Genomic DNA, 144,179 nt, shown 5'->3' on the forward strand with positions numbered 1-144,179 from the left:
TATCTGCTCCAAAGAGTTCTATTCTATTGGCAGCACTTCTCTTCAGGGACTAGACAAGCTGTATATGTGTGTGTGTGTGTGTATGGTTGTGGGCATTTGCACATCTGCGTCAGCAATTGGTGCAAATGAAAGTAGCCGAATGCATTCATTAGGGCGATAGGGCGTCCACAAACTTTTGAACATGCCGTGTATTGTTCAAAAGGTAGCATGACGGACAAAATACTGCTACATTTAATTAAAGAGAGCGTCTGCAGATGACTGCTAATCAATCGCTTGATTTCAGGATCAGGTTAATTCCTACATTTTTAATGACTGGTTCCTCAAAGGCTGATCCAGAATCAGCACTGCTGCTCTGAGCTGCTCTGCAGATGCTGCAACGACTGCTCTTATTTATTGAGCATTCTCTGACAAGCCTGGTAATAATGCAGTGCCTCTGCGTCCTCTTTGACTATAAACGAGTCTCTGCCCAGAGATAAAACTAGGCCAGCTGGAGCGGGCTTTCATCTACTGCTCTTGCACTCTTATGGGAAAGCGGGGCTTTGACCGATCTCGGTCAGTTTAGTCTGATCTAGTCTAGTCCAGTCTGACCTAGTCCAGTCCAGGGATATTTTGGGAGATCCTTATATACATAGGCAACTGCGGGATGGTAAAGGATGATGAAGAAGAGGAGTTTAAGGAGGGGGTCACCATTCACTCCCCAGCTGATGCAGCCCAGTTAACCTGGTCTGCAAAGAACCTGCCTGACCCCCAACACCCCTTTTAATGAATGCATCCAGCTACTTTAAGCTGCACCCATTGCTGACACAGATGTGCAAATGCACACACACACACACACACACACAGCTTGTCTAGCCCCTATAGAGAAATACTGCTAATAGAACAGGACTCTCTGGAGCAGATAAACATGAGTCTATTGGCATCATGCTGCCTAATAATGCCAGGCGAGGGCTAGAGGGGTATAAAGACCCCCAGCAGTGGAACTAACTGTGTTCATTGGAATGATGGTGGTGCTCCACCCATCCAGGGGTGGTGATCATCCAACATCCTGGCCTTACAAATCATGCAGTGCAATCAAATCCTCACAGCAATGCTCCTCCAGAATCTAGTAGGATAGGCAGTATAAGCAGGATAGACTCTTTTTAATGCCCTTGATTGACAGGCTGGTTTTGTGATGTCACAAAACTCATTTGCATATATCTGTATATTCTGCCTTCACTAGTTTAGCCCTGACCATTCATGCTGAAGCTATATGGAGCCTTTTCAGGCCGGTCTGCTTTTTGAATGGGACGCGATACAGAGCAGCCAATCAGAACAGAGCTCATTTGCATGTACCAGTCTTAAAGGCACAGTGTGTATAAAGAGGTTGGCGAGATTGACAGTTGCTCATGTAAAAGGACTGTGGAAGGCATGGACAACGCAACGTCTGTCAGACGTCAAGTCACCACAGGTTCGAGCGCCTCTGCTGGCCGGTTGCGGTATGACGTGTAGCTCCGCCCATCCCCATATGTTTCAATGACAGCCCATTTTCCACCTCATTTTTCTCCCCTGAACTGGCCTTCCATCTCCAGTGTCTCCAAATTCCAACAGGCAGTCTGAGACACGCTCCGTCTGGAAGAAGGGGGCGTGTCTAGCCAAAGTAGACAGTAGACAGTCGGACCCACAGCTGAGCTCAGATCAGTGCAGGTATATGAAGCAAAAGGTAAACAGAGACAGTATCGACGAGTGCTGAACTCATTCACCCTGTAAGACTAGCCGAGGGCAGCACACCGACTCCAACACACACTAATGAATTAGCACTGGCATCACGCCCACTAAGGAGAAGGGGTGTGTGTGTGTACTTGTTTATGGAAGAATAAAATGAGGGATAAGGAAGAGACAGTAAAGTAGACGTCTGGCTGCCAAAGCGGGTTGCCACTCACCAGCTGACCACAGAGGAAATGTGTGACTGAGCAGGTCTACGGTTTCATACACCTACACCGAATGGACAAAAGTATTTGGACGCCTGATCGTTCATTGCTTCTTCTGAAATCAAGGGTATTACAAAAAGGGTTATCCAGCTTTTGTTGGAGTAGCTGTCGATACTGTGCAGAGCAGAAGGCTTTCTAGTAGATTTTCAGATGCATTGCTGTGAGGATTTGATTGCATTCAGCCACAAGGGCAGCGTTAGCGAGGTCAGGATGTTGGACGATCACCACCCCACCTTATAATCCTTAACTACCCAACTCATCCCAAATTTGCAGATGCAGCACCATCTACCATTCCACCGCTCAATGCCGGGGGGCTTTATACCCCTCTAGCCCAAGCCTGGCATTATTAGGCAGCATGGCGCCAACATGTTTATGTTCATCTTCTACAGAGAGTCCTATTCTATTGGCAGTACTTCTCTACAGGGACTAGACAAGCTGTGTGTGTGCATTTGCATATCTGTGTCAGCAATGGGTGCAACTTTAAGTGTCTGAATGCATTTATTAGAAGGGGTGTCCACAAATATTTGGACATGCAGTGCATATGGAGGTTTACAGCATACATGTATGGTGGTTTGTAAAGGTTCTATGTAGAACCACATACAAAGGCTTTTATACCGGTCTGAAGAACCCTTTAACCAGCGTTCTGTGTGGTCATGGTTCGATTTAGAACCACTGCAGTTACTAGAGAACCATTGAGGAACCTCTTATACAGTGCAGTGTACTGTATATCCAAATGAAAGGCTCTGTAATAACATGGAGCGCACGAGCGTGCAGCCACTATAATGATGCAGAGATCAGAGCAGTGCAGCCACAGGGGGCTGTGCATGCTTTTAATGCAGCCACACACACACACACACACACACACACACACACAAACACACACACACACACAGGAGTAATCGTTAAAGTGCCTTTCCACAATGCCTTTGTCTCAGAAGTTGCGCCAAACGCTCCGACAGACTGTTCAAAACACACTGCAGAAAACAACTTTCCTGGACTGTGATCAGCTACAAACTGGCACATGACAAACACACACACACACACACGCACACACAAACACACACACACACAGCCACAGCTTCATTGCCATTCTGGGGGCGCTAACACACAAGAGTGTTTCTTGGCAGAAGGCCCTTCTACAAGGAAGACGTTTCTGGTGCAGGATGTGTCCAGTGTGTGGGGTACACCCCTCAGCAATCTGGAGATCCCAGCACTCCAGTGCTGGCCTGGCAACCCACTATACCAAACAGACAAAAGTATTTGGACACCTGCTTATTCATTGTTTCTTATGAAATCAAGGGTACTAAAAAGAGTCTATCCTGCTTTTGTTGGAGGAACTGTGTCTACTGTCCAGGGAAGAAGAAAGGCTTTCTACTAGATTTTGGAGGAGGCTTGCTGTGAGGATATGATTGCATTCAGCAACAAGAGGGTTAGTGAGGTCAAGATGTTGAACCTCATCCAAAACCAACTCCCCAACTCATCCCAAAAGTACACCACCCATCAGTCTGGGGAACACCGTTCATACACTACGCCACAGCTCAATGCTGGTGGGCTTTATACCCCTTTAGCCCATCATGGTGCCGACAGGTTCATGTTTATCTGTTGGCAGGACTTCTCTACAGGGACTAGACAAGCTGTGTATGTGTGCATTTGCACATCTGTATCAGCAATGGGTGCAACTTAAGGTAGCTAAATGCATTCATTAGAAAGGGTGTCCACAAACATTTGGACGTATAGTCAACATCCACAAAACAACACTTCAGTCCACATGCTTCTCTACCTTCTGGATCTCTCCAAGCTTGTCCAGAAATGCATGTGTACAGCTGTCCATGAGGGGGAGCTCTAAGCATTTGTATTGACAGCAGTGGAGTAAAATTTCATTACACTCCACACCTTTAGGGGTAGCCCTTGCAGTATCAAAATTGAGAATTTTGAGAATTTTAGTAGTATTGGTACCGACTACACGAAACAATGGTATTGTGACATCCCTAGTTAGCCATGTGGTTCCTCTATGGCATCGCTCAAAGAACCCTTTAGCATCTTTATTTTTAGCCTGGCCTAGAAGAGGTCTTCAGGTCGTGCTAGGATTCTCAGCCTCTGTGACCTCTCAAACGCCGACCCTGAAGTTTGTTCAATGAGCCACCTTCCCACCTGCTTCCTGCCTCCCAGCTACACTGTTAGCACAGTGCTAACCGGTGGCTATAATTGTCCATGGCTTGTTAGCTGCGTTAGCCTCGCAGCTCCAGTGCAAAACTAAAGAAACGAGCTTCAGACAGCAGACATGAAGCGGCTGGTCGACTACATGCTTTAATCAGAAATGCTACTTTAGGTTAGAGAAGCGGGGTATAGAGAGAGTGCGCGCGAGAGAGTGTGCGCGAGAGAGAGAGTGCGCGAGAGAGAGTGCGCGAGACTGTCTGGTTATTTATTTTCTAAAGCTTGGCATCTTAAGTGCTGTGGTCTGTAAATGCTGAAATGGATTTTACAGAAGGCTTCTGGTGCAACATCAATCAATATGTTCTGCAGTAGTTATCCACACAACACACACACACACACACAACACACACACACACACACACGTCTGCTGCACTCTAGCACCAGAACAGGGGCAGGTTTTACGTTTGTTTGCATTGTTTTTTTTTCAGCAGTATCAGTGTGTGTAACGCTAGTCAATGTAGCAGAAAGTATGGAGAAACTCACACACACACACACACACACACACACAGGTTTTGCCCAACAGTGATTTCCTCACATAACAATAAGCCAAAACTTTTTGCATCATTTTTTTTAAGAAAAGCTAATTGTAACAAACTAGCAAAAACAAATGAACTGAAATTTAGTCATTATAAGCATAAACTTGTTGTGTAAACAAGCAAACAAACAAAGATGTAATTGAAAATGCAAGTTTATTGGACAAACAAACAAACAAGATATTATAAGAATAAGCTTGCTGGATAATCAAGCAAGCAAACAAGCAAACATACAGGTCATTGAAGGCGTACGTTTATTGGATAAACAAGCAAACAAACAAACAAATAAAAGCAACTGGAAGCATAGAGTTACTGGACAAACCAGAAAACAAGCAAACAAACAAGCAAACAAACAATAAGTGGAAATATACTGGCATAAAAAGCTAATTAACAGCAACAGCCATGAGAAGCATAAGCTTATTTGTGCAGGCCAGCAAACAAACAAACAAACAAACAAACAAACAAACAACAGTTGTGGGAAGCATAATATATCTGCATAAACCCTTAAACAAATAGTAAACAAGTAAACAAACGAAAGCTATTGAAAGCAAACAACAGCAATGTCAAGTGTAGACTAACTGCCTTAAAATAGCAAACATACCAACAGGGAAATAAACAAGTAAACAAATGTGTAAACAACAGTCACTGGAGCCGTTAGGTTATGGGTGTAAGTGAGTAAACAAACAACAAATAAACGTAAATATGCATGCGCACAATTACTCGCACAAACAAGTAAACAAATACACAAACAAACATGCAGTGGTTAGGAGTGTGAGCTTATCAGCGCGAGCGAGCAGAGTAAGTAAAACAACCGTGTGTGTGTGTGTGTGTGTGTGTGTGTGTGTGTGTGTGTGTGTGTGTGATGTGTCCTGCTCACCTGCATCCTTCCCCTCCTCTGGAGTATCCCGCTCTCCTCCTGCGCCTCGCGCGCTCTCTCCGTCATCCCCGCACCCGCACCCAAAACCAACCGGCATCAGCACGTGCTACAGCGGAGAGCGCGAGGCAGCCGCGTGCCTTAATCTTCAGCCTCAGTGAGGAAGACCCTCCTCTTCCTCCTCTGTCTGACTGACTGTCTTAATGAAAGCAGGATAAGCACGACGCGAGGGGCTCGAGCTTTTCCTCCCTCGTGGCACGCGCTACGGCATCCTCCCTATACTCCCCCCCCACACACACACACACACACACACACACGCACACACACACGCACGCGCGGTGGAGGTCGCTCTTACGTGGACTGTGGGATGTAGCAGTATGTATGTGTATGAATGAATGGAGCGTGTGGGAGGGGGCTACTACATAGTATGACACACACACACACACACACACACACAGAGAGCGATGCTGTTTAACCCCTTAGGTTCCAAACAGTGGGTTTTGACCAACTGGCTTTAAAGCAACATTATTCTGAAACTCTCAGCTTGTCCAGAAATGCATGTGTACACCCGTCCATGATGGTCAGCTCAAAGCGTGGCTTGTATTTACAGCAGTGGAGTAAAAGTGAATTACACTCCACACCTGTAGGGGGAGCCCAGGAGCAAAAACAAAAAAAAACAAACATTCTCACATATTGATGCTTTAAAGTTTAGGTCAGTGGCTTTGATGTTGGTGCTGCTGCAATTGCTAATGCAGTTGTCTTACCCTCAGCACTATCACCTTGCTATCTGGGTAGAAACCAATGGTACCTGAATGAAAGGGGGCTTTTTTCAGAGAATATGACCTTATTAAATGATTGACAGGTAGAGGTCAGTAGTCTGATTTTAGGCATTTTAAGTGGTAATAAATGTGGAAGGGTTGTAAGTTTCTATTAATTATAGTTAATACATTATATTATATTATATTTAAAGATATTTCTTGAGGTGTGTGAGTTTAGTTAGATTACCTCTCTATTACCTCTCAGTGTTGTTCACGTGAAGATCAGACCTCCAGATGTTTGACTGATGTTTTGATGTTCAGTAAACCTACCCTGTATGCTAGGAGACAAACCTCTACGCCATCAAAGATGGATATATACACTCCATATATACATATATTTATATGGATTTTACTGTCCACTATACCGTATATACTCTACTACTACTGTAGCCCACTGTCACGGTCATCACCTCCACACCACCTCAATGGAGCTACAGGGGTTTCCAATATAGTGGCCACTGGGCCGTCTTCTCCACACGTCAGCCCACGTCCCTTCTCAAATTTCACCGCAGACTATATTTACGTTGGTTATTGTATCTGCTAATGCTTTACCCCTCACAATCACACCATAGGGTGTTATTTATGTGATACCCCACACACACACACCCACACACACAGGGGACTCGAGTGTAATCAGCCATACACACACATGAGTTGCACCCACAAGGCATCTGCAGTTCAACACGCAGCTTCTGTGGAAAGTGTTGGAGGCCTTAAAAAACGAGACAAAGCACAGCTAGCGTGACGAACAACACACAAAACAGGAGACGTGGAAGCGTCTAAACACTGTCACACAGCTGTCACTGAGCCTCGGCCTCCCTGCGGCTAAAAACACAACCGATAAAGGAGGTAAAACGGCAGATCCTCTGTGGAAACCCACACAATAAACGGGAAGTGCATATCAATTCCACCCACACCGCCGAGAAGCCTGAATAATGTATATCACACATTCATCTCCAGCTCCATCCTCGGCCGCAGAGCCTGCCTGAGGTTTCGGCCTGACAGCAGCTCTAAAGGCTGTGGCCCACACAAGGCCGTGGCCAATATGAATGAATGCTAACAGTTAGCTCGGGAGCATGCTAACAGGTTTTCGTCGCCTGCCGTTAGCTCAGATGTTTGCTTTTACAGGACTTCATATTTTACTTGTTGGTTAAAGTGTTAGTGTAAGCTTTTTCAAGTATTCACTCATTTTTATAAAGATTTCTATAGTATTAACATTATTAAACGCTAATTTTCACGTTCACTGTTTCAAATGTTAGCTAGCTTTTTTTAAGTACTATTTTTAGGATGTATAATCAGCATTTTTAGGAGATTTCTTAAGTATGTTTGATACAGGGATTCATATTTTATGTCTTAGCTTCTGTAGTTGTTAGCTTTTTTAGATGTTAGCTTTCTCAGACCTTATAATGTTTGAGATTATTTAACTCTTATTACTTTTCTTTGATTTTTTACTTTTATGTAAAGCTTTTTCAAGTATTAACATTAATAAGACCTTATAATGTTTGAGATTATTTAACTCTTATTACTTTTCTTTGATTTTTTACTTTTATGTAAAGCTTTTTCAAGTATTAACATTAATAAGACCTTATAATGTTTGAGATTATTTAACTATTATTACTTTTCTTTAGCTTCTGTGGCTGTTTCCTTATCAAGTACTGACTTTTTCAAGCAAAGTTTAATTTTTTTTTTTACTTTTTTTTACTTTTATGTAAAGCTTTTTAAAGCTTGTTCAAGTATTAACATTAATAAGCGGTAATTTTTGTGTTCACTGTTTCAAATGTTAGCTAGCTTTTTTTAAGTATTATTTTTTAGGATGTATAATCAGCATTTTTAGGAGATTTCTTAAGTAATAGTATTTTCAGTATTATCTTCTCTATGTTTTTTTTTTTTGGATGTTTGATACAGGGATTCATATTTTATGTCTTAGCTTCTTCAGCTGTTAGCTTTTTTAGATGTTAGCTTTCTCAGACCTTATAATGTTTGAGATTATTTAACTCTTAGTTTTTTCCAGTATTACTTTTCTTTAGCTTCTACACTTTTTCAAGTAAAGTTGTTTTTTTTTTACTTCAGCTTCATGTGTAAGCTAAAGTGTTAGCTTAGGTGTTAGCATTTTAATTATTCACTTGTTTATGTAAAGCTTTTTAAAGCTTGTTCGAGTATTAACATTAATAAGCAGTTTTTTTTGTGTTCACTGTTTTAAATGTTAGCTAGCTTTTTTTAAGTATTATTTTTAGGATGTATAATCAGCATTTTTAAGAGATTTCTTAGGTAATAGTCTTTTAAGTATTTTAAGTATTTATTTAAGTAAGTCTTCTCTAGGACTTCTCTATGTTTGATACAGGTATTCATATTTTATGTCTTCTTCAGTTGTTAGCCTTTTTAGATGTTATTAGTACTAATGTTAGTATAATGTTTAGATTATTTAAATGTTAGCTTTTTATGAATTTTTTTGTTATTAAAATTTCCTTCATCAAATATTGACTTTCTTTATGTGTAAGCTAAAGTGTTAGCTTAGGTGTTAGTGTTTTAATTATTAATTTGTTTATCTAAAGCTTTTTATTTTTTTAAAGTATTAACATTATTAGGTGGTAAATTCTGTGTTAACTGTTTCAAATGGTAATATTTTTTTAGGATGTATAATCAGCATTTTTAGGAGATTTCTTAACTAATAGTATTTTCAGTATTAGCTTCACTAGGATAATTTTTTTGATGTTTGATACAGGGATTTATATTTTATGTCTTAGCTTCTGTAGTTGTTAACCTTTTTAGATGTTAGCTTTCTCAGGCATTATAATGTTAGTATTATTAGTACTAATGTTAGTATAATGTTTAGATTATTTAAATGTTAGCTTTTTATGACTTTTTTAGTTATTAAAATTTCCTTAATCAAATATTGACTTTCTTTATGTGTAAGCTAAAGTGTTAGCTCAGGTGTTAGCTTTTCAATTATTTGCTTGTTTATGTATTAACATTATTAGGCAGTAGATTTGTTGTTTAGGATGTATAGTTAGCATGTTTTAGGAGTTTGAGTAATAGTGTTTTAAGTATTAGCTTTTCTATGTGTTCACCATTTCCAAGTATGAGCCTTTTAAAAAGGATAGTTGGTACAGAAATCAAATCAAAATTCAAATCAAATTCAAATCAAATTTTATTTATCAGAGTACAGAGTTTAGAGTTTATTTTACATATTTTACACTCCTTTAAGTATTAGCTTTTCAGGTGTTTGCCTTTTCAAGTATCACATTTTTAGGTGATTGATTTTCTGTGGTAGCCTTTTCAACTCTTAATATTTTAGTGGTAGATGTTTTATTTGTTACCTTTTTAAATATTAGCTCTTAGTGCTTTTTTTTATCTGCCAGCTTCTTCAAGTAGGTGTTAGATCTTTCCAGTATTAACTATTTTAGGTGTTAGCTGTTTTTTTAGGTATTAGCTTTATAGGTGGCAACTTTTTTAAGTAGGTGTTAATGCTAGCTTCTTTAATATTAACCTTTTCAGGTGTTAGCTTTTAGTTATTAGCTTTTTAGGTGTTAGCATCTTTCAGGGGTTAGCTTTTAGTTATTAGCTTTTTAGGTGTTAGCATCTTTCAGGGGTTAGCTTTTAGTTATTAGCTTTTTAGGTGTTAGCATCTTTCAGGGGTTAGCTTTTAGTTATTAGCTTTTTAGGTGTTAGCTTTTAGTTATTAGCTTTTTAGGTGTTAGCTTCTTTCAGGTGTTAGCTTTTAGTTATTAGCTTTTTAGGTGTTAGCTTCTTTCAGGTGTTAGCTTTTAGTTATTAGCTTTTTAGGTGTTAGCTTCTTTCAGGTGTTAGCTTTTAGTTATTAGCTTTTTAGGTGTTAGCTTCTTTCAGGTGTTAGCTTTTAGTTATTAGCTTTTTAGGTGTTAGCATCTTTCAGGTGTTAGCTTTTAGTTATTAGCTTTTTAGGTGTTAGCTTCTTTCAGGTGTTAGCTTTTAGTTATTAGCTTTTTAGGTGTTAGCATCTTTCAGGGGTTAGCTTTTAGTTATTAGCTTTTTAGGTGTTAGCTTCTTTCAGGGGTTAGCTTTTAGTTATTAGCTTTTTAGGTGTTAGCATCTTTCAGGGGTTAGCTTTTAGTTATTAGCTTTTTAGGTGTTAGCATCTTTCAGGGGTTAGCTTTTAGTTATTAGCTTTTTAGGTGTTAGCATCTTTCAGGGGTTAGCTTTTAGTTATTAGCTTTTTAGGTGTTAGCTTCTTTCAGGGGTTAGCTTTTAGTTATTAGCTTTTTAGGTGTTAGCTTCTCTTAGGGGTTAGCTTTTTTTTAAAGGCAGCTTTTTAATATTTTCAGGTTGGTGTTTATTTAAGACTGCAATATTGATACAAAAGGCAGAACAAAGTACATTCAGTTTTCGCTTTTATAGTAACATCTCTACTCATGAGACGGTAGCCCACCTGCAGTTTATCAGACCCCGTTCACCCAATTTGTCATGGCTCTGTTTCTGACCACAGGGCTGGTGTGGACCAGGTATTATTCAGGTGGTGGTTCATTCTCAGCACACCAGTGACACTGACATGGTCATGTTTATGGTGGCGTGTCTGTGTGTCTGTGTATGTGTTGTGCTGGTGTGAGTGTATCAGGCACAGTAATGTTCTTGTGGTTTTACAAACGTCAGGGTCACTGCTAGGTTGACAGCGGGTTTACCACCCTAGAATATGTCCTGTACTTCAGCAAAGTGGAGCTACATCAGAGGGGTTTCAATAAAGTGTTTCTGAAAAAGGCACAGGAAAGGGTGTGGGTGTGAAAGTGTAAATTACAGTTACTCCATGCCTAAAGAGGACAAAGTGGGCCGTGATATAGAGAGACACAAACCACCAAGAGACAGACGACCACGCCCAGGCGTCATGATGTCATCATAAGAGCCACTGAAGTAGCTCCACAAACCCTGTTTAGTCAGGACACTATTTTAGACATCACACTATTTCTGGCGACAAGGATAAAAGAGCATTAAGAGACACCTCTGAGCTACAACGGCTGTCTGTGGACCCTAAACAGATGGTGGAGAATAGAGCTATTACACACATCTACACACATACACACACACACACACACACACACACACACACACAAAGTGCCTCTAATTTGTCTAATCTGCTCTCTGACTTTCCTTTTTTATTCACCCTACAGCTAAACATGTAAAAATAACCCTTTTAAAAACAAGAAAAGCCATGTTTTGGATGCTGGCATGTAAAAACAAACAGCATGATCCTGGGTGACCAGCCTAGATCAACATAAACCAGTCTAGACCAGCACCAGACCAACAAAAAACAGTCTAGGTCAGCACCAGACTAGCATACACCAGCCTAGACCAGCACCAGACCAACATAAACCAGTCTAGACCAGCACCAGACCAACATAAACCAACCAAAACCAGCACCAGACCAACATAAACCAGTCTAGACCAGCACCAGACCAGCATACACCAGCCTAGACCAGCACCAGACCAGCATACACCAGTCTAGACCAGCACCAGACCAGCATACACAAGCCTAGACCAGCACCAGACCAACATAAACCAGTCTAGACCAGCACCAGACCAACATAAACCAGCCGAAACCAGCACCAGACCAGCATACACCAGCCTAGACCAGCACCAGACCAACATAAACCAGTCTAGACCAGCACCAGACCAACATAAACCAACCAAAACCAGCACCAGACCAACATAAACCAGTCTAGACCAGCACCAGACCAGCATACACCAGCCTAGACCAGCACCAGACCAGCATACACCAGCCTAGACCAGCACCAGACCAACATAAACCAGCCTAGACCAGCACCAGACCAACATAAACCAGCCTAGACCAGCACCAGACCAACATAAACCAGTCTAGACCAGCACCAGACCAGCATACACAAGCCTAGACCAGCACCAGACCAACATAAACCAGTCTAGAGCAGTATACACCAGTCCAGACCAGCACCAGACCAACATAAACCAGTCTAGACCAGCACCAGACCAACATAAACCAGCTGAAACCAGCACCAGACCAGCATACACCAGCCTAGACCAGCACCAGACCAACATCAACCAGTCTAGACCAGCACCAGACCAACATAAACCAACCAAAACCAGCACCAGACCAACATAAGCCAGTCTAGACCAGCACCAGACCAGCATACACCAGCCTAGACCAGCACCAGACCAACATAAACCTGTCTAGACCAGCACCAGACCAACATAAACCAGCCGAAACCAGCACCAGACCAGCATACACCAGCCTAGACCAGCACCAGACCAACATAAACCAGTCTAGACCAGCACCAGACCAACATAAACCAACCAAAACCAGCACCAGACCAACATAAACCAGTCTAGACCAGCACCAGACCAGCATACACCAGCCTAGACCAGCACCAGACCAACATAAACCAGTCTAGACCAGCACCAGACCAACATAAACCAGCCGAAACCAGCACCAGACCAGCATACACCAGCCTAGACCAGCACCAGACCAGCATACACCAGCCTAGACCAGCACCAGACCAACATAAGCCAGTCTAGACCAGCACCAGACCAGCATACACCAGTCTAGACCAGCACCAGACCAACATAAACCAGCCAAAACCAGCACCAGACCAGCATACACCAGCCTAGACCAGCACCAGACCAACATAAACCAGCCGAAACCAGCACCAGACCAACATAAACCAGTCTAGACCAGCACCAGACCAACATAAACCAGCCAAAACCAGCACCAGACCAGCATACACCAGCCTAGACCAGCACCAGACCAACATAAACCAGCCAAAACCAGCACCAGACCAGCATACACCAGCCTAGACCAGCACCAGACCAACATAAACCAGCCGAAACCAGCACCAGACCAGCATACACCAGCCGAAACCAGCACCAGACCAACATAAGCCAGTCTAGACCAGCACCAGACCAGAATACGCCAGTCTAGACCAGCACCCAGCATTGTAGCCAAAGAGTGTCAGGACTTTACAAAACTCTGGCTTGCCGAGATGTACTGTAGTCTCATTGGACAGTGGCAGAGTGACTTAGTGAAGCGATGCAGGTTCTCAGGAGTTTTGATTTGCCTGTCTTACCAGCATACAAGAAGTTCTCTCAGAATTGTCTTGGACTTTCAGATCTCATCTTGGCCTCCACAGCCCTGAGGGTTGGAACAAGGTTTGAAGTAAGAGTCTTGGAAATTTTCGAATTACAATTGGCGACATGAGTCGGGCCTGACTTTGGTAATCAAGTAAAGAAATAAAGGAACTGATGTTCAAACCCACACTGAAGAAAGGCGGGACATTAATGAGCATGGTGGCAATGCCCTCAGTGAACTACAGCTCTCTTTCCTGCATTCCCATGAGAGATTCCTCACTACCTCACACAGAAGTGGGTCAAAGTCTGGCAGCCATTGAATTAAACAGCAGCCGATCGCTACCTACAGGGACTGAGGATGATGCTGAGACGGTGAGAGAGATGTGGGGTGGCGAGGAAGGAAGGAAAGCGGGATCAGGGGACTGGAAAGGAGAGGAAGACATGAGAAAGGAGAAAAAAGGAATAAAAGGAAAGAGAAATTTTACAGATAAAGTATTTTTGTGATGCTAACATGCAGAACCGACAGGCAGTGACCCCTACTGGTGAATGGAGGTCACTACAAGCAAGACTACAGGACATGAGACAAATTTGACATTTACATTTTTTTCACATGAATATTTCTCCCTGTGGACTGTAAAAGATGATGTGTCCGTCAAGCACATCATTATACAGAATTCTTTAATGCAGAACCCTTTTTATTTTCTTTTGTAATTAGCTTGTTTAGCAGCTAAAGCTGGTAATAGCATATTTACTGTCACGCTAGCACCAAAATAAAGGAGTGAGATGCTTCCATAGCAGCTATCTCCACTAAACTTAGACGTTTGAAGCTTGTAACAGACATTTACACGACATTTTCTGCTTTCAGTGGTTAGATGTTGACTCCTTTGGAAAAGATTAAAACTCTAGAGTCTGAGTCTGAGTCCATTAGCTTAGCTAAAAGCCCAGCTGCTTACTCTAGTGAGGATGATAGACCGGTTAGCCCCACAAACGTCACAAGTTAACGTCATTTTTTCAAGAGTTACTGACAAAAACTGAACGTTTGACTGTTTAACTGTTTAGCACTGTTTTGAGAGATCTGTATGGGAAAATCTATATGATAATCTGATATGTGGGCCTCAAAATATATGTCTATATAATATAGCAGAGAGCAAGTGACCCCATAATGGGGTCAAATGGGGATTCTAATGTGATCTCTTTTTGTGTTTATTGTGGGTATTTTTTACTTTACCTACATTTCTATATTGTGTAGATTTAGTGTATACAATGCTATTTCATTCTTACATATTTTTATTATTATTATATTATTACCTCTATTTTTAATATTTTTATCTTTTATTATATATTTGTATCCTTTTAGGTTATTAGGTTACAGGTTAGGTTACATCTTTGCTCTATCTTTATATTTTATATCATTGTTTATCTGTCTAAAATGGCGACGTAAATAAATGGAAGTCAGTGTGAAATTAAGGTAATACATTTAAAGCATTTCTATTGGTCCATTCATCCAGAATCCATGGAGAAAATTAAAAATGTACAATAATGGAGATACTTGCTTTTTATTGGACAGTAGCAAAATACTAATACTACTATAAAATACTATTATTTATTAATATTACTAAAATATTATTATTATCATATGTTATTATTTCAGGTAGACAGGCAGTTATCAATGCATTGCACTGCTAGTTGTACTGTATATGACAATGTATTTGACTTGACTTTCATTTGATTTTCTATTGATTTGATTTATATTAGACACATTTGATTGGTGTCTAAATACATGTAGCAAACATAAGTAAATATCAATTACACAAGTACATATATGTAATATGGTGACCTTACAGCAGAAGGGGAAAATGTTCTGACCTTTGAATGGAAGTCCTTGAAAGAAAGAGGCATTTCTATTTAATCCGTTAATCCAGAATTATTTAAACAGTTTACAGAACAGCTACAGGGTTCAAACCATGGAACAGGCAAAAATGGTACCATTTGATACCATTAATAATAATTCAGTTATCATAGCATTTCACTGCTAGTTGTACTGTGTATGACGATGTATGTGACAAATAAACTTTAATTAGATTGTATTTATATTGGACACAAAGGCATCATTGATGGAACATACATATATATTTGATTGGTGGCTGAATACATATTTGTAGCAAACATAGGTAAATATATATATATATATATATACATATATACATTTTTTTTATGTTATTGTCCCTTTGCCTCTAAAGTTATCATGTTTTTTTTTTGTGTGTGTGTGACAGGGACAACAACGTTCTATCATTTATTGTTAAATATGTTTTATATGTATTACATATTGTCACTGTCCAATGAGAAACCTGTATCTCCAAGATGGTGACTTTACAGCAGAAGGGAAAATGTTCTGAGCTTTGAACGGAACTTTACATACAGTGTACAGAAGCTACAGGGTTCAAATGATGGACAAAACTGAAATGGAGATACGTGTTTTTCATTGGACCACAGTGATATGTTGATGCACTTTTTAAAAAAAATTTATGAGCACTTTTAACTAAGGAATTTGATATATGCTAATATATCTCAGATATTTGACATCTATACATTCCCATATATCAGATTTAAATATGGGAATAAAATACATATGGAAACTCATGAATGTTACCTGTGCTGTGAAATGTTGCCATTGTTGTTTGCCTGCTTCTACACCCCAATGTAAATGAGAACAAAGACCTCCTGCTGAGGTTAAGGACTCTTAACATAACAAGAAGTGGAAAGGTACATCTAATATAATTACCACAGCTGATCAATTGAGTAGTACAGGAACTGCGCCTTGATCCAGCCAGGAAACTGAAAACGACCCACAATGAATGGGATTAAGGCCCTGATAGCCCTGGCATTAACTTGGTGGCCTACTGTGGCCTGGGTCAATTGGTTATTTAGAGCTTTGTGATGGCCTTCACCTCAGTGGACGTGGATGGTGGCTTACCGTAGTGTAGGATAGCTGGAGGATTCCTGCATAACATCATGAGTCATGCAGGATTCAGCGACTAATTGCATTAGTCTGATCACCGACGTTCATGTTCTCCTCCATTTCAGGCCTCTTGGAAGGAGCTTTATTGTGGTTGGTGAAGCTACTAGTGCTGGTTAACTGTAAGCAGTGGTGGACTAAATTGCTCATAACTGTATTTAGGCATGTGTTTACAAGTATATGTACTTTATTTAAGTACTTATTCTCATTTTACAGGACAATAATCAACATTTCTCTCCCCAGTGTCCTGCAGCATGGGTCATTAGACTGTATGTTAATATGAAAAGGCAGTAAACCAGCCTATGTGAAGGAATATGCTGTACAATACACTAAAGCAACATGTGTTTTAAGTAAATATACTTTATGATGATGTTATATAGTTCTATACACGCATGTAGAGGCATAACATGAAGGTAAAAGGGAATTCTAGAGGGTTTGCTTGCTGTAGTTATACATCTAATGTCCTGTGGTGACTTTCAGCTTGCCATTCTGAGCTGAGTGATGGCCTGTTGGTGTCTAGTGTTGACACTTAGGCCTACAAATACTGCAAGTAACCAGTCATGACAGGGCTGTTTCCTTTGGCAGAAAAGCATTCACCTCATCTTGTCACGCTCGTATCTGCCTCAGATAAGTCAGGCATATGTTTTGGGCAGCTTCCAGGCTCCTGGAGTCAGCGTTTTGTCTACCATTGGATACCAGCCAGGAGCTTTAACCCCGCAGTGCTAGCTCACTCCTAATCTCAATCTTTGCTGTCCTGATTTCAGCATGGAGCTCTGCGTGCTGTGTTACCAGCAGTGGTGTGACTAGGATCTTATAGACCCCAGTGCATGAACTAAAATAACAACTTCATACTGGATAATATTGTTATTAGAACTTCAGTCTGGATATTAATGTTATTAGAACTTCAGTCTGGATATTAATGTTATTAGAGCTTCAGTCTGGATATTAATGTTATTAGAACTTCAGTCTGGATATTAATGTTATTAGCGCTCCAGTCTGGATATTAATGTTATTAGAACTTCAGTCTGGATATTAATGTTATTAGAACTTCATACTGGATATTAATGTTATTAGAGCTTTATACTGGATATTAATGTTATTAGAGCTTCATACTGGATATTAATGTTATTAGAACTTCATACTGGATATTAATGTTATTAGAGATTCATACTGGATATTAATGTTATTAGAGCTTCATACTGGATATTAATGTTATTAGAACTTAATTCTGGATATTAATGTTATTAGAGCTTCATACTGGATATTAATGTTATTAGAGCTTCATACTGGATATTAATGTTATTAGAACTTCATACTGGATATTAATGTTATCAGAGCTTCATACTGGATATTAATGTTATTAGAGCTTCAGTCTGGATATTAATGTTATTAGAGCTCCAGTCTGGATATTAATGTTATTAGAGCTTCAGTCTGGACATTGATGTTATTAGAACTTAATTCTGGATATTAATGTTATTAGAGCTTCATACTGGATATTAATTTTATTAGAGCTTCATACTGGATATGAATGTTATTAGAGCTTCATACTGGATATGAATGATATTAGAGCTTCAGTCTGGATATTAATGTTATTAGAGCTTCATACTGGATATGAATGTTATTAGAGCTTCATACTGGATATGAATGATATTAGAGCTTCATACTGGATATGAATGATATTAGAGCTTCATACTGAATATGAATGTTATTAGAGCCTCATTCTGGATATTAATACATTATTTATTAGAACTTAATTCCTGATATTCATTTTACTAAAACATAAGTCTGTATTGGGGGAGAGGAACCGAGGGCCGGAGTCTAGCACAGTTTGCTGTTGCCCTGCTGTAACACACCTACTTCACCTGGCAATTAACATGTGAGCTGAATCAGATGTTCTTGAGAAGGAGACCTTCAGGACCAAAGTTTTCCTCTCTAAACCTCCGGAGGTGGCACATAGATGTTGTTTGACCTTTTTGTTGAGACTTTTCAATTAAACAATTAAGACTTAGATCCTAAGTCTGTACGTAATTAGTAATTCACCTCTATACGGTTTCTAGCTGTCGTACAATAGAGGAAATCATGCCATGTTCCCTGCCTCTCTATTTACTCCTCATTATCCACTGTAATGATTAGCCCAGTAGGGCTCTTCTAATAGAATTAAACCCAGAAGTGTCCGACTGAGTGATCCGGGCTTAGCTCCTTCAGTGCTAGGCCGTCTATTGCCCTGCCCATTGACGCAACCTAACTAGCCACTAATTGGGGGATTTAGCGTGTCGCGGGATGGAGGCAGACAAGGAGAGGGAGGTTATAAAGATTAGAAGGGATCAGACAGAGGCTGTCCGTTGGGAATGGAAGGAGTGACAGCAGTGAATCTTGTGTGTGAGAGAGAGAGACTTCAGCTGAAGCACCCTTGAACCGAAGAGCCGTACTTGCTCAAGCCATCATTACTTCAAGGATACAAGGCTAAACTGGACAGCTGTTCTCTGGTGTCCCAGGTCCATCAGACAACCTGGAATATAGACCAAGTGCGTCTTTGACGTAACATTGAGACAGCTGGACTCACTGAGGAATCACCATTAGCTTCAGCTGACCAGACCAGCACCGGCACTGATACTGAAGCTAGCAGACTTCTGAAAGACTTCACGTTCACGTTGAAGAGCCATGGAGCCAATTGCACAGGTCGTATCCGGAGCAGAGGGTTCATTACCTCGGAAAGTCCTGAAAGCAGCTCCCCGTGGAGCTTCCACACACTTCGTGGGCAGCACCATTGTCATCTTGTCCTCCTACGCAGTGGCTACTCTTGCCATGAACTGTGGGAAGAAGCTTCAGGAGCAGAGGCTAAAGCCAGAACCCAGCTAGAGTCTCCGGGACTGTATAAGACTGAGCCGAGCACAGCTGGACTGAATCATGGACAGCCGTGTGTTTTACAATGCCATGTCTGCAGAGTCTAGGCCTAAGGCCTAATCAAACCAGAAATACACTATTTGGACAAAAATATTGGGACACCTGCTCATATATTGTTTCTTCTGAAATCAAGGCATTAAAAAACGTGTATTCTGCTTTTGTTGGAGTAACTGTCTCTACTGTCCAGGGAAGAGGGCTTTCTACTAGATTTTGGAGGAAAACTGCCGTGAGGATTTGATTGCATTCAACTACAAAAGCGTTAGTGAGGTCAGGATGTTGGATGATCATGACGCCACCACATCCTCAACTCCCCAACTCATCCCAAAAGCACCATCCATCATTCCAGAGAACACTGTAGCTCCACTGCTCCACAGCTCAATGCTGGGGGGCTTTATTTATACCTCTCTAGCCCACGCCTGGCATTAAACAGCATGGTGCCCATAGGTTCATGATGTTTATCTGCTCTAGAGAGTCCTATTCTATTGGCAGTACTTCTCTGCTCATCTGTGTCAGCAATGGGTGCAATTTAAAGTAGTTGAATGCGTTCATTAGAAGGGGTGTCCACAAATATTTGGACATATAGCGTGTTAATGACTTTGACTGTATGCATACATGTTTACCGTGTTTTAACCTGGTAACACACACAGTGTTAGCTGTATGTATCGTATGTATATTTTTGTATGTATATTTTTGTGTACATACACAATATTTCTCTATGTGTGAGTACGGCTCGGCTTGTCCCACCATCCCTCAAGATGTGTGGAAGACCAGAATCTAGACCTTTTTTTCGATTCTGGCAACATGGTGGTGGAAGAAACGTCTCCTGGGTGTCCGAACAGCTGCGTCACTCACATTCTTCAAACTGCGACTGAAGACTTTAGCACAAGTTCTGCAGTTAATTAAAGGCTTGTGATTGCACTTAAATGTCTAATTTCTTTTTTAAATGTATGTATTTTATAGGAATCAGAAAAAGTGAGTATTGTGAGCCTTTGGTATCTATATATCAGTACTGACTTTTGTATTTATCTAAGTTTGGGGAGTGTTTGTACTTATGGACAGTTAAGCACCTCTGGATAAAAATGCAAAATACCATAAATAAATAAATGAATAAATAAAAAATGAGAATTAATAGTAATAATTATTATGCATCATTTTTTGAACCATATGTAATTCAAATTTAGACTGTTTTATCGAAATAAATATATATTATATTTATTTATAACAATATATTGCTGGTTATTACATCCTCTTGGCGAAATACAGCTTAAAACTCCAGTAATAAGTAAAAAAAAAAAAATTAAATGCCATAAATAAATCATACAGTTAGTAGATTTAAATATACTGTTTATTCACTTTTATTGTTTTTCCAATCGAGAAGTAGTAACAAATACTTGCAATTTGCGTGCAATGATTCTTTTTAATATGAATTTTAAAATCATGAATTATTGAATTAAAATAAATATTACTTTAAACCATGAAAGCTTAAAAGAAATGAATAAATATGAACACGAGGACATGAATATTATTATTTTATTATTGTTAATAATAAAAGTCCTCACTGTTGTGTAGTTCATGCAGATCATGGCAAAATAAAAGTTCGGACTAGGCTCGCTAATATTAAGCATCCATGTGCATACGCATTAATAATCCCTTTTTCAAACCACTTTAATTATTTTAAAATATATTTATATCATAAATATAGATATTAATGGCAAACAGCGATACTTAATCAATTAAAAGGCTGAACTCTTATTTGTGCTGTCGGTTGGCGGTAATGTGAAGCCGCCGAAGATGGAGCCGCTGAGCCTCTTATGAGCTGAATATCTGCGCTGTTTCCTCTGAGTTTCCTGTGAATTATCCTACAGTTTGAGTCGAGAGGGGGAGAAAGATATGCAGTGAGTATCACAGCCGTTATTACAGCAGGGTAGGTTTACAGTCCGAGGCAGGAGGGTGAGAGTGGTGCCGCTGTTAGCCGTTAGCCTGCTAATCTGCGAGCAGTCAGAGGCCTGTTTATATGGAGGCTGGTTGCTTTGTGAGGCTGAATCAGCTACAGTGCTTCCTCCTCCTCCTGCATCGGTCTGCTGGGGTTCAGTTCCTGCACTTTGGTTGGTGTGAAGGTAAATTAGCTTGTTAGCTAGCTAGCTAGGTTTGCTAAAGCTGCTCCAGGAGGCTCAGTCCATTCATTCATTGATTCTCTGCGTTGCTCTGAAACACCTACAGCCTGCAAGGGAGTTTCTCTGCAGCTCCCAACCCAGTTTAATGTCCTGCTGCACAGATTGTGCACATATCCCCCTTAGTTTGGAGGGGAGGCTTTATTTAGGCTGTGTCCGAAACGTAGCTGAGACATGCTCCCTACTTAGGCAGGATTATGAGGCCGGAAGGCACCCAGTTGAAGTGACTACACAGCTAAATGTGTGCTGTCATACCTAGGCAACATCAGGACGTGGGTCACAGAGACAACAAGTCCCCTACCTCCTGCTACCTCTTCATAAGTTCATAAGCACCCCAAATAATGACCTTTTGACTGACATGCTTTAGCTCATGATCATGATCATTGTGTGCTGTTCTCTGTGCAGGTGATGAAGCGGGGCCGGACAGAGCAGATCCAGTACGCGGTGACGCAGTACCTGAAGAGGCGCCAGTATGTGGACACTGATGGCTCGCTGAAGGGAGCCAAGCTCTCTCAGTCCGCTGAGGAAATGGCAGCCAGTCTCACAGGTATGTCAGTAGGGCTTCTTCACTCGGTCAGCCATAACATTAGCTGCACCTGCCTAATATTGAGTAGGTCCCACTGCAGAGCTGACCTTTCGAGGCATGGACAAGACCTCTGAAGGTAGGTAGATTCGGCAGGACCTCCATGGAGATGTTCTGACCCAGCTAGCCGGCACAGTTTGCTTCTTGTCAAAGTGGCTCAGAGTCCCATGCTTGCTCATTTTTCTTGCTTTTAACACCATTGTCACCTTCAAGAACTGACCCCTGGACAGGAGCTACTGTAGATGAAGATAATCAGTGTTTTTCTAGGCCTCCTGTTGTTGACAACTGTGTGTTTCTACTTTTCACTTCCATGTATTTTCCATCATTTCGAAACAGAAAAAAAAGAATGTAACATGTATTTAATGTGCCAGTGTTATTTTTAATATGTAAAGTTTAATAAATAAACAGTATTTATGCTTTAGAATAGGCAGACGTGTCTGTTAAATCTGTAAGAATTTGTCTTCCTCTTTCTAGTCCAGACAGAGTCTAGCTGTGCGAATGTGGTCTCTGCAGCTCCGTGCCAGTCGGACCCTCAGCAGTACGATGCTCAGTTCTCTAGGTTACGGACCTTTCTGCTCGGTGAGTCACACACGGCCTGAAAACGCACCCGTTGCAATTCATGGCCGAAATTTAATTCAGCATGAATGGTCTGATCTGATCCAGATGCTGAGTATCAGCCGATACCGATCCGATCTTGATCCAATCTGTGTTTGTGAAAATAATCCAGCCCCACAGTTTAGATCAGAAAAGCTGCTGATTAATCGATTCAGTGAAATTGATTGTATTTTTGTATCAGTTTCTATAATCAGACATTCTGGACTGATTTTAGTTTAGTCGAGACTTTTCTTAAAATCACTGTTTTATATTGTTTAATATCTTATAATCCAGTCTGACTCTCCTCCTTGACCAATTAGCTCCCAGATCCTTTAAACACTGCAGTCTGATCACTTCCTGTGTGTAGTGGTGGCACACCCTCTGGACTGATATCTGTGGTTGTTGGTCTACTGGTGTGTAATAACTGGTTTATAGTGGGTGAATGTGCTGGGTGTGTGATTTGGGTTTCTATAGCGTGTGTGTTTGTATTAGCATTAGCCTCCACTCAGGTCTGAATTGGCTGGTTTCAGTGCAGAGAAAGGTGAGTGAGCGGTTCTGCGGTTCTCCCGCTGGTAAAACAGAGCGTTTCAGTGGTGGTTTTATAAAGGTCTAGGTTATAAAGGAACGTCTGCACTGCTGCAGCCAGCTGGGTATATACGTTTGTCAATGGGGGCCTTGAGGCCACCAGATGGCGCTCTGAACAGAAAGGCTACATCAGGCTCCTGGTGTGTTCTGTTGTGTAGAATTATTCACAGCTCTGCTCTTATAATGACCTCATTATAACCCCTAATGGACCTCATTGTGCTCGTAGTCTGATCTAATTAAATTTCTTCATAAGACGTCTCATGTAAAGACATTACTTCTTAAGAACGATTGGTGAATGAGGCCCACTGTGACCATGGTGATGAATGTGGGGAGAATATTCAACATAGAACAGGGTGAAGAGGGGCAGAGTGTTATAAAATGATGCCAGAGGAACGTTGTAGAACATTGAATAGTGACATGAAGGAATCTCTCTTTCTCTCACTCTCAGAGGCAGAGGTGCCGTGGGCGAGTGAGGTGAGCGTAGTGTTGTTTCCTCTCTTCCTTTACCTGCACCTGGACATGGCGCGCTGTGGCCTGAAGGGGGCAGTAGATGCATTCTACAGTCGATTCCACTCCCTCTTCCAGCAGGACGTAGAGCAGAAAGCCATCGTGGAGCTACTTCGTGGAGTACTAACAAATCAGGTCAGTCACCCTCACATCAGACTTTCCACGGGTCAGCCAGGAATCCCATGGTGTGGTGTTGTAGCCGTCCAGATGACTGGGAGAGCAGTGTCCAGCAGCTCTTTGAGGGTTTTTATGATTGGTTCTCTGTTCTCTGTTTTGCAGGACGTGGTCTCCAATTCTAAACTCTGCGCTCTGCTGGACCACAAGTACGTGGTCCACCTGACGGACCAGGCCTACAGTTACCTACTGCGTTATTTGCAGAGTGATGACAACAGCGCCATCTGCAGGGTGCTCAGCACTCACCTACAGGTGATTCATTTGATTGGTTAAAGGACGGTGTGAATGGAGGAACGCTGAAGAACATGTCGAAAATGAAGGAGAACCTTTGATTTGAGAACGGTGCGTTTGGTTTTCTGCAGGTCGAGGTGACGGCTGTGCGCAGAACCGACTACCAGCTCTATGGAGCAGGGCTTAACACTGGAAACTCCACCTCCACATCCTCCAGCTCCTGGACGGCTGTGGACGGGGCAGAGGGGGGGGAGCCTGTGGAGGTCACAGCGGGGCTACCTCAGAACGAGGCCACTCTGGAGGCTCTTCAGGACTGCATTAAACGTGTGCGGGAAGGCCAGCCGTCGCTGACAACCGTGTGTTTCTACGCCTTCCAGCACACGGACCAGCTCCTCAACACGGCTGAAGTTTCGCCCGACAGCAGACTCCTCGCCGCGGGCTTTGACAACTCCGCCGTAAAACTGTGGAGCCTGCGGGCTAGGAAGCTGAAAGCCGGCCCTCACAAGACGGACGTTGCCAAGATCCGCCTCGCCTGTGACGTACTGGAGGAGGAGGTGATAAAACAGCCACATACTGACATTTCTCCTTAAGGGGGCCCTATTAGTACTATTAGTCCAAATGTTTGTGGACACCCCTTCTAATAAATATATAAGCTGCTTAAAGTGGCACCCATTGCTGACACAGATGTGCAAATGTGTGCGTGCGCGCACACATAGCTTATCTGACCCCTGTAGAGAAGTAATGCCAACGGAGTAGGATTTTCTGGAGCAGATAAACATCATGAACCTATTGGCACCATGCTGCCTAATACCAGACATGGGCTAGAGGGGTATAGAGCCCCCCAGCATTGAGCTGTGGAGCAGTGGAACTGACTGTGTTCTCTGGAATGATGTTTTTGGAATTACTTGGGGAGTTTGGAATGAGGTGGGGTGGGGAGATGATCATCAAATATCCTGACCTCACTAATGCTTTGGTTGCTGAAAGCAATCAAATCCTCGCAGCAATGCGCATTTCAAAATTCTCCTCCAATTTTTTTTTTTATATATATAAATGCCTTTGGAACAATGAAATTTCTCTTTCTCTTTTCAGGCAGACGAGGAGGACGCCTCAGGTAGTGAGATAAAGACCCTGCGTGCCCACTGCGGCCCCGTATACCGCACTGCCTTCCTGACTGACAGCTCCGGCCTACTGTCCTGCTCTGAAGATTCCACAGTGCGTTACTGGGACCTGAGCAGCTTCACTAATGTCGCACTGTACCGCGGCCACGCCTACCCCGTGTGGGACGTGGATGTGAGCCCCTGCAGCCTGTACTTCTGCACAGCGTCGCAAGACCGCACTGCACGCCTGTGGACCTTCCAGCGCACTTACCCTCTGCGTGTTTACGCGGGGCACCTAGCAGACGTAGATTGCGTGAAATTCCACCCCAATTCTAACTACATCGCCACAGGATCCACGGACAAGACCGTGCGGCTGTGGAGCACTCAGCAGGGCAGCTCGGTCAGGTTATTCACAGGCCATCGGGGTCCTGTTCAGTCACTGGCGTTTTCACCGAATGGCAAGTACCTAGCCTCAGCTGGAGAGGACCAAAGGGTCAAACTGTGGGACCTGGCGTCGGGTACGCTGTTTAAAGACCTGAGAGGTCACACAGACAGTGTAACGAGCCTGTCCTTCAGTCCTGACAGTGCCCTGGTGGCCTCAGCTGCTATGGATAACTCGGTGCGTGTGTGGGACATCCGAAACACTCACAGCGGGACGGCGGCCGCAGCGGACGGATCCAGCGGAGAACTGGTGGGACTGTACACAGGCGAAACTAGTGGCGTTCTTAACGTCCAGTTTATGGCGTGTAACCTGTTGCTGGTGACCGGGACAGCGCTGGAGAAACAAGAGCAATGACCAATGGCAGTGTTTTTGTGTGTGTCTGTTTCTCTGTGTGTGTGTTTGTGTGTGTCAAATACTATGTTAAACTGATCCTAGCACAGCTGGATTTGCCCATATCCTAGCTTTCATGACCTCATTTTGTGTAAAGTGCCAATTGGCTCCTTACTGTACATACAGTGCACTGTGATCCACTGTCTGAGCTGTAGACCTCTTAAAGGTCCTAAGGACGTCATTCTGTAGGTGCCTTCATGCCCATATAAGGAGCTCCGGGTCTAAGCAGTTCTGCTCTACGGAAATGAAGGTGCTCCGAATGGTTCTTTGAGTGATCCCTGAAAAGAACCACTGTGGTTGGTTTAAGAACAATGTTTCTAATACAGGTTTGAGAGTCGAATCAGGTGTACCTGTGCAGAAATCTGCCCCTTCAGGGCCGTAATTGCCCACCCGTGATCTAGAAGCTGCAACCCAAATTTAAGAGTCATCGCGCCCGAGGGCTCTGACTGGTCCAGTAGACTAAGACGCTGCCGCTATGACTCGAGGATCGCTGGATCGAATCCCGGGTCACGTTGCCTGCTTTCAGCAGCCGGAGACTGAGGGAGCACAGTTGGCCTTGCTCTCTCTGGATGGGTAGATGGCTCTCTCTGTGTAATGCTGGCTGGCTCAGCTGTTTGCAGGCCAGTGCATCGGCGTTGAGTTCACACCCTCTAAGTGTCAGGAGCAGTATATGTGATTGGAGGAGAGTATTAATGTGTGGTTTGGGTAATTGGCTAAAATTGGGGCAATTGGGTATTTTATTCTTCAATATCAGTGATGTTTCAATAATATGTGCATTTGTCTCTAATGGTTACTTGATCCATTGATTATTATTATTTACATGGACCTATTCACCCCGAACAAACCAACACGCTTTGTCAGATTAGATGCCTCGTTTTTTTGGCACTAGTAGAGCACAGTTTAAGTGTAAATATGAAGTAGCTGACTTACTTTCGTGCCTGGAGCATAAATATGTGGATTTAGCTTGGATTGACATCATTAACAACCTCGTAATTCAGAAGATTCAGCGCCGCCCAGAAGAAGAACGTACAGAAAGCAGAATGTAACAGCTCTGGAACGGCTTTCTTCGCCACAGGGCACAATAACATGTCAGCTTCTAGATGTTTCCTCAGGTTTAGTGACTACTGCCATTCATTTTTTTCCCATGTGGGAAAAAAACCCCTGCTTAGAGCTAGAACTCCATATTTGGGCATGATGTTGCTGAAAAGGTAATGGATGAATTTAGAGAGGTCTTTATAGAGAACTACATGGGAAGTAAGGCGTGAGTAGAGGGTCACCCTACCCCTGCCTTTTTTGGTAGACCCTTTTCTACACCCAGATAAAAACAGTTAAATGGAGTGGAACCTGTCCCAGATCCAACAAGGATTATAATTAACAAAGTTCAAAGTTTAGTTCGATTCAATGCACTAGTTTCTAGATTCGCCTGGTTTTTGATGCACCAGAAATCCAAAGAGGGTCCGGTCTGGCTCCCAGTTAGTCAAGTAGTGCAGTGTTTCTTACCTCCAGTGCTTCACCCTCCAAAGCATTATCTGTTTCTGTGCCAGTATGTGGATATAGAAGTTATTCTAGATAGAAGTCTGCAGGGGGCGAGAAATCCAAGCTCAAACCTGACGATTGTTTGCAAGTTTGAGAATCGACCCGGTCAGGCCTGACTGGCTCTGGTTCATTTGAAGCCCGAACCTGACCCGACTGTGAAGATGGACATATAAGTCCTTTGCAAACCAACCCAGGCTTGAAATTGTGCATCGGAAATCATCCCTGATAGGCTCTGGTTAGGTAGCAGATCGCTAAAATATCATACTGACCAGCCACGTCATTAGAAACTTGTTCCTTGTAGCTCTGCCTCGGTTGGTGTGCAGTTAGAGCCTCAGTTTGGTCCCCAGTTTGAGTAGGTGATCCTGTGGAGTCCCACAGGGTTCTATTTTAGGGTTTATAAAATTGGTGTCAATTATGAGAGAAACTGCTGTTATGAGGGTGAGGGTTGAAGTGTAGGCCTCGTGTATGGTTTAAGGACTTGAAGACATTAAGCTTGTGTCAGTTGAGCTGCATTTTCTGGAGCATTTTTTTTATTTTCAGTTTATTCACCATGTCTGTTATTTAGTTTTTTGCTAATATATTTTTTATATGTATATAGATGGCATGTAGGTTCCATTAATAGACTGCACTTCGGATCTCACCAGAGAGTTTAGGAATGAAGGCTATATGTGGTGGATGTTCTGTTCAAAGTGCACTAAGCAAAGTTTTTTGTTTTTATTTTTATGTGCATGAATTTAAAGCCACAAACTTTTCGCATAACCAGATTTATGTATTTTTTTACGACTGCTCTCTTTAGATACCTCTCGTATTTCTCGGATTCCTTCTCGGCTTTTTAACCTGCTTAGGGCTTTTGAGTTCACCGCAAGCAGCAATTCTACATTGTGGAAGAGCTGAAGCTTCTAGACCATGGGTGGGCAGTTCTGGTCCTGGAGGGTCTCCGGATTCCTGTACAGTTTTACCCTTTTCTCGGCTAAAGCACATCTGTTAATTACCTGGTTTAGTAGGTCTGTTAGAGCAGGGAAATCAAAACACTGGGCTGTACACCAGCTTCTGTTGCCCACACCTGTTCTAGAGATTTCCTCAGGTTTACTGACCACTACATTTACAGTATAGAGCTTTGAACCCAACAACCTCCAGCACCTCCACAAAATGTCCATATTGATCAGTCTCCAGAACCACCACCAGCAGATTCTGTGATGCTTGTGTTAAACTCCTAAATATAAAAGCGCTTCCAGTGCTTGTTTGAGCGATGCTGTTGAAGAACCACTTTTGGTTCCATAAAGAGGCATGTCTGTAATAGAGCTGTGAAGTAAAAACGTGTCTAAAGAATCTTCACGCTCTCATATTTCTTAAAAAATGGTTTGTTATGGAACCAAAAGTGGTTCTTTGATGGCCCAGGTCTTCAAATCTTCAGTTTCCAGTTTTGGATTTATTTTTATTTTCATTTTTTCCTTTTCTAGAAGTTAATTAATTACAGTGTTTTCCTCCAATTATACTCAACCCACTCTTTAGTACTCTCCCCCTATCCCATACAATGCTCCTGACACATGCCTAACCAGCTACCCCCTCTTTTTAAACAGCTGCTGGGCAACCAGCATGCTCTGAGGCATCGGCTAGTCGACCCCTGTGCTGGCCAGCATCCCACTGAGTAGACCTGGGGAAAGTGTGAGGCCAGTTGTGCTCTCTCTGACTCCGGCTGCTGATGGCAGGCAGCATGACCCGCAATCCTGGGTCGCGACTGGCCCACTCGGGGCTCCTTGCTGGAATTTGTTATGGGAAGAGTAATGTAATTGATGGGCCATGTAGTGTCACACCTACCAAGGATGACAAAGTCCAGGACTGGGAACTGGATTCAAGGTCCAGATTTGAGACCTGGGTTCTATGGCATCACTCAAAAGAGCCATATGAGGCACCTTCTAAGCTCGTCCACAGTATCCAGCAGTTTGCTTTAGGGTCAGCCTGCCGCACTGATTCAGTCACAGTTCAGATCATTTCTATCAGTCGTCTCTGAACGTCATAGAGCTGCTACAGGAAGTGGGGTAATGAGAATTGCTACGGCTTCACAATGGAGCTGCCTTCGTGCCCAGTGGGGGAACAGGTCTTCTGTTGAGTGGTGATCAGGCTGCATGCTACACATTCTTGGCAGTGCTGTATATGTAGTAAAAGGGTGGAGAGAAGAGTATTGTTCAAAGAAAAATGTCTGAAATGTATCTGGTGTGTGTGTGTGTGTGTGTGTGTGTGTGTGTGTGTGTGTGAGAAACAGTGAGTGTGTAACGCCTTCCAGCTGGGTGTGTGTAACCTGATGGGTTAAAACTAATGTTGTTTTGGTTGTTTTTGTTTTTCCACGTTTAGTGTTCTTGTCTTTGTAAGTGTATGGTTGTGGCCGTGTGGCGGGTTGGCGTTGATCTTGCCAGATCTGTGCCACACACCTTGTCTGCAGACATGTTTAGAAGCGTACATGTACCAAACTTTGTACTTTTTCATACTTGCCTGCAGACTAATCCATCGTTTGTATTGTTGTTAAAGCTGTAAATATATTTTTCTAATGCCTGATGATGTGTAACGAGTTATTCGGGTGGGGGATCTCTTTCTTTGCAGTCACTGACAAGCGTCATGGTAATATCGGGCTTACAGTGATTCCCTTTGGAGGATGGCTGGTTTCGAATCCCAGGTGATGATGCCTGCCATCAGCAACCGGAGCCTAAGAGAGCGTAATTCACCTTGCTCTCTCCAGGGTGTATAGACGGCTCTCGCTCATCCCCCAAATACCCCCCGCCCCACACACTTTGCTTCAGTTCAGTGCTGGCTGGCATGGGCATCAGAGCTGGGCACCCGGCACTGTCATCCTGGGGCGTCGGTTGTCTGGTGACGATTCATCTGTGGTAGTGTGAAAAGAGGCGGTGGCTGGTTGGGCGTGTCAGTTCTCACCCACCCTCCCAGTTTTGGGAGCATTACAGGGGGGTGGGGTCAAATGTATTTGTACACCCCAATCCCCCTAAACCCAAAAATAATAAAGGACACCTAATATTTGGTTAAATGGCTCATTTCAGCACATTGAACCTTCAGCAGTCACATTTTGATAGCCATTAACAAAGTTCTTGACCCCACCTTTATGCACAATCCACATATTTTCAATGGGGTTGAGGTCAGCCCCTTAAGAAGGCCGTTCCTAAAGCTTAATGTTGGCCTGCTTTAGCCATTCCACGCAAACCCTTTGATGTGTTTGAAGTGGGTCACGGTTCCTCATCAACACCCAATTGTATGCAACAGTCAACATAGGTCAAGCTGAAGAATTCTGAGCTATTTCATCCATTTTTTGAGATGTACCATTTCCACTGGCTGCCAAAAAAACCCAGATCTCCATAATGCTCCCACCACCATGCTTAACAGTTGGTTCAGTGTTCTTGAGGTTGAAAGCCTCACCTGTACTCCTCTAAACATATTTCATATGTTTCATGGCAGGCCTGTGCAGTGGTGGTTCTTGGGTTGTTCCTGTTGTTCCATGCGAACCACTTTCCTCTCAGCTCAAGGTGATGGTTTGGGTTTTCATCCAGATCTTGGCATAGTGGCTACACCTCCTAATTACGTGGTCTCACATACACTCGTTTGCACTGATCATCTTGAAGTCTTGCAGTGGTTTAGGAACAGCTCCAAGAGACATTTCTGACTTGTGTAAATCTATGATCATCCTTCTCAGATCTGCACTGAACTCCCTGGACTTTCCCATTGCACTGTGCGTGGTAACAGGTAGTAAAGAGGCCTTGGCCTAGGTGTTTTTTTTTTTTTTAGACATTTTGGAACCACTGAATTATGTGTATGTATAATTATGACCTGTGTTTATTTCATAACCTATTTTATCTAATAACAATGTGAAGCTATCAGCCATAACATTAAAACCACTGACATAAAGTGAAGGAAATGACACTTATCTGTGTCAGAACTGGGGCGTCTGTCAAGGGATGGATATATTAGGCAGCGAGCGGACAGTCAGTTCTGGAAGGTGGTGAATTGGACGCAGGACAAATGAGCAAGTGTAACAATCTGAGCCACTTTGCCAAGAACCAGACTGTCTCCAAAACATCAGGCAGCGGTATACAGGGGACAGTACTGTAGCACAAACGACTGCAAATGGTAATGCTGGCTATGTCTTGTGCCTTGAGTCCATGCCTCAATGGCTCATGGGACATATATATATACACACACACACACAATATAAGGCATAAGGTTTTAATGTTATGGATGATTATGTTGTCACTCATGCTGCCCCAAAAGGTGGTTGCTACCCCTAGCTGTAGGTGTTTGTTGGTGTCGTTATGACCGGAGCTGTAACTGGAGTAATACTGTGCTAATTATGATCTAATTACACCATTCAGTTTAGATAGTACTGATGGCTGGGACAGGGAGACGGGACAGATGGGGCAAAAGTCCAAAAAGCAGGCTGTATAAAGTGCGTCACGGTTACTACGGAAACAAACCCTATCTGTAGGACTGTTTCATTTATAAGGAAATATCTTTATTTACTGTGGTACAGTGTTGGGAATGACTTAATAGCCTTGTCCTCCTTGGTGCCAAGAGGCCGTCATTCCTGAACTGTCAGAGTAGCGCACAGTTCCGAATAGCATTCCTCCTCACCAGTGGGAGGTTTCCGACTGGGCCGTGAAGTTTCAGGCGTGGTGACTTTCGTTCAGGAGGCCAAACCAGTTTCTTCTGCAGGAGTTTGCGCAACCTGACAAGCCTGTCCCCATACACACACAAACACCGGGCGAGACCGACTAGGTTTGAATAAGTGAAGATCCCACGCTCAGACGCAGGCTCCAGTCAGTCAAGTGCAACCCCAGTGTGTAAGAGAGTGAGCGTACTCTGCCGCAGGTGTGTAAGGATGCCCTCCAGTTCCACGCTGTCCGGTGGCCCCGGTGCTAAAGTGTCAGCAGAGAGCACCCAGGCTGATGGGAAGACGTACGAGCAGCTGCGGCAGGAGTGTCTGCAGAAGAAGAAACTGTTCGAGGATCCAGACTTCCCAGCCTGCGACTCATCGCTCTTCTACAGCCAGAGCGTGCCCGTCAACTTCGAATGGAAGCGACCAGGGGTACGTTCCAAACTGGACCTTGGGCCTGGCCTGGTCCAGAGTCTAATTTTGGTGGGATACCTGCCTAAGCTGTCTGTAGAAATTGCTCCTAAGTAGTTCCTTGCTTGACCAAACCTTGAGGAGCCTTTACATGATGTGGAGGTTCTTTTAAACCTTCAGGTTCTTCTTGGGGTCTCAAATTGAGTTATGCACAGATCCAACCTGTTGGATGATTCTGTCGAGCGGTTCTTCTTTGGTATTGGTTTCCTATGCTTGTCCTGAAGCACACACTTTGGCTCTCTGGTTCTTTTGGTGCTATATAGAACCATCTACAGATGGTGTCTACCAATCCAAAGAACCTTTATTCTTAGGAACCATTGAAGAACCTTTATCTGAGAGTGTACATATTTGCTGCCACACCTGATCGAACCAATCAGCTCATTAGGAAACCCTTCTTGGGTGTGTTAGAGCTGGGAAACCGCTAAAATATTTAAGACGGGGAACCTCAGGACCAGGGTGTTCTATAGCTTAAGTCCTAAACCTGGTTCTGGAGTATGTACCCCTGTCTAGCATGTCAGCATTAGTGTTTCCCATACTCCAACACGCCCACTTCAGCACACTGAGGGTGGATCGGTAATGAACAGGGCTCGGCTTCCCAGAGAAGGTGTGCAGGGAAAACACCAGCATTTGGGTTTGTCTGGGCTAGAGGACGTTAAGTCATCATGCTCTGGCCTTTAACAGAACATACACTATATGTCCAAATGTTTGTGGACACCCCACATACACATACACAGCTCGTCTAGTCTTGGCGGAGAAGTACTGCTAATAGAATAGGACTCTCTGGAGCAGATAAACATGAACCTATTGGCACCATGCTGCCTAATAATGCCAGGCGTGGGCTAAAGGGGTATGAAGCCCCCCAGTATTGAGCTGTGGAGCAGTGGGGCTAACTGAGTTCTCTGGAATGATGGATGGTGCTCCATCCAGTACTTTTGGGATGAGTTGGGGATGAGGTGGGGTGGTGATCATCCAACATCCATGACCTCATTAATGAATGGAGACAGTTCCTCCAACAAAACCCTTAATTTCAGGAGAAACACTGAATGAGCAGGTGTCCCAATACTTTTGTCTATATCGTCTACCTGACTAAACTGCTTCAATTTCCTAAATGTTTGTATTGTTCTGCTACTGAAAGTACTGACTTACACTCCCTCCTATCTCCCATTCATTGTCAGCTGCATGTGCATTTTAGCCGAGCCGTCCCTTTATTGGGGCAAGCCCATTCCTGCACATGCAAACCGGGCAGGTCTTGCATGCTAATTGAAGCGACTCGGTAGCAAGAGGTGGCTGTTGAGAAGAGCTGTCCTCAGTCTTATCATCAAAGAATCAGGGACCCACCTTATTTAGGTCATTACAGCAATGTTACTGGTCCTCTGGCACCTACAGGAGCCTCTGTTGCAGATTGAGCTGGCATTAAGCATATATACCATATGGACAAAAGTATTGGGACACCTGCTCGTTCATTGTTTTTATCAGAAATAAAGGTTATTAAAATTAGCTTATCCTGATTTTGTTGGAGCAACCGTCTCTACTGTCCAGGGAAGAAGGCTTTGCACCAGATTTTGGAGGAGCATTGCTGTGAGCATTTGATGGCAAGTATTGGATGGAGCACCAACCATCATTCTAGAGAGCTCAGTTCCTCTGCTCCACAGCTCAATGCTTGGGGGGGGTCTCAACCTTGTATGTATATATATATATATATATATATATATATATATATATATATATAGTAAGAGTCTATGCAGGAATCTTACCAAGTAGATGAGGAGCATGCTGGTGAGGTTCTCTAGGTTGGCCAAAAGGTGAATGGTACATGCCGCTGGCTTCACGGTGCTCAACAGTCAGTGTTAAAGCATTGACCTTATCCCAGCTTCCTAGACCTGAAGACACAAACAATTTGGACTAGTAATAATATGACAAAGTTATTATTCCCTTCTGCATTTCTGAGCTAATTACCTGTAGGCCTGTAGGCTATTTCCACTATGTTTACAATGCTAATTAAGTATATGTGAAAATATGTCTTAAATAACTGCCTGCAAGTCATACAAGAATGTACAGTAGGATATAATAGCGAGCACCTCGCTAGAAAATAGAAATGAGAAGATGCTTGACTGATGAGTTTCAAACAGGAGCCCTGAGCCTTTAACTTTAGCTGAGCAACATATTTAATGATCAGTTCTTGGTAAATATGGCTAACAAAGCTAAACCTAGATGAAAGCCAAAGGTCAACACTAACAGTAAGAGTGACCTTGTGTATAATGTCCTCGAAAAACACAGCCTGGCTGTGTTTTTCGAGGACATTATACACAAGGTCACTCTTACTGTTAGTGTTGACCTTTGAGCTCTTGCTGGTCTACAAGCATGACCAACCTGAACAAGCTAGACTACCAGTAAGCATGCTGGCCAACTAGCATGACCGGCATTGCCGAAACTCAAATACAGCACACGCTAACCATAACCAGCCAGCTTACTACCATAGGGTATATGTTCTCCTGTATAACTGTAGTTTCTCAATGACCTTGACCATCCTGGACCAGCTTAGACCATCTGAAACCTAAAGCTGGTGCAAAAAGGTTCATGATAGTCAATCCTGCTACCTGCTAGCTTCCTCTCATTGTTTAGCATAGCTAGCAGGTATGGCTAATTGAAGCTGAACGTTTCAACGTTTAGAACGTTTAGGTTATATGTATTTACTTTAATGTAAATACAGTTAACATAGCTGGATTAGCTGGTAGCTACTGCTTGCTATGTTTTTGGTTAGTTAGGATTTGGTACATCAGGCCTTGAAGGAAAAAAAGAATAAAACATTGAATAAAAGTCCAACCAGTTAGCATGATCTCGAGATAAATAGCTGGGGAATGCTAACTGCTAGCTTTCCTTCATTCTTTAGCATTGCTAGCAGGTGGTTGGAGTATTCCTTTAGCAGCGTGTGTTTACTGTATGATGAATGTTTTGGGAAAGAATAAATTAGCTGTAATGTTTAACATAAATACAGTTAACATGGTTGAGTTGGATGGTTCTAGACTGCCAGAGTCTATCATAGTCTGCTTTAGCACATCAATAAAACCTGGAAAAGTTTAAATGTATGTATTAAATATATGTAAAATAATTTGATATATCGGTTAAGCACATATTTGGCATAGATGAAATTAGCCAATGAGTATATGTTCATTTTTAATGAACAAATATTTAATACATAATACAATTTTTTTTTAATTTTAAAATACATTTACAATCTCTCTCTCTCTCTCTCTCTCTATATATATATATGTGTATATATATATATATATATATATATAAACACACACAAAAGATCAATATGATTAATTTTACTCTAAATTGGATACACAGAATGCATTATTAATTCCACAACATGTAAAATAATCAGATTATTAAAATATCACAATGTCATATTTTTCCAATATCGTGCAGCCCTAATAAAAATACATTTGGGATTAGTTGAATCAGATTGAATTACAGAGAAATCGATCAAACTGTGTTAGACAGAATCAAAAATGATAAAAAGTGATATCTAGAACTAGTAGTACTCCTCTATGCCTGTATCTTTATCTTGCACAACTCTTTAGGCCCTGATCAATCTCACTAACGAGCTAATACTGAAACCACATGGCTGGTCTAACTGAAGTCGAATTGAACCCAGAGCGTCTTCTCTAGCTTTGAGATGTGAATGTTAGTGTTTTAGTGTGTCCACTGATCAGTTTCATACTATGGATCCCTGACTGAACAACAAGCATTCCTCTCCGCCCTTCAGCAAATCAGACTTGCTGGGTTTGTTGGCTCTAGAACGGGTTTCTCTGGCTGACTGAGACTGTCACTGTCACCCAGTCACTCCACATCATCTGCATAACAAGCTGATTTCTTTAGCAGGATGAACAGCAGCTGGATCGATTTTGACCCCATTCTCACGACGCAGTCTGACTGTTATGATTTTATAGCCTAAGCCTTTTCTGATCATTTCACTGACCTCTGATCACCAAGTAACGACAGCTGCCTGTTGGGAACTCTGGTTCTGGAGGGCCGGATTCCAGCAATGTTTTGTGGTTTTCCTGCTCAACCACATCTGATTTAGCTCGCCTGCTGACTGCCAGGGTGAGTAGGTGTGTTAAAGCAGGGAAATCACCAAACTGTGCTGGACTCCGGCCCTCAGTTCCCCACCCCTAGCCCAATTTAGTTCTTGGTGGAAGAATCTGCACAAAGGAAGCACTTTTAAAATAATGTCCAAACAATGCTGAGAAATGTTGAAATTTGCTATTACGCCTTTTGTTTACTTTGCAAAAGTGTTCGAAAAAGCAGCAAAACATGAATGCAGTGTGTTGAGGTCAATACGACCAAATCACAGCCTGCCTTCCAGCAGCGCAACTGCTTAAGGACACATATAATGCGGCAATAAAGTCATTATTCACGTTCATCAGCCCAGAGAATCCAGCTGTATGTTGACCTGTTAACCTGTAGGCTAGTTCCAAGCAGGCCTGAAAGCAGCCCTGAAAGCCTGTATATAGCCTATTGTTAATGGAAAACTGACTTATGAAAAAAAACTCTTAAATAACTGTCTGCAAGCCAGTTATTTGAAAGAATGTACCACAGTATGCTTTAATAGTAAACACCCAGAACTGAGTGGATGCTTAAGGGTTGCCAGTTGCCCTGAGCCTTTAGCTTTGGAGCTTCAGGGCAGAAATGGCTGTGAAGTGAACTATGATATGTGTGGAATGCTTTCCTGTTTATTAAATATATAATCTTTGGTAAATGTGGCTAACAATGGTGGCTCAGCGGTTAGAGCGCCGGGATATCGATAACAGGGCTGTGGGTTCGATTCCCGGGCTCGGCAAGCTGCCACTGTTGGGCCCTTGAGCAAGGCCCTTTACCCTCTCTGCTCCCCGGGCGCTGGAGTTGGCTGCCCACCGCTCTGGGTGTGTGTGTATGTAGGAAGCCTTACAAATAGTCTTACAGTTCATTAGCCAGCTGCTCCACTGTTCAAAAGTCTGGGAGTTGGGGGATGATGAGGTGGGGTGGTGATCATCCAACATCCTGACCTCACTAATGCTGCTCTTGTGGCTGAATGCAATCAAATCCTCACAGCAGTGTTCCTCCAAAATCTAGTAGAAAGCCTTCTTCCCTGGACGGTAGAGACAGCTACTCCAACAAAAGCAGGATCAACTATTTTAATACCCTTGATTTCAGAAAAAAAAACAATGAATGAGGAGGCGTCCAAATACTTTTAGAATTTGATTAGTTAGTTATGCTAGAATAGAGTGAGATTAACGATTAATGATTTTTAAAAATGTGTTTAATGTGATACAACTACATGTACCTAATGCAGGTATTTTAGCTGAGTGAGTTGCTTATGCTAGGTAAGTGTGAAATTAGCAGAGATTAGCTTGAAGAGGATCTGGAAGAAGATCCTTTTTGGTGTCTGTTAGTTAGTTAGTTTGCGCCGCACCCACCATACAGATACACAAACACACACACACACACACACACACACATACCTCTGGCTTGTGTGGCTTGTGATCAGACCACTTTAAATGCTGATGATTGTTGGACCACATTTCACATTTGGGTGTGACCCTGTGTGAAGTGGTGTGTGTGTGTGTGTGTGTGTGTGTGTCACTGAGGCATAAATACTTTCTCACTGGGTCAAGGTTTGATTAAAACGTGTGACCACACCTTGCAGAAGCAGCACAGGTGTCTTTCCTTATATATTGGCACTCTGGGCTACGACACAGAAATCACTATGAACATATATCTACCCTCTGCCCATATACATAATCTACCCTCTAAGCTCAACAGCAGCGACGCTGTGTTTACAACCGCTAGGTAAAAGCGCAAATATGTTGCTAGGCCCAGTAAAGGGGGCCAAACTTCGTACGATGATTAATTTGTGTTGCGTAATGTTATTCAGTGCTTATGCATGTCTTATGAAGGTTCTATGTAGAAAACCTTACAAATAGTCTTACAGTTCATTAGCCAGCTGCTCCACTGTGCAAAAAAACATTAATGCCCCTTACAATGTCTCCCTCCCTCTCTCTCTCCCTCTCTCTCTCTCTCTATTGTAGGACATCTGCAAAGACCCCAAGTTCATCCTTGGAGGAGCTGATAGAACAGACATCTGTCAAGGACAACTGGGTGAGAAAGCACACAAGCAGCATATTACAACAGTTTAGCTACCCCTGTAGGAACAAGTGGACCAATATATAGGCCAAATTTGGTGCCTTATAAATATTGTGCAATGCTATGCTACTCAATATGAAAAAAAAAAAGTATTGGGACACCTGCTGGTTCAGTATAAACATTGGGAGAACTGTCAGTGAAGTCATGTGAAATTTTAAGAATGTTAACGATACCGTGAGAACGTTTGCTCCTAACATTGGAAGAGCATTGGGGCTTTTGAAATGGTCGAATACGCAGCCACTATGGGCCCGGGGTCATGAGTTCGAATCCCGGGCCATGCTGCTTTGCCATCAGCAGCTGAGAGGGCACTATTAGCCTTGCTCTCTCTGGGTGCGTGCTGCCCAGCAATGTTCGGAAAAAGAGGCAGTGGCCTGACTTGGGCTGGGCTTTATTGGGTTGGGCTTTGGGTTGAGGTTTACTTCTGAATTGTAGGCCCAATGCAGAGACTGATGCCACCTTTTAAATAATTAGTAAGGCTAGGCTTCTTTATATGGACAAAACTATTGGGACACAGCTGTAGGCTCCTGCATGGATTTACTGTTAACTGTCAGATATAGAATAGTGAAAAAGAAAAGGTGTGTAGTGCCTTTAATCCCCGCTCTGCTCTGTGTGTGCAGGAGACTGCTGGTTGCTAGCAGCGATCGCCTCCCTGACGCTGCACAAAGAGACGCTGGCGAGGGTCGTACCACCAGAACAGAACTTTGAACGCGGCTATGCTGGCATCTTTCGCTTCCAGGTAAAAAAGAACCCAATCGTCTGCAGGGTTTTAATTCATATATGAATCTACTGTCAATTGTTTTGCATGTATGTCAATTACATGATACAGTGACTACTATAACCTACTGTAATTGACCATTAATGAGTTATTCAGTAACTACAATGAATGATTCAGTATCTACTATTAATGATTCAGTAATTACAATGAACGATTCAGCATCTACAATGAATGATTCAGTAACTACAATAAATGATTCAGTCCCTACTATAAATGATTCAGTAACTATAATAAATGAATCAGTATTTACTACAAATGATTCAGTGTCTACTATAAATGATTCAGTGTCTACTGCAGATTATTAAGTATCTACTATAAAGGATTCAGTATCTACTACAAATGATTTGGTATCTACTAAATTATTTGGTATCTGCTATAAATTACTCAGTAACTACTATAATTGAATCAGTATGTACTACAAATGATTCAGTATCTACTACAAATGATTCAGGATGTCATATAAATGATCCAATATCTACTATAAATCGTTCAGTATCTACTATAAACTGTTCAGTATCTACTATAACTGATTCAGTAACTACTAGAAATAAATCAGTATTTACTACAAATGTATTTATTTACAAAAGTATTTAATGTCATATAAATGATCCAGTATTTACTATAAATTGTTCAGTATCTACTATAATCGAATCAGTATGTACTACAAGTGATTCAGTAACTACTAGAAATGATTCAGTATCTATTAATAATTATCAAATCATTTCTATACATTCTCCAGTATCTACTATAAATTGCTCAGTAACTACTGTAAACGAATCAGTATGTACTACAAATGATTCAGTATGTCATATAAATGATTCAGTATCTACTATAAAGTATTCAGTCATTTCTATAAATTCTCCAGTATCTACTATAAATTACTCAGTAACTACTGTAAAAGAATCAGTATGTACTACAAATGATTCAGTATCTACTATTAAGTATTCAGTCATTTCTATAAATTCTCCAGTCTCTACTGTAAATTACTGCACATCTACTATAAACTATTAATTATCTACTATAACTTAACCAGCATTTATTCTGTGTCTATAACAAAGTATTCAGTGACTATTGTGAATTATTTTCGAGTATTGTAAATGTTCTGTTTGAGCTGTAATTCGCTGTGAGTTTTGTTGGGTGACTCTAATTGGTGTTCAGAGAAGTTTGACTGAGTTTGACTGACGGCTGTAAATACCCGTGGTTGTTTGACTCACTGAAAGCCCATGTCTGTCAGCAGTGAGTCATCATGTCTGTGTGGTTTCAGACACAGAGCTGGTTATTCTGGGAGGAGGGAAGCTTCAGTTGAATAACCCCTGCTGCTTGTTGTGCTTCATCGTATTGAACGAATGACCTGAAGCTCTACACTGATGTGTGGGTGAAACAGACAGTGTATGCACATGTAGCCCCTAACTCGAATGGGCTGGAACACAATACAGCCGGGAAAGACATGTTTGGTGCTGAAGTTGGCTTCTTCAGTTCCGTTGTTATTAGCACTTCAAATAATAAACAAACCATAGCAGCAGTTTTCCTGAACCCGGACGCTGGCCTGTACTTTAGCCCTTGTTTATAGATAACAGTGAGTCAGCGAGTGTCTAAATACGTGAACTCCAGGTCCAAACATGTCTTAGCTGGTTAACTACATGTTCAGTAAGGTAAATTTGACTGTTTACAGAACTCTCCCTGTGTATGTGTATGTGTATGTGTGTGTGTGTGTGTGTGTGTGTGTGTGTGTGTGTGTGTGTGTGTGTTATGGTAGTTCTGGCAGCATAACAAGTGGCTGGACGTGGTTGTGGACGACAGGTTGCCATGTGTGAGAAACCAGCTGGTGTTCCTACACTCTGCTGACAACAATGAGTTTTGGAGCGCTCTGCTGGAGAAGGCCTATGCAAAGTACATCTACACACACACACACAATAAAAATAAAAATAGTAGAAATAACAATTACTACTACTATATTTACTACTCCTACTACTACTACTACTAATAATAATAAAAATAATACTGCTACTACTACTACTACTACTAATAATAATAATAACAATAAAAATAAAAATAGTAGAAATAACAATTACTACTACTATATTAACTTCTACTACTACTACTACTAATAATAATAATAACAATAAAAATAAAAATAGTAGAAATAACAATTACTACTACTATATTAACTTCTACTACTACTACTAATAATAATGATAATAATAATAATAATAATAATAAAAATAGTAGAAATAACAATTACTACTACTATATTAACTTCTACTACTAATAATAATGATAATAATAATAATAATAATAATAAAAATAGTAGAAATAACAATTACTACTACTATATTAACTTCTACTACTACTACTAATAATAATGATAATAATAATAATAATAATAATAATAATAAAAATAGTAGAAATAACAATTACTACTACTATATTAACTTCTACTACTACTACTACTACTAATAATAATACTGCTACTACTAAAAAAGTTTTATTATAATAAGACCACTACTACCACTACTACCAATAATAATAATGCAAGATATTATAAATGCAATACTACTACTACTACTACTGTCACTTCTTCTACTACAACTACTAATAATAATTATTAATAATTATAAAAACAATACTACTGCTATTACATTTCTACTACTACTAATAATAGTATTGCTAGTACTACTAGATTGTACAATAATAATAACATTATAAGTACTACTAAAAATAATATTTACAATACTACTACTACTACTAATAATAATAATAAAAATAAGAATAGTAGAAATAACAATTACTACTACTATATTAACTTCTACTACTACTACTACTACTACTAATAATAATAATAATAATACTGCTACTACTACTACTACTACTACTAATAATAATAATAATAATAACAATAAAAATAAAAATAGTAGAAATAACAATTACTACTACTATATTTACTACTACTACTACTACTAATAATAATAATAATAAAAATAGTAGAAATAACAATCACTCTTACTATATTAACTTCTACTACTACTAATAATAATAATGATAATAATAATAATAATAAAAATAGTAGAAATAACAATTACTACTACTATATTAACTTCTACTACTACTACTAATAATAATGATAATAATAATAATAATAAAAATAGTAGAAATAACAATTACTACTACTATATTAACTTCTACTACTACTACTACTAATAATAATAATACTGCTACTACTAAAAAAGTTTTATTATAATAAGACCACTACTACCACTACTACCAATAATAATAATGCAAGATATTATAAATTCAATACTACTACTACTACTACTGTCACTTCTTCTACTACAACTACTAATAATAATTATTAATAATTATAAAAACAATACTACTGCTATTACATTTCTACTACTACTAATAATAGTATTGCTAGTACTACTAGATTGTACAATAATAATAATATTATAAGTACTACTAAAAATAATATTTACAATACTACTACTACTATTACTGTTACTACTACTACTACTTTTATTATAGTAATAGAACCTGAATGTTGTCTGTGCTTGTATTTGTCCATGTGTGTCAGGAAATAAGCCACGTAGCAAAAAAAAAAACAAACCTAGGTCATCTTGGCTCTGCACATTTGATATTTGCTCAGTGTTGTGAATGTGTCATGTGTTTGGGTGTGTGTCACAGACTGAACGGCAGTTATGAGGCTCTGAAGGGAGGCAGTACTCTGGAGGCTATGGAGGACTTCACCGGCGGCGTAGGTGAGATGTACGAGACGAAGAAAGCTCCTGCCGATCTTTTCACCATCCTGAAGAAAGCTCTGGACAGGGGCTCCATGATGGGCTGCTCCATAGACGTGAGAATTTAACACTATTTTCAATAAAGCGATACGACAGCGCCAGTGGTGTGACTGATAGTCACTGTGAGTTAGAGTCTTTGGTTTGGGTCATATATGCCATATAGTCCCTTCTAGATAAAACACAGACCTCGGACTTGTTACACCTTCAGTCCAACTCCTGAAGTCCTAACCAATCGGACAGCTCCTTTAGTTTCCTTTAGTCCTTTAGTCTTCAAAGAGCCATTTGGATGCATTTGAATATTATTATTATTATTATTATTATTATTATTATAAATATTTTAAATGCTTTATAATAATAAAGCATTTAAAATATTACGTGTATAATATAATGTGCTTCATTCCACCTCAGATCACAAGTTCAGCTGAGTCTGAGGCCCAGACTTCAACAGGTCTGGTCAAAGGCCATGCCTACTCCATCACCGGCCTGGAGGAGGTAACTATGGCAACCGTCAGAGAAATTGTTGTTCCTGGTCATTGGTCAGGTCTCTTTGTTGATCCCTCTGGATCAGTATTTAGATTAAAGGCTTGTCCTAAGCCCTGACTGACACATGGGTGTGTTTGCTGGTTCTTCTGCAGATAGACTACAGAGGGAAGAAGGTCAGGCTGATCCGGGTCCGGAACCCCTGGGGTCAGGTAGAGTGGAACGGCCCTTGGAGCGACAGGTACGTTCCCGTGTGGTCATGGCACGGCAGATCCAGCATTTAATATCATGTTCCAGGTGGCAATAGTTGATGTTCTACCGATGCTTCAACCACAAATCTGATTTACACTGAACAACTACATAATATATATAGTATATGGACAAAAGTATTGGGACACCTGCTTGTTCATATTTTCCTCGGAAATCAAGGGGATTTAAAAATAAAAAAAAGAGTTAATCCTGCTTTTGTTGGAGTAACTGTCCCTACTGTCCAGGGAAGAAGGCATTCAGTGACAAAAGCGTTAGTGAGGTCAGAATATGATCACCACCTCACCTAACCCGCAACTCCCCAACTCATCCCAAAAGTATTTAATGGAGCACCACCCATCATTCCAGTGAACACCGTAGTTCTACTGCTTTACAGTTCAATGCTTGGGGGGGGGTTATACCCCTCTAGCCCATCCCTGGTATTAGGAAAGGTGTCAATAGGTTCACATGTTTATCTGCTCCAGAGAGTCCTATTCTATTGGCAGTACTTATCTACATGGACTGCACAAGCTCTATATGTGTGTGCATTTGCACATCTATGTCAGCAATGGGTGCAACTTAAAGTAGCTAAATGCATTTATTAGAAGAGGTGTCCACAAACGTTTGTAGTGTATTTTATTCCTGAGCGAACAGGCTTAGTCCTGAAAGCTGAAACCCACTGTTACATACTAAACCTCTAATGCCTTCTTGTTCCTTCCTGCAGCTCCAGAGAGTGGAGTGTTGTGGATAAAGCAGTGAAGATCAGATTGCTTGAAAACGCCACAGATGATGGAGAATTCTGGTAGGCCCCACACACAAATTGATCGAGCACCTGGTTGAGGAACAGATCACCAAAACCACTCATACGCTTGTGTTGCAGGATGGAGTTTGAAGACTTTAAAGCAAACTACGACAGAGTGGAAATCTGCAACCTCACTCCTGATTCGCTGACGGACGACAGCAAGAAGAAATGGGTGGTGAACATGCTGGAGGGCAACTGGATCAGGGGCACCACTGCTGGAGGCTGCAGGAACTTCATCGGTCAGGAACTTCAAAAGACATCTTGTTACACTCTCAGAATAGGGATACCTGAATGATCATTTGGTACTCATAGTTTAAGAAACGGCCTTTAATTGGTCTGTTTACATTTACAAGGGGTCAAAAACCAGCTGTGAAAATTAAAGGTGGCTCATTGAGGAAAGTAGCACCATTAGCACCATCTATTTAATATTGGGAGGCTTGGACTCTATAAGACCTCTGAAGGTATCTGGCACCAAGACGTTAGAAGCAGATCTTTTAAGTCCTGCAAGTTGTGAGGTGGCTAGGGCCTCCATGGATCACTCCAAAGAGCCTTAGGTGCCCATAGCCCTGTCACAGGGTTGTTCTTTCTTGGACCTCTGCATACCAGACAAACTTCCCAAGACGCGCCTGATGTTTTGGAGATGTTTCATCACGACATCTCAGATTTTATGCTCGTCCATTTCTCCTGCTCTTACAACATCACCTTCATGAACTGACGGGTCACTTGCTGCCTAATATATCCACCCCTTGACAGATAGTTGCCACTGTAGATGGAGATAATCAGTGTTTTTTACTTCACTAATGTGCTAATGTTTTGGCTCGTCTGAGTATTAATTAAATGGCTACAGTCAGCAATGCTGCACAGTGGAACAGTGCACCATCTTCTTGACTTGAGTTGGCCAGCAATTCTCTCTGAGAGTTGTCTTGGTCTTCCAAGATCTCATCTTGACCTCCTCAGTTCCCCTGATCTGACATTTCTCATAGGATTTCCCACCGAAGAAGCCGCTAGCTGAAAACGCTTGGCTACCCTGCCCTCCCCTACCCTTCAGACCTTCAGACAGTTGCTCAGGGTTGAAGAGTGTTAGTAGACAATTTACCTGTGATCGTGAAGAACCTTGCCCTATCTCATCAGTTACAGTCAGACAGTGGTGATGTTCCTCCTCAGGATGCTTGTAGTCATTACCGTTATATATATATATATATATATATATGTCCACAGACACGTTCTGGACGAACCCTCAGTTTAAGCTGAAGCTGGAGGACGCCGATGGTGATGGTCAGTGTAGCGTCATCGTGGCCCTCATGCAGAAGAACCGCCGTAAACTCCGTAAAGAGGGGCTCGACCTGGAGACCATCGGCTTCGCTGTTTATGAGGTCAGTGAAACAGATCAGTGGAGAGCGCACCCATAGACTGAACTGGGATCCTACAGCGTTCGGGTCCAAACTGAACCCCCTCACAGTGTCCTCTTCTCTGTGCCAGGCCCCGAATGACGAGGATCACCTGGGGAAGGACTTCTTCCGCTTTAACTCGTCTAAAGCTCGCAGCCGCACCTACATTAACATGCGGGAGGTTTCAGAGCGCTTCTCTCTGCCCCCCGGCAGCTACCTGCTGGTGCCCACCACCTTCCAACCCCACGTCGAGGCTGACTTTGCACTGCGCATCTTCTCCGAGAGCAAAGCTGGAGCAATGTACGTACCTTCTCTCTCTCTCTCTCTCTCTCTCTCTCTCTCTCTCTCTCTCTCTCTAAAGGAACGTTTACTTCAAGTAAAGGTTCTTTAGATCTTAAAAAGGTTCTTCACTCTCAAACATGGTTCTTTATGGAACCAAACTTGGTTCTTCTCTGGCATCACTCAAAGAACCACTTGAAGGAGTGTTGAATTCATGCCAAAGCTTCTATTTTCACAACTTTAAATCCTAACCAACCTCTTTGTGTGTGTGTGTGTGTGTGTGTCTGTGTCTGTGTGTGTGTGTGTGTCACACAGAGAGATGGGAAACAGCATTGACGCTAACCTTCCTGAAGTGAGTGACTTTTTTTGATCTGCCTCAGCCGTTGCTTTATTCCATTCTTATTGAGCATCTGTTTAACAGTGAGTGTGTGTATGTGTGTATGTGTGTGTGTGTGTGTGTGCGTGTGTGTGTGCGTGTGTGTTGATTTCTGTATTTATTTCTGTTTCTGACCCCCTCAGCCACCCATGCCCACGCCGCCAGAGGAGGAAACTCCAGAGGAAAAGGGTCTGCGGGGTCTCTTTGAACAGGTCGCCGGCTCGGTAAGACAACAGTGATATAAGACGAGTAACTGATGATTACTGAACTCATCATTTTACACAGATATATTAATAAAACATCTTTCTAGATATGAATGTTGTTAGAGCTTCATACTGGATATTAATGTTGTTAGAGCTTCATACTGGATATTAATGTTATTAGAACTTAATACTGGATATGAATGCTATTAGAACTTCATACTGGATATTAATGTTATTAGAGCTTCATACTGGATATTAATGTTATTAGAGCTTCATACTGAATATTAATGTTGTTAGAGCTTCATACTGGATATGAATGCTATTAGAACTTCATACTGGATATTAATGCTATTAGAGTTTCATACTGGATATTAATGATATTTGAGCTTCATACTGGATATTAATGTTATTAGAGATTCATACTGGATATTAATATTATTAGAACTTCATACTGGATATTAATGTTATTAGAACTTCATACTGGATATTGTTATTAGAGATTCATACTGGATATTAATATTATTAGAAATTCATACTGGATATTAATGTTATTAGAGCTTCAGTCTGGATATTAATATTATTAGAACTTCATACTGGATATTAATGTTATTAGAGCTTCATACTGGATATTATTGTTATTGGAGTTTCATTCTGGATATTAATGCTATTAGAACTTCATACTGGATATTAAAGCTATTAGAGTTTCATACTGGATATTAATGATTTTTGAGCTTCATACTGGATATGAATGATATTAGAACTTCATACTGGGTATTAATGTTATTAGAACTTCATACTGGATATTAATGTTATTAGAACCTTTATATATATTAACTTACTAGATATAAGGTATTTTCTAGATATTATTTTATTAATACCAAATATTTCCAAATTGTATTACAAATCTGGATGTTCTGGATGTTAATTTTATTGAAACTTCAGTTGGATGTTTAGTAACCATATTTTATGTATTAATTTATTAGAACATCATTCTGGATACTAATGTTTGTAGAACCTTATTATAGATATTAATTTCATTAAAACCTAATTATAGATATAAATATGTTTAGAACCTCACTATGGATTTTCAGAGTAGTTTCATATGTTTGTTGTTGTGTGGTTTACAGGATCATGCCATCAGCGCCTATGAGCTGCAGGACGTCCTGAACGGAGTACTGAGCAGAAGTAAGTTTATTACAGATCATTAACCCTTTAAGATCAACACCAACAAGTCAGATTTCTGAGGATCGACCTATTCCTCAGCTCTGAGAGCAGAATACTATGATTTTACTTTCAGTAAAAGTCAACAAACGACCATTTTCATTAAAAGCACACATACAGGAATCTACTTCACAATACGGTTGTCTTTAAACATTACTCTGATTAAACAAATGAATAATAAGCATTTCCATAGCATTCCATATATGAATTACTATGAAACACAGAGTGCATCCAACAATTAAGGCAGCATGGATCCATTTAATGTAGACATGCAGCTCACCCACTTCTCTGGGACGTATGTTCAAATACTACACAGCAGACATACACAACACAGGCTGTATTTGCACTATTACAGAGAGCATCTTGTAAATGCATTCACTTGTAAAGTGTGTTTAATAAGCATACTGTGTTTTTTTTGCACCAGGGAAGGAGATTAAGTTTGATGGATTGAGCCTGAACACCTGTCACAGTATTATCAACTTGATGGATGTATCCTTTTACACGAGAGGTCATTTCAGCTCGCAAATATCAGTATACGTCTTTACTTATGAACATATGAACAGGCACTACAGGATAATCTGTATTCTTTTTAATCATGACTTATAATGACTTTTAATGAACACAGCAGATGCAACATAAAAAGTGTATTAATAAATCATTATATTATTATAAATTCATAATATCCCTCGAGAAGTGCTCTTACATAAACATCCCTCCCACAAATCAGTCATCTGTCATTCAATTAGGACATAACTGGTTTTGGGACATTTTGGTTGGTTTGTTTGTTTGACTCAAGTCAGCAACTATAAGAACAGTAAAAAATATTAATACAAAAATATTAAAATTAAGTTTAACTAATTACAATAAGAAAGTAACTTAACCTAAGAAATTAACTTTTAATTAATTAATAAAGAAGAAATTACTGTACATATTCATTAAAAATTTAAGACTAATTTTACAGACAAATTTAGCCTAACAATGATATATATATATATATATATATATATATATATATATATATATATATATATATATATATATATATAGCCTCTTTTTGTGGATATCCTTTAAATTTGATAAAGGTACAAATTTTTGTTTGATGGCACTGCACCAAAGATGCCACTGCTTCCTTTTTGCCATATTAAAAAGTGTACTTGGTCATTTAGGGCCTGAATCTGCCTGGCATTAACAGCGTTTTGGTGATCAGATCATGTTCGGTATCCACTTGTCTGAATAAAAAAAATTCCTGTGTAAACACCCCCTAGACGCATTGTGATCAGATCACTTAAACCACATTGGGAGGTAAGAGATGGATCCAGATAGATCCAGACACCGACCGGATACAAAACGCATGTTACCTCCAGGTGTGAACAGGCCTCGGCTGCTGGCTGGTTATGCAGTTACTTGTATTTCCAACTTTCCACAAAAGACTGTTTCTCCAGTACCTCCTTAACCAGACTGTGCAGGTGGACAACTCTGGCATGATTGAGTTTCAGGAGTTCAAAGTCTTCTGGGAGAAGCTGAAGAAGTGGATGGTAAGCATTCCCGTTCATTCAGGCTCTAAAGCTCTAGCTGTCAGACCAGGATGAATCTAGAGAGGGGCGGCAGAGGAAAAACAGCAGTTAGTAATAATGGCGTCAACAGTCCGACAGTGCGGCTGTCTGTTGGCTGGCTGAGGGGAGGGGTGGAGGTTTTCTCCTGAGCTTCTAGAGTGAATGCAGAGTGGCAGCTGTAGGAAACTTTATCAGGAGTCAAATTCACCTGGAGGTTGTTTTGGAGGAGAGTGAGGGGTCTGTAAACGGGCATGAGAAACAGCAAGTGCAGCAGGAAAGCACTAAAAGCCTTGTATCTCCATCTTTTGTCGTGTGTGTGAATCTTTCAGTTGTTGTTTATGTTGTGTCAATATTTTCTGATGAATGGACCAATAGAAATGCTCCAAAATGACTTGGAATAACATCTTTCTACATTGACTTCTATTGAAAGTTAAGAGGGATTTTTCCTCCTCCTGTAAAGTTACTTTTTTGGAGATACGAGGTCTTATGCCTGATTGTGACGTTGTGGGTTTACATTGCAGATGCTGTTCCTGTCCTTCGACACAGACCGCTCTGGACGCATGTCCTCCTACGAGCTCCGCCTCGCTCTGAAAGCAGCAGGTGAGCTCACAGTTATATGAGCTGCACATAAAGACATTTGTAATTATAATGTGACATAATGTGAATCTGGCAGCTGTTCTTTATACTGTGTCCGAAGTTCATGATGAATGGGCCAATGGAAATGCTCCAAAATGACCTGGATTCAAATCTGCCACTGAAAGTTCAGCAGTTTTCTTCCTCCTCCTGTAAAGTAACCACGTATGTATTTGTCCTAAAGGGATGCAGCTGAATAATACCATGCTTCAGCTGATTGGTCTGAGGTTTGCAGACAACAAGTTCGAAATCGACTTTGATGATTATCTCACCTGTATCGTCCGGCTGGAGAACATGTTCCGTAAGTAGCCTCAAACACCAAACCATGGCTATAGACAAGAATTATGGACAGTAATTCTATAAAACAGGCAGGACAGTCAGTTTCTTTCACTTATTGGGACACAGCCTGGAATGACTGACCTTTAAGAGTTTGCATTTGACAATTCTGCCCCCTGGTGTTCAGACTGTTTAAGCCTCCAAAGGAAGAATAGACACAGTAGGTGCATTCCAGTCACCCTAGCACTTCCTTGTACAATGCTGTGCCACTCAGTCCGACTAAAAGGGGCGTCTCCCAATGGGAATGTGACATCAGTGTACACCCTAAACCATTTCTGAATGTGAGCAGAACAGTGTCACATTGGGCCCTATCTTACACCCTGCGTAAGGCGCATTGTGACGCTCAATGTTAGCTTAGTCCCCCGCCAACAGTCTATTTTCACTCCTTCCGCCTGTGGGCGTGATGGGCAGGTCAATTTCTGGCGTATTGCTGTGTATCTTGGCAACGGAAAACACAGGAGCACCACTGACTGAATACGACCTAGGCAGACGTCAACAGTCAGACGTACGTTCATTCGTTGCTATCTTGGCAGTGAATTGTCAACACAGGCATGTGCAGCCCAACGCTCGTACACCCCCCCACGCTTTACACCACTGAAATAGCAACCCGCCAAAGTCAGACCACACCTGGCTCTTAAAGGGAATGAGACAAGCTGATTGGTTTATTGCTGCATGTTACGCCCAACAAACCACACCCATGATTAATTAAGAGTCCCTTTTGTGCCTTTTGCACATTTTAAGCCATGCAAGGTGAGCTTTTCCCCTCATTACGATAGCAAAGCAATCACATGCTGACCAAGTAGGGCACAGAGTACATGAGCATATAGAGCTGAGTAAGGTTGTACAGTGGCCTATACGAACAGTAGTCCTATGGAAAAGAGCTGTCAGTGGCTGTTGAATTGGGAAATGTACAGAAGACGGACCACCGCAGTGAAGTGTCATCAGTAATTCTAAACCCTGATGTTATATTTGCTTTTATTTTACAGGAGTTTTCCAAGCCCTGGACTCACGAAACACAGGGGAAATCAACTTGAACTTTCAGCAGGTGGGCCTTTTCTACATAGGGACACTATGAGACAGGAGTTTGGTCAAATTTTCTCATTGTAAATAAGTGATTATTAAAGTGATTCTTCTTTAATTTACTTTAAATTACAAAATTTAATTACAATAAAAAAATACATATTTAATGTGCCATTACTTTTGCACATGCTACATTTAATCATTTGTATTTGAACATGTTAAATTAAACAAGTAAGCAGCTGTAATTATGACCATTTCTTATGAGTAGAAGTGCATCTCTGTAGAGGTTGTGGTTGATGTGGCGCAACAGCTAACACCACTACCTGCCACTGAGCTACCACACCATGTGGGAGACTGGGGTTCGATTCCCAGGCTGGGTGACTATGCTGCGCTACACCAATAAGAGTCCTTGGGCAAAACTCCTAACACTACACTGACCCTCCTTTGTAATACGAGTTACCTTGTAAGTTGCTCTGGATAAGAGCGTCAGCTAAATGCCATGAATGTAAATGTAAATATTATGAACCTCAAAAATCAACCACACCTGTAATTTGACCAGGGGTGTCCAGTCGTTTGCAGACCACTGTACGTGTTAATCAAATGATGCTGTTTTAAACTTTCTCAGTCCAGTCCAGTCCAGCTCACGTCCTTCCTTCTTACCTCTCTGTCTTTACAGTTCCTGCTGTTGACGATGAATGTCTGAATAAAGGAGAAAACAGAAGAAAGGAGAAGATAAGAGAAACTATTTAGGTCAGTTGCTAAAACGTCTGGACTCGTAGGCCACGTGGCTTTATTACGCATCAGCTTCCCAAGCGCAGATTCCTCCTAACACCAAACCTGAGTGAAATTTAAATGAGGAGTCCAACATAACCATTGAGCTTTTATAGTTTAAACCTGTACGTGTGTTTTCATTGGATCTGTTCTGGGTGTGATTTTTCATACTGCAGTTACTGGATGAAAGAGTACAACTGTAATCTTGCAATTTCTGTAATCCCATTTTTTGAGTTGGTCAGTGTTTACAATAAAAAGAAATATGTACACACCAATCAGACATGCCTCGTCTCGAGTCCTGTGCTTTATTCGAGTTGAACTGAATAGAGTTGAAATGAAAATGAACCGGACTGAGCTGATTTAACATCATTTGAACTAAACTGAATGGATTTGAAGGTGAATTCAGTTTATCAGTTTATCTCGCCATTAGTGGTGGACAGAGATGGAATTTGGCCCATCTGTGCACAAAGTGAACACACACACACACACACACACACACTAATAATACACAGTGGACAGAGAGCACATGTGCCCGAAGCAGTGGGCAGCCATAGCTGCGGTGTCCAGGGGAGCAAAGAGGGTGAAGGGCCTCGCTCAGGAGCCTAACAGTGACAGCTTGCTGAGCCCGGGTACTCTAAACCCACAACCCTGCCATTAATAGCCCGGTTCTAACAGGCTGCCTAATTAATTAACCGATTTTTTTTATTATTATTATTTTTACATGGGAAGTGCTGTAAATAAATCTGATTATTATGAGATTCAGATTTTTTATTGCTTATTTTATTATTTCTGAATCCAGAATATATTATTATTAATAATAGTATTGTTATTGGTAAAGGTGTTAACCTCATCAGAGCCACCTGGGATACCATGGCAATCTTCTGAAACGACATAGCAACCACTTAAAAAACGATCACGTAGCAACAGCATAGCAACTGCCTGGAAGTTGGGACCACTTGAGCTGTGCAACCATTCTGTATTTTCTTCAGAAAAACAGCTCAAGGTTTAAATCAGACTAAACTGCTTTACATTTTAATTTTAAACTAAAAATGAAAAATAAATAAAAATTAGAATAAGAATAAATAAGCAACTAAATTAAGTTTAAACCCCTTAAGGATCAATAAAAGTCCCAACTGAGTTGAACAGGTTTGGGGGGGGCTTTTATTATGACATTTTGATGACGTAAGCGTGGACTGAACCAAAATGCGGGTGACGACCGCTAAACTACGCGATAACTTATATAAAAAATAATCAAATAAATTAATAAAACCTTTAAATTCGTGCTTGTTATTATTAAATATTCTCAATAAAGGGAAAAAATGCTTATAAACGTCTGACTTTTACAACAGCCCCCCCCGCCCCCGCCGCCGTGCTCTGGTGGTGCAGTCCAGACACGTGGGCCGAGAACAGCATGTGGAGCCAGGGACGCAGCTCCAGCTAAACTCGCCGCCGTTTAACCCGCTGATTCTGCAGTTCACGGTTTTATCAGTCGGACACTCGACGTGTTTTGAAGGGGGATAAAGGAATAAAGCGATCGAGTCTGTTGTGATCGTGTATTTTCGACAAGATGGTAAGAAGTCTGGACCTTTAGGCAGCAGTTAGCGTTAGCGGGCTACATAAACAGCAGCCTGAGCCTCGCTGCTGTAATGCTAATGTCCACTAATGAAGTTCAGCCGTGGTGACCACTGCTGTCCTCACTGCTGGCACTACTTTTTCCTTCTGAAATCCATGAACACACAGTGTACATATGTTCTAATCTCATGGCTACTGCTTTACACATGTCTAACCCTCTAATGCATAACCTGTATGTGTTACCAGTTGTTGATCAGACTGGGTAAACAAGGCCAGTCTAATAGCTCGTTTCCATTTATTATTGATTATTGGCAATAATAGTTTAGATTAGATTAGTTGCCAAAAACCAGCAGATGTTTGAATGCTATGCTGTACCAGAAACAGAAGAAGAGTTATTTTAGTCATACAGACTATATTACATTACTAAATATTTAGTTCATATTTAATATTTCGGTCCTTTGCAACATCAGTGCCATAATTAAATCACTAATAGTCATAAATAATCTATATAACTTACAATACACAAGCAGTCATTATATAAATAGAGAAATATAATGAAGTTTTCTGCCCTCTGGTGGACGAAATGCGTACAGATGCACACACAAATGTTCTAAAAATGTTCTAAAAGTTTGTGGACACCCCTTCTAATAAATACATTCAGCTGCTTTAAGTGTAAGCACCCATTGACCCACTGACACAGATGTGCAAATCCACACAGCTTGTCTAGTCTCTATTGAGAAGTGCTGCCAATAGAATAGGACTGAATAGAATGAACCTACTGGCACCATGCCTAATTTATTGGCAGGTGTGGGCTAGAGGGGTATAACGCCCCCCAGCATTGAGCTGCGGAGCAGTGGAGCTACTGTGTTCTCTGGAATGATGGATGGTGCTCCTGCCAGTGCTGTTTGGGTGGTGACCAGGCAACATCGTAACCTCACGAGTGCTGCTCTTGATGCTAAATGCAGCAAAATCTAGTAGAAAGCCGCCTTCTTTCTTGGACAGTAGAGACAGTTACTCCCACAAAAGCCTCTTTTTAATACCCTTGTTATTACAGTGAATGTGCAGGGGTCCCAATACTTTTGTTCTTTTGGTGCATCACTTCTTAACTAATGGCCACTACGCTGTCTGACTTTAACCAAGTCCACTAAGGACTGAATCTTCATCACAAAGATGGGGCCTTCCTACTATTCCTGCTATGGTTTAATAAATATTTTAAAGGAGTAATTAACACTTAATGAAAGCAAAAAGCTGTAAATCGAAAGTAATCACCACACAAAGCTTACATTTTTGCTTTGTCATCATTTCAGATGCCTTTGCCAGCTGTTTGAAGAAGTAGAGCCTTAAATATTTCCAGTGAAATCATTTTTAGGTTGTACAGATATCTGGATTTGCTGCCGCTTATATTGATTTATTGGTATTATTAAAAAATGCTGCTGATAAACATTAATGCACTTTTCATCACGCCTGATTAAGGAGATATCAGGCAGCTGCTATTCAGAAGGATCAGATGTTTTACAGCAGCTAGCGTGTTTTCCCTGTTTCCCCCTCACCCCTGTATCTCTTGTGTAAAGCCTCACCGGAAGAAGAAGGCCTTCATAAACAAGAAGAACGCTGTGTCGTTTCATCTGGTTCACAGAAGTCAGAAGGATCCGCTAGCAGCTGACGAGAAAGCGCCTCAGCATGTCCTCCTACCAGCCTCCAAGGTGAGACTAAGGCTTAGCAGGTGACCTTTGGGTGTCCTAAAGTCAATGTTATGGAGCACTTTACCTAAAAACAGCAGCTTCATGGTCATGCTGATGCTCCACCGATTGTAATTGGGAGAATGGCGTCTCAGTCATTCCCACTGTGGGCCGGAACGCTGCTGCTACCGGACTATGGATCTTTTGGAGGAGCTGCAGGAGGAGAACCTCTCTCCAGAACTGCTGTGTAATGCTGCATAACCCGAGTCATATTAGTGTAAAGTCCTGTAGTATTACTCTACCACGTCAGTCCACATGCTGCTTCTGGATCTCTCAGCTTGTCCAGAAATGCATGTGTACAGCTAGCTGTCCATGGCGGGGCGCTCAAAGCATTATTTGTATTTACAGCAGTGGAGTAAAAGTGAATTACACTCCACACCTGTAGGGGGAGCCCAGGATCACATAATACCAAGTCCTGCTCGCTTCACCAGACTTCCATAGTGCTCCAACAGCATTCCGGCCCAGAATGGGAATGGCAGAGGCGCAGTTCTCCTTGTTATGGTCAATGGAGCATCGCAGTGGTTCTGAAGCCGCTGTTTTTAGGTGAAAATGGTAGATAATTATTGATTTGACCTAATCAAAGATTATTTGCGGTGACAGCTGGGAATAGAACCCCCTCTTCTTAAAAAGGTGGTGGAGCGGAGTGTGTGAGTCGAGGTGTGCTGTGCCTGTGTGTTTGGCAGGTGGAGGTGGAGAAGAGAAGGGAGGAGCAGAGGCAGTATGGTGTGTTCTTCGACGACGACTACGATTACCTGCAGCACCTCAGAGAGGCGTCCCAGCCCGCAGAGCTGGTCTCCACCACGCGATCTGTGACCTTTAAAGATGAGGAGAAAGAAGAAGAAGAGGAGGAGGAGGTCATGGTTATACCTGTAAGCTATGTTGTTACGTTCTACAGTGTGAGATGCCAGTACTCCAGTGCTCTCCCCAGAAAAAGCCACGGTCACAAGGCCTGGTTCCCGTAGCGACCCGTATTCCCATAACCAGCCAAGGCTTGAGGAGATGAGCTGCTCTCCAGTATCAGCAACACCATATTCTCCTGGTGTCGTAGACTTTTACTGTTTCTCCAGCTTTGACTGGAGCTTTCTCTAGTGGGCGGGGTTTATGTAAATATAACGAGTCAAGACTGATTCAAGACGTTTTAGGGGTTTTAGAATTGGCTCATTTTCTTTTAACAGAGCAACTGCTGTGTTTGAGCTTCACAGATTGTGTCAGTTTGAATTCAGTCAGTCAGGAGGCTCAACCTATCCAAAATACTTGGGTCTAAATCTTTGCTGTTTTATTAGATCTACCGTCATTATCAGCTAGTACTGTAAAGAGCCTAATTGTTAAACGGGCAGATTGTGCAGACAGTCCTCTGAGAAAAGCACCCTCTAAAAGTTTAACTAGGTAAGATATGGAGATATGATTTATTTATTTATTTATTTATTTTTATTTTTAAACCAAGAATTAATAAAAAACATCTGTCAAAAAAAAAAAAAATGATTCTACAAAATAATGACAATAAATAAAACTCTCAATCACTTGAGACACAGTATCTTAAATAGTTGTGGGGAATTAATTTATATATATATATATATATATATATATATATATATATATAATGAGAATTTTGGAAGTGTCCCTATAAGTCAAGACTGATGCTTGACATTTTGGGGTTTTAGAAATGGCCCGTTTTGCTTCTCTGTTTTGGTTCTGCTCAAATACAGCAGTGCTCCTCCAAAATCTAGTAGAAAATCTTTTTGTAGAGACAGTTACTCCAACAAAAGCAGGAGTAACGATTTTTAATACCCTTGAATTCAGAGGAATCTAGCAATGAGCAGATGTCCCAATACTTTTGTCCATATGTGTTTCTGTGTTTTAAAGGTGTGTTTTGTGTGTGATTGTTTATAAACACACACAAATATAGTGTGGGTCTAAACACACAGTCATGCACAGAAATCCTGTCCCGTTTATCTACACCTGTGTTTTAAATAGATGCTGAAGTGAAATGCCACCGCTGTCGTTTCCTCTTTTAACTGTTCTGTCTTTCTGCTTCAGGCGGCCGCTATCAATCTGCCCTCATCTGTGTTTGCCTCAGAATTCGAGGAGGAAGTGGGTTTGTTAAACAAAGCAGCTCCTGTATCAGGTGAGGCAAATGTCCGACCAGTCCAATTTTAGCCTGAAAGCCATTTGGCTGTCTCTCCTCTGCCTGTGCATCTCCTCACGAGAGAAATGAACCTGTACCCACATCAAATTTCATAAAGATTCTCCAACAGGGGGCACTGTTACTACTCAAGCACACTGTATGTCCTAATGTTTGTGGACACCCCTTCTAATGAATGCATTCACAGCTACTTTAAGTTGCACCCATTGCTGGCAAAGATGTGCAAATACACACACAGCTTGTCTAGTCCCTGTAGAGAAGTACTGCCAAAAGAATAGGACTCTTTGGAGCAGATAAACATGAACCTGTTGCCTCCATGCTGTCTAATGCCAGGCATGGGCTAGAGGGGTATAAAGCCCCCCAGCATTGAGCTGTGGAGCAGTGGAGGAACTGATCTCTGGAATGTCACTGAATACAATCAAATCCTCAGCAAAATCTAGTAGAAAGCCTTCTTCCCTGGCTAGTAGAGACAGCTACTCCAACAAAAGCCGGATAAACAAAATTGTGAGGAAACTAGGGATGGTGTCCCAATACTTTTGTCCATATCATGGAGGAGGAGAGTCTTGGGTGAAACTGTTCATTTTGACACCAGGCGTGATCTACGTTGTGTGGCCGCTGGGCCTACCATTATCTATAGAGGCTAGGAAAGTAGTGGCGGGAGGCCAGCCAATATGCTGGAGGCTTAACTGATGGTGTCAATTGTAAGTCATGTGACGAGATGTTTCATAAGTGGGGCTTTTTTTCCTGTCCTCTGTTTCCTGTAAGGTGTTTTGGCAGTAAGTGCAGTGTTCCATCACTTGCTTCAGCATGAAACCCAATCGTTTTGGGTTTTGCCCAACCGTTTAGCTTACATAATCAGAAGTGTCATTGTTTACTGTTACGGAAAGAGCAAAGGGGGGGCCAAAAAAACACTGAGCAAAAAAAAGATACATTCTAGACCACAAATGGTAATATGTGTGAAGGTGATTGCACATAAACAGTTGGAGAACAAGCATAAGAAGAACACAGTGCCTTCACATTGAACAGCAGATCACAGCACTGATTAATGACAAAAGTTTTTGGACAGATAATTTAATATAATATATTCAAAATATTTCAGTGTTTACAAAATCTTAACATATTAAACGCCAAACAGAGCAGTGCAAATTTTGCCTTCTGTGAAAACAGATATTTGGGTCTTTTAACCTGACACACAAAAACATCTGAAAGTATTTGGACAGCGAGGCCATTGGGTTTCAGATCAAAAGATGAATTTCAGCACCTGCTCGTTTTTTGTTTCTTCCGAAATCAAGGGAATGCTTTTGTTGGAGTAACTGTCTCTACTGTCCAGGGTAGAGGGCTTTCTACTAGATTTTGGAGGAGCATTGCTGTGAGGCTTTGATTGCATTCAGCAACAAAAATAGTGTTGGTGAGTTCGGGATGTTTGATCACCACCCCTCCTCAGAATCAGAAATACTTCATTGATCCCAGTAGGGAAATTGTTGTTGTTACAGCTGCAACCGCTAAAATAAACACTCTATAAAACAAATACATAAAATAAATTTAGCACAAGGAGAGAAAAAAATTGAGAAACTTTAAATGTAAATGTATATAAATTGAATATGAATTTGGTAAAGTGTTAAATTGGTAATAACTGATAATAAATATGGAAAAGTATTGCACACATTAATGTGAATTACAGGACTATTATTATTGCACATATGAACAGTATAATGTGAGTATTGCACAGATGAACGGCGCAGAGCCTTCTGTCCATACTGTACTTCCACTTTTTCAGTATGTGTGCACATTTTTTGTAAACTTGCTCATAATGACTGAACAGAGCAATAGCGCTGGAAACCATGGGAGTACTGTAGCCAATAGACCACTTGACCACTTCCACATGAACATGACTCAGAAGAAACTTGCAGACGGTAACACCGATGAAGTATGTGGACAGTGACTGTTAGACAATGGGTATTTTCATTTTTGTTTGTGAAGGGAGCATAAATGAGGCTTTAGTTGTTGTAAGAAAGCTGATATTCTGATTCATTGTTTCTTCGATCGTGATTCCATCCTTTGGTTGAATCCCCAAATGGATTCCGCCAAAACAGAAGAACTAGCATGCCCCTCTTTTTAAGTGTCTCCCCCCCCCTCCCTCTACTGGAGAGAGCAGAGCAAGGCCGATTGTGCTCTCTCTGGCTCTGGCTGCTGATGGCAGGCAGCATGACCCAGGAGTCGAACCCCCGATGCTCGGGTTTACCATACTTCTGTTGTTAATTACAGTGAGGCTAGTTCATGTTCTTCTTCTTGCGTTTCTCACATTTTGAAAACTGCCTCTGTCAGGACCCAGGCTGGATATGGACCCAGACATTGTGGCTGCGCTGGATGAAGACTTTGACTTTGATGACCCTGAGAACATGCTGGATGATGACTTCGTCATTCAAGCCAATGATGTCATGCCAAGGCAGGGTGACATGGGGTACGTCTTAGCTTGGTCGCTGGGCTTAATAATATGATGATAATAATAATATTAATAATAATAATAATAATAATAATTGATTGTGTCATTGTTGGTTTTAGTAGCATAAGTTAACTTTACACTGAGCATGTATTCCAGTCTTCTTGGTCTTCCCTTTAGACTAAAGCCATTTGAGATGTGTTCGGATGGATGGTATTAGGCTCGAGCAATATAACAGTGATTAACCAGGATGATCCCTAGATCCTTTTTAAGAATCTGATGGGAAATTGCACCTCGTTCTTCTCCACCATGAAGAACGAGCTTGTTTGGTCTCTTTCTGATGGTAAATGCTGTATGTTGACATCAGCTGTGGTGAGATCTGCCTGCTACCATGAAGACATTTTAGGATTATTAGAGACTTCTTTACCCATCTTGTGGCCTGCTGTTGAACTGATCTGGCCCTGTTGGTCAGTGGTTCCACTTTTAAATGAACTTGCGGACAGTGGAACGGCTGATTTCGAACTGTTCTGAGATCTTTTTAAACTCCCTCTCAGACTCCCCTGCATCTACTATCTTCTTTCTGAAGGCCTCAGCTGGTGTTCTGCACCTGGGTCTAATAGGGTTGAACTTTTTAATCACAGGAAAATTATATATTTATATTCATTCCCTTTTATAAATGATTAAATAATTTCTTTAGGTGTGAGAGATTAGTTAGATTACCTCCATCTCTCAGTTCTGATCACATGAAGATCAGATCTCCAAATGTTTACATATGTTCTTATAGGATGCCTAGTTTTTACACCAGACTGTATATTGACTTTTAGATCTTTTTTACCCTTAGATATCACCCGTTTAAACTTTGGTTTTATTATCACTATTCAAGCACAAGCTTTGGGATCACATCCCTCCATTGGTTTATATTTTATTCTCACTCCAAGTCAGCCGCATCGGAATTGGCTTGAAGGCGAATGAGACCATTTCGGTAAAAAAGAAACTTACCGATCAAAAGGCAATCTGCCTGTTCAGACAAGCCACGCTAACAAAGCAGTCCTACCAGGTATAGTTCAACCAAGGCCAAACAGACAGACTGTAAACACACCCTTAGACGTCTTTCACGCATACTACCTCTGAGCGAAATTCAAATTCTTTATTCTCATGTCCATGTTTGACAGGTAAAAGGGTTCAAACGGCGGTCTCAGAAGCAGCACTGTGTCTAGAGTTTCACTGTATGCTTCTTCTTTTGCCATGCAGCAGATTACCAGCTATTAAAAACGCATAAAAAATAAATGTTTTGAAAACTGGTTACTACAGCAGGAATCCACCAATCAGCCATAACCTTTAATATTGTGTAGACCCTCCCCTGTGCCACCAAAGGCCAGCTCTGACCTATCGAGACATTGACTCCACAAGACCCCTGAAGGTGTCCTGTGGTATCTGGCACTGAGACTTTAGCAGCAGCTCCTTCTTAAGTCCTGTAAATTGAGGTTGGGCCTACATGTATCGCATCAGTCAGCCTTGTGTGCCCATGACCCTGTCGCTGGTTCACAGGTTGACCTTTCTGACCACTGCATACCAGGATCACCCCACAAGACCTGCCCGATGTTTTGGAGATGTTCTGGCCCACACACAGTTGTCTTAGAGTGGCTCAAACGCTTCTGCTTGCTCGTTTTTCTTGCTTACAACACCTCAATTTCGAGAACTGACTGTTCACTTGCTGCTTATCTGTAGATCCCAACCCGTTGACCCTTTGCCATTGGAACCAGATAATCTATGTTACTGGTTTTAATATTATGGCTAATTGGGATCTAATACAGTATTAATAAACCAGCAGTCTTTGCAATCTCACAGTGATGAAGGTGATGATGATGAGTGGGAGGACACGGATGAGAGTGGAGACGAGGACGAGCAGGACTACGGCTCAGCAGGTGGCCTGTCGGACGAGGATGACGAGGTTGGAGGCAGCGGGCGACAGTTTGCCTTCATGGACTGCGAGACGAAGAGTCGCTTCACGGAGTACTCCCTCACCTCCTCCGTCATGAGGAGGAACGAACAGCTCACGCTGCTCGACGACCGCTTCGAAAAGGTAGAGCTAGAGTTTAGAACGATGAACTGCGTTCACCTTGCATTAAGACTTAATGATTATGAGCTTTGCATAGATTAGTAAATTATTAATAATTGTGCTATTAGTTGTTAGAATGCTGGATGAACACCATTACCACCCTGTTATGCACATTACTCAGTGCTGTTCAGTCCTCAATTAGTGATTAGTGGAACCTACAGCACGTCAGTTGTCCAATACATGACACGTTTAATTGTTTAACCTTAATGAACTGCACCCTTGTATGGAATTCATCCCAATATAATCCAGATTCTGTTTATTACCTCAAGAACCATGAATAGATCCTGAGTTTGTGGTGATCAATAAATACATATTTAGTCTTTTTAATATCTAATCAGTCATGAGTGTAACCTGACTTTAGAAAACCGAACATGTCTTGATGTATCAGTGATATTAAGCTCTTATTACCTCACTAAGTTACATAGAGCAGTAAACCTCCCACTTAATCGGAGTGCAGCCAATTACACGCACAACAGGGATCCGGGTGGTCCAGTGGACTAAGGCACTGCCACTATGGAGCTGATTCGAATCCCGGGTCATTTTGCTTGCCATCAGCAGCCAGAGTCAGAGCAAGCACAACTGTCCACAACACTAATAATGGTTACATAGCAGACTTCAAAGTATATACTAATTAAGGTTGTGGCCTTATTACACTTTAAGTAAGAGTTCATGAACGGTACACAATTAATGAAGTCTAACAAATGTTTTATAAAGGTTTATAAATATATTTCTACAATATCTGTATCTATTTCTTAGTGTACATATACAATGTGTTTTTAATGACCTGTGTTTTTAATGATGGTGTTTATTCTGTATTCTGTGTTAAATAATCTAACAAGCAAAGTGCGACACACAACTTGACCTTTTTGTATGTAGATAATTAAAGTTTTAGTTATGAGTCATTAACATTTCTATAACATTTTGTCATAGAATATTGCATAGCAGTTGTTAGAAGGACTGGTGGTTCCAGACTAATGAACAGCATGCTTATGAGAACGTATGGACTGATTCAGGCTTCTGTGGGCTAATTGATGGTCTTTTTTGAACATCCGTGCTGTTGTGCTTGACTGTGATTTTGTGTGTGTGTGTGTGTGTGTGTGTGTGTGTGTGTGTGTGTGTGTGTGTGTGTGTGTGTTAATAGTTCTATGAGCAGTTTGATGATGATGAGATCGGCGCTCTGGATAATGCAGAGCTGGAGGGATACATCAACCCTGGCAGCACAAGACTGGATGAGGTCATCCAGGACTACTTCAAGCAGAAGCAGAAAGAGTGAGTGTGTGAACACCAGTACTAGATTTAGACCAGTTATACTGGCAGTGTGATGGCCCTAAGTCCAGGTAATGAGACCTTCAGGAGCATCTGAATATTAGAGCCAGGTGTGTTGCATCGGGACTCTCTGTGGAGGTAGAGTGCAACTGGCAGGGCAGCCTTGCTGTTCAGTGAGCAGTACACGTGTGAATGGGGTTTGTGTGTGGCTGTTAACACCTGTCTTCTCTTGACGTTCTAGGTGCCAGACGCCAGAGCAGCTGGGTCCGGCTGAGCTGCCCTCAGTGAAGGAGGAAGATGAGGATGGTGATGAAGAGCAGGAAATGGAAACCGTGGTTATTGAGGAGCCGCCTACTGAGAAATGGGACTGCGAAACTATCATCAGTAAGGACAACAGAACTGAACATCCACTTGCACCATTATAATAAAGTATTTTATTATTAATGTGTATAATTATTCACTTTGTTTGGCTCTGATAAATAAAATATATTAAATACATGAAATAAAGGTTAATAATCAGAACCAAACCAATGTCTGATAAATGATAATGAACATATGTATAACAGTAATATGTATATTTTAAGTACCATAATACTAGCAATAATGCTAGTAAGTATAATTATTTAAATTAATAATTGTGTGTAGTAATGAATGACAATTATGTATAATTATTATTATAAATATCATTATAATTGATGATCACCATCATCCATAATTGACATTTTCACTACTATACACAATTATTATAAATAATCATCATTACTAGCAATAATAATAATAATAATGACAATAATAACAATTTTTAGTTTATCTAAAAATACTTAATATTTATGTAATTGATTCTTAAATGTTGAATTAAAACATCACTGCAGCAATCAAGCAACCAACGTAGCAACAGCCTAGAAACTGCCTGGAAGTGGGATCCGCTTTAATTGCGCAACTGTTCTGTGTTTCTTTCAGAAAAATGCTCTTTTCTGGTTCATTAATGACTTCCTGTTTCTTTCTCTTTCAGGCACGTACTCCAATCTCTACAATCATCCAAAGCTGATAGAAGACCCACGTAAGGTAACGCCTACCAGTAAAACATGTTAACATGCACTGCTTAATAATATTGAGTGTTTGTGGGTTGGTCCTACACTGTAAAACCTGAGGATTTGTTTTTTTATATAGTTTAGGGGAACGGATTGACTCAAATGACATTTCCTTTGAAGGCATTTAGCAGATGCTCTTCTCCAGAGCATCTTACAAAAGAGCTTCGCTGTTTACACAGAAAATACCCTTAGCTAGTTTGTATTGGCTAGGATCCAAAAGACCCCTCGAAAGTTAGATACTACTAAAACACAATTATACACAATACAGAGATCTCCGTGCTAGGCACTACACTTCAATCTGGTACTCTTGGAAGAGCTGGGTCTTCAGTCTGCATTTGAAGACAGCGAGCGACTCCCAGGGGAAGTTTGTATCACGGTGCCAGGAAAGAAAAAGGTCCTTCCATGGATTTTAAGACCACGAGTTGAAGCTCACAGGGCTCTCGGGACAGATCGGCTTCTGACCCCTGCCATTGCCGGGTGGCTTGAGTTAAAAATCACCCTGAACTGAGTATAAACGGTGCACTTGTTAGATGTAGCTAAGTAAAGTAAGTGAGGATTAGTTACTCTACTTAAGTTGACCTTGCTTGAATGGATATCTTCACAGCTGGATTGCAGGGGAGGACAATGGGGCCATTGTCCAGCACAGAACTGAGCAGGGATCCAGCCAGACGCTGATGGCATAATTCTGTATTAGTGTATGAGAGTGGACCCTGAGTAGCGTGCGCAGCATTGGACTCAGCATCAGAGAAACACTGAGGCCAGGCAGCTGCACCACAATACATAACACACACAAATGATAGCTGACCGCATTGTGGAAAGTACCCTGGGGGAATTGATGCACATTGGTGTTGAGTGAAGGGGCATAGTAGTGAGACGAGTATAATATGCAAATGGATACCAGGAGCCAATGGGAAGGGTGTGAGGTTTACTCATCAAAGTTGTACTGTGCAAACATAAGGCAAACCTTACAGTCAGCATGTTTCACTGGAACAGATGGTCAGTTTCACTCAACTGAATAAACTCAGAATCTGCCCCAAACAGCTGATCATCTCCAAACGAACTAGGTGTGCATCTCAGCCGTTTGGTTAATCTCCTGTGTTGGTGTGTCTGTATGGTGTAGCCCAAGCAGATCCTTGTGTCCAACAAGACCGGCATTCCTCTGGACGTTCTGCCTAAGAAGGGGCTGACAGCCAGACAGGTGGAGCGGATGGAGAGAATAAACGACTCTGATCTACCCAGAGTGTCCACACAGCCCCGCTCGCGAGAGGAGAGCACTGAGGACCGCAAGCTCAGAAAACAAGCCATTAAAGAAGAGAGGAAGGTACTTTATGTGTGTGGGTGTGTGTTTGTGTGTGTAAAAATGTCAGTTTAACTGGCCAATGATTCGGCTCTGTTCCAGCTCCGTTCTTCCACTGCTCCACGGCTCAATGCTGGGGGGCTTTATGCCCCTCTAGCCCACGCCTGGCATTAGGCAGCAGCATGGTGCCAGTAGGTTCATATTTAATAACTGCTCCAAAGAGTCCTGTTCTATTGGAAGTACTTCTCTACAGGGACTAGACAAGATGTTTGTGTGTGCATTTGCACATTTCTGTCAGCAATGGGTGCTACTTAATGTAGCTGAATGCATTCATTTGAAGGGATGTCCACAAATCAAAGTTGTGAGATGGGCCTCCGTAAGCACAAGACCTGCCTGACCTTTTGGAGATGTTCTGACCCAGTCAGTCGTCTAGGTTTCACAATCTGGAGAGTCTCAGACTCTTACGCTCTCTCCCATTTCTCCTTCTTTTAACCCCTTTATCACCTTCAGGAACTGCCTGTTCAACCACTCCTTGACCGATGCCACGGTGTATGAAGATGATCAAGATGTTTAATATTATCGGTGTAGCTGTGTTCAGAGCACTGGGTTTTGATTAGGTTTATCAGAATTTATCAGTACATGTTCATGCAGACCTCATTGGTGTTGCAAGAAGAGTCCGACATGGATTGAAACCCTGCAACGTTCTGCAGTGCTCTGTTCCAGCTTTCCCACGCCAAATGGGGAAGTTTGCACCATACAGTGCATCTCTGTCTCTAAAAAGCCCACTTCTGCCTTTTCTTTTAATGTAGAAGTTCTATGGGGCCGCTTAAGTACAACCCCATATGGTGGTGTTGGAATCGGCCAGCAGATGGTGATATATTCAAGTTGGATTATGGAAGGCAGAGTATTTCAGATTACAATTTTGACGTGTCTGCTTCATGAGAGAGAAGAAATTTCTTCGTAAAGTCCACTTTGGACGAAAGATTCGGACATTACCTAGTGTGTTATTGTTATTATTGTTTTTTTATTCAGTTTGGGAGGACAGTAGGATCCATTACTATGCAAGCAGAGCTGTGAACGATTCTGTGCTTTTCCCTTTAATCATGAATGCCGTAGACTTTGTTAGAACTTTTCTTAAAGAAAACTGCTGTATGTAAGTGTAGTTTGTCATGATGCCAGTCTCTTACTCTCTTTGTCTTTCTCCAGGAGCGGCGTATGGAGAAGAAAGCGAATAAGGTGGCGTTTAAGCAGGAGAAGCTGATGCAGGAGAAACAGATGGTTGGTCTGCGGGCTAATGTCCAGGGCATGAAGCTATCATAGCCTCGGTGCGCACAGATAATCTTCAGATGGGACTATGAAGAACATGCACTCGGTTTATATCGGTCTGAAGACTCTGAGGGGACGTTCTACTAGCTTTCTGCCGTGAGGCTCCTCTTTGTTTGGGTAATAATGGATTTGATGACGACGTAAGCAATCTCTGAACATCTGTACCAGCGGGAGGTAATCAGAGAATGAAAATAACGGCCTCATCATTCAGAGGGTCCTGTGAGGTTCTGAGGTAAAATGGTTGGGTTTTTGTATGCGGTCAGTTGACCCCCTTTCTCATCTGCAAAGGGTGATGTGGCTGCACATTCTGATTCCAAACAGGTGCAACAAGATGTGGAACCAAAGGCTCAACCAACTCATTTAATCAGTTGCTCACAAACTGAGGGATAAGGACCCCCACTTACCATTTATAAACCATAAACTGATCTGAGTGTCTGTAGCGTTGGTTGAAAAGTGGCAGAAAAGTTTCTCAAATCTAAATGAAAGTTCTTGACATTTTTGTGAATTACTTTTTGTTTGCTTTCATAAGAGCATGACTGGAGCTTTAGTCCATGTATTTTTCTCAATTAGTTTAACATTTAACTGTACATGCATGCACACATTTTATTATAGTATTATTATTCAAATATATTTTTGAATAATAAATGTGTGCATGCATGTACAGTTAAATGGTAAACTAATTTAGAAAAATACATAGCTCCAGTACATACAAGCTCCAGTGTGTGCACATACATATACAAATACAAACATTTATATTATAAGGGATGGGACAGGTAAATTACTTTGAGCAACACACATTTCTCAGCAAATTTCTGAATGCCTGTCTAGCAGGGGGAAAAGTGGAGTAGGGATTAAATGATTTTATATATCAAATCCAAACAGCACCTCACAGAGCAAAACACTTACAAAATTTTTAATTATGTACCATCACCATATCTGAGCATTTTTTTGTTTGTTTTTTCCTCACAGTAGTCTAATCTCATTCATCCAAAAACTGTTTGAAGACTTGATCGTGGGTCGTTGGTCGTGGGCTTGATCCTTATTTTTCCCCCAAAGTCTTGCCTTGAAATGGCTGCTTGCACAAGTCCCACCCACAAACACAGTGCCCACTGGTTGGTCCTGGAGTAGTAGCTGGAACAGAGTGTGGAGGTGGCTGGAGTGGCCTAAAACCATCCACAGATCTTCTCCCAGTTTGTGAGGCTCTGTTCATCTCTCTTCAAATCATTTTTGATCAGAAGTCCAACACTTTGGCTCCAAAGTAGGAAAAATATTGGGACAGACATCTTAATCATTAAGTTCAGGTGTATAAAATCCAGCCCCTAGCCATACAGTCTGCCTTTACACAAATTAGTGAAAGAATGGGTGTTTCTAAAGAGCTAAAAAGGGGGACCAACTCATATTAATATACCCACTATACCCAAGTTAATGCCTATGGGTTTAAATTGGGTTTTCTCAAAAGCTCCTGTAGGTGTCCATATACTTTTGTTCATATCGCCTTGCTTTTCCTAGTATCTGAACTCTTGACCTGAGCACCTGTGACTATTGTTCTACAGCCTGTGGTCAGCTGACTGAAGGACTGGGTTGTAAATAGTGAGCACCCTATTGCTCGACTTTCCAGACACTAATGCAAAGACCTCATAATGTAAATAACATGGCTTGAACCCATATTTTATTTTTTACATTATTTAAATCCATCTTCACCATATAGTGAAATAGTTTATCCTGTGGATGGTTTGGAACCATTCACACACCTCAACCAATCAGAGCTGCAACAATTGGTTTGTATAGTCTATTGTTTCTATGTGGTGCACAGCTAAGAGTTCATATGACACATGCAGTCATTGTGAAACTGCAGTACACAGCCTGAAGTGAAAAGAAAGGACCAGCCTCACAGACTGAACCTGAATGATGGGTGATTGTGTAATCATTCAAAAGAATTAGAGCATGATTATTTGACTACAGCTGAACAGAGTCTGAAGAAATGATAAGTTGCAGCCAAATAACCCATAAACTCAACTAGTGGGATTTCAAACAAGTCTTCTTATTTTGTATACGTGTTCACAGTGTCCCCCGACATAATTTCGACCCTCATTTCAGTTGGGGAGTGGGGGCTGTCGTAGCCCAGCGTTAAACTCCTGGATGATGTAACTCCATCTCCATCTTCTGAGGCTTCCTGGCCAGCTTTTTCTTCCTGCTCAGACTTCTCTCCGGGGCTATCTTCCTTACTGATGAGAGGGCAAGATGAACCCTGTGGTGTCTGTAGTACGATGGTGCTTTCTGAATCAGGGTTGAGGGAAACTGGGGCTAGTTCCACAGATACTCTCCTCGGCGTGTACACGAGAACACATTTTGGCAGGTCTGTTTTCTGTCAAACCAGAAATGTCTTTAAGTACACAATCAAATGTACAAACATGCCACCACACCTATATTACAACCTCTCATGGAGGCTATCCAGTAGAACCACTAAGCTAATGACCTTTGAACAGCGATTTCAAAGCTAATAACTGCTTATTCATACTGTGTGTTTACCTCCTTTTCCACCCAGACATAATGGACCTAGTTTAAAAATGTAAATTACATCTAATATTTAAAGCAAATGAACTCAATACAATACAGTGACTGGTAGCAGATGGATGATTCTCCTCTATTAACTATCAAAATAGTCAGTAGACTTCACAGAATATTACCAGGGTATCTGGGTATCCACGAAGACTCAACTCCTTGATTTTCTTGTTGAGTTTCTTTGCCAAAAACACCATGGCCAAAGACATAAGGAACATCACCAGCAAAACAACCAGTGGAATGAGGTATGCAGTGATTGGGACAGCTGTGGAAGATACAGAGAGAAGTAAATGGCACAATGCCTTTCAACAGTGTGGCTCAGGTCTCCAATCTAGACATTGAATCCAGTTTCCAGTCCTGGATTTTGTTCTCGTTGGCAGTTAAGGGAACGGTTACTGTAGTTGATTGGCCACGTAGTTTCACACCTACCAAGGATTTTATCTTAAGAGTGTACTGCCATTAACTGTTATCTACATTAATCTGTGCATTCATTTGATTTATTTGCGTTTGTTTCTTAAATTTAATAGAAAGGCCGTTTTGTGGTTCTTTAATTGAATAGAAAGGCCATTTTTTGGTTGTCACTACCATCTATATTAGCGACGATATTTTCTGAAGATTTGTTCAGTAGCCAGTTATTTAAACGCTACCAAGTATTAACAAAATGGGCTGGAAAACAATACACCATGATGATTGATGAAACTGGACATTTAAAAGACCTCAAAACAATATGAAAATCAATGTGGTAAAACTACGTTACTGTGTCCCGTAATAGCAGAGAATAAAATTTTCTCCATGAAAATCACCAACTAATCACGGGCAATTTATTTCGAAGGTTTATATTAAACATTTTTCAAACTCAGGAACAGAGGTTGGAAAATGATTATGTGAAAATGAATCACTATATTATTAATCCATTAAAACACAAATGCCAGTATATAGACCCATACTTAAATTTCTCACCCTCCAACAACATAGGATACACATTATTTTCATCAGGTACTGAATCATTTCTAGAAGTTACCAAATCATTTCTAATAGATACTGAATCATTTACAGCAGATACACAATTATAACATACTGAATCTATTGATGCCGGCATAATAGATCCTAAATAATGTATAGTAGTTACTGAATCACTTATAATAGATCCTGAATCATTTATGGAAGATGAAAAATTTATAGTAGTTACTATAAAAATAACTGGCAGCAGTAACTGAACTGTTCATAACAGATCCTGTAACATTCATAGAAGTTACCAAATCCCTACTAGGAGATGCTGAGTCATTTCTTGTAGATACTGAATCATTTACAGCAGAATTGGGAATTTTAGTTTTCCATGATAGTAGCGGCCCTTTGAAGCTAGCTAGCACTGTGTCTGCTAATGTGAGCAAGGCTGTTGTTGATATACTTGCGTGAACTTACTGGGCTTCAGGCTGCCACGGTAACAGAGAGGATCTGTTTTCTGAATATAGGTTTGCCTGATAAATCCAATGACGGTGATGCAGTACTCCTCCTGTTCTTCTGGGAATGGCACGGCAGACTCACATGTTTCCAGAGTGCACTGAAGCGACTGCACCTAAAACAGAGTCCGATACTAGTGTAAGGCTCACATGACAGTTTTCTATATTCTAGTTTTCTGCTGCTGGTGCAGCACAAAGCTGCTGTTTGTGTTATAATCAACTCTTAGAAGCAGATACAGACTTTATCATACACTTTAGCCTGCATTATACTGCATTTAGTAAACATTATAGACCCACATACGGCAAAGGACCACTCACCGAACCTGTCTGGCTTCAGTTCAGGTTTAGCTTTGGTGTGTGGCCTGTTTTTACTGCTCAAGTGTAAAAATCTGAGCCTCTATGACAAGGGACCTAACTGTGATGGCTAGATGACTGGCTTAGAATATCTCCAAAACACCAGGCAGGTCTGGTGAGGTGTTCCTGGACAACCACTAAACAGGTGACAGGGTCATGGCTAAGTCTTACTGATGTGATCCATGGAGACCCCACCTCCCAACTTACAGGACTTACAGTATCTGCTGCTATCGTCTTGGTGCCAGATACAACAGAGGTCTTGTGGAGTCCATGCCTCGAATAAATTTGTTCAGATGATAATCGTTGCCAAGTAAAATAAAATAATAATTTATAAACACAAAAGATTTTTGCCATGGCTCCTTTGTATGCTTAAAGTTAAACTATTTACATTTTCTTTAAATTTCTTCAAGGGAATGTTAGTTTTCCAGGATAGGAAGTTTCTGTCTTGGGTTTGTAAAAAATTGCTTTGATTTCGGCATGCCTGCGTCATCTGGCATGGTGTCTGCTAATGTGAGGAAAGCTGTACTAATATTTTGAGATGCGCTTATAATTTATGCAAATATTAAATTCAACAATCAACCTTGTGAGTTTTTAATAATCAAAAAACAACCAAATGGTTGTTGTTCACATGCTTGTGTGCACTTACCGGACATGTTTTTTCCATGGTGTTTGAGAGGTTCCCCAATGTGCTACTGATGAAGTAACACAGCTTGTTGTCTTTCTCAGAGAGATTTCGTAGAGCCACTGTGTGTCTGTACAGATGTAAAGGGTTTCTGAACGTAACGATCAGCTGACGATCTCCGGGTCTCAGCTTAATTTCAGGGAACGTAAGATTACCTGTGAACAGAAAAGAGAGTCCTATTAAAGGTCACAAACATTTCTACAGACCTAACTGCTGAATACAGCCCTTAAATCACAGGGCAGAACAAGATTTACCTGCCATGCTTAACAGATCCCATGGGCACCCCATAGACTTTTACGTTGTGTAAAGTGTCTAAAATGGCCTTTTTGCTCTGTTAGCAGGAAGCTAATCTGTTCTGACAACTTCTGGCTCCAGTCTGATCAGCTACAGTTTTAAAAACAATGGCGGCTGCAGCACCAAATAGCTTTTTAGAAGTCCCAAAAAGTATGAAAGTATGAAAGAACCTGAAATTAGCTCTGAACTAATAGGTGGTTTTTGCACCGGGCAAACTTTCAAAGGCACCTGAGGAGAAAACACACAGACGCCATTGTAGACAATGGAGCACCAGAAACGGCAAACCCAGCATAACTGTTGTATCTTCATGTTTGAGGATGGTCCATTCCCAGTATAGACATGGAGCATGCGCCGTAGAACCGGCCCATCTACAGTGCTCGATGTTCATACCTCATGCACCACCGACTCTGTGTTTTGAGTTGTTAAAATACGAAGCTGGAAGCTGCTCTATCCCACACAGCACAACCAAGGAACAAAGAAAACAGGCCCCAGTGTTTATATGGAAAGGAATTTTGGGATTGCGTAGATAACTGGGTGAAGGTGAAGTTACAAGGACCTCCCATTTTCTCCAGAGATCACATTATACAATTGTTATTTGCATACAATGATTTAAAATTAAATTATGTGAAGTTTAATGACACATTGATTGACTTAAAAAAACAGACTGTAAACACCCACTGATCAAACACAGTCAACTGTAGTTGTTGGTTTGTGTGTTTGTGCTCTTTGGGCTTGACTGTGAATAAGGAATATTTATAAGGCCATATCTAATGACTCTATTCGGTCTAATTTGTTCAACCCTCTGGAGTCTACCAACACGCCTGTGCGCCAAATTCAATGTTTCTTGATGTTTCTATTAATATATGTGCAATAATTCAGTATAGAAATGCAGTCTAGTCTGTAGACTCCATCCTTTCCATTGTAAGCCATTGCCAAATTGTACGTAATTTACATTCGTAGTTACAGGGCTGTGAAGACGAGTCGTCATACTTGTCTTTGCCTCTTGCTGTGTCTAACTGGTGGATTTGTGTGTCCGTCATCTGCCTTTTATCTGTAATTGGTGAATTTGTTCGTCTGTCTATGGCTTTGTATGAAACTAACCTACGGACACTCAAAAACTCATCTTCTTTCTCTCTTATATATTTTTTTTTATTTAGACATTTCACTGCCTTGTAAAGCAGAGACTCTGGTAAACCCGTTGCAAGCACCAAAACAACCTGTCCACACGAGCAAAGCAATGTTTTCACCAGAAAACAGTCACAGGTATCTCGTCACACGCTGCTCTCGGTCACATGGAGTCACATTACAGAGAGAGCTGAGACTGTTCTGAACTGTTTGATATAAAACATATCTAATCTACAAGTGTCTTTAAAGGTGAATTTAAGAAGTTGTACAGACCCTCCTAAGACCTCAAAGGGTTAAACCGACAGTGTGGCACTTAACCTGTAACTTGCGTTTACAGTTTTGTCACAATAGGAATTATAAGTGCTCAACTTTAACTTTTTTTGAGGGGAAATCAATCGATTAGATTAATTGACAAAACAATTGATTGGAAATCAGTCGTTAGTGGCAGCCTCGCCTTTTTTTTCTCGGTTTTGCAGGGAGAGCGTTTTGCCTAAGCTGCTATTTTCTGTTCAGCGTTACCGGAGGCCCCGCACCATGCTTTACAAACACTTATTTGACTCTTATCTGTCATAATGTTTAGGCCTCCAAAGCTTCATTCAGAATATGTCCATTAAACACAGAATTTAATGTTGACAAGAAAGACAAAAAGCAACCGTGTTAAAGATGTAAAACTTTGAACTCACATATGACGTTTGTCATCAAAAGAGAATTAAAAGAGAACGATGGTGAAACTGCATATTCGCCATCCGTGGTCTTCACTTTCACTGTGTAGCTCCTGTACCCTGGCTCCTGCAGATACTTTGATATGTTGTACTGAGTTTCCCACGTAGTAATCGGTTCATGGTAAGAACTGCATACAACAGAGAAACGCAGAGTCTCCATCAGAGCAGTCTTGACTTCACAATTATTAAAATTTTTATATTTATACAATTATTATATTATAATAATGTTGTCCACTTTGCACATTGGGAATACATTCAGTACTTTCAATATATCAATATTTCAATTTATTTCATTTACAGTCTAAACTCCTAACACTACATTCAATACACTATATGGACAAAAGTATTGGGAGGTAGGGAGTAAAGTTTTGTTGTGACGTAACCGTTGATTACATTCAGCAGTTTAAGAGTGTTAGTAAGGTCGGGATGTTGGATGATCACCACCCCACCTCATCCCCAACTCCCCAGCTCAGCCCAAAAGTACTGGATGGAGCTCCACCATGATTCCAGAGTTCCACTGCTCCACAGCTCAATGCTGGGTGCTTTACACCCCACTAGCCCATGCCTGGTATTACGCAGCACAGTGCCAATGGGTTCATGTTTCTCTGCTCCAGAGAGTCCCATTCTATTGGCTGTACTTCTCTACATTAGAGATTAGACAGGCTGTGTGTGTGTGCATTTGAAGATCTGTGTCAGCAATGGATGCAACTTATAGCAGCTGAATACATTTAATAGAAGGGGTGTCGGTGTCCACAAACATTTGTCTTACAATTCTGAACGTGGACTAAATAAGGCTGCATTACTGTTGGATACCCTGTGAAGTCCATCAATTTTGAAAGTGCAGAGAATCAAAGAGATCGAAACTTACTTAGTGTCTGCTGTGAGCTGTAGATGGAACTCTTGAGAAGTCGAGTTCCTGAGAAGATGAGAAGACCTCCAGTCCACCACAACTCCATAAGTGTCACAGGTTACAGTCACATCGAATGAATGAACTGAAAGATGGAAAGGGTCAGAAAAAGAAAGACAGAGGAAAACAAATGACATGTCAGTCCTGGAGCCCATGCAGAGCACTACAGTATATGTACAGCTGCTGCAAAATACTGAGATGATGGTCTAAAGTCCTCATATTAATCTATTGTAATGAAGACATTTGGTCTTAGGATCAAAAGATGAATAAGACAGACTAGATCTTCAGCTTTTCTTTCCTGATATTAACATCCAGATGTGTTAAACAACTTAGACCATGGCTCCTTTTGGTGGAAGACCATCTAATGTTAAGGTAAACATATATATATATATATATATATGTTGTCACCATCATTAGTTACACCATAAACAGAGGGTGTGATTTGATGTGGTGTTCCTGCTGGAACAGGCCCCTTTATTCGGACTGGGTGGCACAGCATTCTGCAGCGTCTATTAGGAAAAGGCACATCTTTTATTTGATTGTTGTAATTTTATGCCATTATATTACAAATTATATTAGAAACAATCAAAAAACACCCTTTAAATAATTCACAGAACGATTTTACACCAAAACGTAAAACTTATTATTTATTTATTTGTTTGTCAAATTATTCATATCTCCCCTAGCGCTAGCAATGCTCCCATGCTCCCAGTTCATTCAGACAACTGAATGAACTGCTGCAGTCTATCAAAAGAAGGACTTTGAGGGATATATGAAGTTATAACAAAGGTCTATAACAAAGGGCGAGAGAGAGAGACAGAGACAGAGGAGGGTATTTACAGTTAAGCATGAATAGCGTTTAGACCAGTTTCTCCACTTCTGAAGCAGCACACCCCATAATATCACTGTCAGTCACATCCTTTTCGGTGATCCGTGGCCAGTCATGTTATGAGTGCACACACTTAAGATCACCTTACCTTCCGCAAGGCAAAATTTCAAATGACCAGTTTTTAGAAACACTGATCCGGGACCTACAACCACTGGTCATTTTTATCAGAAACACCATATACAAACCATATACACTTTGTGGACAAAAGTATTGGGACACCCTCTCATTCATTATTTTATTTTCTTCCAAAATTAAGGGTATTAAAGAGTTACTGTCTCTACTGACCAAGAATGCTTTCTACTAGATTTTGGAGGAACATTGCTGTGAGGATTTGATCACATTCAGTGACAAGAGCAACAGTGGGGTCAGGATGTTGTCACCTGGTATTAGGCATGGTGCCAACAGGTTCATAAGTTTATCTGCTCCCACGAGTCCTATTCTATTGGCAGTAGTTCTCTAGAGGGTCTAGATAATATATTTTTGTGCATTTGCACATCTGTGTCAGCAATGCAGGTCTGGGCCAGTGAGGGTAAGTGTACACCAGCAAAGTGGAGCTACAAGAGAGGGGTTTCCAATAAAGTGTCCAGTGAGTGTAACTAACTAACTGTACACCAGCAAGGAGAAGCTACAAGAGAGGGGTTTCCAATAAAGCGGCCAGTGAAGGAACTAACTGTACACCATCAGTCAGTTCTCTTAAGCATGGCTAGTCAACACTCTTAACACTGAAGGTACCTAAAAGACTATTTCGGAGTGACACCATTAAAGGAACCACTCTTGGTTCTACTGAACATACTGAAAGGTTCTTCACAGAATCAATAGTGAACGCAGCAAAACTGACACCACAAAAGGAACCACTTTTGGTTCCAGAACCTTTCAGTTCAACTGAACCTACTAAAAAAGGTTTTCCACAGAATCAAAAGTGAAAGAACCTGGAGTGGTGCTATTAAAGAACCAATTTTGGTTCCAGAAAGGAAAGATGGAAAGATTCTTTACAGAATCAAAAGTGAAAGTACCAAGAAGACTCCATTGAAGAAACATCATTAAATGAACCACTTCTGGTTCTATACCCTTTCAGTTCTACTGAACTTCTACTGAACTAATGAACTTTCATAGAGTCCCTCCAAAGAAGTATTTTTAGTACCGTCACTTTTGAAGGTTCCCAAAAGATGTCACTAGAGTGGTACCATACAAGAACCTCTTTTAGTTCCAGAACCTTTCAGTTCTACTGAACCTACTGAACAGTTCTTTATAAAATCAAGTCATGGTACCAAAACACTTTATTGGAGTGACACCAAAAATGAACCACTTTTTGTTCTAGATACTTTAAGTTCTACGGAACTTCCGAACTTTTATGCCGTCACTTCAATTAAGTCTTTTTAGTACCTACCTTCACTTTTGAAGACTTTTGAAATAACTGCACTGATACCATTCAAGAACCTCTTTTGGTTCCAGATCATTTCCGTTCTACTGAACCTACTGGGGCTCTTCTAAAGAATTTCTCAGAAGAAAAAAAATCATTTTTTAATTCTATTATTCATCCAGCTGTAAAAAATCCCAGGAGAAACCAATGACTAACTCCACCATGTTACTATTAGCTTCCCTGTTTTGCAAGTACAGTGGCAATTCACAGTGAGGATTAGGAAACTGCCTTCCAGCCTGACGCATTTTGTATGACATTTCTTCATCAGATAAGCTCTGAAGAAGAAATGCGTACGCCGGGGGGAGGAGCACTCTCTGGGTCCTCATTTACTGTGAAATTCAGGTATGTTATGTTTCATTTTGACACCATGTGTGAGCAGGAATGGAGGCCCAATTATAGCTGACAGTAAATGAATAGTCAAATTAGCGAGCAGGGCAGACGCTGTGTAGATCACAGAAGAACATAAGCTTCTAGGCCTAGCTGTGACCTTTCACCTTCTAATTACAAGCCTAATTCTGAGCCTAACTTTAAAATTAGGTACACCAAACCACGCAAAACCACACATATCTTAGCCTGAAGACTAAATAACTGCTCTCACCTGCCTGAAATGTCTCAACATGTGGCATAAATGTGGGCAGTATCTAGTTACAATCACATACAGTCAGATTTCACAGACTCTTTGATGGAAGTCTCATGACGTTTGTACTTGCTGTGACGTTCGTCGTCTAATCAAGAAGAAAGATCTGTCAGGAAATCCACAGTTCTACTTCAATACTGAATTGCTTATTGTTCCAAGAACTCATGAGCTGCTCACTTCTTAAGGTGTTCCTGGTTCCCTCTTGAGATAGAAATACCAGCACACAATGTGAAATGTGTACACAGTGGAACCAGTTGTTAGGTATGTGCGTAGGCGCTGAAACCTTACTGCAAAAAATCACATCCGTGTTCTTCTTCTTCTTCTTCTTCTTTTTTATAGCACCTGCCCTGCCTGTTTTGTCAAGCTCCCAATTCATTTCCTACTTCAGGCACACATTTATACACTATTTTGACAAAAGTATTGGGACACCTGCTTGTTCACTGTTTCACCTGAAATCAAGGGCATTAAAAAAGAGTGTTTCATGCTTTTGCTGGAGTAACTGTGTCACTTGACTTGCTACTAGACTTTGGTGGAGCATTGCTGTGAGGATTTGATTGCATTAAACAGCATTACCAACTCCATCCATCATTCCAGAGAACACAGTTAGTTCCACTGCTCCACAGCTCCATGCTGGGGGGCTTTATACCCCTCTCGCCCATAACTGGCATTGGATATGGGGCCAATTGGTTCATCTTAATCTACCCCAGAGAGTCTTATTCTATTTGCCATGCTTCTCTACAGGGACTAGACAAGATGCTTGTTTGTGTGTGTGTGTGTGTGCATTTGCACATCTGTATCAGCAATGGGTGTAACTTAAAGTTGCTCATTAGAATGGGTGTCCATAAACATTAGGGCAGCCTCTGTAGCTAATCAACACATACAATACAATATTTTCAGCTAAAGCGAATGCACGGTTACTCTGATATTAATAGAATAAGCAATCAAAAGTCAAAACCATCAGTGTTAGGCATAGTACAGAGTCCCCTTTTGGGAGAAATCACAGCTTGAAAACACCTTTTGTAGCAGGTGAAAGAGTGGGGTTTTCCACACTCTTCTTTGCTGAAGGCCTCGAAATCTGAGATGTTCTGAGGTCGTCTTCCTGCAAAGCTGGTTTAAGGTCTACACACTATTTAAGATTTATACCTATGATCGTTAGGTCAGGGGACTGTGAGGGCCATTCTCAAGGTCTCTTCAAGAGATAAATCAGAAAGGAGATCTCCTTAACAACAGTTTCACTGAGACAACCAGATATGAGATCAGACAGAAAGACAAAGGAGACTTTAGCAGAAGTCCCCTGCTGCTGAAATGCTGCTGTTTCCTGACAAAAAAAGGCCTGAGTAATCAGTAAGACATGTGCCTCGTCCTGAGATTCAGTACAGATCTCACAAAGTCTCACACTGTGCTCAATATGAACTCGAACAACTCTCACTGGGAGCCCAGATAACCAAACTGAAGCTCTTTTATTTTGGACAGATTATGTGAAGAACCAGTTCACTAGTAAAAAACAACTCAGAACAGTTGAAGATAAAAGATGATGGAGGAACAAGATGCAAGGATATAAACAGAGGAATTATGAGTAATATTTGAAAAGACCTGAATATACAAATATAGCACAGGATATTCTGAAGAAACACCACTTATATGATTTGTTTATTATGTAAAATAATGTTTGATTAAGAAATAAAAGGTAAAACTGATCGGACAGCTGTTTGTGATAACTGAACTGGACTGAAGATCTAGTCCTTAACCCCTTACTGCAGCAATGCTAGGCCTATTACTCTGTACCTACAGGGACTTCTGTACAAACTGGTGGAGCAATTCTTTCGTAATAGAAGTTTGTAATAACACTTTAGGCCTGCCGGCGGATCATAGGCTGTTTGAGAGGTTAACTACTGAATAATTCTGCAGCTTTTTCATGATTTTATGGAGTTCTGCAAGAGATCACATCTACTGCTCTTTCTCCTAAGCAATCAAAGATCAACATTTGAGGAATCAGCATCTACCAATGCTATACTAACAAAAATAACTGGCTGCAACACAACTCCAAAGCATGACAGATCCGCCCCCACGTCACAGTTGGCAAGGTTTCTTTTTTTTTTTTCAATAAATGTAGTTTGTTTTTCCAAACTTTCAAACGTATCTTTGCTGATTGTCATATGAAGTCAAACTATGAGTATTTTGCCACAATCAGTCCACAGGACGTGTTTCCAAAACTTGTCTGACTCCTGACCTGGACGCATACTTCAACCGCTGAGTTTTCTCAATAAAGTCTTCTATAAAGATCATGCTTGTGCAAACCATGCTGCACAGTGGAATAGTGCACCACCTAGGCCTGTCACAAACAAAATTTATTTGGACGATAAATTGTCCCAGAAATAATTGTGATAAACAATATTATTATTGTCATTTTAAGAGCACTTTACTTTTAATTATTAAAAATGTTAAAGTACCTTAGATAAGGCATACCAGCTCATTCACAAATACCCCTCAGCTAAATCTTCATTCAGGTTCTTGACAGTCATATAGAGGTTCTGATTTGCTCTTACCAGCATAGAAGCAGATCTCTCCATGAACTGTACTGGTCTTTCACATCTCATCCTGACCTCCACAGTTCTCTGGAACTACCATTTTCATCAGTCACAGCAAGATGAAGACCCTTGGCTATTGTCTTATAGCCTTCACCTGACTTATGATCTTGGTTTTGAAGGTTTTTGATGATCAATCAGCTGACAGATCCTATTTCTAAGTGCTGACATGTGGTGACCTGAGGCCTGATTTTAATAATCAAGGTCTGAGGCCTTGTCAAAAACACAAATAATCAGAGCACTTGTCACATTTTGGGTGATCAACCCTTGCACGGGCCCACGCTGAACCGAAAACACTGTGTTTTATGTTTGATTAGCTGTGAGCAGCTCTCTGGTTGTTCCTTATCTCACACACTCTCCCAATCATAAACTGCTTTTACAGTTTTTATATCGTTAATGTGTTACCATCATACACTTTGATCACTGTAAGGTGGGTTCCTGTGTACTTATGATAGTGACGTGGATGGATAAGTCATGACTCTGGGACCATTTTTTTTACCTAAAGGCTTACTTTTATGAAAGTATCAGTGAAATAATAACTTCTAGAACTGCTGTAGAACTTCTTAGAACATACAGGTGGTCGGTGTGGCGCAACAGATAACACCACTACCTGCCAGTGAGCTACCACACCATGCGGGAGACTGGGGTTCAATTCCTGGTCTTGGTTACTGTGCTGCGCTACACCAATAAGAGTCCTTGGGCAAGACTCCTCAAGAGTCGCTCTGGATAAGAGCGTCAGCTAAATGCCATACATGTAAATGTAAATACAGGTCTGGTTTCCCAGACAGGGATTAAGCCTAGTCCAAGACTAGACTCAACACCTGGCTGAGAAATCGGCCCACAGTGTAAATTAGCAGTACAGATATTAAACTATGGGAACCATTAAAAAATAGAAATTTTTGTCATGACTAAAATATGGACTAAACATATCAATTATGACTAAATAAAAGTGTAAATTAACCACAAATAACCCATTAAAATCGACCTTGAGTCCATTGATCTGAGCAGATGGAACTGCCCACACATCTGGAGGCAGAATTCAGAATTCAGCCAAGATCCTTCAAATCACAGCAAATTCAGACACCTGGGTGTTAAATGGGGGCGTTTGTTCCTCAGTTGGTGTTTTTCTTAAATAATAAGCCTAGAGCTGCCATAAACATGGTCTATGGCTGATTCTATGTCTGAAAAAGCAGTTTCGCCTTCAGAGTACTCACCAGCTGTAAGGTCCCTCAGGAGAACAGCAGCGAGCACGGGGAGGAAATCACGGAGCCTAGCCCGCATCGTCTGTCCCTCAGAATATCGACACCCTCAAAGAAATCGGGTAAGAAGTGGAGTTAAGCTCCTCACTGTGAACCAGCGGTTACTTAAACCCCACATTCCCGTTCTCAGAGCCGCAGCGCTGTGGTTCCCTATAGAACGCCCCCGCGAGCCGTTTCCTAGCGATTCATTCGAACGACCAGATGACGCGAGCGCTTCCTTCTGCGTTCCGAGTAAACAGGCTCGCGCAACTCCATGGCTGTAATAGAACGGAATTCAGCAGAATTCAGAACGTTTGTGGATTCTGTGAACGGGCACGCGCTCCTAACGGTTCCGAGAGAGTTCTGGAACGTTTTTGAACTCATTTCAAACGAGCGAGACGTTTAAATAATAATAATAATAAAAAAAAAACTACACGCGCTCTGTCTACCTGAGCGCACGTGCCCAGGAGAAATTCTCAGGTACGTCGGCGCCCCCTGCTGAGGCAATGACAGAGGGCGGAATTACACGCGGATTTCCTTGTAAACATTTACTCACTCACTCATTCACCCTCACTCTATTCACTTACTGTGTCACTCACTCATTCACCCTCACTCTATTCACTTACTGTGTCACTCACTCATTCACCCTCACTCTATTCACTTACTGTGTCACTCACTCATTCACCCTCACTCACTTCATTCACTTACTGTCACTCACTCATTCACCCTCACTCTATTCACTTACTGTGTCACTCACTCATTCACCCTCACTCTATTCACTTACTGTGTCACTCACTCATTCACCCTCACTCTATTCACTTACTGTGTCACTCACTCATTCACCCTCACTCACTTCATTCACTTACTGTCACTCACTCATTCACCCTCACTCTATTCACTTACTGTGTCACTCACTCATTCACCCTCACTCTATTCACTTACTGTGTCACTCACTCATTCACCCTCACTCACTTCATTCACTTACTGTCACTCACTCATTCACCCTCACTCTATTCACTTACTGTGTCACTCACTCATTCACCCTCACTCTATTCACTTACTGTCACTCACTCATTCACCCTCACTCACTTCATTCACTTACTGTGTCACTCACTCATTCACCCTCACTCACTTCATTCACTTACTGTCACTCACTCATTCACCCTCACTCTATTCACTTACTGTGTCACTCACTCATTCACCCTCACTCTATTCACTTACTGTCACTCACTCATTCACCCTCACTCACTTCATTCACTTACTGTGTCACTCACTCATTCACCCTCACTCTATTCACTTACTGTGTCACTCACTCATTCACCCTCACATCATTCACTTGCTGTGTCACTCACTTATTCATCCTCACTCACTTCATTCACTTACTGTGTCACTCACTCATTCACCCTCACTTCATTCACTTACTGTGTCACTCACTCATTCACCCTCACTCACTTCATTCACTTACTGTCACTCACTCATTCACCCTCACTCTATTCACTTACTGTGTCACTCACTCATTCACCCTCACTCTATTCACTTACTGTGTCACTCACTCATTCACCCTCACTCTATTCACTTACTGTGTCACTCACTCATTCATCTTCACTCACTTCATTCACTTACTGTGTCACTCACTCATTCACCCTCACTCTATTCACTTACTGTGTCACTCACTCATTCACCCTCACTCTATTCACTTACTGTGTCACTCACTCATTCACCCTAACTCTATTCACTTACTGTGTCACTCACTCATTCACCCTCACTCACTTCATTCACTTACTGTGTCACTCACTCATTCACCCTCACTCTATTCACTTACTGTGTCACTCACTCATTCATCTTCACTCACTTCATTCACTTACTGTCACTCACTCATTCACCCTCACTCACTTCATTCACTTACTGTCACTCACTCATTCACCCTCACTCACTTCATTCACTTACTGTCACTCACTCATTCACCCTAACTCACTTCATTCACTTACTGTGTCACTCACTCGTTCACCCTCACTCACTTCATTCACTTACTGTGTCACTCACTCATTCACCCTCACTCTATTCACTTACTGTGTCACTCACTCATTCATCCTCACTCACTCATTCATCCTCACTCACTTCATTCACTTACTGTGTCACTCACTCATTCACCCTCACTCTATTCACTTACTGTGTCACTCACTCATTCACCCTCACCAATTTCATTCACTTACTGTCACTCACTCATTCACCCTCACCAATTTCATTCACTTACTGTGTCACTCACTCATTCACCCTCACCAATTTCATTCACTTACTGTGTCACTCACTCATTCACCCTCACCAATTTCATTCACTTACTGTGTCACTCACTCATTCACCTTCACCAATTTCAGTCACTTGCTGTGTCACTCACTCATTCACTGTCACCAATTTCATTCACTTACTGTGTCACTCACTCATTCACCCTCACCAATTTCATTCACTTACTGTGTCACTCACTCATTCACCCTCACCAATTTCATTCACTTACTGTGTCACTCACTCATTCACCCTCACCAATTTCATTCACTTACTGTGTCACTCACTCATTCACCTTCACCAGTTTCAGTCACTTGCTGTGTCACTCACTCATTCACCCTCACCAATTTCATTCACTTACTGTGTCACTCACTCATTCACCCTCACCAATTTCATTTACTTACTGTCACTCACTCATTCACCTTCACCAATTTCATTCACTTACTGTGTCACTCACTCATTCACCCTCACCAATTTCATTCACTTACTGTCACTCGCTCATTCACCCTCACCAATTTCATTCACTTACTGTGTCACTCACTCATTCACCTCACTCATTCACCTTCACCAATTTCATTCACTTACTGTGTCACTCACTCATTCACCTTCACCAATTTTATTCATTTACTGTGTCACTCACTCATTCACCCTCACCAATTTCATTCACTTACTGTGTCACTCACTCATTCACCCTCACCAATTTCATTCACTTACTGTCACTCACTCATTCACCCTCACCAATTTCGTTCACTTACTGTGTCACTCACTCATTCACCCTCACCAATTTTATTCACTTACTGTGTCACTCACTCATTCATCTTCACTCACTTCATACACTTACTGTGTCACTCACTCATTCACCCTCACTCTATTCACTTACTGTGTCACTCACTCATTCACCCTCACTCACTTCATTCACTTACTGTCACTCACTCATTCACCCTCACTCTATTCACTTACTGTGTCACTCACTCATTCACCCTCACTCACTTCATTCACTTACTGTCACTCACTCAATCACCCTCACTCTATTCACTTACTGTGTCACTCACTCATTCATCCTCACCAATTTCTTTCACTTACTGTGTCACTCACTCATTCATCCTCACTCACTTCATTCACTTACTGTGTCACTCACTCATTCACCCTCACTCACTTCATTCACTTACTGTCACTCACTCATTCACCCTCACTCACTTCATTCACTTACTGTGTCACTCACTCATTCACCCTCACTCTATTCACTTACTGTGTCACTCACTCATTCATCCTCACTCACTTCATTCACTTACTGTGTCACTCACTCATTCACCCTCACTCTATTCACTTACTGTGTCACTCACTCATTCACCCTCACCAATTTCATTCACTTACTGTGTCACTCACTCATTCACCCTCACCAATTTCATTCACTTACTGTCACTCACTCATTCACCCTCACTCTATTCACTTACTGTGTCACTCACTCATTCATCCTCACTCACTTCATTCACTTACTGTGTCACTCACTCATTCACCCTCACTCTATTCACTTACTGTGTCACTCACTCATTCACCCTCACCAATTTCATTCACTTACTGTCACTCACTCATTCACCTTCACCAATTTCATTCACTTACTGTCACTCACTCATTCACCTCACTCATTCACCTCACTCATTCACCCTCACCAATTTCATTCACTTACTGTGTCACTCACTCATTCACCCTCACCAATTTCATTCACTTACTGTGTCACTCACTCATTCACCCACACCAATTTCATTCACTTACTGTGTCACTTAGTGAGTTGCTCTCTCACTCTCTCACTCACTCACTCACTCACTCACTCGTTTCACTTTTATTTACTTACTGACTTACACTCTCTCACTCACTCACTCACTCTCTCACTCGTTTCACTTTTATTTACTTACTGACTTACACTCTCTCACTCACTCGCTCTCTCACTCTCTCACTCACTCACTCGTTTCACTTTTATTTACTTACTGACTTACACTCTCTCACTCACTCGCTCTCTCACTCACTCACTCGTTTCCCTTTTTTATTTACTTACTGACTTACACTCTCTCACTCACTCGCTCTCTCACTCTCTCACTCACTCGCTCTCTCACTCACTCACTCGTCTCACTTTTATTTACTTACTGACTTACACTCTCTCACTCACTCGCTCTCTCACTCACTCGCTCTCTCACTCTCTCACTCACTCACTCGTTTCACTTTTATTTAATTACTGACTTACACTCTCTCACTCACTCGCTCTCTCACTCTCTCACTCTCTCACTCACTCACTCGTTTCACTTTTATTTACTTACTGACTTACACTCTCTCACTCACTCACTCTCTCACTCTCTCACTCACTCACTCGTTTCACTTTTATTTACTTACTGACTTACACTCTCTCACTCACTCGCTCTCTCACTCTCTCACTCACTCACTCGTTTCACTTTTATTTACTTACTGACTTACACTCTCTCACTCACTCGCTCTCTCACTCTCTCACTCTCTCACTCACTCACTCGTTTCACTTTTATTTACTTACTGACTTACACTCTCTCACTCACTCACTCACTCTCTCACTCGTTTCACTTTTATTTACTTACTGACTTACACTCTCTCACTCACTCGCTCTCTCACTCTCTCACTCACTCACTTGTTTCACTTTTATTTACTTACTGACTTACACTCTCTCACTCACTCGCTCTCTCACTCTCTCACTCTCACTCACTCACTCACTCACTCATTTCACTTTTATTTACTTACTGACTTACACTCTCTCACTCACTCGCTCTCTCACTCTCTCACTCTCTCACTCACTCACTCGTTTCACTTTTATTTACTTACTGACTTACACTCTCTCACTCACTCACTCACTCATTTCACTTTTATTTACTTACTGACTTACACTCTCTCACTCACTCACTCACTCACTCTCTCACTCATTTCACTTTTATTTACTTACTGACTTACACTCTCTCACTCACTCACTCACTCACTCACTCTCTCACTCGTTTCACTTTTATTTACTTACTGACTTACACTCTCTCACTCACTCGCTCTCTCACTCTCTCTCTCACTCACTCACTCACTCGTTTCACTTTTATTTACTTACTGACTTACACTCTCTCACTCACTCGCTCTCTCACTCTCTCACTCACTCACTCTCTCACTCGTTTCACTTTTATTTACTTACTGACTTACACTCTCTCACTCACTCGCTCACTCTGGATCCCACCCGCCTGGGATCTCCGCGGTCTCTGATATCAGCTCCTGACCCCGTGCTAAGCTGCTGCGTCTCCTCTGATTTCTCTCGGCCTGTGTGAAGACCTCAGAAGATTACTTGCCAGGCTGGTGTAGATGACCTCTTTACCATCATGACACTGGATTTGAAGTTTACTGCTTGTGTTACGTAACACATTACAGCAGGGATTGACTGACAGCAAGGTTCTGTGTGTGTGTGTGTGTGTGTGTGTGTGTCAGTGTACCATCAACACGATTCTGAAGCTGCTGTTTTATATAGAAATTGATACATAATGTTGTCATAAAGTGACCATTTCGAGAAATACAGCAAATGGACAAAAGTATTGGGACACTTGCTCTTTCATTGTTTCTTCTGAAATCAAGGGTATTTACAAAGAGTTTATCCTGCTGTTGTTGGAGTAACCGTCTTTATTGTCCAGGGAAAGCTTTCTTCTAGAGTTTGGAGCACTGCTGTGAGGTTAGGATGTTGCATGATCACCACCCCACCTCACCCCAAAAGTTAGCCGATTGAGCGCCATCATACCAGAGAATACAGTTGGTTCCACTGCTCCACATTTCAGTGCTGGGGAGGCTTTGAACCCCTCTAGACCACGCCTGGCAAAAACAAGCTTTTATTTATTAATTCATTTTTTTTATTCAATTATTCACTAATCACAAGTCTTTTCACTGCTTTCTAGTTTCAACACCACCATATCTGTCCCATGCAGTAAATGGGAAGAAGATTACGAAAGGCAAAAACACAAATACACAGTTAATCCAATATAAGGTCTTACACAGAACACACACTACACAACACAGGATGTTCCAGATGGGTTTTAATGAAACAGACATCTGCACACAATGCACACTTCACACCACAGACTACTTTCATGCACTATCTTTGGAAGAAAGACACCTGACCTCTTCTCCTTTAGCCCATTTATTTATAGAGCTTTTATAGTGAGAGGCGGCACACGCACCTCAGCTGCTGTGACCCCAACAATAGACCTTCTGGGGTCGCTGCTACAATAAGCAGATCCTCTGCAACAGCACTTTCAATTGGAGGTGCGCTATATTGCCTATGCAGATCGCTACGACAGCTAGATGGCCACTCACTTATACTAATCGTGAGCCAGGGCAGAGGGAAAATGCAGAGGGGCGAAAGGTACCTAAGCAAAATACTTATTATAATATTATAAATATAATTCCTATTTATGTTTTTATTGTTTTCTCACCCTCACCCTTACCATGGTTGCTTGTCTTTAAAAAGTGTATATTTATTTATTTATTATTTATTTATTTATTTATTTACAGTGATTTATTTTTAAACAGCTTCAACTAAAGCTCACTAACACAAATTTTCTACTTTCCCTTCATTCAAACTAAGGGAATCTCTCTCTCTCTCTGTGTGTGTGAGAGAGAGAGAGAGAGAGAGAGAGTAAGCTTCTTAAAGGATTACAGCAGCTGTCTTTTAGTCTTTTATTCAGGCAGATGTGGGGAGACACTTGTCTGGATGTGAACACCAAACGTGTAAGTGATCTGGGGCACTTGTGTCTGTATGTAGAGACTTCAGTTTCACCTTGACCCTGTAGTTCCAAAACACAATTCAAACAGGACATAGAGAAACTCGTACACAGGATTAGCTCTGGGTTTATTGATAATGAGGAATGGAGGGAAACGCAGCTGAAAATCAAGTGAATAAACCCACACAGCATTATAAATAATCTACTGTAGCTACAGTGTAACTCTACAGGCTATAGAATTGCCCAATCACTGTGTTATTTGGTAAATGACAAACACACTCAGGTATGTTTTTATCTAATATCAGGGTGGGATGTCATACATGTTTCATACATATCCTGGAAATTTGTTTATTACTTATTAACACTCACAAAAAATCTATAAAATGTGAAATGCGATCATGGGTGCCCAAACTTTTGCATAAGACTCAAAAAAAAAATAAAGACTAAATATCCATATGTAATAATAACAAATTCCATATGTAGTACATATATGTAAGTGCCTATATATAATATTGTATCCCATATGTATTATATGTGTAAGTATCTATTATGTATCCCTAGTATGTATGTATGTATATGTATATGTGTATGTGTCTATGTGCAAGTCATGTTGTATCCCATATGTATTACATATGCATTACATATGCATTTTATGTATATATATATATATATATATATATATATATATATACACACACACAAAGATGCACACAGACTATTAACTATTTATTCCATATGTATTATATATCTCCTTTTTTCCTACAATGTAAGGACATTTTTGCACACAGACAGACACACACACACACACTCACCTTTTGACTGTCAGAGCTTTTCAGTGCCAATCTTCAAATAGCTGCAGTATGCCATCCATGTTGTGGCTACTAATTCACCTGTGGGAGAAAAACAACCATATTAAGGTGGGTCAAGGACAGCAGAAGGGCAGAGGGCCGTACCTCTATCCCCTCTAAATCACCATCAAATCAAATCAAACCCCCCTCCCACTCGCCACCATCATAATAATGCACTGTTTACACACACCCTCGGTCCTCATCTGACACACATGTGCACCTGCTGGCATGTGGAGAGATGGCCGGCGGACGCTGACATTCTGGTGTCTGTCTATCTTTTAGGCCTTTAGATAGAGGATTAGGTTGATCAGGTTTAGCAGCCTGTAGACGCAGGATTAGCTGTGTATTGGCTGTATTGTATTGATATATTACATTTTAGGAGTCTTTTGGGGTTAGGGTGAAGACATATGTATGTAGTGATCACATACTGATAGTGTGAAATCAATATCATTTTAATGCTTCAATGTGTTCTTTGACTGATGCCATAGAAGAACCACTTTTGGTTCTGTAAAGAACTGCTGTCTAAAAAAAAGATGAGTGCGTAGAACCTTTACATTAGTGAAGAACCTTTACAACCTCTTCTTTAAACCTTTAAAAAAGGCCTTCTCACGGTATCTTGTTTACAGAAATGGTTCCTTATTAAACAAAATGTGGTTCTTCCATGACACTGCTCAAAACCCATTTACAGCACCACTATTTTGAAGTGTCGGATGTTTTAGAAAGGCTACTAATGAGTGATATTTGGAGAAAGTATTGAGGATATTGAAATGCTATATTTATAATTACATGCAGTGGTCTAATTGAAAAGTTTAGGGTAAAAATAAGTCATTAATAAGTAGATTTAGAAAGTTGAAAATTAATAAACAAGAGCTGATACTGTGTTTTAGGCAGGCAAATAAAGAAGGCTTTCTTTATTTAAATATTTAAAGCAATATGTTAACCCTACAAATACAGTGGCGAAGTGGGAGGGAAATACTTCATTTACCAGCAAAATTTATTTTAAATGGTTTTTATTTTGTATATGAGTGAAAGATCACACTGTTAGGATCAACAACTGTAGAAAACATGGACACCATGGACACCATGGGTCCATACCCCTCCTTTCATGGAAATTAAGCCAAAACTGTCTGGCATGTTGTCAAATTTGCGACCAGTCTGAGCAGTAGAGACCAGAAGTGAAGCCAGACTCTCCTCCTCATTTGGTTAGACCCGTCCCCTTGGTTAGCCTCAGTGTCTCAGACCGCCTTCACTGAGCTTCCAGTACAGAAGCAGAGCGGATTTCCCCCCTTGATTTCTCAGTGGATGCTCCAACAGTAAAAGTGCAGCTCATGTAAGTTTACATTTTACATTTACATTTGAGGCATTTAGCAGGCGCTCTTATCCAGAAGTGCTTTGCTATTTACCCAAGAAAAACCTCAGCTAATTCTAAGATACCTCTAATCTTAGACACTACTAAACACAAGTCAGTAAGGTGACCACTCTACTGTTTGCCCAAGTACTCTCCAAAGAGGTGGGTCTAAAGTCTATGTTTGAAGACAGCGAGCGTTGGACTCTGCCGTTCGGACACCCAGGGGAAGTTTGTTCCACCACTTCGGTGCAGGACAGATAAAAGCCTGGATGCTTGTCCTCCGTGGATTTTGAGGGATGGCGGGTCGAGCCGTACTTGAAGCTCAAAGGGCTCTTGGTGCGGCTTTTGACCATTGCCATCAAGTACAGAGGGGCTGGTCCTTTCTGCTCTCCACCACTTCATTCTAAGGTGTTCAATAGAGCAGAGTAAGGGTTAGAATCTAATTTCTGGGGGGAAATAAATGGCATATTATTCTGTCTAATAATATTTGCTTAAAAGAACACATTAATGGGCGAGGCATGAACAGGTCAAATGACCACTGAATAGTTTTAGCCATTTTACCATCGCTTTGATACATTTACATTTACATTTATGGCATTTAGCTGACGCTCTTATCCAGAGCGACTTACAAAGTTACTCGTATTACAGAGGTGGGCCAATGTAGTGTTAGGAGTCTTGCCCAAGGACTCTTATTGGTGCAGCGCAGCATAGCCACCCAGACCGGGAATCGAACCCCCATCTCCCACATGGTGTGTTAGCTCAGTGGCAGGTAGTGGTGTTATCTGTTGCCAAGCTAAGTTTGTGTTACTTTGGCATCCCAGTTGGTTGCCATTGGTTTGCTAGGTGGTTATTGCTGTGTCCCAGGTGGTTGCTGTGGTGTTGCAAGGTGATTGTGAATAGTGTTGCTTAGCGTTTGCTAGGGTGTTCTTAATTGGTTTTTAGGTGGTTGCTATGGTATCCCAGGTTGCTACTGTGGTCTCTCGATGTGTTGCTAGGGTTTTCCTCAGTGGTTGCTGTGGTACCCTAAGTGGTTGGTCGGGTGTTACTAATGTATTTGTCATTGTGACATAAAAAAAGGTGCACAAACCTCGGCCCCCTTCTTTCCTTTGGGGGAAAAGCTGTTGATTAGAAGGCAATCGCACAGTCAGGCCGAACAATCTGGAGTTGGAACAGTGTTGATATCTTGATATCTAAACTGAAAGAGCTGAGATAAATGAACTGAATGTCTTTCCCTCTGACTTATGACCCAAACCTCTTCTCTGCTCCATGTCTGAGTTATTGATATTCACCATATTTGGTAAATGTGTGTCTTCTTCATGCTGAAGAACAATCCTTCCAGCTACAGCAGCTACAGCTTACTCCTCACTTCTAACACAGCCTTGTGTCCAGATGCCTTCACACACACACACACATATGCACACACAAACAAACGCGGGTTGCTGACCCATGCATGGTCCACTCTGTATGCCACGTGAGTCTGTAATTACAGCTGTTCTGCTTGTCTCTGAAATCCCACACACACACATATGCATACACATTCATACACACACAATCCACACACCAATCTCACACACATCCACAAATCCCCGAACACACTGTTGCTTCTGCCTTCTGCCACATGGGCATACATACACATAGACACACACACACACACACACACACACACGCATGTACAGTATATATACTGCTGCAGTTGTATATTTATGAATATTATGTCCATGATCAGTGTACACTACATATCCAAATGACACTCCTTCTAATAACTTCACACACAAATCCCCCACTGGCCTAATGCCAGGCATGGGCTAGAGGGGTATAAAGCCCCCCAGCATTGTCCTGTGGAGCAGTGGAACTATGTTCTCTGGAATAATTTGATGGTGCTCCATCCAATACTTTTGGCATGAGTTGGGTTGGTGATCATCATTCAAAATCCTGACCTCATTAATGGTCTTGTCTCTGAATGCAATCAAATTCTCACAGCAAAGCTCCACCACAACCTAGTAGAAACCCTTCTTCCCTGGGCAGTAGAGACAGTTACTTCAATAAAAGCAGGATAAGCTCTTTTTAATACATTTGATTTCAAAAGAACAGATGAATGTACAGGTGTCCAAATACTTTTGTCTATATAGTGGAGGTGTTGTTGGAAAACAAGGCATTTTGTGATTACAGCGACACATAAATTAGGTGTAGGAGGAAGTGAGTGTGCTGCACAGCTCTAGGGGCCTAAAGGTAGTCAATCTTCACTCTGGGAGCTTGGTGTTTTCCTGCCTCGTCTGTGTGGGTCCCCTCTGGGTACTCTAGTTACATCCCACACATGGTAGCTGAACTGGCTGTGCTAAATTGCCTCTTAAGTGGAGAGTAAATGGATGTCTGTGGTACCCTGCAATGGAGTGGTGTCCTGTCCAAGGGGTATTCCTGCCTTGTACCCAATGATTGCGGGTCCCACTACCAGGTAAAGGTGGATAAGAAGATGGTTGGATGGAAAAATCACCAGCATTCACAACATCTGATGATCATAACAAAGAAAATGTGAGGGTCATTCATGGACAAGAGATCATACAAATCATAAAATAAGCCAAAAACTACAGTGGCAAGGAAAAACTCCCTCAGAGCTGGAGGACGAAACCTTGGGAGGAACCAAGACTCAAGGGGGACCCATCCTCCTCTGGTCAGAACTATTTATAAATTACTGAGTCACCGTACCACATAAGACTGATCTACTTCTCAGGTGTGCTGATTTAAGCATAATATAATATGACTAATATAATCATAGTAGAGATGGTAAATGATGGTAATAATAATAGAGGTAGCAAATATTTAAGAGTCCATGTAAACTTCAATGTAGTTGGTAGGCAGGTAGCAGAAACGGGAGGCAGCTGGTCTGATACGGGTAGCAGGGGAGCCTAGCGGTCACTTTTTAAATCGGCATCGGGCTGAACAAGTGGGCAGTCATTAACTCTGAGACGGAAAAAAAATGTATCTGTTTAGATTCATGAAGTACAGAGAATGTAAACAGTATTAGAGCGTAGCTAACGACTCTGGCAGATCTGACTATAACAGCATACTTATAGAGAGAGCCAGAAGGTAACACAGACATGGGAGCACCCTGAAAACACTGGCATCCATCCGCTCCACCGTCCACAAACCTGAGTGATCTCATGCAAGCGGCGGGGCAACCACTCCAGCATCTCAGTTTACTAAAATTCCCTGTGTCCATGAACCTGATTGCTAAGAATGAGAACCAGGATGTGATTTGAGTGATCGGATCATAATCGGATTGCAGTGCGTCCTGGACATGTTTACACCTGGCTTTTTTTCTATTTGGTCAAGTAAAATCCGAACGTTATCCAATCACCAAAAACAGCCTCTCTTTGGATTCTTTGGATTAAGAAACACCTAAAAAGACCTCTTGTTAAGACAGCTCCAGCAGTTGCAGTCTAAGACTAGGTCGAGTCTTGTTTGGGCCGTAAAAGAACACCCCCACAAACGTGCCAAACCCACCCCCTGAGCTGACACACTTTTCTTTCTGAGAAGACGAGTTGATTTAGGAATCCAGACTCATATTTAAAAGCCAATGCGCACTTGCCTGCAGAGACAAAGCTCTTATTTATTCCAGCATTAAGGACACGCAAATCTCCAGCGGAAAAAGGGCGGGTGGTTGTGTAATGCCTCTCAGCTCTTGAACAAATAAAGAGGGAAGAGCAAGCGCTCCCACAAAGACTTCAACAAAGAGCTTAGAGCAGAACAAATCGACTATCTACTGTAACACCCCTCCCCCCTTACCCCCAATTCACACACATACAAGCACACACATCCAGTATATCCCTTCAAAAACACTAACAAGATGACACGACAAGACAAAACAACCATATTTAGCATTAGTGCTGGACACAGATAAAATATGGCCTCCGCCTTTAACCCGTCCGTGCAGTGAACATACACACATACACACCAGTGACCATACACACACAGTGACAGTGAGCACACATGGCTGGAGTGGTGGACAGAGAGGGTGAAGGACCTTGCTCAAGGGCCCAACAGTGCAGCTTGCCGAGGCCTGGTTTACTGAAAATAGAGACAAGAAAGAGAGAATTGTTGGTGCTTTAGATGAATAATATGAATATTGCTTTAAAATATCATTTTACAAAATAATATTCACCAATAATATCCACTTCATGCACCCATATATCATGAGATCTGAAACCCCCTCAGCTACCTCTGAGACCCTCCTTAATACAGTAATAAGTGTTACAGACAAACTATTATTATTATTTATTAGTATTATCAGTCACCTTTAAGCCTGACCTGGGTCTCCAGAACAGTTTTAAGAAAAATATGTTATAATTTCTGGTTCTCATAGATGCTAATGTGCTTTCTGACACTGTATGACTGTATGTGTTGTTGTCTATAAAAGAAGTACATTAGCAGAAATACATCAGCATTGCTAAAAACAGTAGCTGGAATGAACTTTGGCCTAAATTCGGCCTAAAAGAATGCTTCAAAGAAAACATTTTAGGATTTTTGCTTTATGTTAATTTTAATGCGGTTTCTGGCGCTCGTTGCATTAACTGTTGTCTTTTCAAAATGGACAGAAGACCACAAGCATCGCTAAAAACAGTGGCAACAATAACCCTTAAACCCGAATTTGGTCTCAAGCTATGATTTAAGGAAAATTTAAGGATCATTTCTTGTTCACATTGGCTTTAATGTGGCTGTAATTTCCAATTCGCATTGGCTTTAAACAATATGACTGATTGTTGTCTATAAAAATGGACAGAAGATTAGCATCTCTAAAAATAGTACTAGCCTCCATTTTTAAGCTTGAGTATAGTCTCAAGAACAGTTTTAAAGAAAATGTGTCTTCAGACTTTAACATGGTTTCTGACAGTGTATTGACAATGTTGTTGTCTATAAAAGTGAACAGAAGTAAATTAGCTTCGCTAAAAACAGTAGCAGCAATCGTCCTGAAGCCTGAAATTGGTCTTCAGGACCGTTTCAGTGTTTAAGGATTTCTGTTTTACGTTCATTTTAATGCGGTTTCTGATGCTCGTTGTGTTAACTGTTGTCTCTAGCATCGCTAAAAACAGTGGCAACAATAACCCTGAAACCTGAATTTGGTCTCAAGCGATGTTTTAAGGAAAATATGTCAGAATTTCCTATTTACATTGGCTTTAAACCATATGACTGACTGTTGTCTACAAAAATGGATGGAAGATTAGCATCGAAAAATCAGCACTAGCCGCCATTTTTAATCCATAGTTTTGTCTCAAGAACAGTTTTAAAGCAAATGTGTTGTAATTTACGAAATTTTACAAAAATGGACAGAAGCTAAAAACTATTTTTTAAGCCTAAGTTTGGTCTCAAGAACAAATATCTGCTATATACGGATGTTTATAAAAGTGAACAGAAGTAAATTAGCATAGCTAAAAACAGTAGCAGCAATCGTCCTGAATCTTGAATTGTGCTTAAGGACAGTTCTTGGGGAAAAATACTTATATGACTCACTGTTGTCTGTAAAAATGGCCAAAAGTTCATAAGTATGGCTAATAACAGTAGCTACAATAATCCCGAACCCTGAGTTTGGTCTGTACTTTTGCCCATATTTATAGATTCGACTACAGTACAGAAGAAACCACATTAGCAGCTCTGTGCAGTTTGTGCAGTGCTAGTGTTGTGGTTCTATGGTAGGGGTGCAGTTTGTGTACTTCTATGCTACAGGACAAGTGTCCTCAACAGCAGCAACCCACGTGCATGTTCAGCTAAGTTATCCGTTAAACGTACCATGGCTATGATAATTACTAATAAAAGCAACACTTTATGTCCAAATGTTTGTGGACACCCCTTCTAATGAATGCATTCTGATAGAACTGTCTAATTGTTGTCTAGAGCTCCATGGAAGACTTTGGGGATGAGGTGGGATGGTGATCACTCAACATCCCGGCCTCACTGATGCTGCTCCTGTCACAGAATTCAATCAAATCCACAGCAATGCAAAGGCCTTCTTTCCTGGACAGTAGAGACAGTAATCCAACAAAAGCAGGAGCCGCTATTTTTGAATACCCTTGATTTCAGGGAAAACGATGAATGAGTTTACACTGTAGGCGGTCATCAGTTTCGTGTCCAGTCTGCCCTAAAGGGAAACCGTCCTGGGCACAGACATGATTGCAGAAGTGATAAGGCGTCCATGCCCCATATTTCCGCCATATGCTACGCACACTGCTCAGACACTTCCTGCTGCAATGTGGGTCACAAGTCGATTGCATTTCTTATTGGTGGACTCGGCCAGCCCGTTCCTTTAATCTCTTTCTCTCTCACACTCACTCATACTCATAGACACACGGCTCTGAGGTCATCTCAGTGCTCTGGCAGGAATTTGAGACTTTGTTAATGACAGGATTGGTGTTGGCTGGAATGTCCGTGTCCGGGTGTTGTGTGTGTTGTGTGAGTCAGCATCTGTGTATTGGAGAGTGTGCCGTGGTGTTGGCGTGGTAAAGCTTGCCTTCAGACACTGACCTGACCTTGTCTGCCGGGTGCCGGGTTTGGTGTGTATGTGGGATTGTGATGCACTACATTTTTCAGTAATGTAAATTAATGTCTCCAGATGTCTCCAGGTTTTGGACCATTTCGACTGGTCCATTAATTATGAAATATTTACATAATGTGAAGTCTGTGAGCTGTTGTTTCTGTTTTTACAGTACTGTGCAAAGGTTTTAGCATGGAATGTACGTGTTAATTACTTCAATAAAACACTGATATTAGAATAAACACTAATAATAACATTCCAACAGAAAGTGGTGGTGGTTCTCCAAAGTTCTCTTCATGGAGTCTAGTATTATTTAGAGTTCTCCTCAGATCAACACCTGGTTTGATGGTAAATCAGGGCTTAATGATGGTAAATCAGGTGAGCTGCTGCTGCTGCTGGTGATGGAGTTGAACACATCCTCCACGCTGTGCTGGCTGGACTGGGGGGGCGTCCAGGAGAAACCTGGAGGAACCGAGCTCTGTTCTTCAGACAAGCTCACAGACAAGATCTCACTACTTTCTTCAGAATGAAAAACTCTGAGAGAACAGCTGAGAGAATATTGGGCTTAGGTTTTTAAAACCTCTGCACAGTGCTGTGTACAGTGTATAAGGGGCTTAGTTGCCATTAGGCGGCTAGTGTTTACAAGTGGTGCAGAAACTCTCATAACTGTTTTAGGCCAATTTTAAAAACACATAAAAAAAATCTAAATGAAAAATTGAAAATGGACAAAATAAAACAAATCAAATAAAAATCTGAAAAGCCTAATTCTCACAAATATATATATATATATACATATATTATGTTTGGATGAAGTGGATAACTTGGTTTATGGATAAAGAAGGAATGTGAATAAACTACTATGGAGGTGAGAGGGCAGAGATTTAGGGGTTCAGCCTCTGCCATGCACTGCCAGGCTGCCCTAACGACCATCTAGAGCCAATTAGGGCAGCTTGCTCCAGGTGGCAAATAAAATGGCTTGGTGTGGTGTGGCTCACAATGAGCGAGGACACTGAGGTGAGGACGCTGGCCGAGTGTCTCTACAGGACTGACAAGGACCTTTTTAAGAAAAAGGTTCCTCAAAGGTTCCTCAAAGTACCTTAAGAGGTTCCGCCGCAGTTTCAAACAGAAGAACCTTCAAAAGTTATGCTTATACTTTGTAGTGTAGTGTAAACTGTAGGAGCAAGTTATCATAGTCTACAGACCACTACAGTGTTCACTCTTGCATTACAGCAGGATTATACTGTCAGTTTTTAGGAGATGGTTGACGATGGTCAATTAATGTTTAGTGATTAAAAGATTAAAACTGAGGGAAGAATTTGAGCTATTTATCAAAATGTTATCAAAATGTTTCATTACAGCATTAAGATGCTGTGTTATTCTAACCAAATGTACTTGAGTTGCTCTAAAACACAGTGTTTAGTATCTTGAGTTCATTCAACTTAAATTTGATTGGATTTTTTTTTTTTTTACAGGTGTTTAAGTTAACTGAGCCTATCTGGGCTTACTTTTTGTTCATTCATTTGAATCAACATTTTAAACTGAACATTTTCAAGCAGACTTTCAAGCTACAATATCTCACAACTGTTGTCAGATTAGCTGTTGATCACCTCTATCTGTGCCAACTCATTCAAGCCAACACCCAACCTCAGGTAAAAGCATTGTCACTTAAGCATTACCTACATGCTGCATCCAGCAGCTATTAGCAGCTATTAGCAGCAGTTAAACAATGAGATGATAAAGCTTTTAATTAAGAGATGTGATCAATAGTGGCCCAGGTTATGTTACTGCTACTATAGGTTAAATGTAATAATCCTAGAAAATGTCCCTGCTGGTAGCTGGTTCCAGATGGTCAACTTTGGTTTTGGATGGTCATGGTGGTTAAAAAGCTGGTCATCCTGATTACTTTTTGTTCATTCATTTGAATCAACATTTTAAACTGAACATTTTCAAGCAGACAATATCTCACACTTGTTGTCAGATTAGCTGTTGATCACCTCTATCTGTGCCAACTCATTCATTTGCAAGCCAACACTTAGCCGCTGCTGGGAAATTATGGCTGTATTTGTCTGCCTAAACAACGGCTGACCAGGGCTGTCTGCAGTTGTTATCCTCCTCTGTCCCAGCTGCCGAACGTGAATTAAAAATTTAAATAAAGACTGTCCGAAATGGCGGGGTTGGACAGGGGTAATCCCCCCCACACCCTGCTGGGGAATTAGAGACAGTCTGGCACTGTTAGTGTGTAAATCTGAGGAGAAATCCTGTTCAGTCTGCTCCTTTCATCAGAGAGAGAGAGAGAGAGAGGGCAGGGGTGTCTGTAAAGCAGGCGTCCTGTTGCTTTCCTCTTTCTCCAGTCTGGCCGTGGATTTGGGTTGTCTGTGCCGTCATAGTTGGATTTATAGTGGTAGCACTGCTAATAATGAGCGAGAGCAGAGTGATATGAGTCCAAGCTAAGTAGTGTGGACTACACTCAGCACTAGAAGTAAGTGGTGTTGCCAAACCCAACCTCAGGTAAAAGCATTGCCACCTTAGCATTGCCCACATGCTGTGGAACATCCAGCAGCTATTAGCAGCTGTTTAAAATAAGATGATAAGGCTTTAAATTAAGAGATGTGATCAATAGTGGCCCAGGTTACGTTACTGCTACTAAAGGTTAAATGTAATAATCCTTGGAAAATTCACTGCCAAAAACTCCAGCTCAAAACCAACTCTTCCTAGTAGCTGGTTCCAGATGGTCGACGTTGGTTTTTGATGGTCAAGGTGGTTAAAAAGCTGGTCATCCAGATGAAAGCATCTGGTAGGACAGCTGTACAGTTACCGGTTCTAGACCAGCATATGACCAGCATATTGCATATGATTTTGGTCATCCTGGTCATATCGTCATACAACCAGTAAAACCAAGCTTGACAATGCTGGGTGACCAGCATGAACAGCTGGTTGACCAGCACTGCCAGCAAAACCAGGCTATTCAACCAGCATTATCAAGCTTGATCTTACTGGTTGTATGATGGTACGCTTGGTATTCAGGCCAAAAAGTTCAGTTTTGGTTTCATCAAACCAGGGAACCTTGTTTCGTCCTCTAGGTATTTTTTTCAGGTTGACCAGTGTGGTTTTGCTGGTCAAGGTGTTTGAAAAGCTAGTCACATCTACACCTGCATACTGCATATTGTTTTGAGAGTCATCTAGGTGTTAAGCTTGGTCATACTGGTTGTCTAGCTCAGTTGTAGACCAGCTAAACCATCAGCAAAAACCATACCCTATGCTGGGAAAAAGCTAAGCTGGTCAACCATCCTAACCAGCTTGAGCTGGCCTGCCTGTTTTTTTTCAGCAGGTTTTACTGGCATACTTGCAAATTAGTAAAATATGGTCACTAACACTCTACGTCACTGCTCGTCACATTAGCAGTTTAAAGACGACATCCTGTAGCTTTTCTCTTTTCCAGTCTGGTCGTGGATTTGGGTTGTCTCTGCTGTTACAGCTGCGCTTCACTCGGGTCAAGGTGAAATTCAGAGGCTAGTTAAGCCCTGCAGTCTGTGCCATTCAAGGATTATTAGTGCTAACGTTGCTCATAGCAGTTAGCATCAAGCAAATATGATCAGGAAGAAAATGATCATGTTTTTTTTTGTTTTTTTTACAAATTTAAAATTTCAGCTTCTTCCACAGATGTTGGATTCATAATTGGATACAAGGCCGCTCAACGACATTCACAGTTTTTCCTTAACATCACTTCTTTGTTCTCTTGGCTATGTGTGTTCAGGTCGTTGTCATGTTGGAAGAGAGCTCTGGAGCAGATTTTCTTCAAGGATCTTGGTGGACATGGTGGATTCACCTTTTTCTCCATCAACACTAGTCGCCTTAGTCCTGCAATGCCTTATCGTAGGGATGGCATTAGCCAGGTGATCAACTGTGCCTGGTTTCCTCCAGGCGGGATGCTTAGTATTCAGGCTAAAATGTTCAATTTTGGTTTCATCAGACCAGATCAGATGGTTTGAGAGTCCTCCAGGTGCCTTTTGGCAAAGCAGGCTGTAAAGTGCCTGTTACTAAGGAGTGGCTTCTGTCTGGCCAAGCATGGTTTTTGGAGTGCTGCCTGGAAGGTTGATCTTCTGAAAGGTTCTTCCATCTGCACAAGGATATGCTGGACCCTCAGGTATCTCCTCACCTACCTGGCCAAGGCCCGTCTTTTCCTATTCACTTAGTTTGGCTAGCGAGATTGTAGGAAGATTCTTAGTGGTTCCAAACTTTTTCCGTTTATTAATGATGGTGGCAGCACTTTTTCTGCACCCTTCTCCAGATCTAAGCCTTGACCCAATCCTGTTTCAGAGGTCTGCAGATAATTGCTTTACGATTAGATAAGCTAATCCTTTATTAGTCCCACAGTGGGGCTTGGAGTTTGCTCTGACATGCATTGTCAACTGTGGGACCTTATATAGGCATGTGTTGGCAATTGAGCTGTAGGAACTTCTCAGTCAGCATCAGTGGAAACATCTTAGCTCAATTTTGGGTGTCATTTTAAAGGGTGTGCACAATTGTGTACGTATGATATTTAACATATGATTTTTAATAAATTAGCACAAATATCTAAAACTCTGCTTTGATTTTCATTCACTTTGTGACAAAAAAAAATCTTTTGTGAATTTTGTGACTAAAAATTAACTCTGTCTCTGAAGTCTGTCGATTGAATGAAACATGGAGAAGGTGAAAGGGGTGTGCAGCCCTCCCGGTTTGACTGTATGTAGGAGGGCTTTAGTTGTAGCATTAGGTGGCGAGAATGAGTGGCAATAGCAGGGAAAGCTGCTCTACTTGGCAGGCAGGATTCTGTAGGATCACAGAATCAGCTTGTCAAGAACTTCCTAGAAGTTCCCTCTTTTTTTCTGTCCCTATTCCATTATCTTTATTTCTGTTCATTATTCTATCTATCTATCTATCTATCTATCTATCTATCTATCTATCTATCTATCTATCTATCTATCTATCTATCTATCTGTCTGTCTGTCTGTATGTCAGTCTGTCTGTCTGTCTGTCTATCTATCTATCTATCTATCTATCTATCTATCTGTCTATCTATCTGTCTATCTATCTATCTATCTATCTATCTATCTATCTATCTATCTATCTATCTATCGATCTATCTGTCTGTCTGTCTGTCTGTCTGTCAATCTATCTATCTGTGTATCGGTCTGCCTGTATGTCTGTTTGTCTGTCTGTCTGTTTATCTATATGTCTGTCTGTCTGTCTGTCTGTCTATCTATCTATCTATCTATCTATCTATCTATCTATCTATCTATCTATCTGTCTGTCTGTCTGTCTGTTTATCTATATGTCTGTCTATCTATCTATCTATCTATCTATCTATCTATCTATCTATCTATCTATCTGTCTGTCTGTCTGTCTGTCTATCTATCTATCTATCTATCTATCTATCTATCTATCTATCTACCTATCTATCTATCTATCTATCTATCTGTCTGTCTGTCTGTCTGTTTATCTATCTATCTATCTATCTATCTGTCTGTCTGTCTGTCTGTCTGTCTGTCTGTTTATCTATATGTCTGTCTGTCTGTCTATCTATCTATCTATCTATCTATCTATCTATCTATCTATCTATCTATCTATCTGTCTGTCTGTCTGTCTGTTTATCTATCTATCTATCTATCTATCTATCTATCTATCTATCTATCTATCTATCTATCTATCTATCTGTCTGTCTGTCTGTCTGTCTGTTTATCTGTCTGTCTGTCTGTCTGTCTGTCTGTCTGTCTATCTATCTGTCTATCTGTCTATCTATCTATCTATCTATCTGTCTGTCTGTCTGTCTGTCTGTTTATCTATATGTCTGTCTGTCTATCTATCTATCTATCTATCTATCTATCTGTCTGTCTGTCTGTCTATATATATATATATATATATATATATATATATATATATATATATATATATATATATATATATATTTATCTAGCTCCCTATTTATTTGTCTACTTGTTTGTCTGTCTACCTAGCTGGATATCTATCAATCTATCTATCTACTTGCCTGTCTGTATATCTAAATACATATCTGTATTTCTGTTTGTCTGCATGTCTATCTGTTTCTCTGTCTATCTATATGTTTGTCTATCTAAATCTCTACCTGTCTCACATGCACACACAGCCTCAGTGCTGTTATACTGTGTTTACTCTCTGAAGTGAAGCTCTATGTGCTGCTTTTTCATTTGCAATTCAGTTCCCGCCTTTTACCCACCAACATCCCTAACTGTCACATCACTCTGCTGATTGACAGATTGACAAACAGCAGCAGCTCTCATGCCCCCCTCCTCCTCCTCCTTCTCTTCATCATCATCGCTTTTGGTTCAATATAGGCCAGCTGCACATCAACACTGCAAAATCCCTGAGATTTCTCGCGCAGCCTCATTGGCTGACCACTGGCCTGGATCTGGATCCTCTTCATCTGCATGTGTGAGCATGTGAGATGGTGCTTAACTCTCACAACCTCTCTCTCTCTCCCTCTCTCTCTCTCTCTCTCTCTCTCTCTCTCTCTCTCTCTCTCGCTAATATGAACCCCAACACATCTGCCTTCCCTCATTAGTCTGCTTTTGGTCTCCACAGACGGCTACATCTTAGTTTCTTGGTCTCAGTGTTTGCAGTTTTTTTTTTTCCTGAATAACGTCCAACATCAGCGTGCAGCATGCGTAAGGTCCTGGAGAGCAGCTGGATGAAGTTTGGACCTGCTGGAAGAGGCACCTACGACTGGATGGCAGGGTCTCCATCTCCACCACCCACAGAGAAGCAGCAACAGGTAAGCATCTCTCCGCCAACATTCAGCATTCAACAATGCTTCTACACTATATATATAAGAACAGAGCTCAGTTCAAGGTTTCTCCTGGACGCCCCCCAGTCCAGCCAGCACAGCGTGGAGGATGTGTTCAACTCCATCAGCAGCAGCAGTGGTTGGTGTGGCGCAACAGATAACACCACCACCTACCATTGCGTTATAACAACACCATGTGGGAGACCAGGGTTCGATTCCCGGTCTGGGTGACTAAGCTGCACTATACCAATAAGAGTCCTTGGGCAAGACTCCTAACCCTACACCTCTGTAATACGAGTAACCTTGTAAGTCGCTCTGGATAAGAGCGTCTGCTAAATGCCATAAATGTAAATGTAAGCAGCAGCTCACCTGATTTACCATCATTAAGCCCTGATTTACCACCAAACCAGGTGTTGATCTGAGGAGTTGTTTATTTATTATTTAGGAGTGTTGAACTCTAAATAATACTAGACTCCATGAGGAGAACTTTAGAGATGTTCTAATGAAGACAGTGATGGAGAACCTTGACTTTCTAGTGTTTATTCTAATATTAGTGTTTTACTGGGGATATATATATACACACACACGCACATATATTAGTTAATGTCTAAAAAATGTATCTCCATGTTGGTGATGTTGGTAAAAATTTTCTTAACTTTGAATGGAAGTTAATGTAAAATAGCAGTTTATTTCAAGTAATTTAGAGCATTTCTATTGGTCCATTCATCCAGAGTTATTCACAAAGTGTACAGAGCAGCTAAAGAATACAGATGATGGAGAAAACTAAAAACGAACATGAGTGGAAATACATGTACATTTATAATGGACATTTAGCTTTGCATAAGAATAATTTATGATTAGGATTGGAATCATTTCATGCTCATAATTTAAAGCAGAACTCTCTCACCCATTATGCCTTTACAATGTTTTGTTCTGATTCTGAAAACATAAAGATCCAGTGAGAGTCTCTGTTATTGGTGTTCAGATTTGGATAGTTTCCTTTTAGTCCAGTACTTTTCCCCTCAGTTTTCTGTTTTAGTCATTAATATTTTGTTTCTAATTCTTTGTTTGACTTCATATCAATTATCTTCTGTTGGTTCAACATCTGGGCTCCTGTAATCTTGCTCAGAGCTCTGATTTAGGAGCGTTATCATGTTGATTTTAGACCAAAAAGGTCATAAGAAGAGAAGGACAGCACCTAACAACATTCACTTTCTCTGCTAATAGAGGATAATAATGACATTTCCACTGTTGGGATTCATAATACTTTTCATAATACCTTTGGCACAGAAAACTAAAAGACATCTACATGAGTTAAACATCATGAGCCACTTTCCTAGATTCACTTTTTTGTAATTGTGCACATTTTTATTATTTAATTTAAATAAATTACAAATGTACTTTTTTTAACTTTCAGATTACTGGACGCTTCTTCTTTTGGCCGTGTGTTTCTATAGAACTATAAAAAAAACTTTGTTTATACTGTAAATATCATCTGACATATGATTGACCAGAATGGTGCCTTATAAAATAATCCACCGTAAAGTTATTTCAACTACTCAAAAGTGGTGTCCTACACTTTTATTTCTTAAAGTAAATTTTCTTTTCAAGTAGTAAACTTTGTGCTGGAAGATGGGTGGACGTGCTGGAGTTGGGAAAAATCCTTATAAAAGTTTTTTTTTTTGGACTTGAAAAGTTGTTGCCCTGAACTGGAAAGTTGTTATTTATGTTGTTCCAAATATTCTGATGAATGGACCAATAGAAATACTCCAAAATGACTTTTGAGTTTTGGAGATACAAAGGTTTTACTTAGAAAGTTTGGGAAACTGATTGCCTCAACTTGTCTATGTCAAATAAGAAATGAATTTCAAGTTTTCAAGTCTAAAACTAGATTTTAACTTAAGGAAACTTAAGTCTTAAGTAAAGTAGCAGATGCATCCTGAACTTTAAGATCTAAAGTTAATGCTTTTAACTTTTTAACCTCTACAGATGATTTATTATTATTTAGAATGGATATCAGACCTTATTTCATGTCAGTGTGTAACTTTACTGTTTACCCAATAGCCATGTGTTACTGAAATCATTACTCATGATCAACAATTCATAAAATCACCAGCGGAAACACATTGTTTTTGGACGTACATGTGAAGGTTGTTGGTGGGGGGAGGGTTGGTATATAAATAAGACAAAGAGTTTGCTGTGTTGTAGTGATACGCTGTAATGCCAAGTGGTCAATATGAGTTTTATGACAATGAACAAAAATAGTGCTGTATTGCAAGAACTAGAGGGTTGTATTTCCTCTTAAGTCAATTCCTTTCTTCTGAAAAGTTGAGCTGCAGTTTTTCAGGGAAACGGCAACATGTGTGCTTTCCATGGTCCTGCATAGCGTGTTGTCTGTGGTGAGCTGGTTCAGCTTGCATTAACACAGCTGTTGTCTATTATTTGTGCAAAACCCCACCAACACTTTAACATGTGTAGCAGATTTTAACCAGGTAAAAATCGTAACCTTCAAGCACCTTTTAAAGATATTGGCATAATATCATAATATAAAAAGAAATGAATAGACATAAATATAAAGTTATTGAGTGTTACATCAAAAAGTCAACTGAAAGACAAGCATGTGTTGACGTTATATATTTTATGTACACCAATCAGCCATTACATTAAAACCACTGACAGTTTAAGTGAGTAATATTAATGATCAGGTTCTAACCAAAGCAGGAAAAAGGGGCAAACTTTGACAAGAACCTAACTGTGATGTAACTAGACGACTGTGTCAAATCATCTCCAAAACATCAGGCATGTCTTGGTGGCATGGTGTTCCCTGGATGCAGTGGTCAGTACGTACCAATGATCCAAGGAAGGACAACCAGTTTACCAGTGACAGGGTCAGGGGTGCCCAAGGCTCATTGATACTCATGAAGGCCTCACGTCACAACTTACAGGACTTAAAGGATCTACTGGTAATGTCTTGGAGTTCCAGATACCAAAGGACACCTTCAGAGGTTTTGTGGAGTCCATGCCTCAACTGTTTTGGCCATATGCACCAGTGGTTTTAATGTTGTGGCTGATTTGTATATGTGGAAACGATATATTGATACTGACCTTCTCTAAATTGGTGTACTGGGCCGGATGGATAGTCACTATTTGCCAACCCCTCTGCCTGGTTTACTTCTGTTTTGGAAACACAGAGCTGACAGAGGTTCACCCGAAGAGACCCATAACCACAGCGGATTTAAAAGGACTAAAGTGTCTAATCTGGCTGAAAAGCAGCATTATCTGATTAACGATAGTGCCGAGTGAGATGCGCTCTGATCGATCGCATTGGGTAGAGATCTCAGAGAGCATTCAGCATGACTGAATTGTCAACAGGCACGCGATTATGAGATAAGAGCACACTTTTATTAGCGCTGAGATACTAAATTCATTTGGAGTAGAGTGCCTCAGGCAAGTAGTTGCAAATTACAGTTACAAAAACAAAATAAGCAATAATATGATATAATATAATAATAAAAAGCAATAAACCTCTAATGTTCATATTCTGCAGGAACATTTCTCCTAGATTCTGCTAGCAGTCATACACAGGGACTACTCATAGTGTTTGTTGGTGGATGTGTCCTGGCACTGGTCACAGTTTTAGCCTTTTGTTGTTCTGCAAAAGTTCCCTTTATTAACCCCTTAAACAGCCTAGGGCCCACCGGCAAGCTAAAAGTGAGTCCACACCTCTATTACCAGAGAACAGCCTCACCAGTTTGCACAGTCCCTGTAGATTCTGAGTAATATGCCTTCGTGTGTAATAAGGCTGGCTGCATTAAGGGTTCAAATTATAATGTTTTTATATACAGTTGTCAGTGTTTTTTGTGTTATGTGAACTTTAAAAGGGAGATCTCAGACCACTTTTTGTTCATATCACAAATGAGCAGACAGAAAAACCTTAATGTCTGTGTGCTGTGTACTGTGGTCCTCTTTCCAGATGTCTGAAAGTGCCACAGCCTTTTCCAGAAACCTCACGTTGTCTCAAGTTGTTTGGCCGGAAGAATTGTAAAAGGTCTATATGTGAAACAGAATGTGAAGCAGAGTTGGGCCACTTTGTATTCTCAATGTAAATGGAGCAAACTGAGGCTTGTTGAGGTGTTTTTGGGGCTGTTTAGAGAGGCATGCGTTTGTTTGACGTGTTCACATATGCAAAAAAAAAAAAAAACCTTTGATAATCAATGCTAGCAACAGTTGCTATTCACTATTCACATTCTTGACAGTTCCTAAATTCTCCTTCATTCCTCCAGCTTTAGAACTGTTCTAGAATGTTGACTCTCTATTATATTGTTTTAGAATGCTGACTCTCATTTACACTGTTCTAGAATGCTGACTCTCTATTATATTGTTCTAGAATGCTGACTCTCATTCTCACTGTTCTAGAATGCTGACTCTATTATATTGTTCTAGAATGCTGACTCTCATTCTCACTGTTCTAGAATGCTGACTCTCATTCTCACTGTTCTAGAATGCTGACTCTCATTCTCACTGTTCTAGAATGTTGACTCTCTATTATATTGTTCTAGGATGCTGACTCTCTTTCACGCTGTTTTACAATGTTCTTCTTCATTCCTCCAGTTGTAGGATTACACTCCTCATTCACACTGTTCTAGAACGTTCTCCACCTTTCCACACTTATCTCAAAAAGCCATCTGATGTTCTAATATCTGCGCCTGTCCTTCACGCTATATGTTCTCCCCCTCCACATAGATTCAGGAAGGCATCTGATGTTTTTCCATTCACAGTGCTCAAGAACATTCTCCATTCACACGGTTCTAGAACGCTGTCCCTATTGATATTGTTCCAGAATGTTCAACAACGTCTTTATTGTCATTGTTCTCGAATATTCTCCATCATTCTCATTGTTCTACGTTATCCCTCATTCATTGTGATCCTAGAGCATCCTCTTCACACGGTTCTCGCAGTGAGAAGAGAACCTCATCCACACTGTATGTGTGAACCAAGAACTATGTGTGCTGACTGGAAGTTCTCATCTCCTTGTTTCTAGGGTTACCACTGGAACGAGCTCTCCCCCGATGAGGACGTGAAGTCGGAGGTCATCCTGTATGTGGTCATCCCGCTGGCGTTGCTCCTCGTCTTGGGTCTTGGGGGCCTCTTTGTCTACCGGAGGTGCTCGCGCAGTAAACTCGGCTTGGCCAACATCATCGCCCTTGACCTCCAGAATGCTGAAAGCAGCGCTGAGTTCCTTTCCTCGCTCACGGCGAACAGTGAGCGCCTCAATAGCACCAGCTCTGACGTGTCTGACGGTGTTTTCCTGATGGTCTACCTTCCACCACCCTACGAGGAGACACTGACCAAGATAACCCGGGCAGCGAGCCTCTCCAGCGGCAAAGATGTGGAGTCCATAAAGATGGAAGACCTGGAGGCCAAGCTGTGTCCTGAACTGAAATCCAGTGGTCGCTATGTGTGACTGTAGAATACTGAGAACTGAGGTCGAGATTTTTGAGGGACACACCTCAGAGGCAGTCTTTGGTGGAGCGAGGGAGGGTTTTACCTTCTGCTTTGCATGTCAGGAAGAAAATCAGGTGCATTACACAGATGAAGGGCTTCCCATTAAAGGGCTCACATCACGGAAAACCTACATTTCCTTGATTCTACTTAATTCAACCAAGTGTTAAACTCTCGAACCCACATCTGGAGACTAAGCTATAACAAATACATCATTTAAACGCATGTAAAAATATATTATGGTCTGTCGTGGTTTATTTTAAGCATATAAACAACATACACAATGTGTCCAAATGTTTGTGGACATCCCTTTTAATGAATGCATTCATCTACTTGCTGCTTGCTGACACTTTAGAACCTGTAGAGAAGTACTGCCATTAGAGTAGGACTCTCTGGAGCAGATAAACATGAACCTACTGGCCCCATGCTGCCTAATGCCAGGTGTGGGCTGGAGGGGTATGAAGACCCCCAGCTGTGGAATGAAGGTTATGCTCCATCCAGTACTTATGGGATGAGTTAGGGAATTGGGGATGAGATGCAGTGGTGCTCATCCAACATCCTGACCTCACTAACGCTCTTGTCTGGTGTTTCTGAATGCAATCAAATTCTCACAGCAGTGCTCCTCCTCCAAAATTTAGTAGAAAGTCTTCATCCCTGGACAGTAGAGACAGTTACTCCAATATAAGCAGGATAAACTCTTTTTAATACTCTTGATTTTAGAGGAAAGACGAATGAGCAGGTGTCCCACATCAGCTTTACAGGAGAAGAAAAATACCTTCTTAAGTTTTAAAAGGGAGTCAGTGTGAAAAGATTTGTGAAAAGTCCTTTTTGAGCATTTCAATTGGTCCATTCCTCATAAAATTTGAATGCAATGTTAGATTGACTTTGTGTGAAAAAGTAAAAAACTGAAAAACTAATCATTCATCCATACTGGTGAGCTTAAGAAAGACGGGGGGGGGGGGGGGGTTCTTTCCTGTAATCACCAAATACATGTTTAAAAAAATATCCTGTGCTTAATTTATATGATTGCATCAATCATTTTTAAAACAAGCATTAATCGTCCTTTTAACCCACTTTCCTGGTATTGTCTTCTCTTAAAGCCCTGCGTGTACCTTTCCGTTAAGAGTATTTCTAATAAAGCATCGATCAAAACCTGCACGTGATCCTGTTTTATTAATCTTATCTTCTTTCAAAATGAAAATCTGCCTCAGCGTGGCACGCCCGGGTCATCAGACAGATCAACACCCTGAGGATCAATTACAGAATGGCAGGATGACTCTCTCTAGTCTCTCTGCTCATGAGAGGCTTAGGGTTGGAAACTGAGGGATAGGCCTATATTACACTAGTTCAGCGCTGATGTGTGGTGGCGAGATCCAGACGAAACAAACTGAATGTCATTGACACTGAGAGTGTGTGTGTGTGTGTGTGTGTGTTTTTGTGTGTGTGAGGAAACTCTAAGGCCTTGTCTAAGGTCTCTACGGCCTTGTTAAACCTCATTTCTCCAAAATGGGACTTTACTGGAGAAGGAAAAAAACCTTCTGAACTATCAATGGAGGTCAATGTAAGAAGATTTTTTGGAGCATTTTTATTGGTTTATTCATCATTATGAGACACTACTGTAATCCGACTACTTTCCTGTACTGTTGTTGTCTATCTGTAACAGCAAACATGCCTGCAACAGCTAACTGTTGACTGTCTTTGACGTAGGCCCCATTGCCACCCCAGGATCCTACCCCTGGGCATCCATTGAGACCAAACTGGTGGCGGTAGGGAGAAAAGAGGGAGCGACTTGATGTCACTTCTAAAAACTGCAAAAAAACATGTAATTAAAGGTCTTTTAAAACAGGTAGCAGCTGCTGATTGGCTGAAGGACAATGACGCTGCACTGGAGTCTCCTGCACAGTTATTAAAGATTCTTCATATCAACTGGAAACCAGTTTGTACTCCCCATTGTCCACATGTACTGTGCCTCACTGTAGAAATACAAACACAAAGAATTCATGCCGCTTTGCCATCTGTAGCCGGAGTCCGAGAGAGCACAATTGGCCGTGCTCTCTCTGGGTGGGTAGATGGCGCTCTCTCTCTCCCCTCATCACTTCCATTGTGATGTTGGCTGGCACAACTGACACTGTCTGTTAGTATCAGAGCTGGGGATACAGCGCTTTCCTTCAAGTACGCTGGCTGCTTGAAAAGGTGGTGGAGTTCAGATTAGAGTATTGGAGGAGGAATGTGCTTGTCCTCACCCTCCTTTGCAATTGATGGGGGGGGGGGGGGGGGGGTTAGTGAGTGGGTGGGTGAAGTGGCTCAGTTAAATAAATAAAAATAAAAAATACAAGGAATTCCACATTTTACACCAAATACTTGATGAATACTAAATTATGAATATACGTATTATTAGTCCTGACACTACCTACACTCCTAAAATAAAAGGTGCGTGAAAGTATTCATGGAGCAATGCCATACAAGAACTACCGATTCTAAATTCTAAAAACTCATACATCTTATAGAAATAGTTCTTTAGGGAAGCAACAGTAGTCAGTCTATGACATTACTCTGAGGAGTCGTTTGAGTCTTGTGCTCCCCTCTAGAGGATTACTACTGGCACTGCTTTAATTTCATCAGCAAATAAATACAACTGGGAACCAACATCCCATACAGCTCCATGTCAACCAGCCCAGGTTTCCAACCAACCAACCTATGAGGCAGGATGCCCCAGCTGAGGGTGATGGGTTAAGTGTAAATAACCTCCTAAAGATTTAAAGAAACCTTGATTTGATCAAAATGTTCTATCAATATAAAGGTTCTTTACACTCACACATATCTTAAAAATGGTTCTTTAGGGAACTAAAGGTGGTTCACCAATGCCATTGCTCAAAGAACCCTACTGTAGCACAAAGTACCCTTTGAGTGTACGCTGTATAAGAAGTATATAATCTTTGAGGAACTTTTGGAGGTTCTTCAGATTGAAACCTAATAAGGTGCTTTGTTGAACCTTCAATGAACCTTTTTCTTTTAAAAACCTTTTCTTTAAGGTTCCTGAAAGCACCATTAAGAGGTTCCTCCACAGTTTCAAATTGAATAACCTCCAAAAGTTCCTAGAGGATCTATACTCTTAACAGTATACTTGGTATTAGATTGGTCTTCCATACTTTCCCCTTTCTTGCTGAAGTGCAGACTCTGAGAAGTCATGTGCTGCCCTCTAGAGGATGGTTACTGTTCTAATTACAAATAAACTGGGAACCATTGTTCCATATTGCTCCATGTCAACTAGCCCAGGTATCCAAACAACCAACTAACCATCCCATGAGACGGGACGTCCCAGCTAAGGGAAATAGGGAGGAGTGCAAAGACCCCTTCAAAGGTTTAAGGAACCTTCACTTGATGAAAACTTGATTCTCTGCCAATATAAATGTTCTTCACACTCGCACAACTCTTACAAATGGTTCTTTGGGAACCAAAAGTGGTTCTTCTATGGCATCGCTCACATAAAGCCTTGTAGCACAAAGTACCCTTTAAGTGTACTTGATATTAGATTGCTCTTCTACTTTTGGAGGTTCTTCATATTGAAACCTAATAAGGTGCTTTGTGGAACCTTCAATGAACATGTTTCTTTTAAAAAACTTTTCTTTAAGGTTCCTCAAAGAGGTTAAGAGGTTTCACCACCATCTCAAATTGAAGAACCTCCAAAAGTTCCTAGAGGATCTATACTCTTAACAGTATACTTGGTATTAGATTGGTCTTCCATACTTTCCTCTTTCTTGTTGAAGTGCACTCCGAAGTGCAGACTCTGAGGAGTCAGTTGTCTTGTGCTTCCCTTTAGAGAATGTTCTAATGTAGTTGTAATTCTAATTTTATCAGCAGCTAAAAACACAACTGGGAACCATTATCCCATACAGCTCCATGTCAACCAGCCCAGGTATCCATCCAACCAACCAACCAACCCATGAGGCAAGACGCCCCAGCTGAGTAATGGTAATGGGGTTGAGTGTAAAGACCTTTTTAAAGAGCTGAAATCTGAATGTCCTGCAAAGCACTAGGAGATTCATTCCAAGATCTGCTGCATAAGTGCATCTCTAAATTATGATTGTGATGATAGGTTCAGTTCTTGATGACGTTCTTATAGTTCTGGAAAATATGAAGAATGTATGATGAGTGAATGTGAAATCAGATTAAGCAGATACACCTGAGAGGTTCAGTGGGTTTGAGAAATAGTGGAACAGGATGTCGTATCCTTTTCACTCACTTTTCAACATACTTGGGGTTTTCCCCATTGTTCCCTTTTCGCCTGCTTCCACCTCTGACTTTGCATTTAATGAAGCGGGTGTGTTCGCAACAGGCCATACAAAGTTAAGCTCCTCTTGGATCACAAGCTGCACTGATCACTGCAGGAATCAGGCGACACGAGAGCATTATTGCATTGTTTTGAGGATTTATCGTCCATGACATAAACACAGTTATTCTGTAGTGACCTGGGTCAGATTTAGAGACCTCTTGGCAAGGGTTTCATTATGCAAACAGATAAAAAAACATTAATGAGTAATGCATTGCAATCTTAGTAGTAGCAAAAGTAGTAGTAGGATTGTTTTGTGCCAACTCACCCAGGTAACGTCATGGGTTGTGGAGCAGTGGGACTGGGTTCTCTGGAGTGATGGCGCTGCATCCAATGCCTTCGGAATGAGCTTGAGTGGTGTTTGTGACCCAGAACTAGTAATCCAACATCAGTTCTTGACCTCCCTAATGCTCTCCTGGCTGAATGCAATCAAGGCCTCACAGCTATGTCCCAACATGATGATGTTACTGCAGTACAGTGGGACGAGATCCCTATTAACACCCTTCATTTCAGAAGAAACGCTAAAGGAGAAGGTAGTCCACCAACTGTTGGACATATTGTTTCCACTGATCAGCCATAACATTAAAACCACTTGCCAAAAACAGCTCTGACTCCACAAGGCATGGCCAGCATTGCCATTTTTCAGTAGTTTGTAATACAGTAGCTCGGTAGACGGGTAATACAGTAGCTCAGTAGACGGGCTAGCCCTCAGCCCTCACATGCATTGGTGAGCCCTGGGTGTTGGTGACTCTGTTGCCAGTTCACCCGTGGTCCTTCCTTGGACCTTTTGGTAGGTACTGACCACTGCATCCTGGGAATACCCCAGAAAGCCTGCCTGATGTTTCGGAGATGTTCTGACCTCCAGGCGTCTAGAACAAACAACAGTTTGGTTCTTGGTTCTGAAAATGCATAGATGGCACTGGCACTGTTCATTTTATGCTTTCTGACTTCTAGTTAATGAGGCCCTGAATCCCAGTTGAGAACACCTCAGCCAGTTTGCACTGCTTTGTATGTGAGGTTCATAACAGAACTAGGATCTCTCAAGGTTTCTAGAAAGTTCCTACCTTTAGCTGGAGTTCATTCTGTACCTATTCCAGCATTTAATCTGCTGTCTGGTGATTTTGCAATGCTTGCCTGACAGGACTGCTACTGTTATTAGGGTAAATAGAAGTTTAATTAATGCTTGTGACTAATTATGTGTCAGTGGCGCTAATGTTACAGCTGATCAGTGCATATTACAGAGGTTGTAGAGGCAGCAGAAAGCTTTAAGATTTCAGTTAGATTAACAATGAACTAAATGAAACTAAAAACAAACCAGACAATATCTGGAGCACTGGGCTTTAGATGGTTTTGATATTTTGCAAGGTTGCATGAATTAATAGAAATCTGACCTGATCTGACAGTCCCTTGGCGAGTTGGCATGGAATGACATGCAGGTCTGACGTTCAACAGCTGAACCTGCAAGCTCCTGACTGATTGTCATCACACACGAAAACAAGCCATAGTGGTGCACTAAATGCAGATAATATAAGTTAAGAAGTTAATTTATGTAACACTGATCACACACAAAGAATGACTGGGAGTGTAAGTTGTTTTAGAAGGCACACACACACACACACACACACACACACACACACACACACACACACACACGCACACACAGTCTACTCCAAAACCCTTTTTAAAGAATAAATGATATGGGTCTGATTAAAAAATGGGTTTTGATCTGTCGGTTTGGGCTTACATTTCATGTCGGTTGGGCTTACATAGCATTAATTAAACTTCTATTTACCCTAATAACAGTAGCAGTCCTGTCAGGCACGCATTGCAAAATCACCAGACTTCCAGTCCAGTTCTCAGTCTGGAACAGCAGATTGAATGCTGGAATAGGTACAAAATGAACTCCAGCTAAAATGTGCTGCCAGATTTTGGAAAGGTGAACTAAAGGTGGGTTTATTCTAATGTTATATAGAGATTTACAGGTAGAGACACTCACTGACCACTGACTTTATGATTATTTGGGTTTATTTTAATGTTATATAGAGTTAATTACAGGTAGACACTCTCACTGAAAGTGCACCTTAAAGTAGCTGCATTCTCTAATTAGAAGGGGTGTCCAGGTACATTTGGACACATAATGTAGTGTCACCTGAACATGACATCATCTACAAAGACAGAAGTTTACATTGTTCTTGCGTTAATCAGCTCAACATCCTGAACCCTGTGTTCAGACTCTGGTTTCCGAGCGTGGAGACAGACTGTATGTATGTAATGGAGTAACTTTGCAAAAGTAAGCATTGCAAAATCACCAGACTTCCAGTCCAGTTCTCAGTCTGGAACAGCAGATGAAATGCTGGAATAGGTACAGAATGTGCTGCCAGATCTTGGAAAGGTGGACTAAATTGGGTAGGAACGTTCTAGAAACCTTGAGAGATCCTAGTTCTGTTATTAACCAAACATGCAAAGCAGTGCAATACTGGCTGAGTTGTTCTCAACTGGAATTCAGGGCCTCATTAACTAGAAGTCAGAAAGCATACTGAATGGTTAGCAGAACCACTCAGTATGCTTTTTGACTTCCAGACACGCTTAAAACTGGAAAACAAGAACACAGTGCCAGCAGCAATCCAGCTCCCCAATTACAATAGTCTAGCTACTTCCTGTTTCATCTTCCAATGGTCCAATGATATGACATCATTATTAATCAGAACCCTTAGTTTGATGTCCTATTAAAGCTGGTTGCCTCTTCCTGCCTTGTACTTTGTCGACACCATGCTGTTCTACATCTAATGTGTTGAACTTGTGGAAAAAGACAAGCCAAATGTGTGAGAAAAGACGAACGTGACAACAAGGAAGCCTGAACGAGAAGATTCAGTAGTTAAGACTGCACGGTCGAGTATAAGATGTAGAGATGTCAGCTAATAGCATGAGGAACATGAGGGCAGAAGATTCCAGAGATGTCAAGGTTGCATACTTTTGGGTTTTCCCTCGAGCTTGTATGTGATTTAAACAGACTATTAAAACAAATGACAACATGATGACAGGCTTGAAATGATACAACTTTTCTGCCACGTCATTAAAACCCAGAAGAATTTGTTCCAGTGCCTCAGCCAAAAACCTTCACATGAGGCAGCACTGCAATATAGTGTGACCTCCGGAAACTGTTGGCACAAAAAGTTTGAAGAAAAGGCAAAACTCTGTCCTAGACCTGGTTACATTCTCGACGTTACTCAGAAAACTCTTTAATAAGGGAAAAATCTCAATCTGTTTTTTATACTGTACCACCCTTATTATTGTATTTCATTACCGTGCTGTATTGCGGACTACTGGCTGCTAAATTTTCTTCAGGATCAATTAAGTATCTATCTATCTATCTAAAAATGTAATTTTCTCATGAAAACAAATAAACACTCTGATTGCTGTTCATGTTAGCTTACCCATGTCCAGAGCTCTCCTGGAGTAAGGGCAGTATTTGCAGTTCCCATCAAACATCTAGTTTATCTAATTATAGAACCCTTGACCACTTATTCTAATGCTCTGCAGAGTTTTCTAAGCATAAACACTCTCACTGACCACTGACATTATGTTCATTTAGATTTATTCTAATGTTATATAGAGTTAATTACAGGTAGACACACTTACTGACCACTGGCATTATGTTTATTTGGGTTTATTCAAATGTTATATAGCGTTAATTACAGGTAGACACTCTCACTGACCACTGACTTTATGTTTATTTGGATTTAGTCTAATGTTATATAGAGATTTACAGGTAGAGACACACTTACTGACCACTGGCTTTGTGTTTATTTGGGTTTATTCTAATGTTATATAGAAATTTACAGGTAGACACACTCACTGACTACTGTTTTTATTTTTATTTGGGTTTATTCTAATGTTATATAGCATTAATTACAGGTAGACACTCTCACTGACCACTGGCTTTGTTTATTTGCATTTAGTCTAATGTTATATAGAGTTAATTACAGGTAGAGACACTCACTGACCACTGACTTTATGATTATTTGGGTTTATTTTAATGTTATATAGAGTTAATTACAGGTAGACACTCTCACTGACCACTGACATTATGATTATTTGGGTTTATTTTAATGTTATATAGAGTTAATTACAGGTAGACACTCTCACTGAAAGTGCACCTTAAAGTAGCTGCATTCTCTAATTAGAAGGGGTGTCCAGGTACATTTGGACACATAATATAGTGTCACCTGGACATGTCATCATCTCCAAAGACAGAGTCAAGACAGAGACAAAGTTTACATTGTTCTTGCGTTAATCAGCTCAACATCCTGAACCCTTTGTTCAGACTTTGGTTTCCGAGTGTGGAGACAGACTGTATGTAATGGAGTAACTGAGCAACACACTGCAGAAATATGTTCTACCTTAAAAAAGGTTTCACGGATTTAAAGTAGAAAATCTGTTGAAGCTTTATTATCTATAGCTCTATGGTTAGTGTTCAGATCCTACACAATGTTAGGCTCAGGTTAGAGGTTTTGGGTTTAGCGTGTTTTTAAACAAATGTTAAGGTATATTTAGACAAGGTTACAGAAAAGTGATACCAAAAACTTTCATCTTTTCGAAAACTTGAAAAAGTTGAAAGTGTGTTTTTATCTTCTTAAATGTTTAGACTCACTTGTCATCATTTTTGTGTTTATGGTTCACTATGTAACTCATCCCACAGTTTGAGATATCAAAACCATTCCAATTCCAGATTGTTCAGTAAGATGTCGTGCTTCAAGCTAGTATACAACTTTTTGATCAGACACACTGTTTCTTCCCCGTAGGAATGCATTAAAATTTGTCCATAAACTTTGACTACAAATTGACAAAAAACTTCTCTTCTGGTCTCACTTTTTTTTAAGCTACAAACACAGAATTTGGTAAAATCTCAGAACCAATAGTGTAGTTTTATGCTGTATGTTAGAAAAACCCCACATGCCTTGCATTTGAGTCATGGTTTAGGGTTGCTTTGCTGCAGAATGGTCTGGCATGCTCTTAATCATTGAATCCACTATGAATTTTTTATTGTAGCTAAGGTCGTTAGAGGAAAATGCGAGGCTATCTGTTCAAAAACTGGAGCTGTAACATCACACAGCTGAAAGACTTCTGCATGGAGGAGTGGGCAAAACCTTTTCCCAGTCAATATAATCAGTGACTGGTAGCTGGTTATAGGAAAAGCCCTTTTTTCCTCATAAGATAAATGCATTTCTATTAATAATTAATCATTAATAATTAGTAATAATTTATTACATTTTATAAATTAAATTTAAAGGTATTTAAGCTATTCCATTGTATGTGTACATTCAGTTACATTATCTCCATCTCTCAGTATTGTTTCCATTAAGCTCTCCAGATGTTTAAACCTGTATAAAAAGGTTTCATTGGGTGTACTGTTTTTTTCACATGACTGTAAATTACTATTTTGGTCACCAGTAAAGGCTAAAACACAGCCACCAGGGCAAAACAGGCAAACTCAAAGGAAATCCGCAAAAACAAGATCAGTATCCAGAGAAACAAAGAGATCTGCTGAGTATGCACTGACTTAACAACATCAATACTCCACAGATTTGCAAAGGATGAGATTCATGTGGGTGTCAAGTGAGTCTGTGAGGGTCCATGGGAAATGGAGTAGTATGTGAACTTGACAGTTTCACTGGGAGAGACGGGTACCGTGACAATAACATCATCTCCAAGGCCAAACGTTCCTATTGTTCTTGCGACAATCCGCTCTACACCCTGAAACCTGCCTTCACACTCCACTGTTTACTCCTTCCTCATGGTTTTAGAGCTTGGAGACAAAACCGAGGCCTGCAGTTCAGTTCTGTAGTGTAACTGAGCAACACACTGAAATATGATGAAGCATGAAGAACGTTTCAAAGGTTTAAAGAAGTGGATGTGAAGGTTCTTCACTCTACACTCACACATCACTTTTACAGATCTTCATGGAATCAAATATGGTTCTTCTACGGCATTGCTTTAAAGAACCCTTTGTGGCGTCTTTATTTTTAAGAGTGTTTCAGAACACTATTGTGACCAGTCTGTTAACTGGTAGTGGAAATGTTATGGTTTAGGGCTGCTTTGCGGCAGAGGAGCCTGGCAAGCTCTCAATCACTGAATCTACTTGGAATTCTTGATCGTATCAGAGGGGGCTTGGGGATAATGAGAGACCATCTGTCCAAAAACAAGCTGAAACATCACATAGCTGAAAGAATTCTGCATGGAGGAGTGGGAAAACATCTCCTGGTCGATGTGAGAGAGTGGTAGATGGTTAAGGGAAACTTCTAATTAGGTTAATTGAGGTTATTTCAGACAAATAGGGAAATATCAGCAATTGAGGCACAGAGTGAAATAAATTGCATTACATTTTATAAATGAAGTTTTAGTTATTTTACCATTGTTCCAATGTTTTCATGTTTTTCAACTGACTGTATATCACTGTTTTGTCAGTTCATTATTCCCTCATCTCCAAAGGCTTTATTATCAAAAGGTACTATTAGATTGCATTGCGGTTTAATCTCACTGACAACCATCACAATCGATTACACTGGCTAAACTGGCCGATGCATTACACATTAAACACACCTGTATGTGCACATGTAGTTTGATGTCAGGCTTTATTGTTGTCCTCTGTACAGTGTTCCAGAGCTTCAGAGGTTCAGATATCATTCTGTAGCTCATTGAAGACACCCGATCCATAGAAAACCAAACAGAAAAACAAAAGGCTTTACTAAATCTCGAAACCAATCAAAGAGTGTTCTTGCAGGAACCAGTTTTTCAGGACACAAGCTAGACATTTGCACCATCACACCAGGCTATATTTAGACAGCTTTTATACAGCAGTTGTCACACAGGCATGTTTCCAATAGCTCAGTGAATCAGCACAAATTGTAATGACTAGGGATTTTTCTCTTTTGAATGTAAATATAGGGGCAGTCGGGGCTCAGCGGTTAGAGCGCCAAGCTATTGATGACAGGGTTGTGGGTTCAATACCCGGGTTCGGCAAGCTGCCACTGTTGGACCCTTGAGCAAGGCCCTCCACCCTCTCTGCTCCCTAGGCGCCGCAACAATGGCTACCCACCGCTGGTGTGTATGTGTGTGTTCACTGCATGGATGGGATAGATGGGATAAATTCCATCTGTGCCCGTCAATGTGGTTTTTTAATGTTTAAATAATTATTATTTCTAAATAATAGACAGCGTCATAAGACAGCATGAAGTCATTTACATATTTGGTAAACAACACAACACAGTATACTGTCATTAATAACCTGGCACACATTTTAGGAGGTGGTTTTACTGACTGAAAATGTGAAACTTGTTCTGTTACATTAACCAGAATTCTGACTTTCAGTGTATATAAATGTGTGTAACAAGAATGAATCTCTCAAACCTTTAACCCAAAGCAGGATTTTGAAAACAGGTCAGAAATCGCTGGTTCATGCAGTCACGCCACAGTGACGTCATTGGTCACATGAACTGCAGTAACATGCATTCATTTCTTCTGGTCTGGATGTCGGCAATGTTGGACATGCAATGTTCTGCAAATTTCCCAAAACAAATGAAATATTGCCTGTCCAACAATCAGTCAGCTGGATGTCTGGGTGTTTTAGGTTTGTTAAAATAAGAAGGACTTAACATATTCTTCAATAACTCGCATGTGTTAATAATCAGTGCCATTCAACAATAACTGGTCAAAAGCTTGGATTTTTAACTGATGACCACATTCACATCAAGTGATTTAAGTGCATTATGTAAAAAAACACTAGAGGGTGGCACCACAGTGATACTGAGTGATTAATGAAGGTGGACAATAGAGAGGCTTTCCATGGCACTCCTAGAAAGTAAAAACCCTTTATTGAATTGTAGCAATGAACAAAAGAGCTTCTCAACCTTCTGAAAACTCTTTAATTTCTGGAAGGTCATTTGCAGTCAATATTGCATAAGAATGAAACTTTGATGTTATAATAAAGACTAAGTAATTCTGGTCATTAACCCTAAACCCAAACCCTAACTTTAACCATACTCTTAAATCAACCCCAAATCATAACCCTAACCCAACCTTACCCTTAAATCAGCCCTAAATCCTAACCCTAACCTTACCCTTACATCAGCCCTACCCTAACCCCAACCCCAACCCCAACCCTAACCCTAACCCTACCCTTACTCTTGAATCAAGCCCAATCCCTACCCTAACCTTACCCTTACATCAGGCCAATCCTAACCCTTAGATCTATCCCTAAATCTTAACCCTAACCTTACCCTTACATCAGCCCTATCCTAACCCCAACCCTAACTCTACCCTTACCCTTGAATCATGCCCAATCCTAACCCTAACCTTGCCCTTAGATCTAATCGTAAATCCTAACCCTAACCTTAACCTCACCCTTAGATCTAACCCTAAATCATAATCCTAACCATACCCTTAAATTAATCCTAAATCCTAACCCTAACCTTACCCTCAAATAAACACTAAATCATAACCCTAACCCTAACCTTACCCTAAAATAAACACTAAATCATAACCCTAACCCTAACCTTACCCTAAAATAAACACTAAATCATAACCCTAACCCTAACCTTACCCTCAAATAAACACTAAATCATAACCCTAACCCTAACCATACCCTCAAATAAACACTAAATCATAACCCTAACCCTAACCCTAACCTTACCCTCAAATAAACACTAAATCATAACCCTAACCCTAACCATACCCTTAAATAAACACTAAATCCTAACCCTAACCCTAACCCTAACCTTACCCTTAAATAAACACTAAATCATAACCCTAACCCTAACCCTAACCTTACCCTCAAATAAACACTAAATCATAACCCTAACCCTAACCATACCCTTAAATAAACACTAAATCATAACCCTAACCCTAACCATACCCTCAAATAAACACTAAATCATAACCCTAACCCTAACCTTACCCTCAAATAAACACTAAATCATAACCCTAACCCTAACCATACCCTTAAATAAACACTAAATCATAACCCTAACCCTAACCTTACCCTCAAATAAACACTAAATCATAACCCTAACCCTAACCATATCCTCAAATAAACACTAAATCATAACCCTAACCCTAACCATATCCTCAAATAAACACTAAATCATAACCCTAACCCTAACCATACCCTTAAATAAACACTAAATCATAACCCTAACCCTAACCATACCCTTAAATAAACACTAAATCATAACCCTAACCCTAACCATACCCTCAAATAAACACTAAATCATAACCCTAACCCTAACCTTACCCTTAAATCAGCCCTAAAACCTTACCTTGACCCTAACTATACCCTTAAATCAGCCCTAAAACCTAACCTTGACCCTAACCATACCCTTAAATCAGCCCTAAAACCTAACCTTGACCCTAACTATACCCCTAAATCAGCCCTAAAACCTAACCTTGACCCTTACCATACCCCTAAATCAGCCCTAAAACCTAACCTTGACCCTAACCATACCCCTAAATCAGCCCTAAAACCTAACCTTGACCCTAACCATACCCCTAAATCAGCCCTAAAACCTTACCTTGACCCTAACCATACCCCTAAATCAGCCCTAAAACCTTACCTTGACCCTAACCATACCCCTAAATCAGCCCTAAAACCTAACCTTGACCCTAACCATACCCTTAAATCAGCCCTAAAACCTAACCTTGACCCTAACCATACCCCTAAATCAGCCCTAAAACCTAAACCTGACCTTAACCTTGAATCAACCCTAAATCCTAACCCCACCCTAACCCTAACCTTTACCTAAACCTTAAATCTAACCCTTATATCAAACTCTAAACCCAATCCATAAGTTAGGGTTGAGGTTAAGTGCAGGGTTACATTCAGTAGATCATTTACATTCAGCTTAGAGTTCAGTTGTATTTATTAGACATTCAGCTGAATGTTAGTTGAATGTCAAGTGAGAATCTACAAGACATCTTAATGGACCAGCTGAGTAACACTGAAATACCATACAGTGTCTTGCAAAGGTATTTCACCCCCTGTAAAATCATCAGGCATCAGACAGCGTCATTTACCTTTAACCCTCTAAAGCCTGAATCATCACATAATTACCAGAAATCAGATTAGATATCTAAAATACCTAATTCTTTAAAACTGGAGTGTTTATTTGACCTTTTATATTGTAGCATATTTGATATATTTAGAATGTATTAATCAAATTTGTTAAACAAACTAAACATATGGAACACAAAGTTATTTTTCTTGTGCACACAAGAAAAAACATGTATCTGTAAACATATATATTTTATTTGCGCAATTAATTATTTAATTCATATTATTGCCAGTATTTATATGTTAGTTCACAATTATTTAAGATTATTCATTATTTAATCATAGAAAAATGTCATGTTTCAGATATACTCTATATGTCCAAATGTTTGTGGACACCCCTTCTAATGAATGCATTCAGCTCCTTTAACTTGCACCCATTGCTGACACAAATGTGCAAATGCACACAACACTGTTGCCAATATAGGAATAGGACTCTCTGGAGCAGATAAACACAAACCTATTGGCACCATGGGCTAGTGGGGGATTTAAAGCCCCCCCAGAACAAAAGCAGGATGGACTATTTTTAACACCCTTGATTATCTGTATTTACATGATATCAGGAAATGTTGGTCTTCTACTAAACTCAGTGGAAATGGACCAAGTTTAAAAGGACCATCCAAAACACCACAAGATGACCACAGCTGCTAGAAATGTGTTGGCTACCTGCATTACTGTGTATTCACATTTCTGGTCAATGGGAAATGAACTTGTATTGATCGCTTAACCCTTAACCCTTTAATGCAGAGTCTCAGCATTCATGTACTTTGCCAAAAGGTTTCCTTCATGTCCCCTTTGTGCTTCAAATTCTTGCTGAACTCAAAGAAAGGCCTTCAGGCCAGGGGACATGGACGAGTTAAGGAGGGAACAAACAGTGCTTAAAATAAATGTTGAAAGAAGCCATGGGAAAGTACAGAGTCAAGCTGGAGACCAAACTGAAGCAGGAGTATGCATGACATCAACAGCATCAACCAATGCACACTCAGCTCAGTGTAGGGGAGCCGCGAACCGGCGCACAAGTTAAACCAGTTATTCCTACAGTGTCTTAATGACCCCTGCAGTTCCAACACTCATGCTAGATACAAGAAAGGTCAGAGCCGTCTGTACTTCCTGAGGAGGCCAAGGTCCGTCTGTGTCTACCTATAGACATTCTACCTAGTCTGTTTCTGTGAGTGCCATCTTCTACTTGTTGTGTGCTGGAGCAACAGTCTCAACACAAACATCTGAACAGTCTGAACAACCTGATTTAGAAGGCCGGCTCTGTTGTAGAAATGAAGGTGGGCTCTCAATAAGCTGCTCGCCATTTTGGACAATAACTCTAATACATCACCCTGCACTCGACACTGGAAAACCAGAGAAGTGCATTTAGTGGTAGAGGGATACCAGCTGTGGTGTGTTAAGCAGCACCACATGAGATCTTTCTTACCCAGACTTTCTTTAAAATAAAGAACCAGAGAAGAACCTACTGAATCCTATTCGCACTACTTAAAATAAAAAATATTTTTTCATTCCATAGGCATAAAAAGAATCTCAAAACAATAACAAATCTCAAAACAATAAAAAAAGTTGCAAAACAATGAGAAAGGATCCCAAAACAATGAGAAAATTTCTCAAAACAATGGGATGAAAATGAAAGGATCTTAAAGGATCGTAAAGGATCTTAAAAGCTCTAAACAATGAGAAAGGATCTTAAAAGTGTTTGGTTGGTGTGGCGCAACAGATAACACCACTACCTGCCACTGAGCTCCCACACCATGTGGGAGATTGAGGTTCGATTCCCGGTCTGGGTGACTGTGCTGCGCTACACCAATAAGAGTCCTTGGGCATGACTCCTAACACTCCATTGGCCCACCTCTGTAATATGAGTAACCATGTAAGTCGCTCTGGATAAGAGCGTCAGCTAAATGCCATAAATGTAAATGTAAAAAGGATATTAAAGGAGCTTAAAAGCTCAAAACAATGAAGAAGGAGTTTAAAACATCGAGAAAGGATCTTAGAGGATCTTACAAGCTTAAAACAATAAGAAAGGATATAAAAAAAGATTTTAAAAGATCTTAAAAGCTCAAAACAACGAGAAAGGATCTTAAAGGATCTTAAAAGTTCAAAACATTGAGAAAGGAGCTTAAAACATCAAGAAAGAATCTTAAAACATCAAGAAAGTATCTTAAAAAGAATCTTAAAGGATCTTGAAAGCTCAAAACATTGAGGAAGGAGCTTAAAACATCGAGAAAGGATCTTAGAGGATCTTAAAAGATCAAAACAACAAGAAAGGATCTTAAAGAGGATCTTAAAAGATCAAAACAACAAGAAAGGATTTTAAAACAACAAGAAAGGATCTTAAAACAACAAGAAAGAATCTTAAAAAGGATCTTAGAGGATCTTAAAAGATCCAAACAAGGAGAAAGGAGTTCAAAACAACAAGAAGGTTTCTCAAGTTTCTCAAGATAACGAGAAAGACACTCAAAACAATGAGAAATCATGTCATAAGAAGGATCTCAAAATGAGAAATCTCAGAATAATGAGAAATTTTCACAAAATAGCGAGAAAGTTATTCAAAATATCAAGACAGTGTCTTATAAGAAAGCATCACAATATTGAGAAATCATCTAAAAATAGACAAAATCATGTTACTCAATAAAAATTCTTTTAAAATGTCAAGAAAGCAAAATCAGGACTTGGCATCTCAAAATATCGGCATAGAACACGTCTAAAAGTGAAAGATGAAATGCTGTTTTGATCGTGAAAGTAAATTGTCAAATGAAGGCTGGTTACACAGCTATCAACTTCAAGAGAGGCATTCATGTAAAAAAATTATCTAAAACCTAAATAAATAAGAAAATAATAATAATAATGAAAAAAGAATATATATAAAGCAAACGTCTTACATACAGAAAAAACAGCTTGACTGATTTATGTTTGTGTGTCATTTGTAGCCCCTTTATTTTTAGGAATGCACTGCAATAAGGCTCTGCAGAGAGTCCTCCTACAGCAGTGACAGTACTGACCTCCTGCTGGCTGAACTGTTCTGAATTCCACTGTACAGCTCAATGTAAACAGTATGATAACATGTGCTGGCCTGGCCCTGGTTAGGACACTCCCACTGTTATTATATACTCTATGCTGATGTTATTGCTGATGTCATTGTCAGTAATAATTGCTGAGCATTAATCGCTCATGCTGTCCAGTGCAATACCAACTGCTGCTCTCATTTTAAATCGATCTGTAAATCTCATATCAATGTCATCAGTCACATGACCTTCGATGTTCTGAAACTTTCCTAGAATACACCAAAAGTCACTATGTCGACTATGTGTTGGAAAATTGTTAAAAATAGATCCATTGCATCACTCAAACATATCAAAGGACCAGCCAACCAACAGTGAGAGGGAACATTAAGTAACTGCAGAATGACTAGTTACTGTGAAATTTCATGAATGTGATTATAAAAACAGATATTAAATCATTAAAAAAAAGAAAGTACACCACGGAAAATGACCAGGTACCACTGAGACTCAAAAAATAAACTCTCTAAAAATGCAATGCAATAGAAGAACAAAAAGAAGAATTTTTTAGACCATAATGAAGAACCACTTACAGGAACCAAACTCAGAAAAAGAAGCTCCATTAGATCACAAGGAAAACCCACTGAGAGGAACCAAAACTCAACCGAAACCTTAGACCATGAAGAAGAACCAGCAAGACTCAAAAGGAAAAACTCAGAGATTTTAAGGAAGAACAACTAAGACTCAAAAGACGAAACTCTCCAAAACCATGAGGAAGAACCATACAGAAGAACCAAGACTTAAAACAAGACTCTCTCTTAGACCCTGAGGAAGAAGCACTGAGAGGAACCAAGACTCTCAGTGAAAAATCACAGACCACGATGAAGAACCACTTACAGGAATCAAAACTCAGAAAAAGAAGCTCCCAGAGATCACGAGGAAGCCCCCCTGAGAGGAATCAATACTAAGAGGAAGCACAACTCTAAAAAAGAGACTTTCTAAAACAGAAGAGACTCTCCTAGACCACAAGGAAGAGCTGAGGGGACTGAGAGGAGGCAAGACTCAAAGAGGGAAACAACGAAGAACCATGGAACCATGTCTCTCTCTCTCTCTCTCTCTATATATATATATATATGTATATATATATATATATATATATATATATACATACTAAACACTAAAACCCTTAAAGACCATAAGGAAGAACCACTGTGAGGAACCAAAACTCAACAGAAAAGACTCTCCTAGACCATAAATAAGAACCAGAAAGACTAAACTCTCCAAAACCATGAGGAAGAAGCACTGTGAGGAACCAAAACTTCAGATTACTTTATAAGAGCAGCAGCTTTTTAATTGCACATTTAATTTTAATTAGCTGTTTGGCTTTTCCCACCAACAAGCCACATTTGCACATGGTGGTCTTCATAAAATCCATACACCAGTCTCAGCATCTTATTTTGCATCAGTATTTTGTGGGCTTGGCAGCAGTCACACACAGATGAAGCTCATAGATAGCCTCAGAGAGACACACAGAGACATAGTGAGCTATTTGCATTGGTCCAGGGCACTTTGCATTTTGTTGTTTCCCTAAAACTATGCTCCACTTGTTGTGTGCTGTGCATGTTTACAGAGTATATACAGCGCTGTGTTCTGCAGATTTGCACACAGTGCAAATATTTGCATGTGTCTCACACCACAGGTTCTGTCGTGATCTACTCTCTGTGTGTGTTCTGTATTTTCTTGGTCAGATTAGCAGGTCTCTGTGGATTTGTTTCCTAGTGTGTACACACTTTCTGCAGCAATGCAACAGAAGAACCACTTATAGTTCCCTGAAGAACCTTTCTGAGGCTGAGACCGTTGTCAAGATCAAGTCTAAATGAGACTGAGGCAATTGTCAAGATCAAGTCTAAATGAGACTGAGACTGTTGTCAAGATCAAGTCTAAATGAGACTAAAACAGGGTCTAGATCAGGTCTAAATGAGACTGAGACAGAGTCTAGGTCAAGCCTAAATGAGACTGAGACAGAGTCTAGATAAGGTCTAAATGAGACTGAGGCCGTTGTCAAGATCAAGTCTAAAAGAGAATGAGACGGAGTCTAGATCAAGTCTAAATGAGTCTGAGGCCGTTGTCAAGATCAAGTCTAAATGAGACTAAAACAGGGTCTAGATCAAGTCTAAATGAGGCTGAGACAGAGTCTCGATCAAGTGTAAATGAGGCTGAGACAGAGTCTCGATCAAGTGTAAATGAGACTGAGACAGGGTCGAGATCAAGTCTAAATGAGAGTGATGCCAGGTCTAAATGAGACTGAGAGTAAGTCTGAATGAGAGTGAGATTGAGTCAAGACTGAGACTAAATGAGACAATGTCAAGACCAGATCTAAATGCGTCTAAATGCGACTGAGACAAGAACATTTACATTTACATTTAAGGCATTTAGCAGATGCTCATTTCTAGAGCAACTTACAAAAGTGCTTCACTGTTTACTCAAGAATAACCTCAGCTAGTTTGAATAGGCTAAATATTCAAAGCTACCTCTAAGTTTAGACTCTACTAAACACAAGTCAGTAAGGTGACCACTCTGCTATTCATTTGAAGACAGTGAGCGACTCTGCCGTTCGGACACCCAGGGGAAGTTTGTTCCACCACTTTGGTGCAGGACAGAAAAAAGCCTGGATTTTGAGGGATGGCAGGTCGAGCCGTACTTGAAGCTGGAAGGGCTCTTGGTGTGGATCAGCTTTTGACCATTGCCATCAAGTACAGAGGGGCTGGTCTGTTCTTGTCTTTTTAGGCCAGAGTCAGGGTTATGAATCTGATGCAGCTACAGAAAGCCAGTGAAGAGAGAACGCAGCAGAAGAGTGACATTTAGGACGTTTAGGAACGTTAAAGACGTTAAAGACTGCATTCTGGATAAGTTGCAGGGGTCTGATGGTGCGCAAAGGGTAACCAGCCAGAAGAGAGCTGCAGTAGTCAAATCTAGAAGTGACGAGAGACTGAACGAGCACCTGGGCGGCCTCTCTAGAAAGGAAGGGTCGACTGATAAGACCAGATCTTCCCAAATAGGACAGAGATTTAACCTTAGTCAGAGCAAGATCCAATCAAGATCATGTCTAAATGAAGAACCACTTTGAAGACCCCTGCACTCTTTCAGTTCTATTTTAGTTCCTCATATATGTGAAGAACCTTTGTAAGGTTTAAAGAAGTTGATATCTAAGTTCTTGTCCAAGTTAAAGGCTCTTCACACTCACAGCTTCTTTATAAAATAGTTATTTATAGAACCAGAAGTGGTTCTCCAATAGTATTGCTCAAAAAACCTTTGCAATTACTAGTGGTGGCTCAGCAGTTGGAGCGCAGGGCTATCGCTAACAGGGTTATGGGTTCGATTCCCGGGCTTGGCAAGCTGCCACTGTTGGGCCCTTGAGCAAGGCCCTTTACCCTCTCTGCTCCCTGGGTGCTCACTGCCCCTAGTTCATTAGTGTGTGTGTGTGTGTGTGTGTTCACTACCGCAGATGGGTTTAATGCGGAGGACATATTTCGCTGTACAGTGACAAATATGTGCACCTTTAAATGTTTGCAGGCGTCAAAGAATGAAAAGCATCTACTGTGGTTCTTCAAATGAAGACCTTTGAAAATTTTCTCTTTTTTCTTTCATTCTTTATTTGTTTAATGTTGATTCAAAAAAGTGCATGTTTATTTTTAGAACTGCAACTTTGAAACCACATATTAGTGAATTTCACGCAAAAGCTGAAAGACATTTTCTTTAAGAAAAGGGATTTAAAAAAAGGCCGAACCAGTTTTACACCCATCAGGAATATGCAAAGTAACAAGCAGACAGGTCTATTTATCTTTTGCATTCCAGACATAGAAAGCAACCCTGCGCATGATTTTCTTAAAGTGACTCAGCATATAGATCCCCACTGTAGTGGCGGAAATGTGTGTGTGTATGTTTTTTTTTAAGGGGGCGTGGCGAGATGACAAGAGGGCCGGGATATAGATCTATATAGCTGCTAACACCTGCATTACCTACAGAAAGTACTGAGGAGATAGAAGCAGGCACACACAGCATGCAGATCCGTGTGGCAGTGGAGATGTTGGCGGTGTTGGTGGTGGTGGTCTTACTGGCTCCCAGTGTGACTGAGGGGCTGGTACTGACCAAATGTGAGTTGAAGCAACAACTTAACCAGACTCTGCCAGCAGATGTGTCGGTCGAGGTTGCCAAGAGTGAGTAACATTACTACTACTCCTATTAGTACGACAAAGATTGATTTAGAGATCTCTAGTAACAGATTTTACAAATTTAGCAAAATTTAAAAATAATAACGTATAGAATAGACAAACAAGCTTTAACAATAGCAAAGAGCAAACAATAGCTTTTTACTTAGGTTCCTCTACACCTATTTAAGTTTAGATACGATACAAGATAAGTGCTAAAAAACATATAATATTTATTGCATGTTTTTCAAGCATTTTTTGTTTTAATGCTTAACACTGAACTCAAAATTGAAGACCTATATTGAGGTTCTGGATTTTTGGATTTTCATGAGCTACAATCTACAATGAACAAAAAGTCAAACAGAAAAAGGCTTGAAATGCAACTTTACATGTAATGAATATAAAATGACAGTTTAACTTTTTAAAAATGTGAACATGAATGAACTTTTATATTCTAAATTTATTTCAGAAGGGCTTGTTAATTAGTTGATTAGCAGGATCAGGAGCGTTGGGCAGTGCAGTGCAATGACTAACAAACATTTTGAATTAAAAATGCATAATTTGCAACAGTTATGAATATGAATATTTGTATTTGTTTTATCATGTAAACAGTATATATATATATATATATATATATATATATATATATATATATATATATATATATATTAAGTGAAAAGTACTCTTTCATGAAAGTAGTTTTAGTTTATGGATTTTAGAATTTCTTGAAAAAATGATTGTCTAAGAAAGGCTAAAACTGATTTTATCAATATAAACTGTTCAATCTTAGTTAAAGTTTTATGTACATTCTGAAGAAAGTAAAGTAAAATCTAGTAAATGTTAAGTCAGCTTATATAGAAAACCACTGAAAAAATGGTAACCTTAAATTGCTTGATCTAGTAACAGTAGCTTGTTTAATGTAATCAGGTATTTGAGGTAAATAAAAAAAGCTCAACTGCTTGTTACCACATATCTTGTTACATTTAGTTGAACTGAACTGACAAAACCACTTTTTATCATCGCTGTCCAATGAGAAACATCTCTAAAATGGTGACTTTATAGGAGAAGGTAAAAATGTGCTAATGTAAAAATGTTAATGCAATTAAAAAAAAAAGTATTAGTTAATCCATCCAAAATTTACACTGTGTACAGAGCATTTACAGAATTCACACAGTGAAAAAAGGTGAGAACAAAAGTGAAGGCACAGTCTTCTAAAGCGTCATGTTGTTTTTCTCCTTTTTTTTTTTAAGTTGTGTGCTATGCAGAGTTGGCCTCCGGTCTCAACACCAGCAAAGTCCAAATTGTTTCCCACAGTGAACCCCAGAAACAAAACTTCACTGCAGGCAATCAAGGCGTCAAGCCAGGTGTCAAGCCTTCAAGACCTGGCGACTCTTCAGAAGATCGCCACAAAGTCAAGCCAAATAAAGGCCAGCGTAAACCAAGGTCCCCCAAGTCTAAGCCTGGACCAAAACCCATTAAACCTGATGTCAAGCCCTATGTTACTCGCCTTCCTATTCCCCACAGTGAACCCCAGAATCTAAACTCCACTGCAGGCAACTATTCAAGACCCGATGACTCTTCAGAAGATAGCCATGAAGTCAAGCCAAATAAAGGCCAGCGCAAACCAAGGTCCCCCAAGTCTAAGCCTGGACCAAAACCCATTAAGCCTGATGTCAAGCCCTATGTTACTCGTCTTCCCATTCCCCACAGTGAACCCCAGAATCTAAACTCCACTGCAGGCAACCATTCAAGACCCGATGACTCTTCAGAAGATAGCCATGGAGTCAAGCCAAATAAAGGCCAGCGCAAACCAAGGTCCCCCAAGTCTAAGCCTGGACCAAAACCCATTAAGCCTGATGTCAAGCCCTATGTTACTCGTCTTCCCATTCCCCACAGTGAACCCCATAATCTAAACTCCACTGCAGGCAACCATTCAAGACCCGATGACTCTTCAGAAGATAGCCACGAGGTCAAGCCAAATAAAGTCCAGCGCAAACCAAGGTCCCCCAAGTCTAGACCTGGACCAAAACCAATTAAACCCGATGTCAAGCCCTATGTTACTCGCCTTCCCATTCCCCACAGTGAACCCCAGAATCTAAACTCCACTGCAGGCAACCAAAGCGTCAACCAAGGTGTCAACCCAGGTGTCAAGCCTTCAAGACCCGACGACTCTTCAGAAGATAGCCACGAAGTCAAGCCAAATAAAGGCCAGCGCAAACCAAGGTCCCCCAAGTCTAGACCTGGACCAAAACCCAGTAAAAATGGCAATGACCGTCCTGGTGGCAAGCCTTCAAAACCTGAGAAATTGAGTGATGAGTCCAAAGAATCCAATGAGTCTAAGGAGTCTATTGAAAATGGTGAAAGTGTGACGCTCTACGGTGTGTTCCAGCTGCCGGATCGCGTCGCCTGCGCCTCAGGCAACAAGACCTCACTCAATCTCTGTGGACTGAGCTGCGATAGTGAGTACATTTAGAAACGGCTTGTTTATAGAGCTAATAGACTTTTTAGATTATGTAAACATTAAGAAAATAAAGTAAACAAATAAAACTTAAAATGAATCATCTTTGCCTTGTTTTAAATGCACTTAACAGAGTTGATTGATGACAACATCACTGATGACATCGCCTGTGTCGGGATCCTCATCAGCAAGTTGTGAGTGTTATTTAGTCAGTTAATTTCACAGAAATCTGACTAACCTAACCATTTGGGGTAGGCAATATGGTGATATTTTATTGTATTGTGATAAAATTTCTGATCGCGATACACAATATTGTAAATCGTCAATATTGTCAGTGCTTAAAAAACATGAGAGTGTCCGGAGACTGTAATTAGTCCTGTATAATTGGATGGAGTAGAAAAGAAATGAGTAAAAATTACTGTACCATTGTATTACAAAACATTGACATAAATTTTGTGTATCATGGAAATATCTTTAAATATCATGATATAATATTTCTACCATCTCTCCCAGCCCTACTAACCATGAAATGTCCATACAAAGAACATATGTATGGCTTATATGTATTAGTTTTTATAGTGAATGGTGCCGTAGGCACACCCATTTTTGGTTCCCTAAAAATCCATCTTTGAAAATGCGAGATATGACAGTATGCAATAGAAAGAGTAAAGGTTCTATACCGAGGAAGTTCTGGGAAGTTCTTCCTAGAACCTTTAAATTATCATTTGCACTCATGTTGTTCAATTGTTTTCTAAAACCTTAGTTTCCAACCCTCACAAATGGGCTAATCGAATGCTAACTTCACCTTTTTTTGCTCTAAATCTCAGCAGGTCGTTGGGCATTGTTCACGGAGAGCCTTACGAGCGCATCAAGAAATTGTGAGTACAGAAGACATACTGCAATAACATGCCATAAGCAGGAGGTCTGGCTGGTCATTTTAGGGCATCCTAGTCCACAAGTCCACAAACCAAAGCAGGGCCTTCTAAATCTACAGCATGTTCTCCAACCATCTACGGAGAGTCCACCATAAATGTTAGGACTGATTGTTGGTGTTTGGTCATCACTTCAGGTCATTATTGGTCAGGTTAAGAGAATGTACTCCACCCCATCGCTGACAGTAGGTGGAATAAAGAGCAGGATGTGCAAAAATGGTCACAATGACCTCTTGCTTGAAGGACGTATGAATTTCATGTTTGGTTCGTTCATCTTCATTCTCTCTGTGATCTCATCATTGATTCTCTCCATTGCAGATACGCCGAGATCTACGAGAAGCAATGTGCCAATGTGGCCATTTCCCAGTTTTTCTCTGGTTGTTAGTCATGACCACAACCTGGGAAAATTCAGTCAGTTCTTCTCAGCAGCAGCCTGATAAATTCATCCAGACAATCATAATCAAGCTTATCAGGTTCAGTTTGTCACTTTCCTACTTTGCCGACTGTAGGCCAAGTCTATGCTTTTCAGAACCTCTTGGAAGATTATAACCTGTTGGAAATTAGGACATATTGGGGAATGTTTTGCTGATTTATGGAGTAGCGACTATGAGGAAATGAAAACAGTAAAATGCTTTAGTTGGTTGAATATCTGATAGGTCACTAAGTTAATAAGTAAGTTAATGCTACTACGTTCACTGATGCTACAAAGGAAATATTAAAATATGTGCAGGCTAAAGATGATTGATGGTTTTATTTTCTCTATTTAATTTGTCTTTTTTATATAAAAAACATATATATATAATTTATTTTCCAATATATTCTCTTCATTAAAACTTTCATGTTGATATTTTCTTAAACTGTTCCCTTTTTACAGACTTATTTTTGGAATGCATGTAAAGTACACAACCACATTTCACCTCCCTGTGGAGGAATCCGTACATATGTGACTAAAATACCAGTTCAGGATTTCGTGTACTAAATAAAGTTTGAATGGATATAAAATAAGAGTTTTACCCCCAAGTAATTTAGAGCATTTCTATTGGTCCATTCGTCCAGAATGAAACTGTACAGAAGCAGCTACAGGGGTCAACCATGGAGAAAACTAAAACGTTTTTAAAAACTGGAGATACATGTTTTTCATTGGACAGCGATATGGCAGTGATATGAGCGAATTTCTGATGCAACCCAGACACAAAGAAATCAAAAGAATGTTACAAAGCATTGTATATATATATATATATATTTCATGATGTTTTAACCATTGCTGCTAATGGATATGTGCATTTAACTTTCATATATATATATATATATATATATATATATATATATATATATATATATATATATATATATATATATGAAAGCAGGATTTCATATATTTCATATATAAAGCAGGATTTCATATATATATATATATATATATATATATATATATATATAAATATATATATATATATATATATATATATATATATATATATATATATACTAATACTAAGCTGATGAATCTTAATCTCAAACTCTAGATTTGAGATTTGTTCAAATCCACGAGTAGTCCACATGATTTAACTGAACAAAGCACCAATTAATCAAAAACCTCAAATCCTTGTATCTCCAAAATTGGCAGTTTTACAGAATAAAGAAAATCCTTTAACTTTCAATGTACAAGATTTTATTCCAGGTCATTTTGAAGCATATATTTGGTATATATCATTATGTCACATGATAAAAATAGATGTATTTAATAAGTTTGCTTTTAATACAGTAGTTTAGCACAGTAGTTTTACACAGTCGTGGACAGGGTTCTGGGGACACTTTAAAATGGCTGAACTTTCAGTTTCAGCAGCAGGTTGAAAAAATGCAAACTGTACACAGGGGGCGGCAACAGATAAGACAACCAGCAAATCACATCCCTTAGAGCTACTCAGATGGACCAGAGGCAGTTCAGCTAATGAAGCTGACACAGACATGCCCCGTTACCTACACCCCTCACAATGATTCCTGTAATTATTGTTTAATAAAGGACAAGTGAAATCTACACCTGATGAGGTGTCCACACTGCACCACCACCCTATCACATCCCTTTAACTCAATCATATCTGGCATACTAGCTCAAAGCAGAAGCAACTTGATCTCCAGATGAAGTTCTGAGAGTTCCCTCTCTCATTAATGTGTGCTGAACGCACGGCCCCTGTACAATGATGTGTTTTAACTAAGCTGTAAGCGGGTTCTAAAGTGTGAAACCTCATTGGAATATGTTCTAAGCTTGCCTGAGCAAGTCTGAAGTTTTCTATACATTGATCTATCTTGATCGATCTAATTATGAAAGCTCATTTCCCCCACTTCAAATAATATCAGTGCCTTTTTTTCATTATTAATCAAATTGCTGTCATTATTTTTGAGACTTCTCAATATTTTGAGATGATTTCTCATTATTTTGAGATATTTCCTCAATATTTTCAGATGACTTTCTCAATATTTAAGAGACGTCTCAATATTTTGAGATTTGCATTCAAAATTGCTGTCATTATTTTTGAGACTTCTCAATATTTTGAGATGATTTCTCGTTATTTTGAGATACTTTCTCAATATTTTCAGATGACTCAATATTTAAGAGACTTCTCAAAATCTTTAGATATTTCCTCAATATTTTTGAAGAAACTAATTAATAATATTAACTAATTAATAATTAATTTTCCATTAATTTAGAGACTTTCTTAAAATGAGATGATTTATTGTTATGTTCAGATACTTTCTTAAGATTTTGAGATAATGTTTTAATTATTTCATATTATTTTGAGATCCTATCTAGTATTTTGAAAAATGTCTTCCTCATTTTTTTTAATAATTTTTCATTATTTTAAAATGTGTTATGTTTTTGGGATGAAAATAAGTCTAAGAATAATTTCAGTATTTTATTTTAAAAAGTGATTACCTAAAGTCATGATGAGCAAAATCTATAATAACAATTGAACATTCTGCTCAGTTTCCTGGTGAATAAGCAAATTTAAGCAAATGTGCAACAGTGGCCTTTGTTCTGAAAGGTCAGTTGTGTTATGAGAGCTTTTCCACCAAAGCTCAGGTGGATCTGCACTACCTATCAAAGGCTTTTACACAAAGCTATAGAGTCCACGCAGTTTGAGTGCACAATGCGAGTAAAACAGAGGAAGGCAACACACAACCAAATACTAAGAAATTCTGCAATTCATTTTTTTTTAAATCTATATTTTACAATGGTTCTGCTCACAAAATCATTTGTGATGAAAAATGCTCATTCCTGCAAAGAACGGCAGAAATTTGTTTATCATACACCTTAATGACCCATTAACCTACGTTCCTCACAGCGGTTCTTAGCTTGGACATATGGTTCTAGTAAAAGCTCTAATTGTTACAAATCCTTTACCTTATGTGGAGGCTCTTTACACTTTATAAAGGTTCCTCAAATGCACACACACATTTGTCTAGTTCCTGTCTAGTTTGTCTAGTCTTGCCAATAGATTAGGACTCTAGGAGAACCTACTGGCACCTAAAGCCAGGCATGGGCTAGAGGGGTAGAAAGTTCTCCAGCATTGAGCTGTAGAGCAGTGGAGCTAACTGTGTTCTCTGGAATGGTGGATGGTGCTCCATGCAGTAATTTCAGGATGAGTTGGAGAGTTGGGGATGCGGTGGGATGAGGCAGGTGATCATCATCCAACATCCTGACCTCACTAACACTCTTGTTGCTGAATGCAAACAAATCCTCACAGCAATGCTCCTCCAAAATCTAGTAGAAAGCCTTCTTCCCTGGACAGCAGAGACAGTCACTCCAACAAAAGCAGGATAAGCTCTTTTTAATAACCTTGATTTCAGGAGAAACAATGAATAAGCAGGTGTCCCAATACTTTTGTCATTTAAAATGCTTTTTAATGAACACTCTTTGAGTGGTTCTTTAAGGAATGTGTGGGTCAGACCTGTTGGTCCAGAAGAGAACACCTTCTGCAAGGAAACTGCTTGAACTGCTTTTGAACTCTCTGGAACCCGTAACAAAGAAGCAGGTCAGAGGTATCATCCTCTCAGCTTCACAGGTTGTAGAGCTGCTACAGGCTATGCAAATACTCAGTAACCTAGTTAATGGCAAAATACTGCCCCACCACCACCACACTGTTGTAATACTGTTCCTGCGGGTCCTCTGCTAGTGATTTCTCAGCCAGTGAAGCTCCCTGCATAACCCCTGAGCAACAAATGACCACAGCCCTATTTAGACCCTTTATATTGAACAGGGTAACAGACCTTTCAGAGTTTCAACTGATTTTTACAGCCATAGGTTTGTAAAGACTTTGGCTTTATGCAAGAACTAGCGTTTCTTGCTCTTGGGCTCCCCCTACAGTCAGAAAGGAAAATTTACACTTTGAGCCACAGGTCACACTTCTCACGTGCATGTCACAACCATACAGATACTATTCACCCTGTTCATATTATTTTGAGATGCTTTCTCAATATTTTGTTATATATATTTTATTATTTCATAATATATTGAGCCGATTTGGGTTACACTTTACTACATTCCAATAATTTATATATATTTACATTTCAAGTTTTAAAAAAAAATAAAATTCTCTCTGTTTTAAATGTATTTTATTTATTTGATAGTGTTTATTTATAGAGTGTTTATTTTAGTGTGTTTATTCTTACACAAACGGTAGCTATAACAACTGTAAATTCCCTCCTGAGATCAATAAAGTATTCCTGATTCTGATTCTGATTTTGAATACAGCCAGTGCAGCATTAGCATAAATTTGACGTTGACATTTTAAGGTAAAAAATTCTCCAGAACGCTCCTCTAAAAAGCAACATTCGTCACTTTGCTTTCTACCTATGTCCAGTCTGGGAGCAGCACAGCAGACCCTGAAGTTCTCCAGAAATGTTAGCGAGCCTGGTTAGAGCTTTGTCTGAATTCTGAAGTCAAAATAAACACTGAAACATTCTGTCCATGAACAGATTTATTATTATTATTATTATTATTATTATTATTATTATTATTATTATTAACAGAGGCTACATGTAGAAAGTCAGTTTTAGTCAGTCAGTCTGTGTCCCAGTCGTCATTTGTCAGTCACTGTTCCACCAGTAGCAAAATATGCTAATGATATTGAAATAATTCTCCATTAGCAAACCAAGAACTTCATGTGTCCTCTGTTTCCTGCCCCCTTGAACCTGGATGGCAGTTGACTTCGTAATGGACATTGTAATGCGGCCCATTACCTCAGATGAGCTCGCCACCCTTACGTTAAACCAATCAGAAGAACCTGCATGGCCTTTTTCCTTCATACTAAATGTAGTCATTGCAGATGAATAGATTCCTTTGACTGCTCTTTGTCCGTCTCTACGTCTGTAGCCGTTACTATTCGCACCGCAGTTCAGTCACGTACCTGCTTTGTTCCTTGTCCCCGAGTCTTTACTGTCGGATTAAATTTCAGACACCAGATATAATCTTGGTGTCACATAACCTATTGTGCATTTCCAGCACTCTGCGTCTCTGTGCTGTTTCTGCTTGTTTCCAAAGTCTCATGTTCATGTAGTTTTCAGACACATTCACTACTATTAATAGAGCACCATTGTTTTCCTTTGCTGTGAAACCAATCCAGCTCTAGTCCACCCTGAAACCCATTAAGTGACCTTTTTTGGATTTTACACATCACAGGCCTGCATCTCAGTGACTCAGCAAAAAATGGATGATTCTCTGGAGAGCGTGAAGACTTATAAATAACAGGCAATGGCCCAGCTACCAGTTCATTGAGGAGACGCAAACACAGCAACATGCAGGTCCGAGCTGGAGCGGAGATGTTGGCCGTGTTGGTGGTGGTCTTACTGGCTGCTAGTGGAACTCAGGGGCTGAAGAAGTGTGAGCTGAGGCAGGAAATGCAGGCAAACCTGCCCACAAAGGTTCTGGACTATATCAAAAATGAGATGGCCAAGAGTAAGTTAAACACACACTTCTGCTTCTGGTGTTTTAATAATCCTATGCATCTTATCTGACAACTCTAATTATTCGCAGAGTATAATAAATGTAGTGGTAGATGTTCTACATTTCTGTATTATTCAGTGGTTGAGAGGTAACAAGTCACTCAGAGTGGAGTTTGGTGTAAAATGGTTGATCGTAGAGAAACGTACCCACTCAGACTCTTTACAGAGGTAGTGAACAGAACCATGACCAGGGGTGCCTTATGGGGGGAAAGTTAGGACTATTCTAAGGGCCTGTGACTGTCAGGGGCCCTTTTGGGGCCCTTTGCCCCTTTTATTTTGAACCAAATTGTTAGAGACACTTTTGTAGTGCCTTCCTAGTGTATAGTCTAGTGCTTTCCTAGGGTATTACCTAGTGCCTTCCTAGTGTATAGTCTAGTGCTTTCCTAGGGTATTAGCTAGTGCCTTCCTAGTGTACAACCTAGTGCCTTCCTAGTTTATAACTCAATGCCTTCCTATTGTATTACCTTGTGTATAACCTTGTGCTGCCTTAGTGTATAACCTAGTGCTTTCCTAATGTATTACCTGGTGCTGTCCAAGTGCATAACTCCGTGCCTCTCTGGTGTATCACCTAGTGCTTTCCTAGTGTATAGTCTAGTGCTTTGCTAGTGTATAACCTAATGCTTTCCGATTGTATTACCTAGTGTATAACCTAGTGCTTTCCTAATGTATACCTTTGAGGTTTTCTACTGTATAACTTTGGGCTTTTCTAGTGTATAACTTGGTGTATAGTGTGTTCCTAGTGCTTTCCTATTGTATCTCCTTGTGTAAAACCTAGGGCCTTCCTAGTGTATAGTCTAGTGCCTTCCTAGTGCATAGTCTAATGCTTTCCTAGGGTATTACCTAGTGCCTTCCTAGTGTACAACCTAGTGCCTTCCTAGAGTACAACCTAGTGCCTTCCTAGTGCATAGTCTAGTGCTTTCCTAGGGTATTACCTAGTGTCTTCCTAGTGTACAACCTAGTGCCTTCCTAGTTTATAACTCAATGCTTTCCTATTGTATTACCTTGTGTATAACCTTGTGCTGCCTTATTGTATAACCTAGTGCTTTCCTAATGTATTACCTAGTGCTGTCCAAGTGCATAACTCCATGCCTCTCTGGTGTATAACCTAGTGCTTTCCTAGTGTATAGTCTAGTGCTTTGCTAGTGTATAACCTAGTGCCTTCCTGGTGTATAACCTAGTGCTTTCCTAGTGTATACCTTTGAGGTTTTCTACTGTATAACTTTGGACTTTTCTAGTGTATAACTTGGTGTTTAGTGTGTTCCTAGTGCTTTCCTATTGTATCTCCTTGTGTAAAACCTAGGGCCTTCCTAGTGTATGGTCTAGTGCTTTTCTAGTGTATAACTTAGCGCTTTCCTAATGTATGCCCTAGTGCTTTTACTAGTGTATAACCTATTGCTTTCCTAGTGTATAACCTATTGCTACTGTGTTCCTAGTCTTTAACATGATTCCTACTTTATCTAAATACTGTATTTGACACTAGCACATTAATTGATAATTATGCATATAACAAAATGACAAGCCTGTTCCATATATTTTATTTATATGCAAATGCCAGTCCAGCCAATGCAGTGTTTATGATACTATCATGGTTAACACTGCTGTCCTTTTCCCTTGCTTGTCTTATCCTCCAGTTGTGTGCCATGTGGAGCTGATGACTGGCTTCAATACCAGCGTAGTCACCAATATCACTCTGCAGGAGAAGTACCAAAGTTCTCGTCATGCTAGATCTGCACCTGGGTCAAGCAGCGAGGAATCCAGTGAGCAAGTCATCAGGAAGCTTAAACCTAGTTCCACTTCGTCAACGGTTAGACCAACTACTGTCCCACAGGGTAACACGTCTTCACCTGGAAGCAGCAGTGGTCCTCGACGTATCCGGCCTGCATATGGCTCAAACAGCGAGGAATCCCATGAGAATGAGGACAAACCTCAGCCAACCTTCAACAGTAGTGCAGTCCACCCAACCTATCCCCCCAGAGGAAATGCTTCTGTTTTCTCTGGTGGCCGAGGCCCCCGTCGTACTAGGGCTGCCAGGAGGGTTTCATCTGCAAGCAGTAAAGACTCCAGTGAAGTTCATACAAGCATTAGTGGTTTCAACATGACAGCTGGACCACACCGTAACTGCTCTAACTCTACCTCTACCGCTCCCAAACATCATGGTCGCGGTGGCCGTAATGGTAGGTCTGTACACCGGTCAAGCATGGAATCTGGTGAAGCTGATTTTAGGGTCAACTCTACCACCATTACCCCTTCTACTGGTCATCAGGTTAATGACTCTTCTTCTAGAAGAGGTCATGCCAGTCGTCATGCCAGGTCTACATATA

The 144,179-nt window shown here is 40.6% G+C and overlaps 6 protein-coding genes and 1 long non-coding RNA gene across 8 annotated transcripts in view; 5 read left to right on the forward strand and 2 right to left on the reverse strand.

The window, feature by feature from the left end:
* mast1a (microtubule associated serine/threonine kinase 1a) overlaps nt 1-5,858 on the reverse strand; it is a 76,849-nt gene extending 70,991 nt beyond the window's left edge. The window contains exon 1 of the mRNA XM_072657903.1: nt 5,592-5,858. Within this exon, the coding sequence (XP_072514004.1) occupies nt 5,592-5,657 (66 nt within the window). The 5' untranslated portion in view covers nt 5,658-5,858. The remainder of the gene's footprint in view (nt 1-5,591) is intronic.
* Nucleotides 5,859-21,177: 15,319 nt separating this feature from the next.
* taf5l (TAF5-like RNA polymerase II, p300/CBP-associated factor (PCAF)-associated factor) lies at nt 21,178-30,248 on the forward strand. Its single transcript, XM_072657742.1, has 7 exons — nt 21,178-21,286; nt 21,968-22,109; nt 22,620-22,724; nt 23,773-23,966; nt 24,111-24,257; nt 24,368-24,790; nt 25,326-30,248. Exons 2-7 carry the CDS (start codon nt 21,971-21,973, stop codon nt 26,127-26,129), a joined length of 1,812 nt encoding a protein of 603 aa, XP_072513843.1. The 5' UTR covers nt 21,178-21,286; nt 21,968-21,970; the 3' UTR covers nt 26,130-30,248.
* Nucleotides 30,249-32,272: 2,024 nt separating this feature from the next.
* Nucleotides 32,273-53,095, forward strand: capn9 (calpain 9). The gene is made up of 20 exons (XM_072658006.1): nt 32,273-32,787; nt 38,901-38,970; nt 39,633-39,751; nt 41,547-41,680; nt 43,472-43,640; nt 43,993-44,076; nt 44,220-44,305; nt 45,035-45,112; nt 45,191-45,351; nt 46,331-46,485; nt 46,592-46,800; nt 47,095-47,131; nt 47,299-47,379; nt 48,486-48,543; nt 49,004-49,068; nt 50,046-50,114; nt 50,654-50,732; nt 50,950-51,066; nt 52,088-52,146; nt 52,798-53,095. Exons 1-20 carry the CDS (start codon nt 32,581-32,583, stop codon nt 52,822-52,824), a joined length of 2,064 nt encoding a protein of 687 aa, XP_072514107.1. The 5' UTR covers nt 32,273-32,580; the 3' UTR covers nt 52,825-53,095.
* Nucleotides 53,096-54,300: 1,205 nt separating this feature from the next.
* On the forward strand, nt 54,301-68,390 carry ltv1 (LTV1 ribosome biogenesis factor). Its single transcript, XM_072657292.1, has 11 exons — nt 54,301-54,462; nt 56,036-56,167; nt 56,887-57,072; nt 58,241-58,328; nt 60,672-60,807; nt 62,635-62,869; nt 64,047-64,174; nt 64,413-64,555; nt 65,184-65,236; nt 66,383-66,583; nt 67,766-68,390. Exons 1-11 carry the CDS (start codon nt 54,460-54,462, stop codon nt 67,877-67,879), a joined length of 1,419 nt encoding a protein of 472 aa, XP_072513393.1. The 5' UTR covers nt 54,301-54,459; the 3' UTR covers nt 67,880-68,390.
* A 392-nt stretch (nt 68,391-68,782) lies between these two features.
* ifngr1 (interferon gamma receptor 1) lies at nt 68,783-83,108 on the reverse strand. Of its 2 annotated transcripts, none has more exons than XM_072657585.1 (7): nt 82,737-83,108; nt 75,953-76,076; nt 75,046-75,212; nt 72,908-73,098; nt 71,870-72,017; nt 70,573-70,712; nt 68,783-70,250 (listed from the first exon to the last, which is right to left on the reverse strand). In XM_072657585.1, the coding sequence occupies exons 1-7, from the start codon at nt 82,801-82,803 to the stop codon at nt 69,927-69,929; spliced, it is 1,161 nt and encodes a 386-aa protein (XP_072513686.1). In that variant the 5' UTR covers nt 82,804-83,108; the 3' UTR covers nt 68,783-69,926. The 2 variants fall into 2 exon arrangements, with proteins under 2 accessions (XP_072513686.1, XP_072513685.1); XM_072657584.1 differs by having other exon boundaries at nt 71,870-72,023.
* Nucleotides 83,109-105,198: 22,090 nt separating this feature from the next.
* On the forward strand, nt 105,199-110,785 carry LOC140536268 (small integral membrane protein 28). Its single transcript, XM_072657986.1, has 2 exons — nt 105,199-105,309; nt 110,363-110,785. Exons 1-2 carry the CDS (start codon nt 105,199-105,201, stop codon nt 110,783-110,785), a joined length of 534 nt encoding a protein of 177 aa, XP_072514087.1.
* A 24,312-nt stretch (nt 110,786-135,097) lies between these two features.
* Nucleotides 135,098-136,203, forward strand: LOC140535489 (uncharacterized). Its single transcript, XR_011977546.1, has 3 exons — nt 135,098-135,117; nt 135,751-135,801; nt 136,174-136,203. It is a non-coding gene; the product is annotated as an uncharacterized lncRNA (long non-coding RNA).
* Nucleotides 136,204-144,179: the final 7,976 nt, after the last annotated feature.

This window comes from Salminus brasiliensis, chromosome 15 (assembly GCF_030463535.1).
Source record: "Salminus brasiliensis chromosome 15, fSalBra1.hap2, whole genome shotgun sequence".
Taxonomy (NCBI): domain Eukaryota; kingdom Metazoa; phylum Chordata; class Actinopteri; order Characiformes; family Bryconidae; genus Salminus; species Salminus brasiliensis.

What these genes read in the sequence shown, in the direction of transcription:
- taf5l (XM_072657742.1), top strand. Translation starts at nt 21,971, where the DNA reads ATGAAGCGGGGCCGGACAGAGCAGATCCAGTACGCGGTGACGCAGTAC. An exon ending in GTTACGGACCTTTCTGCTCG is followed by an intron (nt 22,725 to 23,772) that starts GTGAGTCACACA and finishes TCTCACTCTCAG; the next exon opens with AGGCAGAGGTGCCGTGGGCG. An exon ending in GTGACGTACTGGAGGAGGAG is followed by an intron (nt 24,791 to 25,325) that starts GTGATAAAACAG and finishes TTCTCTTTTCAG; the next exon opens with GCAGACGAGGAGGACGCCTC.
- ltv1 (XM_072657292.1), top strand. An exon ending in AGGAGGTCATGGTTATACCT is followed by an intron (nt 57,073 to 58,240) that starts GTAAGCTATGTT and finishes TTTCTGCTTCAG; the next exon opens with GCGGCCGCTATCAATCTGCC. An exon ending in TTCAAGCAGAAGCAGAAAGA is followed by an intron (nt 64,175 to 64,412) that starts GTGAGTGTGTGA and finishes TTGACGTTCTAG; the next exon opens with GTGCCAGACGCCAGAGCAGC.
- ifngr1 (XM_072657584.1), bottom strand. Translation starts at nt 82,803, where the DNA reads ATGCGGGCTAGGCTCCGTGATTTCCTCCCCGTGCTCGCTGCTGTTCTC. An exon ending in CCTGAGGGACCTTACAGCTG is followed by an intron (nt 76,077 to 82,736) that starts GTGAGTACTCTG and finishes TCCATCTTTCAG; the next exon opens with TTCATTCATTCGATGTGACT. An exon ending in GTGGATACCCAGATACCCTG is followed by an intron (nt 70,251 to 70,572) that starts GTAATATTCTGT and finishes CTGGTTTGACAG; the next exon opens with AAAACAGACCTGCCAAAATG.
- LOC140536268 (XM_072657986.1), top strand. Translation starts at nt 105,199, where the DNA reads ATGCGTAAGGTCCTGGAGAGCAGCTGGATGAAGTTTGGACCTGCTGGA. An exon ending in CCACAGAGAAGCAGCAACAG is followed by an intron (nt 105,310 to 110,362) that starts GTAAGCATCTCT and finishes CCTTGTTTCTAG; the next exon opens with GGTTACCACTGGAACGAGCT.
- capn9 (XM_072658006.1), top strand. Translation starts at nt 32,581, where the DNA reads ATGCCCTCCAGTTCCACGCTGTCCGGTGGCCCCGGTGCTAAAGTGTCA. An exon ending in TGATGGGCTGCTCCATAGAC is followed by an intron (nt 43,641 to 43,992) that starts GTGAGAATTTAA and finishes ATTCCACCTCAG; the next exon opens with ATCACAAGTTCAGCTGAGTC. An exon ending in CCTCGCTCTGAAAGCAGCAG is followed by an intron (nt 50,733 to 50,949) that starts GTGAGCTCACAG and finishes TTTGTCCTAAAG; the next exon opens with GGATGCAGCTGAATAATACC.